Below are 144179 nucleotides of genomic sequence, written 5' to 3' on the forward strand. Positions count from 1 at the left end.
TATGTCCTTTGCCTTTAACAGCTGCATGACGGCAGCAACAAAAAAAAAAATCCCCTGTAATGTCACATGTGCATATCTTTTTACATTTTATTTTTAAAAAATATTGATGATTTATATTTATATACATTACAACAATAATTTTGCCAATTTTTAACATTTTAAATTTGGGCTCCCTTCCCCCTCTTTCTGTGGTTCCTTAAATTTATTTTCATCTTTTCCTGCATACTCCAAATTGTTTTAACTTATTCTTTTATTTGTCTATTCTAATATATATCTCACTTTTTTTTTAAACTGCAGGTTTTTACAATAATTCTGCCAATGTCTTAATCTGTTTACAATTTGTTTGAAAATACTCAATAAATCACTTCCGCTCCTTTCTAAAGAGTTTGTAATCTTGATTTCTTATTCTTCCGGTAAGTTTCGCCATTTCTGCATACACCATTAGTTTCTGTATCCAATCTTCTTTTGTCGGGCCTCTTCATCATTCCACTTTTGGGCAAATAACATTCTTGCGGCTGTAGTAGAGTACATAAACAAATTTCTATACTGTTCGGGTAGTTCTAATCCTATAATTCCCAAGAGAAAGGTTTCTGAGTTTTTTTTATACATAAATGGTATCTTAAACATCTTTTTCAATTCATTATATATCATTTCCCAGCAAGCTTTAACCTTATTTCCACCACTTACTTGACTTTGATTTATACATTTTTGCCAATCCACTAGGTGTTAGGTACCATCTATATAGCATTTTCATATAATTTTCTCTTAAATCATAACATGCTAACATGCTTCCACAATCGTTCCCATGCTTCCATTTGTATATTACGCCCAACATCATACATTTTTAATTTAAACAGGGCTGAAATCCTGCCCCCCCCCTTAGCCCTTTGAGGACGGGGAGGGAGGAGATGCAGGAGATGCCTCACCTCCCACCCAGCTGGGGGGGGCGGGCTCCTGGCAGTGCTGTGCGCACTCAGATGGTAGCAGCCTCATTCAGCTTATAGTTCTGTCGTGTGCAATGTAAGTTTTATGTTTTGTCTTATTTTTAAATTAAAATATAAGTATGCTCTTTGAGTTATGCAAAACAGAGAAAGCATTGTCTTTAGGCATTGTGTATTTATCCAATTGTGTATTTATCCAATTGGGACGCGGGTGGCGCTGTGGGTAAAAGCCTCAGCGCCTAGGGCTTGCCGATCGAAAGGTCGGCGGTTCGAATCCCTGCGGTGGGGTGTGCTCCCGCTGTTCGGTCCCAGCGCCTGCCAACCTAGCAGTTCGAAAGCACTCTCGGGTGCAAGTAGATAAATAGGGACCGCTTACTAGCGGGAAGGTAAACGGCGTTTCCGTGTGCAGCTCTGGCTCGCCAGAGCAGCTTCGTCACGCTGGCCATGTGACCCGGAAGTGTCTTCGGACAGCGCTGGCTCCCGGCCTCTTGAGTGAGATGGGCGCACAACCCTAGAGTCTGTCAAGACTGGCCCGTACAGGCAAGGGTACCTTTACCTTTTTATTTATCCAATACATCTTTTTTATATTGTATTGTATTTATTATTATTACTACTACTATTACATACCCAACCTTTTCCCCAGAACTGAGTTTCAAAGCGGCTTACAAAAACCAATATGAACGTAGAAGCTAAAAAAGATATAAAATATAATAATTAAAAAGTAATTAAACTATAATGGAATTAAAACAATGGAAAACCCACGTTAAAACCCCTTTCCTTAAAAGGAGTAAGTTTCCTAAAGCCCGCTGGAACACAACAGTCTTCACCTGGCAGCAGAAGGACAAGAAGGATGGAGCCACGCTAAGGTGGGTTAAACTAACCCCTTTCCAGCCCCAGGAGGAGGGTGGAGAGCCTTCTCACAACACACCGACGCACTGCAACCCACACACTTAACATTTCGCGACACACAGTTTGGAAAGCTCTGAGGTAGGGAGTCCCAAAGAAAAGAGTAAACCAACAGCACAGCAAACAGAGCCTCTCTGCCCTTACAGATGCGAGGCGGACAACCATATCAGCAAGCCAGTGTTATTGCTTGTCTGCACCCAGTTAAACATGTAGACGTTACTTATACAAGCAGCAGCATACATCAGCTTGGCCAGAACCTCTCTTCAATCCACCTGACAGGTGAGGGAATAGGTGCCAACTATCCAAGGCTGACAGATCACTGCCCTTTCTGGGCCCAGAGCCCAGCACCCCAGGGCCCACAGGGTTATCTGGACTACCATGGTGGCACTTGCAAATCTTCCAGAGCAGTCTCACCTTTGGTTCAACACACCACATCAAAGAGAGCCATAGTGCCACTCTATTCTGCTTGGGTTAGAGCCCATCTAGAGTCCAGAGACCAGTTATTGGGCACCACTGTTTAAGAAGGATATTGATAAGCTGGAAGGTGTGCGGAAGAGGATGGCCAAGATGATCAATGGTCTGGAAGCCAAGACTGATGAGGAACAGTTGGGGGAGCTGGGAATGTTTAACTGGGAGAAACAGTGTAATAGCCATCTTCCAACATCTTCAGCCAGTTGTCATACTTTTTTGGCAGGTGTGGATACTTCCTCTTGGAACTGGCATCTTCCTTACAGCAGGCTGCCCATTCTGGGATTGGCACCAGTGTGGTCCGTCCCTGCTCACCTGCTTGGAGCATTTAATCTACTAATCTACCATGGATGAACAGGAGCTGCTCAAAGAAGAGAGAAACTAGTCTGCTGGCCAGGTCATCCTGCCCGAATGACCTTGCACTTGCTGCCATGTGGATGCAGTTGGTCCATCCACTTCCACAGCTTCCCAGCAGGTGCACCAGCCCGAACCCCCAGCAACCTACAGGGAGGCTTCCTGCGCCTCCCGATGCTCCCTAAGTGTCTGGGGGAAAGTGCTCCAGACGGAAACCCAAGTGCCGTTTCCCGGCGCAGAACTCCTGTGCGGAAAGCAGCAGGTAGGTTTCGGTCTTAAGCGCATTTACTCAAATCCAACCCGGTTGCGCTCAATGAGATTTTACTTCTGAGTAACACAGTGTAACTGTACTGAAGACCGGGGCGTCCTTTCCAAGTAGAGATCGCTGTGCTAAGGGGTGCAAGATGCGGAGGGGTGGCGAGAGAAACGCCGTCTTTTCCGTGTGGCGCCACTGAGCCTTTGGAACTCCCTGCCTCTGGACAGCGAGAGGCGCCTCCCGCCTCCTCTTGTCTGAGCTGCTCCAGACATTCTCCGGCAGGGAAGCCTCCCCGGTTGCTTGCAAGGTCCGCAGGTGTTTTCACTTTGCTTTCGCCTGCTCTGTCAGGGTTCTCAACTCTCCGCATGTTTTCAATCATGCTGTAAATGTTTTAGCTATGGTTTTTCTAAAAAAAAAACCCAAATACAATGGAAGCCCCTGGGAGGTTTCCCCCTGCGAGCAAGGGGTATCTAAAGGTGAGCTGGCCCCGCCGCCCGCACCCCACGGGGCGCCCCACTTTCTGGGCGCTTTCTTCTGGGGCGCCTGGCGCGCGGAGAGCGCACGTCCAACCAGGTGGCGCACCTGGCGCTCGGCGGGGCGGGCAAGGGGCATCCAGTGGGCGCCTCCCCCTCGCCGGCCAGGTTGCCTCTGCCAGGTGCGCCCCTCCCGGCCCGGCGGGGGGGGGGGTTCCTCGTCAGCTGAGGGGCTGGGCGAGCGCGGCGCGCTTTCTGCGCCGCCGGCTTCGAGGGAGCAGGTTGGGCGCTGCCGGGCGCCGCCGCCGCGATGCTGCCTTGGCGGGCGGAAGTGGGCTGGGGCGCCGACGGAGCCGAGCTGCCTGCGGGCGCGCTGCTGCTGCCGCCGCCGCTGCCACACCGAGAGCTCGGCCCCGCCAGCCGCCGACATCCCGCCGCGCCCGGAGCAGGTACCGTCTCGCCCCGCCGCGCGCCTTCCTCTCTCTCCCCCGCTCTCTCCCTTTCCCCCTCCTGTCCGTCGCGGCAGCAAACTTTGTCGGGAGAGAAAAGTTCTGCTCGGGAAAAGCAGCGCCAACTCCGCCGGGGAGCGAGCGACTGGCCGCCTCTTCCCAGGGCTGCCCGGCGGAAAGAGCGCGCGCGGAGCGCTGAGCCCGCGGGCAAAGTGCGCGCGATCCTGGCTGTCGAGTTCAAGGAAAGCAGCCGGCAACTTTGTGCAGAGCCTTCCGCGCCTCTAAACTTCAGGAGCTGCCTGCTGAGTTTGTTTTTCTGGTCTGAGAGGTGATTAGATCTGTCTGTCTAACGATCGATCCATTCATAGTCCATGGATTCGATTGTGATCTGCCCGAAGGAGACAAGGTTTTGCTCCCCTTCTCTCCCTCTCCCCGACCCCCCGGTTTCTGAAAGTGGTTCGGGGTGGAGGAATAAAGGACAAGCAAAGCTCCGAGGCAGCGCCAAGCTGCGCGTGGCAGGCTGCGGAGACAACTCGGGGGGCTTTGAATGTTAGTAGTGGAATGCTGTTTTATGAATAAATGCGGTGTTACAAGAATTTCATGATGATGATTATTGGCAACCCCCTCCTAAAAAAGTGGGGAGGAAGAACCCAATGTAATTTCTATTAATTTTCATAAAGATGTAAAAAAGAGAAAAAAGTGTCATAGATGTTCACTGATGATCGACATCCCCTCCAGGTTTTTCAGATGGGACCCCCAGTAGCCCCCTGGAGCAGAGGGAACAGGCTTGTGACACTCCCGAGGCTGACAAATTCACCACAGCATGAGCTTGCATCTACTTTATCAAATGTAACTGAGGCTGTGGAAGTTTATCCCACCATTAAAAAAAGTTTCCTTATGTGGCCCAGCACAGCACCCAGAGAGTAAGACTATGTTAACTGGAATCTAAATGTATACACTTTAAAGGAATCTTTAAATTTATGTATTGAAGTTAAAGTACAGTAGTTGTAAAAGTAATCCAAGACTTACAAGACACAGCAGACAAGTTTGGCAGTTGTCAGAAAACTAGGTTAGATATGTAAGTTTTATTCAGGAGATCGCAGACATTTTCTTATCATTCATGATTAACGTACCGGAGGGGGGATTACACTTTGGATCTTCTAGGTCGCACTTTAAATTTTATTACAGTTCAAGGAATGAAGTCATGTTTGCATGCCCCTGAATATCTTTGAAAGGTAAATAGATTCTCTAATATCATTGGGAAAACAAGCATTTTTAAAGAGGTTTCCAGAAAGTTTATACCTTATTGTTGCTATATTAACCACTTGCAAATAAATGCTCATTGCTATAGAGTCTGTGACACTTATATGGCCATGTGTGGGCTATGAAATTAGCATTCTTAAAATTGTTTTAAGTCCATGAACTGAACCAAAAATGGTTCAGAAGGTCATTTTCTAAAAGTAGCCCTGCTGTAGAAATAGTTTCCATAGAAAGTTCTATGCAATAGATCTTTTCTGATAAGTTTACATGTAGAAATGAAGAGGAAGAATGAAGAAATTTACTGCACTTGCCATCAAGATGGCTGCTGATATGCTGTTGCCGTTACTTCCATGGACAAACATTAGAAAAGCAACAGGAGTGGAAAAAACTGAACATTTAGACCACACTTACTATGGAGTAAACCTCATTAAAACGCTAAAACTTAACAAGTAAATCAGCATAGGATTGCACCAAAAAAATTAGCACAAGATCAAGCCTTGCCAAACAAGCATTTTACTAGGCAAGATTTTAGGAAGTTCATATCCTAAATTTCTCCAATTATCCCAATTTCTTAATGTTTATAAGGCTAAGTTTTTCTCCCAGTCCATGAACAGGAAACATTTGATCTATACAATTTAATTCATTGATGTACTGTGTGTTGTTGTTGTTTTTAAAAAAAGAATCATATGCACACCTACTTTGGAGCATGTTTAACTGAACTCAGTAAGAGCATCAAGGGGTGTGCATCAGATTGAGCTGAATATCTGAGGTACTGAAAACAGCTGCATTAATTTTAAATCAATGGATTGTAGACATTAATTAGGGTGCTTAAGAGCACTGGATTGTATGCACCACTGGAACATTTTTTTAAAGCACGTTTCTTCAGTTTGATGTGCTTAACTATCTCCTTGAAATGAACTGGAAGTAAGGCTGCAGTAGTTGGATGTGAATGGGATTTACATCGGATGAAGTGAGATCAGTCCGTGAGATACCTTTAAAATACACAAAAAGTGTTGATCAGAAGGCTTAGGAATAAGGTTTTGCAATGCTTTCAGTTTTGGTCTTTGAGCTACACTAGTAAACTTAAGTTTCTTCTTTTTGAACAAATATGATACCTTATGCAAAGGACTGAACCCAGGTTGAAGTGAGGGACTGATTTGATTTTCTCAGTTGTTCCTACAAGGCAAGTAAATTTGTTTCATTACATTCCTCATAATTATTTGACAATAACTAAATAAATAAACGGAAAAGCTAGCCAATCGTCAACAGGAAATAAGAGGTCTCAGGACACTTTGTTTCGTATTGAGTTAGGTTTCTTCTTGCGGCTCATAAACACTTTGCAGCTCCTTCAGACTTTTCAGACCAGGCGTCCGTGTCCAAAAGGGAAATATGCTTGTTTTGGATCAAGGTAGGCAAAAAAGTTTATTTTAAACTGATATAGGCTGTAAATATACAATCCATTTTTGAGGACCAGGTACTGGATCCTTCCCTTTCAAAATAGTGTGCATTGATATTATACACATGTAAAAATAGAGTTCCGGAAATTTATTTAAGAGGTTGCAATCTGAAATAAGTGGTGACGGACATGCTGGCAGATATTTCTGTCTTCTTTGTAGACAGTGAACTCATATTTATATCTATTTCTAGTTATATAATTGAAAATATACCAAATAGATTACCAGCTCAAAATAGTTTACATTTAATATGAGCTAGATAATAACTTGTAGTGATGATGTAACGTTGGTTATTTTAATACAAAGCTAAGTTCTCCAGATATTTCAAACTGAACCTTGACATTTCAAGATTCAATTTATATTGCTAAGGTTTTGAATTAGTTGCAAACTCTGAAAATTAGAAGCATCATGCTACAGTTCTTCTTGGGAATGTACAATGCCATATGCCATACAGGGCATTTTTGCCTATATGTAGGTTCAGAGATTGCTGCATCAAAATTATCTGTTGCTGTTGTACCAGTATAAATGAACTTCTAATTGGTACAATTAAACATTTTTAGATCTGTCAAATGATTAAATAATGTTCAGTCGATTGATTAGCCTTTAACGTATTACTTTTAAGCAGCAGTTACATATTACTGAAACCTCAAAATAGGTACTTTTTTTTTAAAGAAGAAAATATGAGAATTTAGAATTTAGTAAAAGCTACTATTCATTTTTGGTGGAAAATATCTTTAATATTTTCATTTTCATTCAACAAGAAAAGAAAGAAAGTGTGCCCTTAAATCTGGTTGATAAATCTACCAATTTAAATGTGCTAAGGTGTGCAACCCTAAAGAACTATTAGAAGTGCAAATTCACACCAGGATGACCAGTTGGAACACATCAGCTTCACTCTGATAAGTGCATCTCTGTTTGTTGGAGGCTCTCACAAAAAGGTTGCCCGAGATTTATTGGGGTGTTTGCCAGAGAGCACTATTTTTAAGAAGAAAAAGAAAGAAAAAGAAACCCCCACAGCAAATAAAGTTTTGAATCAGAGGCAACTTTCCACCCACACCCGGCAAATGTGTTTAGAAATGGGGAGTTAATTTATTATTGCATGCACTGAAGTTGTAGTGGGGATAAGGATATAATTGAGCACTTGCCACATATTATTGGACTACCCTTGAATGTTTCCGCATGTGCTTGATGCACCCACCATAAATTGCAGTGCTGTGCATCAACATGGGCAGGGCCAAATCAAGTAAATCTACAAAAATACTTCACAAACTGCCTCCCGCCCCATGAAGCCTGCCCTCCCATAAATCCTGCCTTCGGCCATGTGCATCAACCCCCCCCCCTTCATTAAAATTTGGTGTGGAGGATTGTTGTTGCTTTTTAAAAAGTTGAAATAGTTTGTAGGCCAGCAGAAACAGTTTTGAAATTTGTGGCGATAGGAGAATTAGATTTGTAATGCTTGAAAGCAGGCTATTTTAAGGAAATAAACAGAAGCTTCAGACTCAGCTATATCTGCAGATATATTTTGGTGGACATAAGCTATTTACAGTTGTAGTCTAGAGCAGAAATGGCCAACTTTAGTTGCAATCCTATATACACTTCCTGGGAGTAAGTTCAATTGAATTAAGTGTGTTTTACTTATGAGTAGGCATACATAGGCTTGCACGCTTCATCAGCAGGGGTGGACCTTTACAGTTCTGTTTATGTTAGTAAGTGGAATAAAAGCTATTTATTTTCCTCTGCTGATATTTATTTTTTATATTGGTATCCAGCCCTTAATACAAAGAGCTTAGAATAGCATTTTAGCCTTGCAGCAACCTGGGTGTGTGGCCCAAGGTTGCAGAGCCATGCTGGGTCATGGCAAAGGTCCATCATTTTGTTTCCAATGGTTTGGCAAATGGATCTGAGATGTAGGAAGGCAGACACATCCTCCCCACAGATGTGGCGCCTGGGGGTAGGTAGACTGCTTCTGAACCTGGAAGGTCATTTGACTGTTTTAGTTAATAGCCAGTAGTGATGGCTGGGTGGGGATTTGAATCTTGAGTTTCCCACACCCATATCTACCACTCGATTCACTACAGAATTTGAAATTGTATGCTTACATCCTAAGCAAAAAGTCTTGGGTCCCCATATTTTGCAAAGCCAATCATTGTAACTATAGGTTACAAGATATTGCCATACCTTTGTTTACATTTAGAATAATTTCATATTTGTAAAGGGCAGGAAATCCAAGCTAAAATTTAATTCCCAGATGGTAATAAGCAGGACGTGGTTCAACATTTGTTATGACCAAGTTAGCAGCTACAGTTTGCAATCACATTTCAACCTTACTCTTTGCAGACTTGCAGAGCAGTCCTAGGGAGATCAGGTGGCAGGATGGGACGCGCCCATGCCAGGGGAACCGCCACAAGGCCTTCCAGGCTCACAGCAGCCACAAAGGAAGACAGATGAGGAATGGCTTTCCCCCTCGCCTCTCCCCCTTTTCTTGCAGTATCTTTCTTTGTAAAATGTTCTCTCCCACCAATTCCAATGGGAGAGAAAATATCCACATCAGCTTCAGGGATGGCATAGTTGCCTCCCCTCCCCCCCCCCCAAGGAACAAGGGAAGAGCCATTGCCCTGGCTGTCCCACTGTTGGCTCTCCACAGGTGGTAAAGGCCAAAGGGGAATATTTGTGGAGGGATCCCAAGCTTCCCCCAAGATGCTTCAGAATGCCTTTACCACCTGCAGATTAGGAGGTTCATCATGCTCTAGAGCTCCTCCCAGGACCTAAGAAAAGAACATTAAGGGGATGAACTAGATATGTGACTGTGTGTGCACACTCACAAGTCCCAGGGCTGATCTTTTCAAACACTAATGATGTGGAAGTTTGCAAATAAAAGCATGACTCTCATTAGAGACAGGTAAACCCTTCTGCAAAACCTCTTTAACAGATTGTCAGCGCAATGGCTAGGAGTCAAGCTAATTACATGAGGCAAGTAGTCCTGTGGCTTGTGTGGCCCACCTCTTCAAGGCACGTGTGCATTATGTTCTAAAAGGAAACAGGTATTTCTAGAACATTTTCATACAGAACATATTGTAACCCAAATCTGCCTTAGCCAGGCCATGCATGGATTGGGTGATGATAGGTATTCAAATGATGAGCCTTAGCTGGCCACCCATTCAGTTCAACAAGTGCTGAGCCAATAAGATTTTTGGGGGCACAGCCAGCTAAAAGGAAATAAGACCAAAGTACAGGAGAGTGATAGGAATAGTCTTTTTTATTGCATGCATACAAGTGCCACGAAAATTATGTTGTGTGACTGGCTTGGTCAAGTGGATCCAGGCTGCCCTGGATATTATGTAGAAGCATTGGCTGTGAAACGGATGGTGCTTTCGGAGGATCCCCTTCAAAAGAGCTTCCCTTCTGTGTTTATGGAAGACTTGTCAAGAGGTCTACAAATGTTACCAGCTTGCTCACTCAGTGTGCTACTCTTTTCTTCATCTAAAAAGTGTGTGTGTGTGTGTCTATTTATATGGAAAGAGGTGCACGAGAATGTCATTTCCAGAAAGGCAGGGCACAGGACAAAATAGTCTTTTTGAAATTTCCTCTTTAGTTGCCTGAAGGAAACTTTGACTGGCCAGTTGACCAGGTGAGTGGCTGTCTACAAAAGGCCTCTCTGGTCCAGCATCTGTCCCTCACAGCAGCCAAACACATGGCTTTGGGAAGCCCATAAACTGGCATATGGCACCTACTGTCAAATAAAAGCGTAACAGTTGCATGAATGTGTGTTGCTGGCTCTGTAGGATTTTACCAGGACAACCTTAGGGCTCAGGACGATAGTTTGCCCCTTTCCTCCTTTATTTTTTGCTGTGTTGTCCTCCACACTGGATATATCAGTTCAGAAACATATAGCTCCCATATAAGCACATATCTTGGACTTCTTGACTCACTATTTGGGAATCACGTGATATAACCACTTTTTACACACGACCTCCAAAGTCAATCAGCTACACTATTTTCACTAGGCTACCTATCTATAACTTGCTTACCTGGGGCATTTGTGGCAACACCAGCAGCCCAGAGAGAAAGGAAGCCATTTATTGGAAGGCTTCTGTTGGTCACCTGGAGGAAATCCTTAAGTGCCACAGGTGGCCAGGCAAGAGCTGCTCTTTGTGACACTGGCATCAGCACAGACCCTGTGAAACGGCCTCCGGGAGGGGTGCTTTGCAGAATCAGCTGCTGGACTGAGGTTGCTGCTTGCATTGTTCAAAACATCTGACAGCTAAAGCGATCCAGGAGGAATGCAAGCAAAAGTTTAAGTAGATTAATGTAAGCAGGGGGAGGGGGAAATAAAAAAGAGTAGTTTTTCTTTCTCTTCCCTTATCAACAGTGAATCCCTTCTCCGTGGAGAAGGGGGGAAAGTTGCAAATTGAAACAGTGAAAAGGACTGTCCGTGTAACGCCAGGTCAGCGGCAACTGCATTAATCATTTTAATCTGCCCCATTGAAATTAATGGGATGTCACTCGTTTAAAACTGGAGTCAGCAGACACACAAGGGCTGTCAGATACTCAAGTAAGCAAACTGGAACAAGCTGAGCAGGTGAACAATATGTTGATTGGAGGCATTTTCGGAATCCTTTTGCCTATCTACGTGAGGTGCGAAAATGTGTCCAGCATTTCAAGTCTATGGAATCCTTTGTCACTTGAAATGCCTTGAACAGTCCAAGTAAAATTAGGAAGCAATGTCAGAATTAATGAATACAGCTCCTAAAACATCTTGGAACTGAACAAAACAAATAGACAAAAGACTCTTGTCCTCATCTCAGTATTTTATTCTTTAAGTCTTGAGTTATTATACAAGTTCCGTAAACTATTGAGTGTCTTCTTCCCATTCCACACCATCCTATTCATTTGTGAGCCAAATATTCCTATTTTGTGTCTTTGAGCTACGGTAAAGAGCAACCTGGAGCCTCTTCTCCTTTTTATTTTGTATTGGCATGTTCAATAAATAGGGAGTATTGGCCAATGTTAGTCATCCTCAGAGCGGAGCTACTGAAACAAAGGCTTATTTGAGTATGACTTAGTTGGGATACCAGCCATAGCATTCAATATCCCTTAGTATTTTGTACAAGGTGACCAAATGGAAAGCAGCACAGAGGCCCTGTACCAATTTATGTTACTGAAAAGAGGATTTTGGCCGATGCATCTTGTCACACAGGGAAGAGAAAGGCGGCCTCTGCCCAAACCCCATCTCCAGCTCTTCAAGACGCCAAGATCCCTGTCCTGTCCTCTCTTGCTTCTGGTCAGCTGGTTTTGCATGATGCTGCCTTTACTACTTGGGTTAAAATGAAGCAGAATATGTCCATAATAATATACCTTGCTGACCTCTGCAATCCCAGGGCTGCAATCCCATGCAGATTTAGGCCCATCCATTTCTGTGGGGTTGTTGTGCCTGACTTGCCGCAGGGTCTGTACCTCTGACTCTTGGGTATTTTTGTATCATTTGTGTTAAAAAATGAAGCCCCCCCCCTTTACAGAATTTCAAATACAGAGAAGTGAAAGCAAGGAAGGAGAGGTTTAAAATTATTACAAAGAAAATATTTACCTTCTTTTATCACATATATTGATATAAATTGGCCTGACAAGAAGAAAGTGTTCTTAATAAACAATGTATTGGTTATTCTTGCTAGAATTGAAGTGCTGTGATAACGGATGACTACAAAAAATATAATTATATTGCATTTTCTGTAAATTATTTTGTGTGTGTGTTCCCAATTAATTTCTTCTTTATTTTAGTATTTTGTTTTTTTAAAAAGCCAGGCATATAAATGCTTCAGGTTTGTGGCCTATTCCTGTATGGTTTGCTTGGAAGTACCTTTGGTGGGATGAAGAGGATTGTGGCTTCAGCTGCATGTTGTTTGCCAGGCTGTGTGTGCAAAGGGACAGGGGCCACCCTCACCTGGTGTGCAGGTCCCTGAGGTGGAAGACATGTAGCCAACAGCAAATTCCTATAAGTAGAAACAATGACTAAACATTTTTTTCTATAGAAAAGTTACATATATATGTGCCAACAGAGAAAAGGAGGAAATGAATTGGTCTTAACAAATTATAACTTTGTTTCTTACACATCTTGATAGTCCTGGGGGATGGGGAACAAGCTTAATGGAAATGAGAGAAAGCCTTTATGTTTCGCAGGTTTTGTTTCTAGAAATGGACCTTTTCGTTAGTTATTATTTGTGGTCTGCTGGAGAGGAAATTAAAAATAGAATTAAAATGGTTCTAAAGTAGAATCTTACATAGGAATTGAGAGGTCTACTTTATTAAATCCCCATAATAAAGTTAATTATGAGCTGGTGGTGGAGATATGGAACACTTTTAATTAAAGCCTGTTTGCAATTTTGGACAAGGATATCCAATACATTCATCCAGAATAAACTACATTTTCAGTTCAAGGAAAACTATGTGTGCGTTTTTTTATGTAAGAGTTTAAAAAGTGCTGTTGGATCAGGCCATGGGCGCACCGAGTCCACCAGGCCTGGGTTCTGGAGAAGTCTGCAGCCGGGGATGAAGGCAGTGGTCCAGCTCTGAGTTTGGTCCTAGCTGTGATATTCAAGGTTTCCTGCCTCTGAAGGTGGAAGTTCGATTTCTCAAGTATAGCTAATCGCCACTGATAGACCTAGTTTCCAATAAAAAAGTGTCTAATTCTTCTTTAAAGCCATTCAAGCTAATGAGACCCCCCCCAATCTCCTGACAGTGAATTCCACATGCTTCTTTTTGTTTAGTTTCTTTGGGTGATCAGTGTTGATCATTTTGGTTTCCCTTTTCTAGGTCTGTGATGCTCTTTTTTGAGATGGGGCAACCAGATGAGAGCACACACACACCTGCTAGCCTTGACTGTTTCATAACAGTCTAATAAAAGGAAATTAAAGATCACTCAGAAAAATAAGGGAAATGAAAAGCAGGAAGTTAGGTAAATTTACATTCCTGGGTAGATGGGAGATTTAGGTGCAAGTTTTTTCCCTCTCTAACTAACTTTGAGATTTTTCTTATAGAAAGTTTGTTAGGCTACCATTCCGTGAGAGATGGCATTAGCGTGACCTGGTAGTCAACCATACATTGATGGTAGGCAGAGTTCAGCTTGGGAGATGTGCCGACGAGGCTTAAAGGATCCAGCCACCAGGGGCCAGAGCAGCCAGGCATTGTCCACGTCTGTTCATTTTTCTTGGGGGCAAAGCTATCACTATAAAAGGCAGGAAAACAAACCAAAAATATTATCATTCATTTAAGGTTTAAATACTGTAAACTATTTCTCATTTGAATCATTTTAAATCAAAGTGTTGTCCTACTAAGTTGCTGAGGAGAAACAATTTGCTGGCATTACTGTGGCACAGAAAGGGTTGTCAAGCAGTGCAATCTGAGCAAGTTTCCTTGGAAGTGCTTCTTCAGTGCCCTTAATCCCAATGAAGCTGGCATAGGATTGCAGCCTCAGACTGCACAGCTGAGCACAGTTACTTGCAGTAAATCCCATTGAATAAAGTGAGGCAGTTTAAACACAGACTTGGGTCCTGCAGGTTTAGCAGCCCACCTGTTGTTCAAATTCAAGCAATATGTTGCAAATTTCTTAGGCACAAAGTGCTTAAATCTTTCCCATTGAAAGAACAACACTACTTAACTTTTGTCAGTCTGAATCACCCCCAGCACCTCACAACTCTTTAAATGTGCCTCAAATTTAATGGAAAGGTTTGTTGCATGGTTTAGATTGCTTTATTTTGAATCCAGGTTGTTCATCCTGATTTTTACCATAGATATTCCATAGATTCCCCCTCAACACATAATGCACGAGTGAATTTTTCTCCAGAGTCCACCTTCTTCACTTAATTTAATCAAATATGAACCCTCTGTCTCGTCGAAGGCTTCATAAAATACCAAGCACAAAGACAACAATGGGGGTGCGATCATTAGCTTTGCAGAAGTTTACTTTACTTCCTGAATTCCTAATAATGTCAAGCATTTGGTGGGCTGGAAGAAAGGCAGTCTTGTCTGGATGGACATACTGGAAAGTTATCCATTTCAGTCTGTTAGCAAACCCATCGTAAATAGCTTGTAGTCTTACCTTGTAACAAGATATGTTTCTACCTAGAATGATTGTTGTTGTTATTGTTGTTGTTATTCTGCCCTTCATCCAGAGATCACAGGGCAGTTAAAGATCTAACTCCCTTTCTGGAGGTTCTCCATAGTTCCGGCAGGGGAGCACCTAAGCACAGCACGCAAGCTTCCTCTCCCCTGTGTTCCCCAAGGGTCCAGGGAAGAGGTGGGGCAGGAGGAAGGTTGCTGCTGATTTCAGGCATGTGGTTTTCTGACGTGTCATAACCATTGGATGTGCCTAAATTTTTGTATCAGCACTATTACATACCTGTGATACTTGTAACAAAAATCCACAAAGAAACCTTGGAGGGAGGAGCACGGAGTAGTAAAACCATCAGAGCCTAGGGATTTATTCATAGAATCCCACAATGGTAGAGTTGGAAGGGACCCCGTGGGTCATCTAGTCCAACCCCCTGCAGTGCAGGAATCTCAGCTAAAGAATCCAAGACAGATGACCATCCAACCTCTGCTTAAAAACCTCCAAGGAAGGAGAGGCCCATGCCTCTCGACGGAGTCTGTTCCACTGTCACAATAAATTATTCTGCTGTCACTCATATCAAACACATTGTCGTTTTCAAGCACTGGGGAATTGACTTCAGATAATCCAATATATGCTATTTTAATGTTTTGGATGTATCATATAGAGACTCATAATATTTAGTGAATATCTGAGTAGTAGAATACACTTTGCTGCCATAAGAGCTTTGAATATATGATGTTTTAGATATTTTTAAGTCCCGTGATTTCAAAGAGAAAGCACTTGCCCCATGGAAATCAACAGGACTTTTAAAAATGGCACTTGGCCCTGAGCAGAATGTACTTTCCCCATCAAGTACGGTTTATTCCCCACTGATTGCTAGCCTGAAATAACTTGCATGGAGATGTTGATGCAAATTTTGGAGCACAAGTCAAGCTTGGCTACTTTTGTCAAACAACTGTGTGATAAGAGTTTTTATCAATTGCTTGGAAGAGAATGGAAATGGTGATGGGGCCGGAAGACATTGCAGAAATTAGAGCTACAGAAGCAGTTTCCCATAATAGCAGGATAGCCAGCAGCCCTACATTTAGCCCTAAAATACACCCAGCCACTTTGGTCTATGGAACTGGCAGTTTTACCTATGGCATATAAAGTTTGCTCCACATGTACAAGGAACCAGCCTTTTACTGTGGCAGCACCTGGGACTGCTCCTTAGGCCAGCATAGGCAGACATGATGTTTTATTTAAGAACCAACTCTGTCGATTTTGTCTATATTTTGACAACTTCATTATGTCTCCTTGTTCATAAAGTTTGTAGATTTTATCAGTACAGTGGTACCTCGGGTTACATACGCTTCAGGTTACAGACGCTTCAGGTAACAGACTCTGCTAACCCAGAAATAGTACCACGGGTTAAGAACTTTGCTTTGTGAGAACAGAAATGGTGCTCCGGCGGCGCGGCAGCAGCAGGAGGCCCCATTAGCTAAAGTGGTGCTTCAGGTTAAGGACAGTTTCAGGTTAAGTACAGACCTCCAGAACGAATTAAATACTTAACCCAAGGTACCACTGTATTTTTAATGAATATTTCATACTATTTTACATAAACTGCTTAGAGGGTGTTTTTTCTTTCTTCTATTTGTTGTTTATAAATCTTGTGTAAAATTAGGACGTCACATCTGCTGAGGCTCAGACCCGAAGAGTCTGCATATTCCTCATGGCAGAGCCTGATGAGCGGAGCAGAGTGACAGCTCAAAGCTGAGAGCAAAAGCCAACCAGAAAGTCACCTGCCTATGATTCCGGCTCCCCCAAGAAGAAGGCTTGGACCCTGATGGTGCAGGCATGAGCTCAAAGCGCACTAAGCTCTGTAGGGGCACCTGCCCAGGCACCATCCTCAACACACACCCCCCCGTTCCTGACCTTTGTGCATTCAGTGCGAAGATCTGAAGGGAAATTCCGTGTGCATTCAGCTGAAGATGCTCAGAGGCCTCCCAGCCACCAGGAACCCGGGTAGTGCAAGCTGAGCATTCTGAGGGCCTGGCATCAAACCTTCGCCCTAAATGCACAAATTTCAGGAGTGAAGGAGGCCACACCCGTTGCATAGCTTGTGCCCCCGGCTGCCCAGCCACGAGGCGCTTGCAGGCAGCACGGCTTCTCCACACCAGTCGTTGGGAACCTCAGGAGGGGTCCTGTTCTGCTCCCTGGTTTCCCCCTGGCACGGGGTGGGAGACTGTGAGAACAGGATGCTGGACTGGATGGGCCTTGGCCTGATCCTGCAGATGGCCATCCAGCCTCTGCTTAAAAACCTCCAAGGAAGAAGAGCCCCCCCCCTCCCGAGGGAGTCCGTTCCGCTGTCAAATAGCACGATAAATTTTTCTGCTGTCCCTCTGTCATTCTTCTGAAGCACCATGTCTACCTTGAGCAGGTGACTGATGGGCGCTCTTTTTCCTTTCCTTCTCGCTGCCCTCCTCACAGCTGCTGCCACTCGCCGCCGCCTCTTCCAGGGACGCAAAGCTCCTCACAGCCCAGGGCCTGGGATGGAAATGGCACAACAGCCCTCTCGATCTCAGCCAAGCTGCGTGCAGAGCATTTCAGCCCCGAGGCTGGGCTGGGCAGCCAACATGCAGAAGCATCTTTTTTCCATTCAATTTGCGTGCGCCCTGGAACTTCAGGTTAAAATGCTGAAATCTGGCAACCCTGAAATGAAACAAAATGGCTAACGGACACATTTCCTTTATTATTTATTTATTTCAGAAAATTTATATGCCGCTTGATTGTAAAAAGATAAAACGATAGAATTAAGGAAATAGAAAACAATTATTTTAAATCATACGAAATGCTAAAATGCCCAAACATCAAAATTCCTACCAGCATTTCTAAGCATCTGGGCAGGCTTTTCTAAACCGGAATGTTTTTAGCAGGCATCAAAAATAGTAGAGTGAAGGTGCTCGCTTCAATCAATTGGCAGGGAGTTACAAAGGGCAGGTGCTGTCACACGAAGTGACTGAGTTCTTACAAATGCGGAATGGGTATCACGGGGCACCTGTAGCAGTGCCAGTTCCACTGATTGAAGCGGTCAAGTGGGCACATGTAGGGAAAGGCAATTTCATAGGTGAACTGGTCCCAAGTTGTTAAGCGCTTTGTATAGTAACAGCAGCATCTGTAGTGGAGATCTCTGAGCACAGGTGCAATATGCTAGCAAAGCCTCACTCCTGTCAGCAATTGTGCCGCAGCATCCTCACGAACTGCAGCCTGTGGATCAAGCGCGAGGGAAGCATGTTGGGGAGCAATCCTGATGTGAATCTGCAGTGACGCCCTTTAAGATGTAGGTGTGTACATTTACGAGTGGAATGGAGCCACTTTCCAGGAAAAGCTAGCTCAGCAGCCATGATGGGTGCCCAAAAGAAAAGGGTAAAATAAAAATGCAGCCAGGGCCCCCATAGTGTTGGGTGTGGGGAATGCGTGATAGAGAGAGGAACCCGGTGTGTCAGAAGACAAATGAGGGAAGATGCAGCAGGATAAAGAGGGGGGGGGGATAAAAAGCAAGCCCACCCCATGACTGCCTCATGCCTAACATGAGTGGGTTCCTCCACCCCAATGCCCCCTTGCATAACCTCTCCTTCAAGAACCACATATTAGCCTCCTAAGACACCTCTGAGTCCAGGTCAAGAGAGTGATTTCCCCTGCAAATTGTATCGATACGGTTCTCTAGGCTGGGCCCACATAGCTTGTGACCCAGGCCAGGCCTTTTGGCTGGCCAGCCCTTTACTTTTTGCCAGGCTTCCTCAACCTCGGCCTTCCAGATGTTTTTGGCCTACAACTCCCATGATCCCTAGCTAGCAGGACCAGTGGTCAGGGATGATGGGAACTGTAGTCTCAAAATATCTGGAGGGCTGGGGTTGAGGAAACCTGCTTTTTGCAGTCCAAGGAAGGCATCAAATGCAGGAGATTTGTGGAGGAGCCTCTGCTGGCCTGCCCTCCCTGGCTGTGCTCAGCTTGGTGGGACTGCTCTGCTGCATCTTGCCAGGCTGATTATTTCAAGAAACAAAATTCCGTCCCTGGGAACTGTTTGGTTAGCTGGCTGGAGTCAAATTCTCCCCAGTCTCCATCTCCTGTTCCTTTGTGGAGTTTCCAGGAGGTTTGGCTACTGGAGGCATAAAGCCTGGAGCATAAAGAAAGGGAAAAGCCCAAAGCCTCCAGGTTACAGAAGCTGCCCTCAACTGCTTTCCCTGAAGTGAGCTCCCGCAAGTTGCCGGCGACTCGCTTGCACGGAGCAAGTGCCTTGCTGGGATGTGTTGAGAGTAGCTGCTTCCACAAAGCATTTGTTATCCAGAGAGGCACCAGATGTCCACCCAGGCCCTGGAGACCTCTTCAGGCCCATAGCCTTGTGCTCCAAGCAGAGGCTTTTGGCTTCCATTTCCACCCCACTGACTCCGGGCATGCTTCTCCCTGGTGTTTGTGGTCACTTTGCAACTTTATTCTTTGGAACATTATGTGTTGCGACAGAAGGGCAAGTGGCTTCCCAGTATTTGTTACAAATCTGTGGAGCCGAGCCATCTGTCAGCAAAACAGGAAGGTCTGGGTTCCCTTTCTCTCCAGGGCTCGGTTTGCTATTTTGGGGAGTGCCCCCTCTCCCCGCCTAGAAGGAAGCCGGTGTGGTTCGAAGCGCAGGGCTCCTGGGCGAGAGAGGGCCCACGACTGAAGCGGCTGCTGCTTCTTCGCCCATCTGCCGCGGCTGGAGGTGTATTCATTATTGATGGCAGTAGCGGCGGTTGCTGCTCGCTATGCAGGCCTGCCTGGGTAAATGAGACATTCTTCAGCAAATTGCTTCGTTTTTTGATTGCTGATTGTACGCGTGTCACCAAGCTGACTCAAGGTTCATCGATGCATGCTCAGTAAATTAGAAAGAACATAACTATGGATCAGCCAAGAGAATGAATTCTTTGCCTACAATGACCCAGGGCCATTTAATTTTCTGCTTAATTTTGTTGCAGTCAGTTTGCATTTTGGGTTATTATGCAGTAGGAAATTAACAATAAATAACAAATTTGGTCCTCCTGTGCTTGTAATGATATTTTTATAAATCTTTGTAATGCTCTTTTTAAAAGGATCAAGGTCTGTGCCAGCCTGATACCCCCACAAGTATGCAGGATGGGAAAGAAAGAGAGAGAAAAATACATTAGCCCTGCTAGATAATCTCATAGTTAAATAGCAAAGATTCCCCCCCTCCGTCTCTCTCTGCCCCCCACCCACTTTCTCTCCTGTGATTTTGCATTTCACATTAAACTTAAGGCTTTTCTTTTTCTCTTTCCTTCAGATAACTTGAGGAAAATGGAAACAGATGAGGCTCAAGATATGTCCCAAGTTTCAGGTGAGATCACTAAAAAATATGACTTAGAAAGGAGGACACACACCCCCCGCTTCCAGCCTGGAGTCCATTGAGTTCTCTACCAGAACACAGTGTTATTATTGTCAGTGTAATTGCTTTGGGTCTTTTGCATTGCCAGAGTGGAAATCAGGATATAATTAATGTTTATCACTTCATATCAAGCCCAGTAGTGCCTGGGTTTCTTTTTTTAGTAACTTAAAGATAAAGGAGCCAAAGAGAGTGGAGGGGGACATATCTTAATCATTCATTCATTTAGTTGATTTCTATCCCAACTTTCCTCCAAGGAGCTCATGGTGGCGGCCGATATGGTTTTCCCCTTCCCCATTTTATCCTCATGGCAAATCTGTGAGGTATGTTAGGCTGAGAATCACGGATTGGCGCAAGGTGGGTTTCGTGATGTGAGTGGGAATTTGAACCTTGGTCTCCAGGTCCGAGTCTGACCTCTGACCCCGATGTCATATTCACTCTCAAATCAGTCACTTGCAGATTGTAAATCTGACACAGCGTACTTGAAGTTTTAAAAAGCTTTTGTTCCCTGAGTAAGATTGGCAGTCATGGAATAAGAAGAGAGGTCCTCATATGGATCAGGAATTTGTTAAGTAGCAGAAAGCAGAGACTAGGAATAAATGGAGGGAGGGATGAACAAAGTGAAATTCCCCAAGGATTGGCGCTGGGTCTGTGCTGCATAACTTGTTCATAAACGATCTAGAGTTAGGAGTGAGCAGTGAGGGGTCCAGGTGTGCTAATGCGACTACGTTGTTCATGGTCGTTAAAACAAAGAGAGATTGTGAACAGCTCCAAAAGAACCTCTCCAAACTGAATGAATGGGCAGTAAAATGGCAAATGCAATTCAATGTATGTGTAAAGTGATGCATGTTGAGGCAAACAAACAAACAAGCCACCCTTAATTTCGCTTATACACACAGGGGGGCGGGCAGGTCTGAACTGTGGGTGACTGATGAGGAATGAGACTTAGGGGTCGTAGGGGATGGCTCAGTGAAGATGTTGGCAGTGGAGCAACAGCTCTGAAAAAGGCAAAAGTCCATGCTAGGAAAGGAAAATAAAACTGTGACTATCAAAGTACTGTTATATATTGTACAACTGCATTTGGAAAACTGTGTTCGGTTCTGGTTGCCTCACCTCAGAAGGGTTATTGTATTGTTGGGAAAGGTTCAGGAAAGGACAACCAAAAGGATCAAGGGGGCGGAGCATCTTCAAGGAAAGGTTGGAGCATTGGAGCCTTTTCGGTTTAAAGAAAGGGTAAGAAGTGACATGATAGAAATGCATAAAATGATGCATGGCATGGAGAAAGTGGAGAGAGAGGACGCTCACGGAGAGCCTGCGAAGCTGAATATTGGAAGACAAAAGAAATTACTCACCCTGTGCGTAGCTGAACTATGGAAGGCTGAACCAGGGATGGCTTGAAAAGAGGACTGGACAAGTTCATGGAGGAGGAAAGGGCCATTGATGGCTCCTAGCCAGGACCTCTTATTTTCTGCCTCCACAGTCAGAGGCAACAATGCTTCTGAATTTCAGGTGCTGGAACCCACAGAAGGGGAGAGTGTTGCTCTTGTGCTCAGTCCTGCTTGTGGGTTTCCATGGGCATCTGGTTGACCACTGGAAGCAGGATGCTAGACTAGATGGGCCCTTGGCCTGATCCAGCAGGCTCTTCTTCTTACATTATCATCTCAGTTCAACTCTCCTAGTGAGCAATTGGTCACATGTAATGGGTGACTCTGGACAGAGATCTGCATAAGCATTGAAGGTCTTTTCTCATGGGTTCTCATGGGTTTCAATGAACTCCACCATGTGCCTTGGAGACATACAGCTGGATTCATCTTTGCCTCACCTGCGCATATGGCAGCCTGCTTCTTGCATCTTCCTTGCTGAACTGGTGTCTCCATCTGTGAGATATTCATATTTCGATCAGTGTAATATTTCTGCAGATCCGAACACTAGGGACCCTAGCAAAAATAAATTGGGGTGGAATTATTCATTTTTAGTATACCTTACTTGCCAAATTGCTAGTGTTCCTCTGAAGCTGTGATTTCATTTTTAGGATAAAAATCTGAGATGTACTGTGTTGATTTCATGCCACAGTTTCATGTATGGATTCAGGGTTTCCTCTTTCCCTGAAGCTGCTCCTGCAATGGTTATGCAAACCACCTTTTATACTGGGCAGCAAGAAGCCTGTCCGTTGCAAGGTGAAGGAGTTGTGAGGAGAGAGTTCTCTGTGGGTTCTTACCATACATGGTTTTGGTGACTATGAAGAAAAAGATTTGGAGAGGTTGCTATTGGGGCTACAGCAGGAAGCAGACCATTTTAGGAGATGCCTCTTCTCCAAGTTCAGTTGCCAGGGTCAAGGCCTTGTAAGAATTGAATGCAAGGTTCAGCAATCATATCTTGGAAGTGTCAGCAGATCTAAGGGGTTTCCCAGAGGATATCCCTGTGTGACACTCTTTGGGGCATATAGAAACATTTATAATTATGGCAGCTTTGTGAAAGAAGTGGGGGAGTCATATAAAAAATGTTTAGGGGTACTCTCATTTTGACTCAAGAAAATCACCATTTTATAGTTCAAACTGGGGAAAATAAATACAGTAAATGGACAAAAGTACAAAGATTCACAAAATGTTTAGGGGTCTGCGTCCCCCCAGAAAAAAAGCACTGATTGGGAGATAGGCACATAAAATAACCCCGTATTTTCCTCCCTCTGAATATAGATGTGCACACACACCGGCATATATCTACACTGTCATTGTTAACTTTCTGCCCTCAAGACCCAGTTCTACCCCCTGGGTGGCATTTCTCCTTGCGGTCTACAGCATTTGTTACTACCATATCAAATGCAGCTTATCAATATACAGTTGTACCTTGGGTTAAGTACTTAATTCATTCCGGAGGTCCGTTCTTAACCTGAAACTGCTCTTAATCTGAGGTGCCACTTTAGCTAAAGGAGCCTCCTGCTGCCCCCGCACCGCCAGAGCACGATTTCTGTTCTCATCCTGAAGCAAAGTTCTTAACCTGAAGCACTATTTCTGGGTTAGCGGAGTCTGTAACCTGAAGCGTATGTAACCCGAGGTACCACTGTATTGGGGGGGGCACCATTGACCAACCTCTTGTTTCCCCCCACTTCCAAGGGCTGCTAAAACTGGGGGGTTGTGAAGCACCAGGCGAGCCTCACAATGCACAGCTTGTGAGCTGTTTGCTTTGTGTCACGCAGTGCAGCACTATCACAACGCAAAGTTTCATATGGACGGGAGGGGGTTTAAAGTGACCTTTTTGATAGCTTGAAGAGATATGCCTGGGCGAATCCTCTTAAAAGAGGTGATGAGGTACCATTTTTGGAGCATTTCCTCTTGTCTGTGGTTTCCTGTGGAGACACCTGCATGAGAGGCTGGGGGTGAGGATTCGGGTGGCAGGTGAGCTAGACTGTGCAAGGCTTCAGCAGCTGGATGTTGAGGAAGGAAGGTTTTCTCATCTCAGCAGGCATCCACTACAGGACGGAGTCTAACATCAAGTAGTTATTCCTCCAGAACTGTCTTCACTCCTTAATAGTGAGCCTCTGTGTAGTTCGCATCTCCATAAAGACAAAGCTATGATAGCAACAGCAGCACATTCAGGTTGAGGTTGTACACTTTTCCAGAAGGGCCAATATCATGAAATCTCTACAAGCATAGGCCATATTCCTCTGGATATCCTGTGCTGGGGGCAGGGGAGACAAAAACAGCGGTACTTCAGACATCCTTCTCCTCCTCATGTTTGTCTGCCGCCTTTCCATAGTTCAAACCATGCTCAAGGCAGCTTGCAACATAGAAAGATATACATAATTAAAACATAACCACAGTAGTCACAAACAATAAAACACTTTAAAACTACATGGGCAAATTGCACAGTTGCCACATAAATCATGGTAAGATAAAAAAATTAAAGATACCAAAAAATATCAATAACAGCAAGGCAAACACCAACAAAACCCTCTGAACAAAAACGGTCTCAGCTTTTGCAGCGGGAGTCAGTCTGGGCTCCATCTTCCTGAGCAGGTGGAAAAAGGCCTGTCTAGCAGGGAGGAGGTCTTCTTGGACTCACAGCCGAAATGGCCTCTGCTTGTCTATTATTATTTTCAACAGAACAAATAGAAAGCAAGATGCCTTGCTGCAAAATTATGTTCTGCTGCCATATGACTCTGGTGAATTTTAACACTTGTGAATCGGGTTGGATAACCACACTTTTCTGGCGGTGGAGACTCTTGTATAAACTGGAGCTGAAGGAAATAGCCAGGGTTGTCAAAGGCTCGCTCCAGCTAGAGGAGATGTGAGAAAAAATTCCTGGTTACCAAATGGGAGGGTAATTGTGGGTGGGGAGGATCAGTTAACCTTTCAGTTGAGTTTGTGCTACCCATATCCTCTTTTCAAGTCGCTCACAGCAGGTGCGTGCCATTTTTATGCAAGACCTAAAACACTGGACATTACAAAGGAAACGCAGGATTGGGAGGTGGGGGTGGGGTGCTTGAAGGGGGAAGGGGTTAAACACACCTCCTGCTTGCCTACAGATCCTCCTTTCCTGTTATCTCTGTAGAAATATGTTTGCTAAGATAAATACTGATTTCACAAGCCTATAGAAAAGTAACATCAGGGCTACTAAAACTTACACTGAATGCATCCCCAGCCAAGAGAAAATGAGACCTCTTCCAGGTGGATGTAACCCCAAGGGGAAATGGGTCAGGGAAGAGGGAAATGCCTCTTCCTTAATTTGAGGATGGGTCCCCCAGTTAATTTCGCTGCCCCACATGTAGTCCTCCACTTGCAGTTCCCCCTCCCATGGCCATAGTTTCTCAGTCCCTGCAGCTTCAGCTTGAAAGGAATCTCTCCTCACATGGGAACTTTTTTGGTGGTGTCTTTGGTTTATCTTCAGCAGTATAGAGGCCTTGAGGAAAACGAAACCTGCCATTTCTGGGCACACTCACTCACTCCAAGTACCCAGGGACTGTAGTTTAAGGGTGCTGGGAGTTGTAGCTCTGTGAGTGGTAAACTACAGTTCCCAGTATTTGGGGGGGGGGTATGCTTTAAATGTACAAGACCCGTACAGCTTCTGTTCAAGTTTGGTAAACCATTTGCTGAATAAGTCAGAGAATCTCATCTCTGTTCTCTGTGCCTCCTTCGTTGGTGCCATATGCAGTTCTGCTAAATGCATGTCAGCACTGCTGTGTCTCCAGTTTTAATGCGGCAATGGCTGGCCTCATAAAATATTGCTTTCAGGAGGGGGATATAAGTGTGAACTCTGAGCTTATCATGCAGGCTGGAGAGTTCCGTTAGGAGCCAGCGATGGCCATATTCCAAGAACTGGGAACAGATGTGCCATTCTTGTCTCATTTACAGTTGCTGGCTTGCTTATCTGCTGCCTTGAGCAAGACTGGATCCAAATCTGCCTAAAGCCAGAGAACAATTCTGTTCTCATAAGAAGAACTAAGTTTATGCTCTGCCTGCTTGTGTTCCACACTATCTAAAGTGACTTTCTCTGTTATGTCTTGCAAGCCCATGTAACTGGGAAGTGTGTGTATACTATATAATCTCATATATCAATACGATGTAGGTAGAGACCCCTTGTGTGGATCTTCCCCACCCATGTATCCTCGCTGGTTCAGGCTCCACCCACCTGGCTACCCTTCCACCCACCTGCCATCTCCTCAGTTCCCACCAATGCCCAGCTGGCCCTTCACCCAAGCTCATATCTATGGTTCACTTATCTTGAAATCATAGAATCATAGAATAGAATCATAGAGTTGGAAGAGACCACAAGGGCCATCGAGTCCAACCCAATCCAAATCAGTTAGAGGTCAAGTTGCCAACCCATTTTCTTCTCCTACAGTCTGATATTCAGTGTGTCTACTGGGAAGTGAATATAGTCCCACTAAGTTCAACCAGACTTACTTCCTGCTGCGTATATGTAGGATTTGAGCCTCTAGTCTCTGTGGACTCCCTTCTGTGTCACCTCCACCATGAACTCCCCAGGAGACCCAGGGCAAGTGGCTGCTCTCTCACCTTCCAGCCCCTCTACCTGCAAGATTTACTTATATTTAAGATTTATACCTTGCTTTTCAGTATTAGCACCCACAAGGCGACTCACAATAGTCAGTAAGAACAATAGGATTCGGTTCAATACAATTTTTAAAACAGCAAAACATTTTTTTGTAAAAGAACCCAACAGAACCAGCACATTAAAAATATCAGCTAAAAATAATTAAAAGAATCTCAAATATATATTTATTTAGGACATTTGTTGGCTATCCAAAGTCCTCTTAGCAGTTCAAACATTATACAGTATCCAAACATTCTATAGTTCAAATTTTAAAGCATTAATTTAAACATCAAACTCAATCATTCAGTGTTCTGTCTTGTTAAATCTAGAGGTGGCAATGCTGATTTATCTTACAGACTTCTTGTAAGGATTACCAAGACAATATATGTGCTGTGGTTTGAGTACTGCAAAAGCTCCATCAAAGTGTTAAGTATTAGTAAAATATATCACATTTCAGATCCTAGGTTCTCTTCTCAGTATCCACTTCGACCCTAATTCAACTGAAGTTGGTTGCAACAAAGTCCCCTTGAAACTAAGGGGGAGGCCTACTGGCGTTTGCCCCCATTTTTGCCTTCCCATTTGCAGGTAGAAAAAATAGGACATTTCTGCAATTTGTGGGGAGTACAAAATAGGAGCAGAAGGGCTCCTCTGGGTGACTGGTATCTGCTGTGAAACTTAAAGTATGTAAAAATGTGAAATGGGGAGAATTTGTCAGGAAACCCCCATCCTATTTCATGCTGAAAGTTCTCAAAAAAAGAGTTTCCATCTCAGTAATTGAAATCAATGGAGCAAATTAACTACAACCAGGGAGTAAGGAAACTTATTTCTGAATATGATGGAACTGGTAGTCATGACTAACTTGAGCTTAGATTGAGGCCTCCTGTAGTGTGTGATCAATAGGCTTGCATTGTGGAACCAACTTTCAACTTTGGTTATGCTAACAGTCTCCTCTGTTATGACTGTGGACTCGTCATAGGTGAAGGGAAAATTGCAAAGACAGGAATAAGTTGTTCAGTGTCTCTGGCAATACCAGGCAAAGGATCTCCCAGAAATCCTGCCTCCGAGTTTTGTGTGAAAAGGTGCTTAGAGAAACATTACAAACTAAATGCACAGAGGTGAATTGTAGCACCTATTTTGTGTTAAGTCTTTATTGAGCAGCAAAAGAATGTATTTGGGCCTCAGCCTTTTTGATGGCGTTTTAATACTTCAACCCAATATTTGCTTCTTGTTTTGCAATTGCACACCTAGCCCCAGTTAATATTCTGTGCATGCCTCTTAGAAATTAAATGGAGAATGGCTATTTCTCCCCATCTTTCCACTTTAAAAGTCATTTGCTACAAAATGTTAGTATGATTACATATCTATAAAATTGCCATGCAGGAGTGAACTTATCAGGGTATAACAACATAGATGAAGTTAAGGCATGAAATATGAAATATCATGCTGTGGCATCCAAGAGAAGAGCTGCCCACATGGGTTACTTCGAATGAGCTTTACTTTTAGGAAATAAAGGCTTTGCTGGGAGACATACTGGGGGGAGAACGAAACCCCGTTATGTGACAAGAGCAGCTCAAGCAGAGTTCAGAGACGCCAACACTGCAATAGTTGTTTCGCCTTCACAAGTCTGTAAGTGGACATTTCACGAGCTGCTTCTTGAACTTTCCTAGAATGAATCAGGTGGACCAGGGTTCAACAGGGTGTGGACTTCCCCTACCCACCCATGGTATTTTAAAACAAAAAACCATGCTGCTTTCTCATCGCACAAAAAATAGTTTCTCAATTGAGCTATGGAAGGAGACTAGACATGCAATACTATTATTATTAATAATATACATTGTATTTATCTGTCAAAATGGCTTTTACGTGGTTTGCAGGTATAGAACCGATTACAAAGAATATAGCCACACATAATTAAAACACACAGTGAAACAATTTTATCAAAACATTAAAATAAACACCAACAATTAAAGCATAGAATAAACAAGCCTATCAAAACACCAGGACAATTGCAAGTTGAAACAGCAGTTACAGTGATTTAAATAGGAGGCTCAAGTCAGGAGGCTGGGGAATCCTTGTCAAAAGAGGCTGGTGGACGGCCAGCCCAGCAGGATGAACCATGAAGCAAAATAAGCCCCTGTCGAGGGCATCAAGGGAAGGGACACTACAGAAATCCTCCATTGCTGGATTTACCATGGACCGTGTGGTGCAGCTGAACCAGGTTCCACAAAAAAGGCTCTCACAATAAATGGGGGAAAAATAAAAATACAACAACAAAGTACAGTGGTACCTCGGGTTACATACGCTTCAAGTTACAGACTCCGCTAACCCAGAAATAGTGCTTCAGGTTAAGAACTTTGCTTCAGGATGAGAACAGAAATCGGGCTCCGGCAGCGCGGCGGCAGCAGGAGGCCCCATTAGCTAAAGTCAGGTTAAGAACAGTTTCAGGTTAAGTACGGACCTCCGGAACGAATTAAATACTTAACCTGAGGTACCACTGTAATAATATAAATTAATGATATGTGGTTTATTTTTGTTTATATTTTGAATTAGATATATAGGGGGGCACCGAAATCTTTTAAGTGCTGAGTACCAGTACTAAGGGGGCCTCCCATGTTTCAGCAAGGAGTACCTTTTGCAACACTGGTGTAACATAGATACTGTCCTGGAGAGAACGGATTCTCTACTATTGTGGGGGTGGGGTGGGGATGTAGGTGAAGAATCTTCCTACTTGAGGCAGCGTTCCAAATTACCCATGATATGAATCTCTTTGTGCATTGCTCAAGACACAACGCTTGTTGGGTGTCAGGGGCCCCAAAGTGCAACTGACACAGGCTGAGTCCAATCTAAGTCATGAAAAGCACAAGCAGCGCCCTTTACCCATCCCGTCCCCCCCTAGTCTTCAGAACTCGGCTGCTGTGACTGCCAGCCTGGAGGCTAACATGAGGGCACATTATATTTCGAAGGTTCTGGAACCTTGAGGTCCTTCTGTATCAAATGGGGGCCTGAACTGAACATAGATCTTTCTCAACTTACTGGGACTATTCCCTCTATCACCAGGAAAAGAAAGTCCTCCGGTAAGCGATGTCCCGGATGATTCTGATGAGCCCATGCCTGTGCCAGAAGATCTTTCCACCAGCACAGGCGGACAGCAGAATTCTCGCAGCGAGAGAGTTTTGGGTAAGAGCATTGCTGTGTGTGGCTTGCTGCTTCCATGCACGAGGTGCTTCTCGAGTCACTTGGAAGACTGAGAATGCCTTACTTCTGAGGCAGGTGTTTTTGTTTTGTTGCTTTTCTGTCTCGAAGGTAACAGGCCCCTTTTAACCTAAAAGGTTATAGCCAATAATCTAGCTTTACAATACGTGGTTCCATCAAAGGCTGTTCCCATGCTCGTTCTGCACGGAAATGATTTTATGACAGAAAAGTAAAAGCATAAGCGTGGGGTTATGGGGGAAGGGGGTAGAAGAACACGCAGGAAACTTTCCTGCCTCTCTGTTAGATTTCCAATGTTAACCTGGATTATGCTTTGTAAATTTAATAGCTCTTGATTTGAAATAGATAGCAAGCATCTGGAATAACTGCAGTACCATTATCCCAGGCTCAGTTGTCTGTAAATAATTTCCAGTAATCAAAATCATTGGTTTTCAGCTAATTGATGGCTTGCAACTCACACTTGGTCACACCCTGACCTGAAGTGGATTGCAGCAGTGGGACTGCCCCAAGTTTCTTGTCTGCTGTTTGCATTTTAAAAGACTGGGGAAGCAAGAGAGAGATGGGGAGAAAAGCAGAGAGAAGGGATGTGGGGGATGTAAATATGGGGAGGAAAAAAGATGGTAAAAATTAAAAGTGTGACCCATTTGTTAGAGATTGGTCTTGAAGGTGGGTCCTGGCTCTGAAAAGACCACTCCTCTAAATCCAAACTTTAGCTTGCTTTCTGGTACAATGTAATGTACAAAAATATTATCCTGGTCAAGGAGAACTTCTGTAGAACCAAATGTTTGATTACCAAGTGATTTGTGAGGTTTCTCCAGTTGTTCGGATTTAAAAATAAACAAATACAGGATGTGATCCAGGTAAAGTACACCCAAAGGCATGTAGATCCCACTGCTTTTCATAGGAAAGGGTTAATAATCCAATAATAGCAATTAAACTGTATATGTGGCAGCTGAAAAAAGTTGTCTATTCCCTAGGAATCCACCGGGTACATGCCTGATTGCCACTTTCCTTTGCTGGATTTAGTTGATGAGTGTCTCCTCCAGTAAGGCAGAACGACAGAGTAAATTTGTCAGAGGCTGCAACTTATCCTAGTTGTTGCATTTAGAAAATGCTCCTCCCCCAGGAAGAATAACAGGTTTAAATAATTTGTCCTCTTTCATTCTCGATCCCTGGGCTGGTTCCTCATCCATTGATTGCCCAACAATTGATGACTCACTACTGGATTTGCAAACAAACTCTACTGTAAAGCAGGTTGCGATTGAGGTGCCCTGAAAGCGCTGCCTGGAGTCCTTCTTAGCTTGGCCACACGTGCAAGTTGCTGTTCAGCACCGCAGTTCTGAAGTCACGAACATGCATGAATGTGTGAATCAGCCCAGCCATGGAATCTGATCTCTTGGGATCCAGAAACGCTTCTAAAATGTGGTCACACACTTGCTTCCTTAGCATGGCATCCAGGCTGCAGGGGAAGAAGTGGTCCTTTCCCATTCTGCGCTTCTCTCGATTCAGTGATGAGCTGCAACACAGATTAGGCAAGCTCTTCTTATCGTGGCAGCTGCAGCACAGCATGAGGAAACATTCTTACATGGCAGGTGGATGAAGCACCACTTTTTCTTTTATCAAAGATCTATAGCTTCTTCCTTTCCCTCTTTATTATCAGAGAAGCTGGCAGAGCTAGCTGAGTGATTAGAGGGAAGGGAAAAAAGAAACAAAAATGTAATTCAGAGCTAACACTCTGATCAATGGGGCTGTAGCAGGTGGGGCCGTGCTGTTCCTCCAGCTCTGCGTCACGGTGGGGAGCAGGGGAGCAAGGCAGGGGGGTGCTCTTCAGGTGCCCATCCGGCAGCAGAGCTGGAGCTCCTGTCACCCGTCGCGCACTGCGCTGAGCTCCCCACTTCCTTGCCCTTCCTGGTAAGATCAATGAGTCCTGGTGTTGAGAAGCAGGAGAGCAGCGCAGCCCCGCTTGCCCTCTGCCGCCAGCTTCCACTGGAACAGTCTTGTACTCTCAAGTTTTACACATAAAATTGGCTTCACAAACTGTAAAGATTGTGACTTCACGCCCTCAGGTGATGTGACGTCCTGGGCAGTCTGACCATGCAGCTCTGGCTGAATGAGGCGAGTTTGGAGGGTAGCCAGCAGTTGCTCATTTTGTTTATTACTGTATTATTATACATTTAACCACCATAATTGGAGGGTGTGATTTGGATTTTCTGCTTTGGGTGTTGAAACGTGCTGGGCCATCTCTGGGCATTGATGAGGGAGGTGGGGGGGGAGGCAGCTGAGGGCAGAAAGAGGCAGACGAGCCTTAGTTTTTTACTTTTACAGCATGTGTATGAAATAAAAACATGATAGCAATGTTTATTAAATATACACATGGTTTCATGCGTATTTTCTTACAAAAGTAAAATATGAGCCATGTGACTACAAGAGACTATGGCAATACTCAGCTTCCAGCCTTGGAGGGGTTTGCCACTGAAAACCATCTGCTGGGAAGCAACTGTGGAGAGGGATGTCGCCTTTATGAGCTGCTTTGGGACTTTCCAGAGGCATTTGGTTGGCCTGTGTGGAAAACTGTGGATTTTATATAATACTCTTTGTGTAAGGCATTGTATGTGGTTGCACCTTTGCCTTAAAAATGGACTAAAAGTCTATTAAATAAGTAGGATGCTAACATGCATAAATGAAGGCCATGCTAAATTTCTCCCTGAGGCCTGTTCAACTGAAGCAAAAAACTGAAGGGGGGGGGGATTACACAGAAAATCCTTTGATTGCCACAACATTCTTGGAACCAGAATACTATCACAACCCTGGAATGCCATCCTTGAGAATATTCCTGCTGACAGGGCCAGGCCGCTCGTGAGGGAAGGTGAGGTGGATGCTTCAGGCAGCAGGATCCACAGGGCAGCAGAACCCGCCTGAATCTGTCTCTCCCCCCCCCCCCAATGCTGCCTCCACAGTGGCCTCTTGGCCCATTGGAGGCGCTGCTTGTCTCCTCCCACCCTTGTCCACAATGTTGGTCTTTAATCCGCCCCCCTTGTTCCTGATCTTCACTCCCTCCTCCTTCATTGGCAGGGGTGGGGGGCACTCCTTTGTGGTTCGCCTCAGGTAACAAAATGCATTGGGCTGGGCCTGCTTGCTGGTGTCTGTGCGCTCACTCCGCTATGGGCAGCTTGGGAATTGTGATTTATAGTAGTTGCCTTCCAATTAAAAAGGAAGGAAATCTGGCCAAGATCAGCCGATTTTACAGTAACCAAGAGTCAAGTGCTTCCATACTTCTTCCATTGAAATAAATGGGATTTAGAAGGCTGGAGCTCTGCTGGGTCGTGCCCGTATTTCTTAAAAACAAATCTCTTGCCCAGCCCTTCTCCATCCTGGAGCCAGCCAGGATAATGGGAGTGTCTGCTGAGGAGCTCCTGTCTTTTCTAGGAACAATTTCTGTGCTCCTAATGTTTGATTACACTCCCAACTAGGAATGTGGGAATCTACCATGTGGAAGTGCCGTAGGATTTCCACATAGCTAAACAGCAAGGCAGTGTTCACATTCTTGTTTCCATTAGGCTCCTACTGGTGTTCTGGAATATGGTTCCAAACCTTTCAGATTAGAGAAATCCTTAAATGCAGAGGCCAGCTTCAAATGTAGGCAAGAGTGTAAGGAAGGTGGCTTGGTAGAAAAGGAAGCCAAAAGGCTGAAGGGGAAGTGCTCCACCCCAGATTGAGAAACACAATCCACTCAGCGGTGGTGTTCTAGAGGCTGTTTTGACAAAGGTAATAAATATCTAGGGCTCTTGAGTAGTGAGAGTGGCTGTGGAGCTGCTTTCTTACAACTAACCGGTGTGCTTCCAAACAAACACAAACACATTGGCCATGCTGGTAGGACTGGTGGGAGCCTCAGCTCAGTCACAACTGCAGGGCCAAAATCGCCTGACACCTGGTGTGTTGCTTTGCAAAGTGCAGATTAGGTCAATTTGCCTGTAAATATGAACTGAATTGCAGTCCTCCCACCAAGGACTGTGTGGGTCACGTGCTCCACTCCCTTTCTGAATAACAGAATTACCCAGTGATCCTGTGTCCTTACACACATTACAGCAGATGCAAAGCAACAGATGACTTCACTATCTAAATCTCAGGATTGTGATGGGGGGGGTGCAGCAAAGGGAGGGGAGGGATAAGAGAAGCAAAGGAACAAAGGATGGACAGGTTCAAATGCAGCTGATATGTACTCAGCCCTTGGTGCATTTGCAGGGTGAAGACTGCGGTGTTAAGCTAGCCCTTAACAGAAAACATTTTGAGATAAGGCTCTAAAGTGCTTCTGGGTAGATATAGAGTAAGCCGCTGTTTCACACTTCCATTTTACAGAGCAGTCCTGTACAGTATACATGTCTATTCAGAAGTAGGTCCCATCCAGTTCAGTGGAGCATACAGGGTTGCGGCCTTCATTACGCTGCAAAACAGGTGTATTTTTCAAAAGCAAAATTTATCTCTGCCCTCCCCTCTCCCACTTTCTGGTGCCATCCCTTACATCAGAGTAATGCTGCAGGTGTTGTGATAGTTTTCACTAACCTAGAGGAAAGAGAGAAGCTTACTGTGAGTCTTAACGTGTTTCTGGATGAAAAGAATCGAAAGATTCTTTGGCTAAACTGGAGATGCTGTGTGTGCCTCATTGCGTGGCTTTTCAGTCCGGATAGTGAGCCTGCTGATCTTATCTGCAGTGGGAGGAAGTTGCTTTTATCTGAGAAGCGCATCTCTCCCATTCTGATAAGTCCTGCTTTAGCTGTGGAGTTATATTTATCTAGAGGGATCACTGGCTCACCAGCTGAAGCCGCAGCAGCAGCCGTGGGGCCAAGATGAGCCTGGCAGGATCAGCCTTGGACTTCTTGGGGAGTGAGAGGCGAAGGAGCCCATCTCTGAAGGAAGGCCGGGTGACCCCAAGTCCAAGCTGTAGCTCTCGCAACATGCCAGCTCAGACAAAGCACTTTTCCCCAGGGCCCATCCCAAGGAAAAGTTGGCGTCGTTGACACCAAATTCCAGGTCACTCTTTAGTCCTCCATTTCTAAATTTGGTAGCTAGAAAGTGAGTTCCTTAAAGAGGAACATCAGTTTCCCGCCCCTTTCCCCACAAACCATTGAACTGAGGTGCAGAGGGACAAGAGCAGGTTTTTTTTTTTCTTTTTAGAAAAAAATTAAAGAATTCCCCAAGCATGCAATATCAGGAGAGGGATGTCTATGTAAACAAAAAAACACGAGGGTTATTTGAGGACGAAGTGGGACAAAGCAGGTGAAAGGAGCAAAAAAGAGAAGTTTAGTCAAAAGGATGTGATAAATGCTCCCTGTGTTTACCCTTTGCCCCACGTCTCTGGCCTTCTAGTGAGTTTCTCATTCTATAATCAGTTTTTCTCTCTGGTCTGAGGCATTTATTTATCCCAGCCTCTATTTCTGGTTACCACTTTTTTCTGCCCAGCTCTTTGTTGGCAAAAAGCAGCTGTGCACCGATGGGAGGACCAGTGAGGTTGCTTGAGGAACCTGACTCCCCTATTTCATTTATTTATCTATTGCATAATGGGAGGCAATGATGGAGCATATTGAGTAGTCATGCTTTGCAGTGCAGCTTCATGTATGCAGAAGAAGGAGGGGGAGAGTGTAAAAGTACGTAATAGCAGAGCTCTTAAATAGTGCCTCTCAAGCGCTTTGCATATATCACTAAGCCTTTGAGCAGCCCTGCGATGCTGGCCATTATTAGCCCCACAGCACCTTCAGTCTGCCATCTATGGACTTCCTTCTCTGCCCACATGCCGGTCATGCAGAAATTCAACAGGTGGATGCTTTCTCCACCACTTAGCCCCATACCAGAAAAGCTTCAACTGCTTAATTACATGGTCGGCTCATCCACTCTTCCCCTTTCCCCGTGATTTCTTCTGTTTGTACCATAATGGACATTTGCTCCGATTCAACCATAAATGGGTTTTTTTTGGGGGGGGGGGGAGTGGCGGGAGAAAAGAAAAACCTCTCGGACCCATGCTGAGAAGTCATGGATCAAACGGAAGGGTGGGTGAGCCCTGTGTCCAGTTGGTCCCAAAAGGCACAAGAGCAGAGCAACCAGCCATGTGGAGGGGCGGGGGGGGGGTGGTTAAACTGTCTCGGTATTCATGTCTGGGGGGGGGGTTGAGAGACTGTTTGCTTCTGTCCCTAACCTCCACCTGCTGACTGAGTTGCGCAGTGTAGGCCCTAAGTGCATCCTCCAAGCCCTCCGCGTTTTACAGCCTGGGCGCATGGGGCTGCACATGGGCTCCCTGCAGAAACCTTGCTTGCCATCTGTGAAGGGAGGAGGGGCTGGGCAGCAGGTGCACTTGCAGCCCCCCCCCCTTTTCCTCATTTCCATCCAGTGTGACCATCCACACAAAGCTCCTGATCATCTCAGTCTGGATAATGAATACTCTTGTTGTGGCCAGGCAGGCTGATTCCTTGAAACCGCAGGGGTTCTTTCGCCTACTGGCCCCCACAACAGAAATTAAATTAAGAAATGTTAATTCATGGGGGGGGGGCAGCAGAGATTTTGTTGGCTTTGGAGCCCGTGATACCTTGAAAGGATGGAATGACAATGATAATGAGGTATTATCCGAATCTGCAGCACCTTTTCTTAATTTTATCTCTAGGTTGCTGGTAGATCCTATTGAAATTGGTATCCTGTCATGGGCTTTATATTAATGCTAAATGGATTTTTTTTAATATACTTCCACCAAAATTGCTTGAGCAAAAGAAAATAAAAAAGTGTTTTGTTGTTTGCGCTTTATAACTAAACCCAGGGGGACTTCGTACACTTATTGATCACTGCTGTAAGCGTTTTTTCATATCCACTTTAACCTTGACAGTAAAAGCCATTTAATTAATTAATTCAGCTTGTAGGCTGCGTTTCTATTGGAGAAATAAACAAAATAAACAATAACAAATAAATAAACAAAATAAACAAAACAAATAAATATTTTCCCTCAGTTCCAGTTACGCTACACTCAAGCAAGCAAGCAACAATTAAGTACGAAGTGCAATCATATTCTCAAAGCAGCAAGAAAAACAAAGGCATCAAATTTAAAAAGTACCTGTTTTGAAGAAGCCCACCTTATGGCGATGGAGGGGTGCCAACCTGAATGAAATATTCAGGGGGTGGTGCTGCATAACTGATCACAAAACACTCACAATATTTCAATGGCCATCAACTTTGGGAGAGTCCAGCCCCTCAAATATTTTACTGGTGGAGGGTCAAAGAGACCTCGGCCCCTCGGAGTTGGCTCCTATGTGGCAAAGCGCCGTTTCAGAGGAGACCAGGTGATCCCAATGTGTCGTTGTGGGCAAAGAGAAGGGCCTTTTGCCAGCCAAGCCTCAGGGCCCAATGACGGGCAAAACTCCTCTGAGCTTACAGCCGCTGCTATCCATGTGGAAGACTGGCTGAGTTTTTACTGACATGCTCCTTATAAATGCTCTCCACACTGATGTCTTTAAACCTCTATACAGTAGTCCTTTTTATGTCACATATGGAGTTCTTTTTTGTATTATAATGCCATACGCTTCGTATATAATAGAAATTGAGTCTGACGCACCTACAAACCTTGAACTTTCTTCCTATTGATATCAGGGAGGTGTCTTCACTTTATTCTTTTTGGCAGCTGCTTATAACATTTATGTTTAGGCAAACCTATCCAGGCATATAGAAGTTACATATTTTATTTCTTTTTGGCTAATGTTGATTTTAATAATCTTTTAAAATAGTTTTAATGCCTTTTTTACTGTTTTCTGTTGGTAATGTTAACATTTTATATTTTTTTTTTACATTCAAGCAGTATACACATTTGGTAAATAAAAAAATAATAATATTAATATGGAGGTAAGGGAGGGAATAGGCAGCAGAACAGGCTGATTATCTGCCTCCAGGACCAACGAAGTCACACCAAATTGCTGAGCTGAGTAGAACAATTCCAAGCATGTTTAACTAGATATAAGTCCCACTGAAGGTACTCCACAGTAGGAGTGCTTAGAACTGCGGCCTTAATTGTTTTAACTATATTTTATCCCACCTTTCTTTCAAAGATCTCGAGGCAGCTCCATGGTCTTTTGTTCTCACAACAACCCTGTAAAGTAGCTTAGGCAGAGAGAGAGAGGGAGCCAGGGAACTGTGCCTGAGCTGGGATCTGGACCCAGATTTTATGGAGCAAGTCCATCACTCCAACCACTACACCACACTGCAATAAAAAACAATTAGCAGCACTGCTCAGGAAAGTATCTCATCCTCCTAAAATAGATTTCTAAAAATCATAACTGTGGAAAACCCACAATGAATCCTGTGCATCCTCACACATCTATATGCCTATCGCTGAAATCTATAATTTAGCAGAGGCAGGAAATGTAAGCCAGCAAGCAGGCAGATTATGGGGCTACAGTGGTTTCCCCTGAGTTCTGCACAGCAGACAAGCTGGAAGGTGTGCAGAGGAGGGCGACAAAGATGATCCAGGGTCTGGAAATCAAGCCTGATGAGGAAAGGTTGAGGGAGCTGGGAATGTTCAGCCTGAAAAAGAGGAGGCTGAATGGAGACAGATATGATAGCCAACTTCAGACATCTAAAGGGCTGTCAGCATGGAGGATGGACCTGAACCAATGGCTTCAAGTTTACAAGAAAGGAGATTCCAATGAAACTTCAGGAAGCATTTTCCGACAGTAAGAGACAGTGCAAGGTTGTGGACTCTCCTTCCTTGGAGGTTTTTAAGCAGAGGTTGGATGGCTGTCTGTCATGGAAGCTTTAGTTGAGATTGCAGGGGGTTGGACTGCATGACCTTCAGGCTACCTTCCAACTCTACAATTCTATGACTCTATGAAAAGGGACATAGTTGGAGGGCATTAAAACCTGCCCTCTGCTTCAAGCAGTACTGCCAGGAATTCCCAAAGTATATATGCCCTCCTTCTGCTCAGCATATTGAATAGCTTTTTATGTGTCTTTCATATACAGCTTGCCTCTGAAAGCTCATAGGTGGCCCTTAATCAACTGGATGCAGTTATATAAGATGTTTCACTGGCTGGCTGAGTGCAATTGTTGTTTAACAAAGTGAATTTTTAAAGAAATAAACAGAATAATCTCCTGCTTAAAAAAATAATTGTGTGTGTTAAACATAAGTGGCTCTTTAACTAAGGTGACTTTCTCGATTCTGTAGAAGGTCACGGGTCATCTTGTCCCCAGCCAGCACAGTCAAGACCACCGTGTGCCCCAAAGCAGAGAGCAGGTGCACCAGCAAAAGGTCCTTGCAGAACAAACAACTTCAGATGATGTAGGCCTTGAACTCCTAAGAAAAACCCAACTCTTCCTGTGTTGACTGGTGTTGCCTATGTGAAATTCATTCTTCCTCCTCTTTTTTACCGCCACAGTGCTTAGATTCTCAGATACTTGCGCATTTCCTGAGAACAGAGTGATCCACACATTTGGGGCTGTGGCTTTGCTTGGGTTGTGTTTTTCATGTTGAGGCACTGGATGGGGGAGATTGCGAGATAGGGGTGAGGAGAGCTCTCGCTAGTAGCACATTTATGCGGCTGCTGCTGCTGCACCAGGTATGCAGGGAGTCCCTGTGCGTAATATGTACTTGATGGCATGCAAAGCGCAAGAAAAAGGTGTCCTCTTGCACTGCCTCATTTTTCTGGAGCATCACATTCCGGTAAATGGAGACTCGTACTGGGTCAGTGGTTCTCGGATTTCCTTCTCTCAGGGAACCCTTTGTGTTGTTGTGCACCGGTTCATGTACTTGCCCAGTTAAGAGCACATCTGTGTGCAGTGATGTTCCTTCTGCTCCCTGCAAGTACAGAAATGGAGCCAGCCTGGTTGCCAAATAGCATTTACCTCTCCTTGGGGCCAGTTTACACATGCATGCTCATCATTTTGCACATCATAAAGCAGAATGTGTGACTCCGCCACCACAGATTAATTATTTCAGACTGACCATTCATGTACTTTTTAATGGAGACAGTTCACACATTCAGTGGTCGCCATGCTGAGTAACTGCGATAGGGGATGTGCGGAGGGACCCAAACACATGTTGGTTTTGAGTTGGGTCAGGAGACACCTGCTCTAATGGCTTGGATAGGAGGCAGATCCTGTGTTCAGATCACCTGGGTTGCATATATTATAAAAGCAGGGAGCATCTGGCTGAGGCTCCATTCAGGTTTCCTTAGTTGGCCAGCAGCTTCCTCACCACTCCCAGCTGCAACCTCCAAAATAACCCGTGCTTTCTTCCTCTGGGTGACTTGACAGTACTTTAGACATCTGTTACAGAGGGACTTTCAGAAGTGCCTGACTGATGTTCCCTTTTTAACATTTTTTACATAGCCAGCACTAAGGAATGCATTAAAAACAAAGACCTGCCCCAAATTAAGGTATAAAATCAACTATGGCTCCATCGAGCCTTGTATTCCTTGCTCTGAGCAGGAAGCACTTCTGCAAGGTCTTTCCCCCCAGCCCTGATCCAGAGCTGACTTCATGATTTTGAGAGAATGCTCAGCAAGAATCTACAACCCTTAGTCTTGCTACATGGAAGTTTCTTCCTGAACAAACAGGATGCTGAATGTCACAATCTCTTTGGAAAGACCTTCTCTGCTATCTGGCCCATCAGGGATGGCCACTTCATCTCCTCCTCTGTGTGTTTTGCAACCAGCACAGCAACATGTCGAGGGGTTGCCCACAGGCCACATTTTGCAAATGACTTGGCTGGAACACAGCTTGATTGGTCAGAACAGCAGGAACAACATTGCTTGATTAGCTGTGTCCTTCCAGAAACATAAGTTTTGTGGTGCCTTTCTGTTAATTTGGGAGAAACAGGCAGTAGCAGCAGAAACAGGTGAAAGGATCCTATTGCCTTATCTGAATGGACAGTTTAGAGTGGACATGGAGAGAGCAGAATCCCACCCCCTGCTTTTCCTCTTCTTTCTTGTTCCTCAGCTGCTGTTGTCAGTTCAATACAGTATTTAAGGGAACTTCTTGCATTTGGTGGGGGGGGGTCATATTTGTGGCGGTGTTTTGGTGGGTGTCCTCTATCACCGCACCCCCTAGTTCTTTTTTCTCCTCACCTGAACACAACCAGTCATTTTGTCTCTGGCAGCCCAAACTCTGCAGGTGTGCCTATAGCCACCTCCGGATTTCAACAACCTGGCTCTCAGAGTTCTTGCTGTTGAGTCACTTCTTTTTGGGAGTGGGGAGTGGCGGTGGGGGCGGCCGTTGATAGCAGTCGAGAAGTTTAAAAAATGATATAGAGGTCTCATGGAAAAGTGGGGTTTTTTCAGTGTGAAAGTGTTCTGCCCACCTTTTTTATTCCTGGGTTTGCTTGAGGCACATGAAGGGGAAACCATTGATCCTGAAGAAGGGGAGACTTGCATCCCTTGCAGTGGCCTCTTCATGTTGTCCTGCCATGTGAGCGGCAGAGTGTGTGGCATTTCTGGTTTGTGCTGGGAACTCTGAGGTGTTGCCCTGACTAGAGCTGCCACTTCCCTTCCTGCAAACAAGGAGAAGGAGAATTATGGCACTTCCGTGGATCGGCTGCTTTGGAGTCGGATAAGGGGGAATGCCACCACTTGAGAAGTGTGAAGATGAAATGGACAGTCTTGGGGGGCGCCTCTGAAATTGACAAGTGCACCCTGACACTGCCAGAGTCCCTTTCCAAGAAGCCACTTGCTTCTTTGTCGGGGAGGCTGATCCGTGCAAGGAGGGAGGGGCCAGCTGCAGCCCCAGCAGCTCACTTGTAAGCTAGAACACTTCACCCCATTTCCCCCTCCTCCTTTTGCACTGCTGGTCAGGACTCAAGGGCTTGGCTGCCCACTCCATCCCCAGCCCCGTCTTGCTGTAAAGCAGGGAGAGGAGTGGGCTTGATCCTGCAGAAGAGCAAAAACTCGCCTCAGCAGAAGTGACAGCTATAATTAGATCTGTGCTGCTCATGCACACTTCCGGGGGGGGGGGGAATGAAAAGGTGTGGTGTGTGCACAACTGCAAAAATATCCCCTGGAAAAAGGGAAAAAATGAAAAGCCCCCCCCCCCACCTCTTGCAAAGCATGAAAACTAAGGTGGGGTAATAGCTAAGCTCTTGCAATGTTTGCTCTTGTGCACTTGCAGTGAATTTCCCTCTTTCTCTTTTTTATGAAGTGTCAATGCACAGACACAGAAACGCCAGCCCAGAATGGAAAAAGATTGTGGAGGGCAGAGGAGGAGCGCTTGTCAGGAGGGACAAAAAGCACACTGGGGGTGTTTTCCAGCAAGCTTGGCCCACTTTTGGGGGTGGGCAAGAAGATGAATAGCAATGAATGCGGTGATGGGGGGGGGGAAGGGAGCGTGTGAACCTTTGTCTGCAAATTGTGCACACAGAAAAATGGATCTGAATGGGTCCATTTGTGAGATAATGCACATTCTTTATTATTATTATTTATTAAATTTGTATATGGCCTTTCATCCAAAGATCAGAGGGCTGTTCACAGTAGAAAATTGCAAAATGAAAACACAACCTCCCTCTCACAGATACATATCAAAGGACATTAACCAGCCAAAGGCCTAGTTGAAGGGGAACCTTTTTGCCTGGCACCTAAAGGGATATAATGAAGGTGCCAAGTGAGCCTCCCAGGAGACGGCATTCCACAGGTGGGGGGGGCATCTCAGAAGAAGCCCCTTCTCATATGGTCACCCTCTGGATCTTGCAGAAGGGGGCACATGAAGAAGCATAGGAGCCAATTCCTAGGATACCCCCCTAAAATATTTGAGTTGATGGGCATTCCCATTCCAATGGTGTGTGTGCACTGCATCATGTGAGCTTACCTGGGCCCCCACCATATTTTATTCAAGTTGGCACCCCTGTGTAAAAGGAGCTCAGATATTGAACCTTATTATCCTCAGATGATGATCTGAGTCAGTTGACCTGGAGGCCCCCTCTGTCTTTTAGAACAGCTCATTACAAAAGTTAACCACTCCTCATTTGGTCAACAGTTTTTAAACTGTGCCTTGGATCTTCCCTGGAGTTTCTTGAACCAGGGCTTCCTCTAGGGTAAGGTAAAGGTAAACGGACCCCTGTCCATTAGATCCAGTCATGGACGACTCTGGGGTTGTGGCACTCATCTCGCTTTACTGGCCGAAGGAGCTGACGTTTGCCCACAGACAGTTTTTCCGGGTCATGTGGCCAGGATGACTAAGCCGCTTCTGGTGAACCAGAGCAGCGCACAGAAACGCCGTTTACCTTCCCGCCAGAGCAGTACCTATTTATATATAAATACAATATATATATTGTAAGTTATTTTCATACCAGATGCATTTCTAAGCGCACTTTCCCCTAGTAGATGCATTTTGTACACGTTGCTTGACTGGAGAACTGTGCTGCAAAATTTTGGAGAAGTCCCTATTTTGACAGATGGCCATGTTTCAGTTCAGGAAAATGTGAATTAGGTAGGTTCGTCTTTAAATATGGACGGATTTGAATTTCTCCCCCTTGTCCAGCCGGAGTTTTACAGCATGTAAGTCATTCAGGCAGAGCATGGGAAACTGCTTCAGTGCAAAGGAGGCCAGTTTTCTCCCGGCTTGGTTGTTGTTTTGCTTCTTGGCTGAGCCACCAAGCGCCATTCCCGGCGTGGCTTCCCTTTCTGTCACTTCTCCATAACTCTTCACATTTCAGTTGGGCTCTTGGTTGCCTTCTGCTTCCTCTTTTTCCTGCATTCCTATATTTCATTATTTGCAGCTTCTTCCTCTTCAAGAGCTTTTTCAACAATGTGAGGAGGATGTGGAAACCCAGTTACATTATGAGCAGCAAATTGAGAAACTAACAACACAATCCTAACCATGCCTACTTGGAAGTAAGTTCTGTTGAATTCAGTGGGGCTTACTCTCAGGTAAGTGGGGTTAGAACTGCAACCTAAGACTACTTACACACTGTTGCTATTTTGCGAGTGGGATATACTGACATATTTAGGTTGCACAAGTACAGTAGTGAATTTGGTGTTCTTGTGCAACAAACCCACAGAAGAGTTTCGTGCAGGAGGATTTTGTGCAAAGAAAACAGAGTACAAAAATCACATTGAAATAAATCCACAGCAGATACAGATGTGTGGACCTGGAGTTTCCAGTTCCCTGGTGTTTCCAGACCCAAGAAAAGGACTCAAGAGATGAGATAGACTCCCCAAATCATCAGCTGGAGTTACCTGCTTAGATATTTTCAGCTTGAACACTTACATTTCACTCATTGCCCCTGCACAATATTTAAGCCAACAGGAGCAAAGGAATATAGACACCTGAAGGCCCAAGAAGATGATTCCCTCCAAATCCCAAAACCCATCCTTCTTGCTGTAGGTCATTTCTACAGACCTGCAGGATTGATTGAAAACATAATGGTGCCTGACGTGCTTGGTCATGAGCAGATCCACTAGCCTAAGGGATTCTAGCCTGCTGCTTAAATCAGAGGGGTTTCCAGAGGGGATTTCCCCCCCTGCAACCCTTTCTAAAAGTGCAGTATTTCAAAGAGCTAAGGCTCTCTGAGCCAGCAGGCTCGCAAGGAAGCTCTGTCACTCCTTGTGGTAAGCTTAGGGTGCTCATTTGTGCATAATAATTTTGCTACCCATTGTGGATGCAAAGTGGACACCTGCGGAAAACAGCAGTAGAAAGTTCTGGGAAGTGGAGAGGTGTGGATCGGCCTTTCTCCCAGCCCTCAACTCCTTAGTGCAAGCCACCCACCCTGAGATCTGTGGGGGTTAGCATGGCGGGGATGAGGAAAGAAAGCAAATGCCCAGAACTGATGCATTTGTGGATTAAGCTAGAGAGGAACAGGAGCTGGAGGTTTCCTGTTAAGCCAGACAGGGGGAAGCTGTGATGTGCTGTTTCAGCTGAACTACCCCAGTTCCCTAGGGAACTCAGAGTTCTTCACCTTTCACCTCAGAGCAGCTTTTCTGGCTGCTTCACTCTGCAGTCTGCGGCCTTCTGGAAATATGCAGATTTGCAGCACTAATTTACATTGGAGATAAATCAGGATCCAGCTCAACAAAATGGTCAGACGTTAACTATCCATGGGAAAGCCCAAGTGCTGAATCTTTCTGACATCACTGCAAAGATGGGTTTCCTCTGCCCTCAGCTTTCTTCTTGAATTCCCGCAATGCTTCAATCCAGAGGAGTCGCTGGTTCAACCACAGCCTTCCTTCCCCAAGCTGAGACCGGGTGATAAAACCAAAGGAGGAGCATTGTGGGAGGCGCCACAGTTTGGTCAGCCAGCGCCATTGCATTTGATGGATCCATCTATTCCTGTAGATAAGGATGTGCAGAACTGACTGGGCTTACTTGTGGTTTCTAGTGCATTTATCATGAGAACCCTTAGAGCAGGGACAGGAAATATGTGGCCCACCTGAAGTTGGTCAGCTGCAGTGCGTATCACCCCTGATCACTGATACGCTTGCAGGAGCTAATAGGAATCTGATTCCAGCAATATTTGGTGAGCCACGAGTTCCCCATCAATTGGAACCATGTGGAAAACTGTGGCTCAGGAGAACTGATGTAGAATTAAGGAATGACAAGGTCTCTGAGTATATACTTGGCCTGGAGATTTGTTTTCAGTACTGAAAACAGAATTTTTTGTCCTTTTATGCAGAAATCAACTCATATCCCCCCATAATTTTTTTTTTGGGGGGGGAGATGTATTTTTGTTGTTATTGTTAAAGAACAGAGAAATCCTTGTTGCTCTACCGCATATCACCTAGAAATCTACTGATAAATCTCAGTCACATCTAAGCTACCAGATGCAAGCCTACTGACAGAACAAGGTTGGGATGGCTACAGTCATTGCATTGCAGAATCATAGAATTGTAGAGTTGGAAGGGACCCCAAGGGTCATCTAGTCCAACCCTCTGGAATCTAAGTGTCAGAACTAAAGCATCCGTGACACATGGTCATTTTCATGAATATAAGCCTTAGCAATTGTTTAAGCTTCTTGCCAGAATTGTGGGTTGTTGTTGTTTTAATGCACTTCACATTTTTCATTTGTGCAAATGTTATATCCATTTGTTTTGTGTGTTTCATCTAATGAAACTGTACCAATGATGAGAGTTTATCAACTTTACAGACTTTAAGGAGTTCCCAAGAGAACTCTGGGTATACAGTATGGGGGTGAGGTACCTCTAAGAGAATTCTTAGCACCCTTGCCAAAGGGCAATTCTCTAGAGCCTTTGGTAGATGGTGGGACAGTTAAACTGGTTCAAGTTCCATTGAATTGAATGGGAGCTACACAGGACCCTGACGCTGCTCTTGCCTAGCTCCTGCTCATTTCAGTGAGGCTCTTCACTGAGAACCTCCTGATGAGTTGTGACTATGTTTGCTTGCCTGCATTTTTTTCCAGAGGAATTCAAAATGCTTCCTCTGAAGTTATCATTAACTTACTTCAGAGAGTTAAGCTGCTGCAGGATTGAAATTGTAGCTATAGATCTGTTCAAAATAGTTAAATACAGCCAAATAAATAAAAGGCCTGTTTGCCACACGTTTGCCATTCTAATTCTGAGTATATATGGAGAAAGGAAACAGCAGCCTCTGGGCTGGGTGGAGCTCTCATTTCCCTGGTTGTTCAGCAGAAGATAACGTATCTGTGGTAGGCTTCTTTGCAGAAATCATTAATATCTACTTGGAGGAAACACTCCAGAGTCAGGGAAGGAATTAATGTACCAAACCGGTTGTCTAGATCTTTAATCGGTGAGAAAAATTCAGTATTTTCTGGAAAGATTAACCAGAATTTGCTGTTATCCCTCATAACAAACTCCTTGCCTATGCAGAGTCCCAGGCACTAGCAGTCTTGTGGCACATCTGCTTCACAGACTTAAACTGACTTAAGCTACAGTCCTGCATGCGCTTACCTGGGAACAAACACCATTTAACTCAATGTGACTTTCTTCTGAATATACGTGTGTAGTTTTACACTTCTGTTGATAGTCATTAATTTCCCCCATGTTTTTCTGGGAAGTGTACTGCAGTTCTTTTCAGGGAGCAGAGGCGAGGATGGGATGAGCTAGGGCTCTCTAGCAGACCATTTTCAGCACTCATGCCAAACTGCAGCTCCCACAATTTGGGTGTGTGTGACAGTTAAGCTAGCATACAATTGATGTAAGTTCACAATGTAGATACACTCCCAGGCATTGGCCTAAGGGCAATTGTAGCCAATGTAGTGCCCTTTTGATCTTTTGGTCTACAGTTCCAAGTATCCCTGAGGATTGGCCATCCTGCCTGGGGCTGAGGAAGCTGGAATTCAACGGACGTATGAAGAACACCATATTGGCCACCCCTTCTCTAGTGTTTCCAGCTTATACCTCCAGCCAACTCGCTGGTTCTACCTATTGAGTGATGGTTATTACATGGGCTTGTGTACTGCATATGCATGCTGAAGACATAAATCCCTTTGCTTCAAAAACCGATCTGTATTGATACAGTTGCTGTCATTATAGTGCGGTATCAGAAAATAACACAGCAAATGCTATTAAAAGCGGTTGGGGTTTTTGTTTTGTTATTTTGCAACTGATCATTTCCAAGTGCAAGTCTTGGTCTGTGTCTAGACTGTCTCCCACCCTGAAATCTGAAATGGTGTTCCTGGTGCAACTGTATATTAGATGCCAGGGGTTTCTTAGATTCCCAGGGCTTACTTCTGTGCTGTAATTCCTTTCTGTATTGTATCTCTGTGGTCATGGCGCTTGTCTTTTTCTTGGAAGCAATGTCCTTTATGGTTCTTTGACATGTTGCTGACCGCCTTACAACCTAGCATCCTCTTTGCCTTCTTTATTGCAGCTGCATATAGGGCTGAAGTCTTTAGGGATTTTCACAGCATCATCCCCAAATCCTTTTCCCGTAAGTATACTGTGCATGCGTTTTCAGTGTATTACCAAGTTTCTCCATCTTGCACGTTATTTCTGTCACCCCTGTGTTTCCATTTGTCTGTGTTTTGCTGTACTTGAACAGCCTTGCATTTATTTCACTTCCTATTTTTCTTTCTGCAGCTTGCAAATCTTTTTTAGAGCTACAGATAGAATCATCTGTTTAGAGAGGGCACTTACGCGATGACTGGCTAGAAAGTCTCTTGGAATCATGTTGACAAGGTGGCTAAAGTCCAACACTCTCCCCCCGAAATGATTCTGAGAATTGAGTGCTTAATTCTGTGGTTTAACTGTGATCGGATTGGGCCCTAAATATCCAAACAAACGATTTTGTAGGTTAATCCATTGCTTTTTATTTTGCTGACAGATTTCTGCTGTTGTCATAATTGTCAACACTGATTTGGATTTTATAATAAATTGTTTAAATGTCAACTGGTCACCTCTGTTTGCTTGTTGACACTCTCGAAGAATTCAAAAACCCTTCCAGAAGCCATGATTTAGCATGATCTGGTTGGCATTCAGTTGAGTTTTCCTCGGAATAGACCTATTGAAAACTCAGCTGAATACCATCCTCTGCTTTTAACAATGCTTTCCCTTGGAATAGATGTTGAACCAAAAATTACATCACCAAGCTCTTCTTGGGCAGAAGAAATAATTGTATGCAGCCGACTGGCAACTTGTGCACAGTTAACTAGTGTGATTGTAGCTTTACACGCTTGGCAGCTGGCCAGCTGAAATCACACATGGAAGGCCGAGGGCACATAAAGAGCTTTTAAGCCCTCTGACTTCCTTAATGGGTTCTGGGAAGCTCTTTTTGGAACTCTGGGAGGTTCCCTCGAGATCTTGTGGGTGCCTCTTGGGGGGGGGGGGGGGCAAGGCCTGCTTGGCCTGCTGGCTTCGGAAAGGTGGGGGTGGTCATGCGGCAAGGTTGTTCTGACTAGACACAATTTTGTCTTTACATGCAATCCCCCGGAACATAACCCCCACTCTAGTTGTGAGCCAATTGTTGTTAACTTTAAGACCACCGCCTACTCAGGTCTCTGTATGTATACATACATACTCCAATGGAAGAGGTGCAAAATTCTAGCCTTGTCTTCCTTATGAGTAAAGAGATGAATGGTTCTCTAATTGAATACAGGCAGAGAAGTACATTAGCATTAATTTCAACCTGAGGGTGCTAAAGGCAAATAATAATAATACCAACAACAACAATACACTATTAATGAAATAAAAAATATTAGATAACACTGGAAGAATCCTGATAGTTCTTGCAAATGTTTTCAGATTGGGCAGGACAATGCTGGTTCTTCAGGAGGACTTACTGCTGAGTAGATGTGGTTAGGATTGTGCTGTATCTCTGCACCTGCCACATACATTAACTAGACAGTAGTTATTCACTGTGCTGAATAGTGGGACTATATTTGCAAAAGCTTGAGGCTGCAGTCCTAATCCCACTTACATGGGAGTAAGCCCCACTGAATTCAATGGAAGTTACCTCTGAGTAGTAGTTCTGTGTAGGATCCCAGCCTCTGTCCCAGGCTTGCTTTTGAGACTAAGGCTGCAATGTTATACCCACTCAGCTGCAAATAATAGGATTTACCTTTCTGTAGATAAGGTTAGGATGCAGGCAGATTGAGGCTTCCCCTACCCCATAGAGCCCCTGAGGGGTGAGCCAAACCTGCCTCTAGAGCCAATGTGGAAGGAAAATATGACAGCATTATTTATATAAAGACCTGCCACTGAAAAACCCAGAAACCGAACTGTAGTTGATTATGCAGAATGCAAAGAGCAACAAACTGGTTGAAAGCCCTTTATTTAATGAATACGCTTTGGACGGAAATGGACAAGGCATTACATCCCTGCTAAACATGCAGGAATCCTCTTGATTCTGGTGTTACCTTTCTTGATCTGCGATAACATGCCAGCTGATTTTGTGATTCTAAACAACTCCCAAGCATTTGGGAGACTTTCTTGACTTTTCCTTCCAGCTTCCTTTCCCCCAATCCCATCATTTTTGGGCAGTTTCCTATTTTGAAGTAAAATGTGACCATATTGGTTTTGGGGTTGTTGTTTTTTAGCCAAATGTATATTTACATATATATCGGATTTGATAGCACTATGGTTCGTGTTCACAAGTGGGAACCATTTGAGATTCAGACCAGGGTTGCTGCCTTTTCTGGTTGGTTCCATGAACAACTGTTCTAGGGCACATTTAGGGTACCTAGAAATTTTACTCCTTTGCTTTGACCAGAACAGTCTCTTTGAAGGTAATTGAAGTCTCCTGTTACGGCAGAATTTCCTCTTTTGGATGCCTCCTTGATTTCAAGGTCACCCTAAACATTTTGACCAGGCTCTTGGGACCTGCTGTCTTTGAAAAGGTCTGCCCTGTTACAAATTTCTAGCTTGATGTCCTCTTGGATGTACAGTGGTACCTTGGTTTGCAACTGTTTTGGATTACAACCATGTCAAACCCTGAAGTGTGTATCCCCTTTTTTGGATTACAACCAATTTGTTTTTGGGAGGCCCCATTGGTGAAAGTGCGCCTTGGGTTACAACCTGTTTTGGTTTACAACCGGACCTCCGGAACGGATTGTGGTTGTAAACCAAGGTATCACTGTACAAAGCAGAAACACCTCCAGTACACCCAGTACATGGAAAACGAGCATGTCAGGAAGCATAATGAGGAAGCTACCCTGGTCAGCAAAAGTTGAGAGGTGCCGAGTGCACAGAGCTGTTTGTGGCATGGGACCAGTAAACTGCTGGCCTTGTTGGCTTTGGTATGTGGAATAGCTTGGCGGTGGGGACACCATTCATAAGCATGCCTCAGTCCACTTCAACATCCATATGCCCTTTCATCTGGTATTTTCCATTCTGCTGCAACAGGTTTATATTGTACAAGTATTTATTCCAGTTTGTCACCTGCTTATGTAGAAACATATATTGTACAGTGATAGACAGGCACATCTCCATCATCAACAACAGATATTTACAAATTGGTTACCTTCCTGGTAGGCGTGCTGGCTTCCCCCACGATTGATGGGCTCACACCACATGTCGCAACATGCTGACGTGTCATCTGCATGCATTGCAGCTTGCACACATGACATGAATATGTGGCGTGGCATGCACATGTCGCCATGGGTTATTGAGGGGCCTGGGGCCCTCCTTGAAAATTGGAGGGCCCAAGGCCCCCTGCCACCCCCCAGCTGACACTGCTGCTTCCTTGTGTATTCCCTTTCAAAGTTACTCAGTTTCCAGGGGAGTCCCTTGATAGTCATTTGCAGCCAAACAACAAAGCATCTTGTGGCACCTTAAAGGCAAAATTAATGAAATGGCTAATGACCCATCCCAAAGCCATCTATGGCTGCAATTCTAACCGTGTCTACTCAGAAGTAAGTCCCTGAGTACTAACTTCTAAATTTAGTTGGGCTTACCCCTTGGTAAGTGAGGCTAGGATTGCAGCCTCACTGTCTTGATTTTGCAGTTCAGCCTAAACTTCACCCTGCCCTGTTACTCAGACATTGGGAAGGGCAGTTCAGGCTCCTGTTGATATTCTGTTCTTCCTGTCCCGGATTGTCTAATTTGTAGTCACACATTTTGTAGTCACACGATACCACTTACCTAAGTCCTTTTTGTTGTGCATCATTTTATTTGACCAGAGCAAATTTTATTCAGAAAATGGTTGTGTGTGTGCATCTGTTGAAGCATAATGCTGAAGCTATTATATGTTTTAAAACATGTCTGTAGTATACAAAGTTTAGTGTTTGGCAGCTTGAAATCTACAGATTTTAACTGAGATGCACAGATAAAGTCAACAGGTAACAAAAGAGACCACTTCTTTTCATGCAAAAAGAAGAACAATGGAACAAAATATTAATAATAAAAGCATTGGGTGTTTTTAAAATTCACATTAGGAAGTGATTAGGAAGGCTACAGTCATAATAATCCCACTAACCTTGGAGTGGGATCCACTTCCACGTAGGCTTGGCTAGGACTGCAGCCAACAACTTAGATGTGCACGGAATCAGCAGAGCACTTCAGGAAAAAGAACACCAATGAAGCCCCTGGGAGAAGAGCAGCAATTATGCATTGATGAATATGTGAATGATTGCTTTGCATTTTACATGTCTATTTACATATAATGCGCGCGTGTTTGTTTGTTTTTTAAAATGTAAGTTGAATCTGTGTCATGATGGGGCTAGAGGATAGAGGGAATGAAATCCACTTGGTAATCCACTTTCAACAGATTCTTCCAGCATCCCTAGCAAGAGCTTTCTTTCTTCAAAGTACAAATCCGTTCCCTTAAGCCAGGGCTGTACAACCTGTGGCCCATCAAGTTGGATTTAGCTCATCAGTCATGTGTACTGGTCTCTGGGGGGCATTTTGCTGCCCATCTGGCAACTGGTCCTGGTGTCCACACACCTTTCTAGAGAAGCAATACTGGCTGTTCCTTAAGGGGTCCCTGTGGCCCTGCTAATGCTAATATTGGGACTTAAAGCATAAGGATATGAAACTTTAAGGTATCCATGTAATCATAATTGTCTAATACTTCACATGTGCTTGAAATAATTATTTGCACACATAGAAATGTAAGTGCCATAGAAGTGTTTCATGAATCCTGCTGAGAAACGCTTTCCTTTGTGTGTTTACTGTTTTTTGCCACAATGTTTTTTGTTCCTTAAATTTATTTATTTTTAAAAGCACTGAGTGGCATCCCTCTATTATTTCTTTCAGCCAGTAATATTAAAATTGAGGCACAGAGTGATGAAGAGAATGGGCGTGCCTGTGAAATGAATGGGGAAGAATGTGCGGAGGATTTACGAGTGCTTGATGCCTCTGGAGAGAAAATGAATGGCTCACACGATGGCAGCAGAGCCATGTCAGGAGTTGGAGGCATTCGACTCCCTAACGGAAAGCTAAAGTGTGATGTCTGTGGGATAATTTGCATCGGTCCCAATGTTCTTATGGTTCACAAGAGGAGCCACACTGGTAAGGCCTAGAACAGTTCTTTCCCCCCATTTAGCCACACCAGTAGGAAGAGATTTATTTATGTGAGTCTGGGGAACTTATTCTTTCTTGCATGCTACATAGAACCTCTTGAGTAGTTATGGTTTCATCAAACACAAATGAGGGATCCCTCAAATTCAAATCAATTTGATGTCATTAAATCATAAGTCACAAATGTTCTCTTCCAGTAACAGAGAGAGAGATAAAAGAGACAGTTTCTACACATAAATTTCCTTGATGGATTGGGAACTGTGCATTTACGCATTCTCTCTCTCTCTCTCTCTCACACACACACACACACGGATGCTCATCTGTATCACAGTGTGCATTTCAACAAAAAAATTTTTTGTTGTGGTCTTCATTCACACTACATGGATGGAGGTGTGCCTTTCTATTTCACTCTGGATGAAACAGGCCACCTTAAACATCTAATCAGGCTTTGTGTGCAATAATGCACACACTTGTATCTAAAAGTTTAAAGGAGCTTGAAATTGACATTTGAAGTCCTAACTTTTATATGTGGGGTGACAAATATAGTTATTCTGCTAACAACTATTGAAAGTGATCCTAATGATGTTTATAAAAATGTCTGTTTTATATGCTCTGTTTCCATCACTCTTTTCAGGGATATCAGTTCCAAAATCACCCTAAAATTAACTGAAACGAAATACATTGTTTTGGACAAAATTTTCATAGATGGACACCTAATAAATGGATCAATGACCTCAGTGGTGTAGGACAGGGCACCAAATTTGCTATTGATATTTTCATATCTTCCTTTAGAATAAAAGTGATTATCATTTTTTATTATTTTTGTGAGCCCTGTAGCATGATCAATGTATGATACAGTTTACAATAGACTTGAGTTCCCTCCTGATTTTTATAAAGGGCTGACTTTATTAAAAGGTTTTACTGTTAATTGCGATGTCCTAAATAATCTATGTACGTATCTCAATTTAGGCATATTGTGTAAACTGATGTTCTGAACAATTAGGTCATGATCCGGTTACACCATGGGCATGGGGCCTGCACTGTGAATGGATCATGCCCAGATTAATTTGTTGCCATTTGGTAAAAAGAGAATTGATTGTGTATGCAGGCAAGTTCATACTGTTCTGTTATGGGTTGTAAAAACTCTTACTGGTTTTTACAAGAGCTTCATGGTGTAATTCGAAAAACAAAGTAAAAAAGAAGAGAAGAATCGTGCCTGAGGCACAGTCTAAAATACTGTGGATTTTGAATTTGCTTGGATTGCGCCCCTTGTTCTTAAGAAATAATTTGTGTTAACATGTGGAGGGGGCTTGCTTTTCTGTGCAAACAGCATAATTAAGCAGATAATGAAGGAGATAACTTTTCAAAATAAATATATATAAAAAGGAATATAGAGAAGATTTTGTATATCGAGCATCAATAGAATACTTTATCTAAAATTAGCATGTTTTCCATCATAAAAATACTTATATCAGAAAGCAAACTCAAGACAGAATGTGAAATATCAAAAACAATAGGATACTTTGGAAATGAATATTACTTCTGACAAAATGCAGAAGGAACTAGCAGAACATTTAAATCAACTGAGTGATAAATTAGCTAAGCATAAGAACATAAGAGAGTCTTGCATCCTGTTACGACTGTTCTAGCCAGGTGCCTGTGGGAATCCTGCAAGCAGGTGCAATTATTAAACAAATTAACTGTAAGTTGAAGAACTGGAGAATAAATCCTGAAGAGACAGAAATGTAATATTGACCTTGTTCACATGCAGTGTTAAGCTGTGGTTTGTTTTAACCATGGTTTGTTGAACAAACCATGAGTAGTCCCACAGATGCCAAACACGCTGTGCTCCCCCCCACAAGCATGCCTTGTCCCCCCCCCACCCCGTCTTCTCTGCCCCCTGGTTTATCTTGAACACCTTCATGGTGTGCTAGTGCTCTCCTTCCATTGGCCAGCTGCACAAACAGGGCAGGGAGATCTCCTTGGAGGTTTTCGGCCACATTTAGCAACAACTGTGCACAATTCTCTTCCCTCTTCACAGGAATAGCCAATGTTTCCTCAATACAATACAATCCTTTACCCTTTTCTTTCATCCTCATGGAGTGAAAGCATTTCTCTCTCTACAGGACTCAAGGCAGCAAATCCAACTTTCCTTTGCCCCTTTTTAGCTGAAGTGGATTGCTGGCCAAATGTGTGACTTTGTAGAGCAAAAAAGAACAGGAGGATAGATTTCCAATAAACAGTCATAGAATCGTAGAGGTGGAAGGGGCCCAATGGTTATCTAGGGCAACCCCTGCAATGCAGGACTCTCAGCTGAAGCATCTCCACCACTGGTAGCCAAAGAGCAAGAAGCAACATAACAGTGTATTTTCCCCTCACAAACCTCCCTACCCCATCCCACAGGGCAAGTTGTTCCATGCCGTTCCCTAATAAGCCACCTCACTGACAGCAACTGAAGTAATTTCAATGCACAGTTAGGGCTCATCCTCAGAATTCACACTTCTCCTACGATGCAAAGTGCAAGATCTGGGGATGAGGATGAGTTTGCGCTCTTGGACTAGGCTGTTTTGGGGGACGTCTGTGCAGCAGGAGAAGTCAGCCTCAGAAGCTGAGGCGGAACCAGCCATAAGCCCACACCAGAAGGAGAAGTGCCAGACTTCAGGGAAAGAGAAGTCAAGGTCTTCTCATGAGTAGGGTCCTCGTGAGGTGGAATTCAACTGGATTCTGGGTGTGGTTCTAGCAACTCTAGCTCAGTGCTAGGCTGGAGGCCTGTCTACCATCACTGTGTCTTGAGCCTGGCCTGGAATCAGACCACCCCAGGATTTGTCACTTGCTTGAGCCCATGCTCGATCCTCTGCTTGCCTGGCATCAGAGGCACCAAGTTGTGCTAAAGATGGGAGGGGGCAAGATGCGCACGTGGCGTTGGGAGCATCCAAGGGATGGAGCCAAATGCAGCAGCAGCAGCAGCAGCAGCAGCAGCAGCAGCACGGGTTCAATGGCTCCTCCTCTCTTGCACTTGGCCACCTCCTCCTCCTGCCACCATCACCAGCCCAGGGCTGCTTTGCCCGTCTTTCCCTTACACGATAGGAGGAGAAAAGGTTGCCGGCTCCATGCTCCACCTCCTCCACCCCAAGAGAAGATACCCCACAGTTGCTGTGCCTCTGCTTTGTTTGTTCTGAACATTGGAAGGGGAGCCTAGCCCCTCTGTGTTGGTGCCTGTGCCTGGCATTGGCCCTTGGACTGGCTTTGGATGGTGGTGCTGCTATCTAGACCTGGGACCCAGCTGGGGGAGGGCAAATACTTGAAGAGAGGACTCTCTTCATGGGCTTTGAAATTTTGAGGTCGCTGCATCAGCCAAGTGGCTTTCAATGTCATTTGGGAAATGTGGAGATGTATAGACAAGGCTCCAAGTTAAGGAAAGGAAAACATCTGAAGGATTTGTGGATTTGTGGACTGGCACTTCTCATATAAGTTGCTCATACAAAAAACTTAGTACCAATGTGTGGTGAAAAGGCAAAAATGCTTGGACACATCTATCTGATTTGTTTTGGCTTTATTATTTCTAGAAACAGAAACGTAAACTGGGGAGAGGTTCTTCCAGCATTCTTGTAGCTCTGGGCATGTCTTACCTTCCTGATATCTACAGTTTCTCCTCTTGCACCTGGAACTCTGTGTGAGAAAAGACATTGCTAGTACTATTTGTAAGGTTTTGTGTTTATTATGCTAAGATATCCCACAGTTGCTGTGCCTCTGCTTTGTTGTTCTTGGAATAAAATTTGAAGAAGAAAGAGCAGAAAGGAAAAGCTAGCATTTTCCAAAGGACAGCAATTCACTCCATGTTGCTTGTAACTGATTTGGAGCCTTCTGAAATAAATAATTTTTATAGTCTGGTGTCCAAAAAACCTGACTTTTGAATCACAGCTCTGACTTCACCCATTGGCTAAAAACACTTAATGGTGGGAGCAACCAGACTGGGTCATCTCACAGAAATGTTCAGGTTGCTGGCATATTTTGCTTTATAACATTTATGGAGGACTGGAGAAATGAAATGACAGCACTGAATATGTACATGTTGCTGACATGTGCCCTAGTGCAATTGCTCCATTTACACCATTATAATATGACAACGGGGAGGTAACAGAAAGCAAACACAACTCCTCCCTCAGCTTTTGTGCAGCCCTGTTAAAACTAGAAGTAAAAAGGGATGCTCTATTATTGGCATGTAGTATGTGCCTGATGAACACGTGAGGCTTGCAAAACCCGTTAATTTGAGTAAATCCTGTATATCGCATTCCCTTAAATAAATATTTGATAAATGAATACACCTCTTGCATGGCAAGTGCCAAATGTGATGAATGAGTGACCCTGGTTAAAAGGCATAATTACATTTAATAGACACACCTGCCAAGTGAAGATATGCAAAATAAGTACCTGATATTTTTCATTAAAAGTGAGGTCTTAAATGTAAGTGGACTGGTCTTATACTCCCCCTGCTTTGCTATTTGTAGCGCAGAATACAAACCATAGCGCAATGCAGGCAGGGTCTTCCACCAGAGTTCCCATACATTGTAGGTATCCTATTGTTTGTTAAAGTGGGCGTCTCAGATCTGTTCTAGGCTAGCCACTGGGCAGTCAGAATTGTGCTGAATATTTATTTAACAAAATGCACTTGTTTGTAAGAAAACCTCTAAGCAATTGACAGTGAATCCTGCTCTGCTTAGCTGAATGGCAGGCCACGTAGGCTCTTCGTAAATGACTTCCCACCACTTAACATGTCAAATAGTGGCCTGACCATTTCTAAGCTGCAGGGCATGTACTTGAAATTGCCCTCGCATTAAGATTTTGCGATAATACGTACGTTTGTTTATTGAAATGCTGGATAGGGTCACCAGGCTACTATCAGGATGCGTTGTGTTTCCCTTTGAAAACTGATGCTGTGATTGTTTCATTCTTGTTCACGCTTAGTGCCATCAGGGGTGGGGAATCTACAATATGTTGTTGTTGTTGTTGTTGTTGTTGTTGTTGTTGTTAATATACCGACCTACACCCAGAGGTCTCAGGGTGGATCTTAGCCACTGGTGGGCCCAATTTGACTTTCATCTGAATATTAGGAGCTCTGCTCTCCTCTCTATTTTGCTCCTCCCCGTAAAATCCTGAAATGGCTCCTGAGTGGAGCACACAATTGGGGTGACTATTCAGCCCAGTTGCCGGTGAAGCAGAAGCTGGGAGAACTCTAAGCAGACCTCCCTCTTCCCTTCTTCCTGAGGCTCCACAGCCTGCTTCCTTGTATCCTCATTCTCATAAAATTAGCTAGCCATATGAACATATGTATGAGATTTACTTGCATTATCATTTGATTAATTTTCTATGCAGCCCTTGCACCCAAAGGAGCCCAGGGCAGCAAACAGTTATGCAGCACAACAATACAAGTGAAGAAATGAATGAATAAAACATTTACAAATATGAAGAGCAGCTAAAAAAATTATTTAGCTTCCCCTTCTAATATGTAGGAATAGGTGCCAGTCATATGGGCGGGGTACAACAACAACAATAATTACTATTATTACAGAATTTTGTATCGCATCATTTTGCAGCTGTGATAATATACGAGATCATTTCGCAATGACACATTGATAATTTTTGTGTGTAAGCTAACATGAACAGCAGATAGTCCAATTCTAATTTTATCAGACTGATAATTCATATTACATCTCCTATCTGTTTCTAATAATGATAATAATGATAATGATAATAATAATAATAATAATAATAATAATAATAAATTTTTATTTATACCCCTAGTATAACATAGCAAATTTGCATGTTCTCTGCATATCAAAATAGCTTCAACATTCATCTGACATTTCCAATACTTGCTATCTAATGCACTATATAACTTATGAAAATGTTCAGGAGTAATGTATCAACTGGAAATTACTGTAAAACAAGTCTCCCAAATTTAAGCACCTAATTAAAGGTTAGTACCAGAATCTTAGCTATGTTCTCATGGCAAATGTTATCAATTACACTGTATCTTTTCCGCAATTTAAAATATAGTTTTAAAATTGTTCTTTATAATAAACAATTTGCAATATTTTATACAATTTAGCCTGACACATGCATCTTTTCCAAAGCAATTCACTTTTGGTATACTCATTTTCTTGAAGTATTAATGAAACTAAATATTTCTAGTCAAAAGTGATGAGTATCCACTGGAAGTTCAAAATATGACCGGAAGTAATTGCAATGAAACAGATTTTTGTGTCTATGTTGTTACAGCAGCGTCAAAGTCATAAGTTTATGCTAAAAGGTATTTAGGGAGGCTAATGCTCTGCATATAAGTATCCCACAACTTTGCTCTAGTTTGCTTCCAAATTTGAATGTTTCTAGTCCTTCAAAGAAAAAGGGTCGTTCAACGTTGTCAAAGGCTTTCTCCACATCTAGGAACATAAATATTGACGCTAAGCTTCTTAGACGCTAAGCTTCTTCTTAGCCTATGGATTTTTAGAGTTGGAAGGGACCCTGAGGATCATCTAGTCCAACCCTCTGCAATGCACATTTCTAAGGTTCTTCACTCCCCATCTCTTGAATCCCCCCCCCTAAAGTGAAAAATACGCTGCACAGAATTTTACTTATTGCATTTCTACTTCAAATTGACTTCAAGGAGCTCAAGATGGTATTTTCTACCTCCCCATTTTATCCTCACAACAATCCTGTGAGATCGGTTCCCAGCTCACTCAGTGAGCTTCATGGCTGATTGGGGTCTTGAACCCTGGTCTCTCTGGTCCTAGTCCAACACTTCAACCATACAGGCCTTTCAGGTATCTGGGTCCTTTTCATGTATCTTTTAATTGCATACTGAATTCCTCCCTATTAAGTGAAGACACTTACCTGTGGCTATAGGGGGCCACCTGCTCCCCTTTCGCTGGCAGCTCTGCAGCTTTTGCAGAACTGAGTCCTACCAGAATGCTGAGGGAGACAGAAACACCTGTGGAAACTGCAGAATATTTAGTAAACACTGTAACAGTATAACAGAGTTGCTCCTTTGGGGTTGCAATGAGGATGAGGGTGCCAGTCCCTTTCTGTTTGTTTCAATTTGTGTTTATGGGAGTGTTGTGGTGGCATGTGATGGATGGGCACTCCTTGCTGAGAGGGAGGAGTTCTGCAGGGAGGGGTGGTGTGACCTCCAACCTATTCTCTGGTGAGAACGTACGTTAGGGGCGAACAACCTAGGTGGGAGTGGGTTGCTCTCCTAAGATGCAGTTATGTGATGGGTGGGAGTTCTCTCTGAGTGTGGGAGTCTGCCCCTGGGGCATGGAGGTGTTTGTGCTGCTGTCCAAGGTGCTGTCCAAGGCTTGGAATGGGTGAGAGGCAATAAGCGGAAATGGAATCCCAGCCAGATGGAATCCTTGTGGGTGAGTGGTCCCAGGGGCCAGGAAATTAACCAGTTGTCTGTTCTGGATGGGGATGCCCTCCCTCTGCAAGAGCAGGTGTGTAGCGTGAGGGTACTCCTGGACTTCATGTTGTCCTATTCCACGTCTGTGAGTGCCTTTTACCAGCTTTGCTAGCTCCCACCATTCCTGGGCAGGGATAGCTTGGCAACAGCCGTCCACACATTGGCAACATCAAGGCTTGATTACTGTAATGTGTTTTATATGGGGCTGCCTTTGTATTGTTCCAGAAGCTACACTTAGTGTAAAAATCTGCTGCACAGTTTATCTCTGCAGCAACATATAAACTACATGATATTTATGTTGAATGCATTGCACTGGCTACCAATTCAAGGTTTTACTTCTGGTGTATAAAGTTCTATATGGCTGTCTATCAGCTTGTCTGAGAAGCGCTCTCTCCTATGACACCCACACTGTCAACTTAGATCTGTAGATGGAGAACTTGATAGTGTCACATGACACTGTCACAAAACAATGCTGGGGACTCCAGCACATGCTTTTAGAGTTGTGGTACCAGGTCTCTGGAATTCTTAGAAACGAAGCTGGTGTCAAACTTCATTATGTTTTAGATGTTTGTTAAAAACTGTTCCCCAAACTATTCCAAAATTAGTCTGTTTTATTGCTAGTTTTTGTTTTAATGCTGTTTTATGATATGTATTATGTTTTACATTCTATTTCTGTACACTGCTTAGATGCTGTCTGAGTGTGGTGTGGTTTTTAAATTCCTGAAATAAAGAAATAAGTGTTGTAAATGTAACTAGTGTTAAAATTAATTAAAACTTTAGTTGACTAATTAACCAATAAAAATGATTAATCACAGAGGTAAAAAATCAATTGGCCTATACCGAGAGGTAAGGGTACACTTTGTTGTTTTTTGGATTTTGCTTTGTTTTGGTGTGTTACTGTAATATGGAAAGAAAAAATGATAATAAGAATGGTCTTTCCTTCCCAAAATGCTTGGTAACTTTAGTTTATTGTCAGTGTTTCCTGGCTTACATGGGTATTTTAACAAATATTGAGTTCCTGGTAAAATGTACATTTATTGAAATCTAATTAAACTATTTAAAAGGCAAATGCTTAATCAACTTAAAAATATTTAGTTGACTAGCAGTGCTTGTGGAACTCAGTGAAGTAACCCAAAGAGCCCACCTTCTTCAAAAGGCAATCTTGCAATAAAACAATCGCATTTATAAATCTTAGTATCCCCAATCAAACTGGATAATGTGTGCTAATTTGCCCCAGTTGCGCTGGACTACTCTTCTAAAACAGAAGAAACACAAAGACACATTAGCAGAAAACCTGAGTTGTCAGGATCCGGCCTCCAAGGAGGGTCAGGACCTCTGAATGGAAGACGCAGCTTCCTTTGCTATGTCTTAACTTCTCTTTTCTACCCCCCCCCCCCGAAATGCTTTTCTCTGTCTCTTTCCTGATTTGGCTGCTTAGGGACAGCCAGGTAATGGAGAAGAAATTGAAAGGGAAAATACAGGGAAAATGTAAATGAAAAGAAGTTATTATAACTGTTATAATGAAGTGCCTTTCATTTAAATATAAGAATGTAACGCTGAAATGAACTTGTGATCCTGAAATGCATTTTTAATGAGTTTCCTTTTTATTTTGCTGCTTCAGTGGCATATTTTAAAGACCCTTTGAAAAAAGCCACATTAAAAAACCCCACCAAATGCCACAACATGCAAAATTGGATATTGGTTTATTCCAAAACTGCTGATCAGGAAGAGTGGCTCTTCAACACAAAATGTTGCAGTCACTTTATTTAAATGAGTTTGAATTTGCATTGTGATGTGCCATTCTGATTTAGAAAAAAAAATTAGATTTTCAGATCAAATTGACCCAGCCAGTGAAGCGTTAAGGAACTGGCAGGTTTAGTCTGAAAGGCTCATGTTATATCAAACCTGCAGCCGGTGGAAGTCATAGAGCACCAGTTGGAAAACAACTTTCTCACTGAAATCTTCCTCCTGTAACAATGTAAGAGTTTTGTTCTCACATATTTTTCCCTCTCATTCTCCCTGTAGGCGAACGCCCCTTCCATTGTAATCAGTGCGGGGCATCCTTTACTCAAAAAGGAAACCTTCTCCGTCACATAAAGTTACACTCTGGTGAAAAGCCGTTCAAGTGCCACTTGTGTAACTATGCTTGTCGTCGGAGAGATGCTCTTACGGGCCACCTGAGGACCCATTCTGGTAGGTGTCCACCTTAGAAATTCTGGAAACAATGTGCTTGCTGCCTGCCCAGGCCAGAGGTCAAGGGGTGCATCTGCAACTGGTTCAGGATAAAATATCTTTCACTTCATGTTTTCTCTGCTCTTGCCTTGAAATCAAAGGCCTGCTGGCAGGCAGATGTCAGATAGATAGATAGATAGATAGATAGATAGATAGATAGATGTCTGTGCTTGTCAGTTTGCCTCCCACAGCTTGACCCATTAAGCCAAGTGCAGCCCACCACCATGTAAGCTGGACTCCTTGAGGGTCCTTCCATTCTTGCCGCCTGCTTGGGACTTTAAGAACTGGGAAACTGCCGAGTCCTTGGCAGGCCATAATACACAGCTGTGGGCTGTGTTCTGTTTGGTGGATCACAAATTGCACAGGTCTGGCAATTTTAGGGCCAACAGTTCATCGGAATTATGCATAAGAATGAAGCAATTCAAGCACCGGTCTTTGCACTCACAATGTAAGTAGCACAGGGCAAACAAAAATAAATAAATGCTGAGTTTCAAAGGCAGGTTTAGAAGAAGGAAAACTACCCTTCCTCATGTGTTGCATGAAGAACTTGAACTTGACTGAATGTAAGCACTAAAGTGAATTCTTCTACTGTTCCTGCTATGAACCTGAGGCTCTCCAAATACACCTTCCCAAACAGTGGCGTAGCGTGGATTGTCAGCACCCGGGGCAAGGCAAGTAATTTGCACCCCCTAACCCGTGGATTTGCGCCCCCTAACCCTAACCCTCAGATGTTGCGCCCGGTGTGGCCAGCCCCCCCTGCACCCCCCACGCTATGCCACTGTTCCCAAAGAATGTGTTAGGCTCAAGACAAAAGTGGAGGAGAACTGGAATCTGTGTTTGGAAATAGCAACGGTGTCCTACAACTTTACTACCCTGCTTCACCGACAGTGGGTTTGAGTGCTGGCATTTACAATATTTCTGCGACAAAACTACACAAACCTCCCATCTTCAGTATATGAAAAGCAAAATGACTGCTTCCAAACAATTTAAAGAATCAGCTGGGTGCAGCAGGACATCAAAAATGCATTTACCAGTAGATTTGTACTGAACACATACTTTGAATCAGGATTTGAACAAGTTCTAATTTGTCAGATTTAGGTCCCTTCTTATTAGTGTTCCACCCTTACTGGAAACTTCTACAAGAGAAGGTGGTAATTAAAGCTTGCAATCCTATCCCACTTATCTGGGACTAAGCCCCATTGAATTCAATAGTACTTACTTCTGGGTAGAAATAGTTTCCTGGTGACATTATGCACCTAGAATACAAAAAGAGTTGCTTGTTTCTTGTTTCTGAGTGGGTCACTGATTCTAGATGTTTGGATCTGCTTGATGCAGTTATTTGACTCTGTTATTATCAGGATTATTTAATTTAGCTTCTATAGTAAATTCCGTTTTTCCCCTACAGTTGGCAAGCCCCACAAATGTGGATACTGTGGTCGCAGCTACAAACAGCGCAGCTCTTTGGAAGAACATAAAGAGCGTTGCCACAACTATTTGCAAACCATGAACCTCTCAGGCGGCCTCTACCCAGGTAAGAGTACTTAGCAGAAAGGCAAAACTAAGGCCTTGACTGTAATCCGTTCCACTGCCGGAGCATTGCAAGCAGCATAGCCCCCCTTCATGAGCCGCCCAAGCAGTCTCTCCCGGGGCACAGGTACATTAAGGGTCACCAAGGGCAGCAGCGGCACAGATACATGCGGCCGGGGGCTTTTCAGTGTTGCAGAGAATGCTGGGATACAATCTTTATTGTGTGGTGGGGAAGTACTCTTCCTTTCCCACGGGAGCAGGTGGAGAAGCCCCTTTGTCCTCCTCTCTGACTAGCCATTCAGGCACGGGATTCCTGCTCGGCTTTTGCACTCCTCTGCCTTTTACCACCAGCCCCCCTGGATGCCCCTAGACCATCTTTGCCTTCCTTTCTCTTGCTGTGCCTTTTTGTTTGCATATCCCAGTGGGAATACAGGCATTCCCCTTCCATGAGCCCACCAGCAGGGATGTCAGCAGGAATTCCTGAGCCGCAGACACTGTACGACGTGGATTGGGGCCCCAGCAGTTGGTTGGCAAGAGCCAGGGCCTGCTTCACTTCTCTGGGGGCCCTTGGTCACAGGGTATCCACATCACAGGTCTCACATGTAGAGAAATGCAGCTTTCATATATGTGATCCATATGAACAGACAGAGCACTATACTTCAGCATGGAAACCCCCATAAAAAGTTCAGTTGATACAAGGAACCATCTTGGGTATGTAGTGCAGAATAAACACACCACACTTGTGAAGATGCAGTGCTATTAACAAGGAGTTTGGGATGAAAGGTTGCCAAGGGGTCTTTCTGAGGATGGAGTGGTATTGTAAGGCAGTGCAACCGACCTGCCCCACAGACCTGCTTGGAAGGAAAAAATGAGCAGGGGGAGAACCTGGACCTCTTTGCAGGAAATCATGGAATCACAGGATTGAAGAGCTGGAAGGGATCCTAAGGGTCAACTACTAGTCTCCCTGCAATGCAGGAATTGCAACTAAAGCATCCATCAGATGACCATCCAACATCTGTGTGACAGCCCTTGAGATATCTCCTCTCAGTCTCCTCTTTCCCAGGCTGAACATTCCCAACTCCCTCAACCTTTCCTCATCCGGCTTGGTTTCCGGACCCTGGATCGTCTTTGTCGCCCTCCTCTGCACACCTTCCAGCTTGTCTGCTGTGCAGAACTCAGGGGAAACCAGCCCCATAATCTGCCTGCTTGCTAGGGGTATATTTCCTGTCTCTGCTAAATTATGGATTTCAGGGATAGGCATATAGATGTGTTAGATGCTCAAGATTCACTGTGAGTTTTCCACAGAGTTTTGAGGAGGAATGACATTGTTCTGTTCCTACTCTTCCCCCCCTCTCCCTGCTCTATTTACAGTCCTGCTACTGTTACTGGATGCCATTGGATGTTTTGGGAAACAAAACAAAATATCATCGCCTGCTAAAAAACAACAACCCTGTTTAGACAAGCCTCACCTTTCTCAGCATCTGGGCAGGCTTGCCTAAACAGGGTTGTTTTTAGCAGGCGTCAAAAAGAGTACAATGAAAGACCTGCTTGATCTCAATAGGCAGGGAGTTCCCAAGTGCAGGTGCTGCCACTCTGAATGATCAAGTTCTTACCAAGGCAAAATGGGCATTACGTGGCACCTTTAACTGATCAAACTGCGCAAGAGGGCACATGCAGAGTAAGGCCATCTCACAGGTAAAACGCTCCCAAGTTGTTAAGGGCTTTATGTACTTAATACACTAATAGTATACAATGGCTTTATATACTAATATTAACATCTTGACCTTGCCCTGTAGCAAATGGGCAACCAGGGCCGCTCTCTGAGCACAGGTGTTCTATGCTGACAAGGCCTCAGCCCCGTCAGCAATGGTGCTGCAGCCTTGTGAAGGATGTCCCTGCAAGGAGGGGAGATCCACAGCAGGACATGCGCTGCAAGGAGGGAGAGGAGTACAATTCTCGCCTTCACTCTCCATTCCCATGCTTCTTGCAAAGCTTGTAAAAATCATTTTCTTTCCAAAAAAAAAAAAGTACTCTGTTTAGACTTATTTATTAATATAAAATAAGCAACATTGGCAATAATTATTTTAGAAAGGTTCACATTCTAAACATTCAAGTTAACGCAAAATATTTGTGCATTATGAAACCTCAGCTCTGAGGGAGAGGCTGGATTGCAGTGATCTCTGTGCTCCTCCATGGGGAAAGGGTCTGCATTGTTCCCCCTTCTGTATAAGAAATGAAAAACATGATATTAATATATGATGAATAGATTGTGAGAGATGAGATTAAAGAAAGCTTCTGTGCTCTGTAATATATGAGACTCTGACTCAGAAGCTCAGAGAACCCTTAGTCCCTTTAAAATGTATTTGCTTACGTATTTGTAAAGCTAACAGTACTACAAGCACTACAACCTTAAATGCTCCCATACATATAGGAAGTCTTGTAATGGAGAGTCAGGGAGACATGATAAGAAACAGAGCAATTAATGTTAATGGCTACCATCACTGCCTCAACAAAACAGAATTCAGTGGAATACACATTTGAGAAGGATAACTCCAAAACAAAATAATTGTCAGAAACCAGAGTCAGGTGTAGGTGAGCAATAAAAAACACTGGGGTCCGTGAAGTTAATTATTCAAAGAAACTAAAACAGAGCATGCCTAGTGGTTACAGCAACCCTTCCCAGTAGGTCTTGTTTCAATGACGGCCCTTCCTACTGCTCACTAACACTCCTCCCTCACAGCAGGAGGGGGAGACACCCTGGATTCTTCAGCAGCCTGCCTCCTCTTGGCCTCTTAACCCCCTTCTGCTTCTGCCTCTTGGTCTGAACTGCTCTCTGCCCCAGATTCTGCCGCTCACTAAGCCCTGTTTCCTCTTCAGCTTCCGACACCTCCCAGTCTGCTCCCTCTTCTCCCTCTGACCTCTCATTGTCGTCTCACCACCAATCCCCGGAGCCTTCTTCCCCAGGGGGTTCCCTTAGGGGTTCCCCAGATGTGGTCTCCCAACACTCCTCTGCATCCAACCAGCCTGTGACAATAGTATTAGTATCCAAAACATCATTAAATATTTCCTGGGTTCAAAAATACTGTCATTAAGAGTGTGTGTGTGTGTGTGTGTGTGTGTGTGTGTAAAATTGAAGATCACTAGTGCTCACCTCTTGCTCACCACATTGGCAAGCAGGCAGCCAGCTGCAGAGCTCACATTTGACTATTGCAAAGTTCTCCACCATCCCTTGTCATATCACAACCACCAACTGCAGGTGGTGAAAACGACAGCCTTGCTTGACTAATCTCTGGGTTCACAGAGTAGCTTAAAATAAAGTATCTTTCTTACTAATAAACTTTTGCTGCTTTGAAGAGGATGAGCCTTAAATTTCAGGAAGCCTTTATAAGAGTGCCATACAAGCTGAAGTCAACCACGAGGCCTCACTCCAAGTCAGCTTGTAAAACCCACTGAAAGCTAGTTTCAGTTTTAAAAGAAAACATCTCAGGAAGTTAATCTTCACTGGAATCTATCCTGACAAAAATCTCCACTCCCAGGGGACTAAACAAACTCAAATCCATCCCCCTTTAACATTCTTACTCTTTAGAATTGGTTGAGCCCAGGAGTTCATCCCCACTTCCTTACAGAGCCATAGAATTGGAAGGTAGTCCAGAGGAATCACAGCTGAAGAATCCCTGACAGATGGCCACCCAAGCTCAGCTTAAAAGCCTCCAGCGAAGGAGAGTCTGCCACCTCCTGAGGAATCCGTCCCAACAGCTCTCACTGCCAGAAAGCTCTTCCTGATGTTTAGTCAGAATCTCCTTCCTTGTCATTTGAAGCCATTGACTCAGGTTGTCCCCTCTGGAGCAGCAGAAGACTAGCATGCACCATCTTGCATGTGACAGCCCTTTGGATATTTGAGGGTGGTCATAATATCACCTCCCTCAGTCTTTGCTTCTCCAGACTAAACATACCCAACTCTTCAGCAACAGGGTGAGCAAGTCAGGGCACACCCCCCCCCCCTTTGTGACCTAACAGATCCCAACTTCCAAAGTTAACTAACTAAACAACCAACAAAAACAGACATGAAAGTAGTAATCCAGCAGGGGGGTGGGGGCCATCCAGCCTATTTCACAGAACGGCACACGTGTGATTGCCTGCTCTGCTGGAATCATGGGTTGCTGGGTAGAAGGAGCTCCCAGGCCTCGGGGAATTATTTCGACTCCATTAGTCCATGATAGCTGGCCAGGAAAAGCTGAGAGACAGAGGAAGCCTTCACAGGTGTGACAGCTGGATCCCATTCTGAGGGTGAGGGTTGGAAGGGACCCCAAGGCTCATCTAGTGCAGCCCATGCAATGCAGGAGCTAAAGCATCCATGACAGTTGCTTTAAAAGAGCAGTTATCCTCTCACACCGGGGATGCTCCAGGGAATGAGGGGCTCCTGGTAGGAGGGGATTCATAGGGATGGGCAACCTGCCCATTTTGGTTTCTCATTTTTCCTATCTTCAGTTCAGCTCTCCATAGTTCCACATCCATTTGCAATTATTATTTCTTGAAATTTCTCACAATAGAAAATTTTTTAATGTAGTTTTCCCTAGTATTTCACCTAATACATTTTTCAAAAAAATGTTTTCACCAATATATGTATTTTATGTGTAACCTCCCTAGCATTTTTGTACACCTTGGCTGGAGAACAACATTGTAAAATTATTAGAAGTGCAAATTCTGTAGGATGGCTCTGTTTTGGCTTGTGTATGGATTTGAAAAATGCAGATCAGGTAGGTTTGTCTTTCATGAGAGCTGAATTGAATTTCTGACCCAAACCTAGTAGTTCCATCATTAGGGGTTTGTGGAGATTTGCTGCCTAGTGCAAAGGTTTCAGGTGTCATGTGGAGAGCCTGATAAGACTGTGCTAGGGAGGAGTTATGCTGCCTCTTGACGTCAATGTGATGGGAAGGAAGTGTATTCATCCAGTCCTGAAAGCAAAATGTGGTTTGTTAGGTAAGCGTTTGGCATCCAGGACCTTCAGGGGAGCCTTCTCTGAAATATAACTGGTTCCATGCACAGAACACAGCTCTGTGATCTTGATACACGGATCAGATGGTAGTGTCAGAAGGAGGGGGTTTGGGTTTGTTAGGCACTGGGGAACATCTGGGGACAAGCCAGGCCTGTAAAAGAATTATGGGCTCCACTTGAAGGGGGGATTGCAGAGAAGGTGGTCAAGGAATTGTCTGCATCTGTCTTCACCGCAGAAGATGCAGGGCAGACCCCTGTGCCTGAATTAACTTCCTTGTGAAGAGGTCCCAAGGAAGAGACAAATAGTGGAGGAAAACAAAGTTCTCTGCCTTGTTGACAAGTTTAAACCTAGCAAATCAGAGACTGAATGACACCCATGCAAGAGTTCTGAAAGGACTCAGATGTCAAATTGCTCATCTAACAAAAGTACCACGTCACTTGTCCCTAAGATCAGCCTATCTGAGGAGTGGGAAATGGCCAATGTAGCACCAGTTTGAAAAAGAGGATCTGGGAAACTACAGGTCAGCTAGTTTAGCATCTGCTCTGGGAAGACTAGTTGTTTCTCTAGCATTGATAAAGACGCAACTGCCAAACATATAAAAGAGCAGACCTTGCTGAAACAGAGCCAGCATGGCTTCTGCAAGGGTAAATTATTGCCTTTTGGGGGGTTTGGGGAGTGAGAGTCCACAAGAATATAGATCAAGATGATTCAGTTTGCATTGTGTGCTCTAGACAGAGCTTTCCAAAGTTCTCATGTTGGTGACACACTTTTAAGACATGCATCATTTCACGACACAGTAATTCAATTTTACCAGCAAACCAGAGGTTAAACTAACCCCTTATAAGAGTGTTCGCATGACACACCTGCACACTGCACACTGTTTTTCTAACATGTCACAACACACATTTTGGAAAGCTCTGACTTAAGAGTTAGTGGCAATTGTTAGAAAGGTTAATTCCATGTTAGGAATCATTGGAAACAGACTGGAAATAAAACTGCCCATATCATAATGCCATTATACAAAGCTATGGTGAAAAACTGTTACTGGTTTTGGAATTTAAAAATGGTTTTGCTAAAACAATTCATTCCGACTATGCCATCTGCTTTGAGAAACTAGCCTTGGATATCCCAAACTGCTTCTTTTTGGGCACCTTCTCCCCCTGTGCCTGCCTGTAGACTGTGTCTCAGCAAAGTTGGAACTTTCCATGGCTGTGTGTTCAGGATAAATTGTTTCTTTTAATTTTTGCAGTCATGAAAGAGGAAACCAGCCAGAGCGAAATGGCTGAAGACCTGTGCAAGATGGGATCAGAGCGATCCCTTATGTTGGACAGACTAGCAAGTAACGTCGCCAAACGTAAGAGTTCTATGCCTCAGAAATTTGTTGGTAAGAGTTAAATGTTTGCTGCCTCCTTTACATGGTTGGATTTTTCAATTTTGTTTTTCTTTATTGCAACAGGAAGAGCAAAGTAATTAATTAAGAGATTCAGTTCCAAGCTACTCCTAGCTCCAGTCAGTAATTTGTGAAAATTTTGGATCAGTCATTTAATTAACACTTTCAATCTCGGAAACATTTGCAGTGTTTTGTTTGTCGCAACATGATAAAGCACATATAAGATTTCAGATATATATCTGAAAAGACAGAAACAATTCCTCCTACCACATCTTTATTTTTTTTTAAGCCCATTTTTGTCTTTTGAAAGTTTCCAGTGGCTTACCTGGGGCTTCCAGTGGTCTCTTGTCCAGGAAGTGATCAGGGCTACACCTGTTTAGTTTCAACAACCGCACAGAATCATGTGCTCTAAGATCATTCACTAGACTGCCAAGTGCCCTTCCCTATCAGAGATTTTACCAATTTCTGCTTCTCCTTCTCTAGGGCACTTTACTGGTCTAGTGCTTCTCCTATATTATCACATTCTCTGGTGTGTTTGTGTGTGTGTGTGTGTGTACACAGAGAGAGAGAGACATACATATTAAGTTCACTAACGCAATTGTGTTTACTTTCAAAACATCTATTGGGAACAGAGTTGCCAGGTCCTCTATGGAGAAGGTGGGTTATTGCGTGTGGTGCACAAGAGAGGTGGGATAAATCATCTTCTCCTGCCTAGTTTATACTAAAATTATTATATCCCACTTTCCATCAGTGCATTCAGAGTAACTTAACAAAGCATGAAACACAATACAACAATACATAAAATTCCATCAATACAAATTGAAGCATTCAAAATAAATCCAGATGCACAGCACAAATCATAAAACCACACAAAATTCAGAGTTGTAGAGCATGATTTCTTACTCCAAGCATTTTCACATAAGAGAGAAAACCTTCCTATAGAGGAGAATGAAGTGGCCAGATAAACCTCCCTATTTTACTTTTATTTCTTTACCAAATTTGTAGACTCCCCTTCATCACATCATAACGATCCCACAGCTGTAAGATATAAAGATATAAAGCTATAAAGCAAGAATTAAGAAACCAATCAATAAAATACAGCATCATAAGAAAATATAAAGCTTAGTAAGCAGCTATCACCAATTTACTCCAAATGCCCATGAGCGTTCCAGATGTGGGGCATCACTGCTAAAACAGCTCTAGCCTTTGCTGCTCCCCAGTGGGCTTCTGCAGTTGTGCTTCTCTTGCAGAGCCTCCTAGGTGATCTTAACTCATGGCTGATTGAATAATGTCCTAATAGACTTTCCTAATGAGGACGCGGGTGGCGCTGTGGGTTAAACCACAGAGCCTAGGACTTGCCGATCAGAAGGTCGGCGGTTCAAATCCCCGCAGTGATGGGCTGAGCTCCCGTTGCTCGGTCCCTGCTCCTGCCAACCTAGCAGTTCGAAAGCATGCCAAAAAGTGCAAGTAGATAAATAGGTACCGCTCTGGCGGGAAGGTAAATGGCGTTTCTGTGCGCTGCTCTGGTTCGCCAGAAGCGGTTTAGTCATGCTGGCCACATGGCCCGGAGGCTGCACGCCAGCTCCCTCGGCCAATAAAGCGAGATGAGCGCACAACCCCAGAGTCGGTCACGACTGGACCTAACAGTCAGGGGTCCCTTTACCTTTTAATGGCAGATGCAGAAATGTCCCTGACATATTTTTTCCTTGCTTTCCCCCAGAATTGATTGGCAGGGTAGAGGGAGGCTCCATAGTCAAAGTACACGTCTATCCCATGAACGAACTAAGGAGATTTGACGAGAACATTTTTTGTGAAGGTGGTGTCCCGCTTTGGGATGAGGGCAGACTCTCACTTCCTTACCCTCGTGATAAGAAGAGCTGCCAGATTAGAAGAACAGCATTTCCTGTCAGTTATTCAGAGTGTGGTGAAAGAAGATACCATAATGACAGTACAAATTTAGAAAGGCACGGGCTCAGCTTCTGAAGGTAGGGCTCATGTCAGGATAGCACCAAGGGAGCCCAAATCCCCCCCCCCGCCCCGCCTCAGCTTTGCTTTCTTCACAAAGTGGAATCTAACTTGCCCTTTGGATGATTTTATTTCTTTGTTCTCTTTTGCATGATCTTTATGTTTCATCGCAGTTCAGTGTAGTCTGTGCTTAATTTTTAGAAAAGGGGATGCATAGATTCAAGTCTGAAATCTCACCCCCTAAATTTAACCCTTTCATCCATGCCATTGTCCCAGGATAAATGATCTCTCCCTCTTCTCCCCCCCCCCCCCCCCCCCGCTGTGCCATTTGTGCCATAGAGGTAAATATGCAGACCCATCCAGGCTGCCTGCTCCTTCTAAGGAAAAGCAGTTTGGGGAGAGGGTGGCTTTCAGCGGTGGAAGCGGAAGGGCATTTAGACTTTCCCCTTGCCATCACCTCTCTTCTCCCTCCAGCTGGCTTTCCTTACCAGATGTTTTTGCCTCCACAAATGTGCATCTGGAACCTCTCTGAGAGGAAGTGGGGAGTTGCAGCAGAAAAGTGGTGGAGGAGAGAACGTTCCCTGCATGCGTCTTGCACAATGAAAACCGCCCTTTCCCAAAGGAGTCTGCATGCAACTTGTAGCTTGGCCCTCATATTGAGTCCCTGCTACCTGGCCTGATCCCCTGGCCCTGCTGAGCATGTGTTGTGTGGGCAAGGGAGATCTCAGGCTGAGTGCAGGACAATTATAGGGGTCTTCTTTTCTTTTCTGCTTCAGTCCCACCCAGTCATGGCCTTCATTCTGTGCCAGCAGAGACTGGGCAGCCTGCTAATTTCTATGGGGAGGAGAACTGGGTGAAACATTTCTCATCCCACCTGCACTTCTCGGTGCAGGATCATCAGTGGGCTGTGTTTACAAAGGGACAGCTGCTGCCGGGGGGGGGGGGTCTTGCCAAGCCCAGCTGATGACCCACAAAGTTCACCCTTCCTGAAAGGAAACACTAACAAGTAAAAGGAATTCCAAAAACAGAAGGAAGATTTGACATAGAATTACCAAGATCCTTTTGAAATGTGTATCTGTGCTGATCAGGAATGTAAAGAGGCAGCAATTTCCATCCCTTCCTGGGTTCATCATGGGTCCCTCACAATCAGGGCTGTTTCTATTCTGCTACGGTTCAACTTCCACTAAAGCTTACATTATTTGTCTCACTATCTGCAATGGCTGAAACATATGTAATTAATTTCAGTGTAATGGAAACATCAAAAACAATGCAGAAAGTAATGTAATGTAAATGCAGAAAGAAAGAAATAATGTGTGGCCTTAAACAACAATAGTGACTTATCACTCATATTCGATTGCATGATTTCTGTTCATGGCCTCTGACAAACAGGCAGATTGTGGGAATTTCCAGTCGTGTTTCCATTTTTGATGGAAGTCTCCAGCAACCTTAGTAGGGATTACATAAGCAAAATGAATTGCAAGCCTGAAATGAAATATTATCATTCTTTTTTTTTAAAGAAAAAAGATTCAATTTTTTAAATCTAGATTTTGAGATCAGTCACTGGAGTCCATCTCATGTATCAGTTTCTGCAATTAATTTCAGATGCCAGTCTAAAGAACTGGATATAGCCCAAAAAGCTGTTATTGGATATCTGATGTAGGGGATTCTGAATCTGGGGGGGGAAAAAAATGCTACTTAAATGATAAAAATTGCGACTTAGTTCATTTAAGACACCAGTTTCATGCCATTAGATCTAGGAATAATCAATATAGCATTTATCTTTAAATATCTAGACTACTTTTTTGACCAACAGTGATCTTCCAACAATGGCTTCCAATCATGAAACAGGATAAATACAGTTAAAAGCATAGGGCAATTACATTGTTGAAGTGCATACCACATACCAATTTCCATTACAGAATATTTACATTGCTACATATTTTCTCATAATAGCAAAAAGATAGCAGCAGGGCCTGAAAGCTGTGATATCTCTCTGTGTTGATTTGTCTTGTGTTCTGCAATGCCACGCTCAGGTCTGATTAATGGAGATGTTCCAAAGGCATTTCAATCCCAAGCCTAATTTATGACTATTTTGGATTGCAGGTGAAAAATGTGCATCTGATGTTCCTTATGATGCAACCACCAATTTTGAGAAGGAGAATGATATGATGCAGACCCATGTCATAGACCAGGCCATTAACAATGCCATCAGCTACCTGGGGGCAGAGTCCTTGCGCCCGCTGGTGCAGACCCCCCCAGGAGGCTCCGAAGTAGTGCCTGTCATCAGCCCCATGTATCAGCTTCATAAGTCCCTTGGGGAGACCAACCTGGCCCGATCCAATCATGCCGCTCAGGACAGCGCGGTGGAGAACTTGCTCCTACTTTCTAAAGCCAAATCCATTTCTTCAGAAAGGGACCCTTCACCCATCAACAGCCAAGACTCCACTGATACGGAAAGCAATAACGAGGAACGCAGCGGCTTAATTTACCTAACAAATCACATAGCACCCCACGCACGGAACGGCCTCTCGATAAAGGAAGAACACCGGGCATACGACCTCCTGAGGGCAAACAGTGACAGCTCCCAAGATGCCTTCAAAGTAATAAATGGCAATGGAGAGCAAGTGAAAGTTTACAGGTGTGAACACTGTCGGGTCCTGTTCTTGGACCATGTGATGTACACCATCCATATGGGCTGCCATGGCTTCCGCGACCCTTTTGAGTGTAACATGTGTGGCTACCACAGCCAGGACAGGTACGAGTTCTCCTCCCACATCACCCGGGGAGAACACCGCTACCACATGAGTTAAAACTGCTTGCATAGAAATTGCCTGGAGCTCTGCGAAAAGCCCCAGGGTCAGGTCCCTGGAAACGAACTCTTCTCCTAGCATGCATGCACAATTCAGTTTTCTACTCTTAATATTGATGTTTCTATTGCAAATATAAGTCACCCAAATATAGTAAAGTAGGAGTTTTTGTAGTTAGGTAGAAGAAACCCATTCTTGCTAGCACCGCCCCCCCCCCCCCCCGCTCTTTTCTTTCATCCAAGGCCTTTATTTGGGTATGAGTGTGCACAGTTTTGGTTGGAAACTAGAAAAACAAAATTAATGTTATCTTTTTCTGTGGTGACACTCTGAAAATACACTTCTTACACCATACATAAATTACGATTTCCTATAATGATTTGGTACATTCACTAACCAACAGCAATAATCCACATTTAGAGTAGGTTTAAAAAGCTCTTAGGTTTTTTGGGTGGTCCCAGCCGTATTGAATCGCCTCTCGAGCAGAAATCGTTTGAGCCATGATCTCCAAAAGCTGAACAGCACAGGTGTCATCGTTGTAGATTATTCAGAATGTGCTTAGTTTTGGGACGGAGCAAGTCCAGAAGAATCAAGGCAGCATTGCCTCAAACAACATGGGTGGAGAGCATGGCTGCTGCTGTGCTTGTTAGGAGTGCTATTTTGTGGGTTATTCTACACGGTCTCTGAAAAATCTGAGTTGCAGCCTTTGCATCATTTAACTTATGGGAAAAGGTCATTTGTGTAGGCTCACAGGGTTGTATGTAGGACCCTGCCCTCTATCACAAACTACTTGCTGAGATTATAAAACAATTTCTAATGCTGTGAATGTGAATGAGGGGGAGCAGTTTCCCTATTTTTAAGGTGTGTGGGGGGAATCGCCACACCTGTGCAATCTACTGTGGATATAGAAAGGGATCATTGGGATAGGGCCATTTTGCAGGAGTCAGTCTTTGAAGTGCAACTTCCACATGACAAATACTGCTGTCGTCAGGTTTAGGCTTAGAAATGATGGAGTAAATAAGGTGGTAATTTAAAAGACAAAAGTTGTATATGTAAAAACAACAGTGCAAGGCTGTTTCAAACACATTAAATGTCTTTGTGTAACACACACTTTCCAACAGAGATTGCACAGGTTCTGTTGGTGAATTTAGCACATAATTAATTAACTTCTTGTCTGCCTTGGCAAGACACTTTTAAATCATAAGCTGAATCTTCTTTTTAATGAAGCTTCTATTAAAAATGAAAGTGCACGGGGTTTGTTTTTGGTCTTATTAATTATGGCGGGGGTAGTGTTTTAAATCCCACAGTTAAACTGCATCTGCAGAACCCACACTTTGCCTATTTCACACTGGAAAGTGTCTTTTTTCATTTCCTGTGTCTTTCAGCGCTGCCCCACGCTTGCTGGAGGGGTCTTGCACACATGACACAGCAACAAACCCAGATTTGCTGGTCAAGAGGGAGCTGTTTTACACACACATGGTATTTTAACATGCAACCTTTCTTTAAGAATGCACTGAAAAAAGGTGATGTGTGAAGAAACCTCAGAGGGGATGCTGCACAATGGCACAAAGCCATCACTGATCCACCCCATTCCTTCATTCCCAGCTGTGACTAGAAACCTATTTTAGAGCAGCGCTCGATGTCACCTTTATAACTGAGGAGAATAAGACCTTCATAGTTACAATTTCTGGCCTGTCAAAATGGTTTGGTCTGTTGCAAAAAATTATCAGTCTTATTCAGCCATTTTTTTATCAGCACAGGCAGTTTTGTGCGCTGTACACACAGCTCTCCCCATCTGCAAGGATTACTCCGTTCAATTCAATGGAGGAAACAGATCCATGTCCAAATTCCTTTGGCTGTGCAGCTGAGTTCCTGCCACTGAACTCAATGGGCACAAGTTTGGTGCAGTGCAGTGCTGCTCTATATATGAGAATTTGTGCTGCTCCATGCCATTTTTAACATTCATGCATACCAAGAAGGTTCTGTGTTCATATGTATCATAGCTGTACTTAAACAGATATTAATTAATTCGTTATCAGTGCCGGCGTGTTTCTGGTTCTAGGTTTTTCTATTTGCGTTGCAACCAGTGCTTTCTTTTCAGGGGGTGCTTGAGTACGCAGTACGGACATCTCTTTTGTTTGGGGGGGGGTGTTGTTAAAAAGTGTGGCACTTACTGTAACAACTTCATGGGTGAGTACAGTGGTACCTCGGGTTACATACGCTTCAGGTTACATACGCTTCAGGTTACAGACTCCGCTAACCCAGAAATAGTACCTTGGGTTAAGAACTTTGCTTCAGGATGAGAACAGAAATCACGCAATGGCGGCCAGCAGCAGCGGGAAGCCCCATTAGCTAAAGTGGTACTTCAGGTTAAGAACAGTTTCAGGTTAAGAACAGACCTCCGGAACGAATTAAGTACTTAACCCGAGGTACCACTGTACTGGCACATATTTTTCTAGGGAAAAAACACTGATTGCAACTAAGTACATAGGTACTGAAAGCAAATACAGTTTAGTGAGTTAGCATATTATTAAGCTACCCTTTATCAGAATTTGTGACCTGCTGTCTGAACTGTCACTTCTGCCTCCTCCAGCCTCACACACCAAACCCATAATGGTCGTTGTTTTGTTTGAAAATGAAAATGTCCTGGTAATTTCTTTTTTAAAAATGTATGGTTTTGAAAAACTGGACTCTGAGAACTTATTTTATTCTGGATTACTTATACTCTCAGAAAAGTGGGTGGCTTAGTTCACATTGATGTTTGTTATAATAGATTGCCTCACATCTGTAAATAACAGCAGATCAAAAAATGCTTTTCAAAAATCGCACAATGTCCCTACTTTGGCGTTGCCTGTTTGTACTTGTACTTAACACATTTTTTGTTGTGGATTTATATTGTAATTGCAGTTATCTTTTCGGAGCAATGTATTTAAAACAAAATGAAGCAAATTTCATAAAAAAATCTGAATGTTAGTAAAGTTTTGTCTGAAGACACAGACATTTCCTTTTGTAAACACGGGATACTTGGAATATTTATTCTAGGGAAGAGAAAGTGTGGCCTCTTGGGGCTGTGGTGGATCCTTGCATTTACAGCGTGCTGAGCTAGGCGAGCCCCTGGCCTGATCCACCCCAGCTGCTCTCAGTGTGCATTGCAGCCTTCATCCTTGCAGCTTCAACCCACCGGAGGGCCCCTCTACGGAAGGAAGAAACCTACAATGGCAACCTCCCCTCGTCAGGGAGCTGGAAATGACATTTAGAGGCAATTAGGAGAGACTGTTCAAAGGCCAGCAACCACCAGCAATTTTGCTGCTGGGTTCAACAAGAAGCAAACCACATTTTCACATCAGCTTCTAGCCATTAATATTTTTTAAGTCCTCTTGGAAGCTTATATTTTTAGTGTGAATTTTGCCTAATATGCACGTTTTTGCAAAAAAACAAAATGCATTTTATTTTCACTAATATATGCATTTTCATGCACACTTCACTCTAGTATATGCATTTTTTTGTACACGTGTGAATTTTGCAGGCTGGCTGTGTTTGGGTTCACATATGGTTTCAGAAAGTGTACATTGGGTAGGTTTGCCTTTAAATGCAAACTGACTCAAATTTCTCTGCCATCCCTATGTATTCAGCTGGAGGCAGGGATGGCACATGAAAAAAAAAGCTCTTGCTTATAGAAAGCTAGCATATTTCCCCCCTTTATATGCTAGATTTCTATGTGTAGCATTTTATTTTGTTCAGATGTGACCAGTATGCGCAGTCTGAAGTGGTACAGTCTAGCAAGGTTCCACTATATGATTTTGACACATTCCTTTGGGAAGCATAAAGCCAGACATAAAGTCAGCTGACTGCTGGGGTCAGTTCGGCTTCAGGGTACCAGGATTTTATGATTGGGGCTCTTGGAGCACAGTCCTGTTTCCCTACATTCCTTGTTTTGTTTGAGCCAAGATTCTGAGCATGTGCAAAGTGCTCCTCTTAAATGCCACAAACTGTAGAAGCTTCTGAGTCTGACTGCATGGCTAATAGTGAGGCAATGTGCAAAAATTAAGCAGTGTTTACATTCACAGTAGCTTTATTGAGTCATTACTCTTTGAAAATCAAAATTTTAAGCATCTTGCTAAAGTTATGGGGTTTGTCTCCAGCGTTGCTGTGTGGCATTATGTAACCTCTGTAGTTAGTAGCTTTCTGTAGACCACAGCTGTGATTAAAAAACCAGACATGCAGGGAGTTTGAGCAATGGCCAAAGAATACTGTCTCTTGTGCAAGACGCTTTACACGCACACTCGGTCCCACGGCCAAATGCGTGAAATCCTCTGCTGAGGCTCACCTTACAAATCAAATCGTTAAAAGTTGATTACACATCTCTGATCAGTTAACCAATCACATTAGAGATTTTAAAGCCTTGACGTGGTCAGTGCTGGGGGAAGGGGAAGAGACACTCCTTAAAGGACTTTGGCCTTAAGGGCATTTGTGCTCTAGTCCCAGCACCTGGAAGAGGGTCCAGCAGCTCACTGGGAGCCAGCGCCATGTCTTCAGGATCATCATAATGTGGCCCCACCTTGCCCCAGAGGCAGGGCCGGCCCACTCATGAGGTAAGGTAAGGTGATCCATGCAGATAGCAGATTTGGCCTCCAAATAATGTATTGCGCACTGCCATCGCCACAGGGGCAACGTCCACTGTGGCACGTTTCTTGGAGGCCAGATCTGCCGCTCCCATTCCTGACAGACCCCAGGCTACCTTGGCGAATTGGAGGCACTGCTGGGATCCCCCCCCCCCATGCGCCCAATGTCAATCTTTATTCTCCCTACCCCCCTTTAATGATGTAGATTTGAACTCACCCCTTCTTCCTGGAAGGCAGGGAAACCAATTTGTGGTTCACTTTTGGAGCCAAAACGTATTGTGCTGGCCCTGTCCAGAGGCAATGACATTCTGCACCAGACAGTCTTCAGAAGCACATTGCAATAATCCAACCGGGAGCTTATCCGAGAACTGACTCCAGCAGCTATGTTTCCCCAGCCCAATAACAGCTGTAGCTGCTGAAGCAGTCAAAGCAGCAAAGGCACTTTTGACTCTATAACAATGGAATCTAGGAGTACCCCCAAACTCTGTAGCTGTTCCCCATATCTAGAACAGGCTGTCTAGTCAATTCTCTGACCACATAATCAGTTTTAATTTATTGGGTTCCACCCAGACCATCAATGTCCCTGGTCCAGCGCTTGTCTTGCACAGCATCCCCTAATTCACCTTCGTATCTGTGGCCCAGCACTCCAGTCCCCCCCTCCCCAGGTGATGCCTCCCAAGGGTTTCTTATAGATGCTAAATAGTGTGGGGAAAGAATGGGCTCTCGTGTATCCCCAGAGGACAACTGCCATGGGGCCAAGCAGATCTCTCCCCCCCCCCCTGCTACTCTCTGTTAGCAGCCCCTGCAGACAGGAGCGGAACGGCTGCCACTCCCAGTCCACAGAAACACCCCAGGAGGAAGCTGGTCAAGGCTATTGAAAGTTGCAGAGAGGTCAAGGGAAATAAGAAGTGCTGCCTACCAAAGATGAAGCGAGGTGGATTGGGCTTCACCAGATCTGCCTCAACTGGGCAGCTCAGACACCAGTGACTTTGCCCTCAAGCGGCTCCTCTGAGAGGCCTGCTGTTTCTGCCCCAGGGTGGACCTTGTTGGTCCATTTCCCACCTGGAAGACCTCTTGTAAGGCAAGCCACTGCATGGGCACAAAGATGGCAGAGAGAAAAAGCTTCTTTGCTGCCACCACCGCCACACAGCAGGCACATAAAACTATTAGAAACAGTCAAATAAAATCATGACGCGAAGGCAGGTTCCTCTTCTCAGGATCTTGGAGTCATAGAAACTCCTGGAAGCTCTGGGAGGTGCCCTGAACATTTATCTTTCCCAGCCATACTTTAAGGCTCATGGGTAGCAGCAGGCAGCCACCAAAGTTGTTCCTGCTGCAAATCTCACAAACCAACACCTTCCTGTCCCTTGGGAGAAAAGTGAGGGTTCTGGTTTGCAAGCAGCTCAGAAAAAGAAAAAGGGGAGAGAAAAACCACCTGACAGCAGATCACAGGCCTGGGCTGGCCGGGTGAGGAAGTTAATCAGCCTAGCGCAGCCTGTTCGGGATGAGGCCCAGCAGATGGTTAGTCTCTGAAATGGCAAAACGGGAAGCAGATGTGGGCTCTGCTTCTCCCCATGCATAACTGGGAACCAGCCGGTTGGGGAGGAAATTTGCATAACAGGGATAATTTGGTATCAAAACTACCCCCTTGAAATGATCTGCATGGATCTGGGTGTAGTCAACGCTTTTCACTTCTTGTTTTCCAGTCTCTGAGTCTGGCCAGATTGAATTTTCATTTTCAACCTACCTAAAGCAAACTAGGTTTAGGGAATCTACTGCTTGCAAATATGAACTGCCCTCAGTCAGGAGTGGGGAAACTAAAATTCAACCAGAGAGAAACGTCACTTGCCTGCCGTCTTTAGCAAAGTGGGCGAGAGGGAGCAGGGACACAGGAGGGGTCAAGGTGCCTCCCCAGCATGCCCTGCCCCTCTTCATTGCAGCTGCAAGCCTTTTCTGTGGGTGTCTCTTGCAACAGCAGTCTGGCATATGGAATTTGGGCAAAATAAAACTTTTTTGTTACAGAGATACACGGTTGTGGGGAAACTTCAGCTGCTGAGTATCTTCGTGGCAAACAGATAGTAAAGGTTCAGGAGCATTTGTTTGTTCCTTTGTTTTTTAAGCAGTCCTATTTTTAGACATGTGCTACATGTAACAGGAGCTAAGAGGGCAGAGCTACCCTACAGGTATATATTAGATGCCTGTCAAATTGGAAATTGTAGTTTTGGGGTGGGGTGTTGATTGCTGAGAATGATTAGTGATAAATTCATAGCCCCTCTCACAAATGTTCAGGCCTAAGAATTCCTTGGGGAAAGCAATTGTAAATCTCTAGCCTGGGGAACTTGAAATTATGGGGTGGGAACGAGAGAGAGAGACTATAACACCTCTATTAGATTTTATGGCCTAGCTCTTAGATCACTGGATAATATTTTGGCTATTCAAAGCAGAAGAAATGTACTGGAAGTGTAGAAAATGCAAGAAAGATGTACAGTAGCGGAAAATTGGGTGGGAAATTAAAGTCTCATATGTAGCAGCAGTGGCCTGAGGACTGCCTCTCTGCACACCGGGGTGGCTGTCCTGCCCAGAACCCATGGAATTCAAGAAGAGAGCCACCTTTTCCCCTTGAAAAGTTATTCCCGCTTTACTTTAGGGCAGGAGGGGTTAACTTGTGCAACAACGCTCCAGATGTTGCTGAATTCTACCTCCCAGCAGGACCAATGTCTAGGGATAATGGGAGTTGTCGTCCCACAATAGATGGAGAGCCACAGGTCAGGCACCCCTACTTGGATGTGTTTTCACAAGTGTTGCGGAAGCCTTGCACATACGAGGCACCGGCCCGGTTCCCCCTTCGAAAGAGCAAGTAGGAAGCCTTGGCCGTTCCAAACACAATTGCTTATCTTTTCACTTTAGCCCTCTCCCCCCAAAGATAGAATATTCTCATGTGGTTGAAATTGTTCAAGCCATGGGGGAAGAAATTTCTCACAAGGAACAGCGTCCAATTTAAAAGATTGCCGCACCAGCAGTGAGACGTTTTACGCAGGCAGAGCAATCCTAAGAGGCGCTGGGCAGCAATTCTTGCTCTGCATCAGAAGCTCTGCTGGCCAGAGGGGGACCTGGGGAGTTTCCATCCCCTGTATCCACCTGCCCCTGTTTCTGGGATGGTGCAACAGAAGGACCTGGATTGGGCCCATAGGAGCCAAGTCCTAGGAGCCAAGCTCCCTTCACACAGCCTCCATAAAATTGAGGGGCCAGGGTCCCCCAGAGTTGATGGGCAGTGTCATTCAAATGGTGTGCACGCACCGCTTCTTGTGATCAGTTATGTGTGGTGAGGCTTACCTGCCCCCCTGAATATTTTTTAAGTTGGCACCCCTGAGGGCCCAGCTCCAGGACCACCCTAGGATCCAGGGCATGAATGGCTGGCCCTGCCCCACCTTTTCACCCCCTGCTCCAGGGCCCTATGGGCTCCCGCTGGTGGAGACACAGCAAGGGCCTCTGCCATGGCTCTGATAGGCCTGTACTGCTCTAGCATCCCAGATCAGGGGATAGGATTGCAGCGCAAGTCTAGAAGGGCATTAATACAAAGGGATTTTGAAATCAGAAGTGCATGCTATTGCAAATTAATGACACATTTTCATTTCACTTAGTGATATAGAAATGCAAACAGTAGAATCATAGAGTTGGAAGAGACCCTGGGGGTCATCCAGTCCAACCCCTGGCAATGCGGGAATATCCAGCTGTCCCATACGGGGATCAAACCTGCAACCTTGGCATTCTCAGCGCCCTGCTCTAACCAACTGAGCTATCCAGTGGTGCTAATAAGCTATCATTTGTGAAACATATGCCAGTTCTGATTATCCCCTTGCTTTTCCTGTGGAAACCAATTTGCAAAACAGCAGACATTGATTGATAACATTTAAAAGGAAGATTCCAATTGCGGCTGCAGTTGACAGCAAATGGGACAATGTGGGCCTGTTGCTGTACAAACTGGGGCATGTGAGGCCCTGGTTGGCTACTTTTCGCGGGTCTCCCTCCTTTTCCACTCTTACTTTATAATGTGCAAATGTTACATCCCTGCAGGGCTCCAATGAATGGTGCCAACGTAGACCACTCAAATACTAAAGCGTTACTTCATGAGCAAAGGCTCAGATGCACCTGGACGTGGAGAAATAGCCTCTCTCATTTTTTCATTCAGATTCAGGCTGGTGCAGAGCATATTTGAGGCCCAGGGTGGGAGTCTTGTTGGAATAAAATTATAAACTCAAACCCAAAAGCCAGTCCCCCCACAGGCCAGCTTAGCCCTCTGAAGACTGGGGCAGGGGTACCCGGCTACCCCCCCCCCCGCCCTTTATGGGCTTGTTCAAAGATCTTAGTGTTCACTTCAACATCTTTTGAAACCCCAAATAAATACCACGCTTTCCGAGGAAATAACTCCAAAGCACTGGATTTGGTTAAGACTACTAACTTGCAACAGAACAAATAAGGAAGAAGTAATTTGTACAAATGCTGATAGGCAAAAAAAGAGAAAAGAAACCCAAGATAAGCTGCGGGGAAGGAGGTGGGATTTCCAGAAAATAGGGAAGAACTTGCTATGCCCTGCCTGTCAGGTTCTGCAGGATTTGGAGAAAAAACAGCAAGAGGATAGGGGGAAAATAGCCTGCCACTTTCCCCTTTGCTACTGCTTCTTTTAAAACTGCTTGCCTAATTTCCTTTAAAATTAAAGAAATGGTCCATGAATTCTCTCGCTCTCACACACAAAACAAAACAAAACAAAAAACAAAAACAACCTGGTTTGTAAGTTTTCAAAGTATGTCTAATTTGGGATAAATATATTAACTATTGGTGACCTTTCTAGAAACCTCAAAAGAAGAACAATCTGGAAAGGCTGCCTTTCGGAAAGTAAGTAGGACCCGGGGTGGCTGGCTGGCTGGATATGTCAGTTTTGGTTCTCTCTGTTTCTTACTTTTCCTATTTTAGATTCAGTTCGCTACATTTCTGCAACAATTAACTTTAAAAATAAATATCCATATGCAAATTCATCCATTTGAATTTCTCCTAATAACCACATTTTTGTATGCAGTTTGTACTACTGCACAATTGTGCAAGCAAATTCCCTTAAACTAATACATTTTTCTATGTTGCTTTCACTAATATATCCATTTTATGCAGGGTTGCCATATTTCAAGAGGTAAAAATCTGGACACAAAAAGTTGTTGAACTTTTTTAGGGCAATGGCCCAGTGGCCCCTCTGCCACCATTGCTGAGACCAAACCATCCACACCAGAGCCAGAACCACTCACACACAATTTTGTTATTTTATTTTATTTTTTAACCCAACGTCAGGACATTTGCTTTAAAATGTAAAATTCTCCCCAGATGGGTAGGTAAGACCCCCAAAAGAGGACATGTCTGGGAATTCCTAGATGTATGGCAACCCTAATTTTATGCACACTGCTAGTGCAGAATTCACCGGCCAGGTTGCTCACCAGTTTCTGGGCCCAATTCAGAGTGCTGGCTTTGACCTGTAAGGCTTTATAGCTCATATAAACAGCTCAGGAACGGAACACCTCAAGGACCGCCTCTTTCCATATGAACTGCCCTGGACCCTGAGATCGTCTTCTGAGTTCCTTCTCCGTGTGCCTCCTCAAGAGGTCAGAGAGCGGCAACACCAGAAGAGGCCTTTTCTGCAGTAGCTCCCCATTTGTTGGTTTGTAGGGTTTTTTTGTATTTATTTTTATTATGTATTTTATGTTTTTATATTGTGATTTTATGTTGTAACCTTGAGGCCTGCGGGTAAAGGAGAGTATACAAATTTAATAAACAATAACAACAACAACAAGATGATGATGATGATGATGACTAAACATCAGGAAGAGCTTTCTGATGGCAAGAGCTGTTCAGCAGTGGAACTCCCTTAGAAGGTGGTGGACTCTCCTTCCTTGGAGGTTTTTAATCATCATCATCATATTATTATTATTATTATTATTATTATTATTATTATTTGTACCCCACCCATCTGACCATGTTGCCCCAGCTACTCTGGGCAGCTTCCAACAAAATATAGAAACCCAGTGAGACATCAAACATTAAAAACATCCCTCTCCAGGGTTGGCTGTCCATCTGTCTTGGATGCGTCAGTTGAGATTCCTGCATTGCAGGGGTTGGACTGGATGACCCTTGAGATCCCTTCCAACTCTATTCTTCTATGATCCTTTCAGCTTTGTGAGCAATAGCTCTACCAGCGCATTCTCTGATTCTATGAAATAAAGTGCCCTTTTACAAGATTTTCTAACAAACCATCCAATGACTGGCACCCACTGAGTTCACAAACCAGGCTGTGACAGGGCTTAATAAATCTGTTCCAGGAGGGGCAGGGAAGAGAATAGGAGAACTTCTGTGTTGTATTTACAATTTGTTAGAAATCAATAAAAATGTTATTTAAAAAAAAAAATCTGGAGAGAACTAGAAAAGAACTAGAAAGACTTGTGGATTATTGCATCAGTTTATGTCACATAATTTTTGCTCCTGAATTTCCTTAGTGTTCTTCCTGTTTGCTTATACAGACACTTAAGGATATCAGTTATTTCCATCCCTCTCTGGACTCGATGAATCTACAATTCTATGATTCTATTATTCTGTTTTCATGTTAGAACACAGACGGGGGGAAGGCAAGTGTTTTAGGGACACTTATTTAAGTGCCAGCACAAATTTATTTGGGAAAATATCTCCACCTGGTGGCAGACTATTCAAAACTCTTACAATGATCCTTCAATACTGCCATTAAGGACAAATTCTTATTATTATCATTATTATTATTACTACCACTACATTGGGACAGCAAAAGTGAAAATAATAAAATAATATTTTCCCTAAACTCATCAGAATATCTTACTTGTAGGAAAAACACTGAGGAGTGTTGTGGCACCTTAAGATTAGCTGCTGCTGAGGGCAGCAATCTGACCTCTTGGACGGATGGCCCACCAAAAAGGAGAAAAGAATGCATTAAAAACGGAGAGTAAAATACATGCATATCTAATCCATCCAGGTATCTATATATCTACAGTGGTACCTCGGGATACAGACGCTTCAGGTTACAGACTCTGCTAACCCAGAAATATGACCTTGGGTTAAGAACTTTGCTTCAGGATGAGAACAGAAATCATGCTCTGGCGGCACAGCCGCAGGAGGAGGCCCCATTACCTAAAGTGGTGCTTCAGGTTAAGAACAGACCTCCGGAACGAATTAAGTACTTAACCTGAGGTACCAGGTACCAGATATCAATATCAAATATATTGAAGGTAAAAAGTAGTAAGATAATAATAAGAAAATGTGGTAATAATTAAACTTCGATATCACGGTTTCCTTTGTGTGTGTGTGTGTGTGTGCGTCTGTGTGTAAATAAAGTGTATTGTTTGTGTTGCCCCCAAATTTTGTATTTTGGTGGTACGTAAAAAGGCTCCAGATTCAGGTAGGTAGCTGTGTTGGTCTAACGCAGTTGAAATACAAAATTAAAAAATAGTCCAGTAGCATTTTGGAGACCAACTAGGTTTGTTCTAGATATAAGCTTTCACGTGCATGCACACTTCTTCAGATACACTGAAACAGAAGCCTCCAGACCCTTATATATAGAGGGAGGGTGGGGTGGGTTTTTTTCCCAGGAGGGTAATAGGAGATGGGTTAGAAACCTTAGAAACCTTGCATTTTCCTGTAGGACTAATTGCAGCCATTAACAGTCATCCACAGTTTTACCATACCCATTGAGTCAATCGCCCGTTGAAATGTGCATTAATTTGCCTATCAGATAAAATAATACTTCTGCAGGAAACAAGCTTGCTTTCAGATGATGCTTGCATGCCTGCGCAGTCGGGGACCCTCTGCCACCCAGCACTTTTGTAAGTTTCCAGTATTAAAATAATTATTATGAAAAAAGAATCTACTAAAGTGGACGCTCAGGTTGCAAACGTGATCCGTGCCAGAAGCACGTTCGCAAGCCGCAGTGTTAACAACCCGCAGTGCTGCGCCTGCACGGGTCATGATTCGGTGCTTCTGCGCATGCACAAAGCGCAAGTGCTGAAACCCGGAAGTAACCTGTTTCAGTACTTCCAGGTTCGGCGTGGTGTGCAACCCAAAATCGTGCAACCCGAAGTGTCTGTAACCCGAGGTATGACTGTATTTACACAGAAGTACCTTTCAATCGACCGCGGGTGGCACTGTGGGTTAAACCACAGAGCCTAGGGCTTGCTGATCAGAAGGTCGGCGGTTCGAATCCCCGCAACCTGGTGAGCTCCCATTGTTCGGTCCCTGCTCCTGCCAACCTAGCAGTTCGAAAGCACATCAAAGTGCAAGTAGATAAATAGGTATCGCTCCGGCAGGAAGGTAAACAGCGTTTCCGTGCGCTGCTCTGGTTCGCCAGAAGCGGCTTAGTCATGCTGGCCACATGACCCGGAAGCTGTACGCCGGCTCCCTCGGCCAATAAAGTGAGATGAGCACCGCAACCCCAGAGTCGGCCACGACTGGACCTAATGGTCAGGGGTCCCTTTACCTTTACCTTTTAATCAATGGGACGTGGGTGGCGCTGTGCTCTAAACCGATCAGAAGGTCGGTGGTTCGTATCCCCGCAATGGGGTGAGCTCCCATTTTTCAGTCCCAGCTCCCGCCCACCTAACAGTTCGAAAGCACGTCAAAGTGCAAGTAGATAAATAGGTACCACTCGGGCGGGAAGGTAAATGGCATTTCCGTGCACTGCTCTGGTTCGCCAGAAGCGGCTTAGTCATGCTGGCCACATGACCCGGAAGCTGTCTGCGGCCAAATGCCGACTCCCTCGGCCTATAAATCGAGATGAGCGCCGCAACCCCAGAGTCGTCCGCGACTGGACCTAACGGTCGGGGTACCTTTACCTTTACCTACCTTTTAATCTATTAATTTTTTTACAGATTAATTTAAATCACTTCCTGCATTGCAGGGAGCTGGATGAGCCTAAAGATCCCTTCCAGTCCTACAAATCTGTAACTGAGTGTGGCTGCACTAACTTGGGAGTAAGTGCTTCTGAATATGACATACTTCTGAGTAGGCATGAATAGGATTGTGCTGTATAATATTGCACGCCTAGCATTTATAAAGTTTGCTGCCCTGTCCATCGATGACAATTATAGTTAGGAATGCTGTAATCAGGTTGCCAAATTCAAATGCAGTGACACCATTTCCTGTCAAACTCTACCTTCATCACAGGGTACAATGCAACATGTACTCTCTAATTTGGGGCAATTGTTTTCACATTTCAAAATCCAGGAAACCCAAGAGTTTCCAAGAGTCTTTGTAAAATTTATGCTGAATGCTATTGTGGAAATGAACGCTTGTTTTTAGATGCCAAGTACTGATAAAAACTGAAAAATGTGTTTTTAAAAATGAACATTAATGAACATTAAATTGTATTTGATGAAACAAATTTTACTGTTTCAGATTCATTTTTTAAAATTGTCCTTGTTGCCTTTTAGATTTTAATGGGGTTTTTTAATCATTAGAGTGATAGTCATTATCATCCTATCAAGTTCTGTGTTTGGTCCCTGTGGTATAGTTCTTTTAAATGGAAATACAGATGGTTTTGAAATATGCTGGCACAATTTAAGCTAAATCAGATATGGAAAACCCAGGGTGAAAATGAAAATATTTTCCACAACTTTAATTGCTGATGAAGGCTCACCCTTCCAAGGCTGCAGAAATTATTTACTACAATTTAGGGAATAGGTAGTGTGGGTGAGAATGTATTTGATGTTACTGAACTAAAGTGAGGACGAGGGTTCTGCATTTCTTATCACTAAGTTCAATCAGCCAAAAACAATAAATAAGGTGTATTTATTTTTGCATCTACTGAACATAGCCATTAAAGTAGATTTATCTGCATCATTTGCCTTAAATTGCAGTCATGCCCTACTTCGTTGCAATTGTGTATATTTTGTGGAATTATGTTATATTTTGTTTGGGGTGGCATTTTAATAGGAATTATGAGGTGTGTGTGTGTGTGTGCACGCACACACGTGTTTTAGACAGTCACTTCTGCTCCTTCATGTTTCCATCAATTTTCAGCAATTTCTGGACTTTTACGGGATGATGGGGAAAATATTCATATTGCCTGAATGTTAATGAAAGAAACAAATATATGAGAAGGCAAATTCACTCTAAACAACCCATTATTATATTTTACTCCATGAGCAAAATACCTTTATGGAAAAGTAAAAAATACTGAAATAAAGAATACTGCACATTAAGGTTATTTTAGTTTCAGCCATGAACTTGGAAATACTCCATACATTTCTTTACTTCTGCTTTGAACAGCAGATACTCTCTGTGCCATATTACTTCTATACCCCTGAATTTCAGAAGAGGTTTGTGGGCTGTACATGGGATGGGACGGGCATCAGAGAGAAATGCCTACACTTCACTACGTGCGTAAAAATAGTCCTGCGGTTCTTTGGTTCCAAGTCAGTGATGCCTGCAGATTTATAACTAGATCCAAAGGGACTAACTCTGTAAAAGGTGGTCATTTGGTAGATATGTATTCAGTATGGCTCTATTTTTTGCCAGTATAATAAGCTCTGTTTGCTTTTTCAGTAGAAAAATATTATTATTTCAGATTGTTATAAGTTTGGGAGGAGGGAACCCCTGCTAAACCCAAGTAATTCATGAATATCAGAATCTAGCTTATATTTGGAGCATTGAATGGATTCCAGGCCAGTGGAAAATGCAGGTGAAGCTTCCTTTCCAAGCCAGGGCCCAACCGAGGCAATAAAAGGGGTTGACGGCAACACTGAGAGGAAGCCTTGGGCCTGGGCACACAAGTGTTGCCAAGGTGATGGGGGGGCAGGCTGTGCCCCCAGGAAAATGTGGCTCTAAATAGCTAGACTTGGGATAGCAGATGGATGGGGGGGGGGGAGTTGCTTGGAGCCCCAGGGGGTTGCTGCGAACAAGAAAGGAGGACCGAGGTCAGGCTGGGAGGAGAGGTGGCTTGGACCCCGGGCTGCCCTGCTGTGGGGAACAAGCCCCTCTTGAGATGACCAGGCCGTACGATCGGGACTCCCTCCATTCAGACGGAAGGTGTAAATAGGTGAATATATCATATTTCTCCACCGAGTCTTGATTCTCACAGGAGCCTCTGGAACCCCCTGGAGTCTTGCCACAGCTTATCAGAGATTGGGGGTGGCATGCAACTTTTGTAACAACACAATATGGCATATGCATCCCACCCCCCCACCCCCCACCAATTGTATCCTGCCACAGATGTGGAAATTAAGGATCTCTAAAGGGTTGCCACCTCCTAGGCCAATGTTTTCCAAGCAGTGTGCTGTGGCCCCCTGGGGTGCCTTGAAGGATGGCCAGCACTGGCTCCTGTCCGTCTTTCCTTCCCTCCCTCCTCTGATCCCCTCTCACGTCCCTTGCCCCCCCAAGGCTTGCACAGCTGTTTGCTGCAGCAGCCCTGGCTATGAGCGCTGCGGGCAAATGGTGCCTCTGGGAAGCACCTCTCTTTGGGGTGGGGCAGCAGCTGCCCAGAGGACTCCCAGGGAGAGAGGAGAGGAGAGGAGGCTGAGGGGACCCTCCACAAGGGAGGGTGTTGGGAAAAGGGCGAGGGGCCGCCGGCTCTGCAGGCAAGGGGTGACATACCTGGGCTCCTGAACCCCACAGGGGAGCCACAGAAAGAATGTAGTTGGTCAAGGGAGCCCCTGACTCAAAAAGGTTGAAAACCTAGGCCCTTTTGGGGGGGCCCAATATTTCTGGAGAGGGGGCTGCCCTCCAATGCTCGAATAGGGTGGAGGAGGCCAAGCATGGAGCCGAGCACAGTGCAACTCCAGTGGTCAGCTTCTCCTCGTCCTGCTGCTGACTGGATTGCCCAAGGCACTCTGGGCGCTTCCAACAAAATATAAAGACACAATGAGACATCACCCACTAACAGCTTCCCTGTGCAGAGTTGCGTGGCCATCTATCAGGGATTCTTGAGCTGCAAACCCTCCAAGTGTCCCTATTTTCCAGGGGCGTCCCTGATTTAGAGAAGCCACCCCGGTTTCTGATTTGATCCTGGAATGTCCCACTTTTCCTTAGGATGTCCCTATTTCCATTGGAGAAATGTTGGAAAATATGGAGTTATCCAGCCCTCTTGCCATCTGAAGCCAATCCTGTATAGGGAAGGGTTTTAATTGTTTATTGTTTTATTATGTTTTTTATATATGTTGGAAGCTGCCCAGAGTGGCTGGGGCAACCCTGAAGATGTCTGGGGAATAAATAGAAAAATGATCATTATGCAATGTGACGTCCCTATTTCTGCTGGAGAAATTTTGGAGGGCGTGTAGCTGCGCCTCCTGCATTGCAGGGGGTTGGACTAGAGGACCACTGGGATCCCTTCCAACTCTACAGTTCTATGATTCCCGTTTTGACCGCAGTTCTCATCTGCCACACTTTCACCTTTCAGGTTGGGCTGATAGGTCAGTAGAGGTGCTGCCCCCTTTCAGGGTGGCGAAAAGAGGCCGTTGACGCAGGCCTTGGCCAGGGGGAAGGACGGCACTCCCTGTCTCCAGTCCCCCTCCCACTCTGGAACTTCGCGTCGCCTTGGCAGGGGGTCCTGCTTTGCAGTCTGAGATCTGCTGCGTGCAATTCTTGGCGTATGCTGCTGCTCCCTTGTGGAATAGGTTCTAAAATCCACCCACCAGTGGATTTGCAGAGGACACGGGTATTCTATGTACACAATGCAGAAATGAAAGTTTTATGAAGCCATTTGGGTAGCTGGTTCAGCATAACTGAAACATTCAAAAGCAACTAAGTTTATGTCATGTGCTGCCAGAAAGTAAGAATCTTCTAGAAAAGTAATTGCACTTTTGCTGAAAATGCTGATTAAGGGAAAAACTCGTTTTTCTCCTCTTTTTTAATGCACACATTATCAAGGTTAATTGTATCCACTATATATTTTGGAAGTTGTTTATCCCTTTGTCTTTTTTATGCATTTGGATACATCTTAAGGTATTGTCACCAAATTTTGCATGCTGTTTCCCAAGATTAAGAAGCCAGATGTTTTATCTATGTTTGGATACAATTGGATGCTGTTTTTGAATCATAGAATTGCAGAGTTGGAAAGGACTTTACAAAAGTGCACTGCCCCCCCCCCATAGCATTCCCTAGCAACAATGTCCCCTTTCTTCTAGCCTTAAATAATAGCTTTTCTCCTGTGCTTGTTTTACTATTATTATTATTATCATCATTATTGATTAAATTTGTATACTGCCCTTTACCCACAGGTCTCAGCGTGGTTCACGGGATATAATCACAATATAAAAACACAAAATACATAATCAAAATAGAAACAAAAACAACACAGTAGTGCCCTCCCATCACATTTTAAATGGGCGATGGGTGTCAATCAGTCAAATGCCTGGTTAAAGAGGAGCACTTTTGCCTGGTGCCTGAAGGCATTCCACAGATGGGGAGCCACTGCAGAAAAGGCCCCGTTCTCATGTGGCCACCCTCCCAACCTCTGGAGGAGGAGGCACATGAAGAAGGAACTCAGCTGGTGATCTCAGGGTCCAGGTAGGGTCATAGAAAAAGATGTTGTGGATACTAAGACCCAGAATGGGTTTCTCAAAAACAATCTTATTAGACAGATGGCCGCCTGTCATGGATGCTTCCTGCACTGCGGGGGTTAGACTAGATAACCCTTGGAGTCACTTCCAAATCTATGATTCCATGATTCCCCTTAACTCCTGTTTGATTCCAAGTGCCAAAACAATTCAGGAACTTTGAAGTATACAACTCCTGCCTTGGTTGATAAATTTTGATAAAATTTCACAGCTGGGGTTCTCCCAAGGACACCTACACTCTGATTTATGCAATTCAATGAGCCAGCCGCAAGCACAGATTCTCCAGCCACCGCTGCAGAGAGTGGGTTTGGGAAGATTTGAAGCACCGGAGGCAGTGACCTTGTTATCAATGCTTCCATCTGCCTGTGCCATCAGAGAGCTCTGAAACTTTTGCCAGGCCCAGCCAACACTTACACACATACTTTAATTCCATCACATTACTCATTGTCAAAGCAGATTGCCACTTATCACTGTCATTTTCCTGACATCTTGCCAAAGTCAAAATGTTTTTAACATAGTTATTCAAGCCAGTCTCTGCATTGTCAGAGTCAATAACTGTAGAGCATTTTTCTGCATGGTTTGAACAGGTTGGCTGCACAAACCTGGGAGATCGCTAAGTTTGCCCATGCATAATGCATGTGCAAAATCTGTGCACAATACACATCTGCCTTCTGTCTTGGTGTACAGGTGCCAAAGGTAACACCAAAGTAATTTTTCTGCCATTCACTCAGGTATATGTCACTGGGGCTACTGCTCTGCATGACATACAGAGAAATGGACAAAAGTATATTCCAACGAAAAGGGGGAAAGTTTGCCTTTCAACATTAAGTTCAGACTAGGGAAGAGGCAGTCAAAATGACCCCTTATTTGTCCACCATAATGTATTTGACAAATAATTCTGATATTTCAAATTACCGTAGCGTGCTCAGCTTGGGGCTGCCCTTGAAAAGTGCTCAGAAACTTCAACTGGCTCCCAGAGCGGCAATCCCATTGCTGACCAGGGCTGGCGAGAGGGAGCAGGCGACTCCCTGGCCAGGACAACTTGGGAGGGGCCTTTCTCGTGACCCCACCACCCTCCCAGGCACACTGGGGGGGGGCATGCAGGAGAGGGCCTTCTTGGTGGTGGCTGCTCCCAGGGAATTTTGGAACTGCTTCCCAAGAGAAGCGAGATGGGCTCCCTCTTTGTTTTCCTTCTGCCAGCAGGTGAAGACTTTCTGGTTTATAACGGGGAACTGACTGCTTTAAATGAGAGGGCTGGTGCTGTATATACACGCATATACACATATATATAGTTTTAATTCTTTCAGTGTTTAATTGCTCCCCCCCCCCATGTTTTTAGCTGTTGTTTTTAGCCGTCTTGAGTACCTATTAGGGAAAAAGGTGGGGAATGAATGAATGAATGAATGATGTGCAGTAAGCTCACAACTTACACACATTTAGTTGGTGTGCATTCAGCTTTACGTGCATGGCTAAAAATGTAAAATTAAATTTATATTAAATTAAAAGGGCTCTGGTTTCCAGGAAAAATGACTTTGGCAATCCCACCCATTGAACCTGATGTGTTTCCACTATACGTGAATCTGGCTTCGTATGTTATCTCTGGAACGTAACTCCTGCGTAAGTTGTGGGTTTCCTCAGTCCTAAAGTGAAGCTCCTGTTGGTCTCATACCATCTTTCTTCATAGACACACACAAAAGATTCCTTCCTTCTTTGTTCTGAAGATCGACCCACTTCCCCATTAGCCCCGGTGGGGCTGCAGGAACGGTGAACTTGCAAGCAGTGCCTTTTTTCTAAAAAATAATAATAATGTTTAGGGGTACTCTCATTTTCGTACTCATATTGAAATACTGCCCCTCAATGAGGCCAAACTTAGATTCACAAAATGTTTAGGGGTATGTGTACCCCTGCATCCCCCCCCCAAAAAAGCACTGTGTGCAAGCTACTACATCACAGCTGGGGTTAAATTCAGGCATGAAATAATTGGTCATTTCCAAAAGATCAACCACCAGTTTTATTCTCTGTTTCATGCTTTGCCATCTCCATGTTTGCAACAGGGTTTTTTTTGGGGGGGGGTTAAAAGTCCCCCAAGGGTGTCATATGCGTTATTTTACTGTATAACCCCAAAACTTGTTTATTCATAAATCCTATAAACTTCATTGGAAGTCAGGCTGCAACCCTACACTCGCTTCCAAAGGAGCAGACCCAAATGAATTCATTCATCTCAAGATCTCTCTTAGCATTTTGGAAGAGTTCTAGGCCACCCTCCATGACTGAGCAGAGGAGTCCACCCCCTTGGGGATTTCTAGCTTGCTGGACTCAATGCCCTCTGGGACACACACCACTCCCAGTAGCTCCTGCCCTGTCCTTCCTGTCGGGTTTGAGATTGCTGCTGGGCCTGACCACCCCCACCAAAGCAAGGGGCCCTCCTGTCGAAGGGGGAAATGGTTACAAAATTAGATCTAGAACCAACTTGAATGCAGATTTTCATTGGTGAGCAAAGCCATGGGCCAGTGTATCAGGGTCCCCTTTAATTTTATTTCCTCAGCTATGAGCCGGTGTATAATAGCACCCATTAATTTAAAAACTCCCAGCCAAAACCCATCAGAACATTGAAAGCAAGAATGAAGAGAGAAATGCAATCTTACAGCATCAGTTTTAATGCAGTCTGGTGTTTTGCCATACACTTTAGCAATACACAATATCATGCACAATAGCGGAATTAACATCTATTTTAAAATATATTAACCGATAAGGAACTGCGTATATATAATCTCTTGTACACAAATATTATTCTTGTACAAAATGAGTGAACACTGCAATACTAAATCATTTTTCCTCATCGTACTGTACCTTTGAGGTTTGATTTTCTGCTTAAGTGCATTTATGATATTACAAAATAACAGCTAACGATAAATAATTTCAGCAGCTTTGTGAGGTTTTGCTGAAAAGACACATTGGATCCTGGCTCAGTAAATCTATGAATGAGTGATTATAGGTGGAAAAATAGTGCCAGGCATGTCCAGACATACACATTTTACAATCAGTGGATAAGACAATATAAGCACAACAGTGCAGCACTTTCAACTATCCACTAAACGAGGTTGAATGCAAGAAGCCTTTGCCATATTACATCGCTATTGATCGGCTTGTCTCCTTTTCCCCCTGACAGGACTACTGTTACAGGTTTTCCCCTGCTCAGCTAGGCAGCTGCTGAATTTCTGCCTGTCAATGCAGCTATAAAACCTCAGGAGACCTGTCAGCAAAAAGAAATAAATAAAATAGCATTTTCTTAAATGGTGGGAACCAGCGGCAGCAATTTCACAGCGGAGTTCACTATAGCATCAGAGCAGAGAATTTTAGGCACCCAGAGCACACAGAAAACTTCAGAAACTTCACATTGCCTTGGCATAAAGCATAATCTACAGCTAATACTGTAAATCAATTATTTCCTTAATTTAGAACTAGAAAGGGAATTCAATGAGTTTCTGAATTCTTTCAGATACTGTATCAATTGCAGTTAAAGAAAATGCTCAATGTGTTTTATTGTTAAAACTCTGTTGGTATGTCAGTGGGGCAAAGAAGATGAGAAAGGACCTCAGAGAGATGAAACAGTTTATTCTTTTGTCTAGTAAATGTTCACAGGCAATTAATATTATCAGCCATGATAGATGGTGAAATCTGGAATGCCACAATAGCTCTAGGTTATTAAAGATCCATTTGTTGTACAAGTACTATTCTTTTACAATCTGGAGTATACAAATGTCTTTGGTAATGAAAATGTTCTCCCTTGAAATGCTTTTTCATTCATTTATTATGTTTCTAGCCTAGCTTCCCATCAAGGAGACATGCTCAGTTCTCTCCCACCCATTTCTGCACACGACACATTTCATCCTCACTGAGAAATAGTGACTGACCTTTGGGCACGTGGTTCGTGGCCAAGTGGGGCCTGGGAGATGAGCTTCCCTGCCCTCGTCCAACAGCCACACCTCAATGCCACTATATTGGCTATGGTGATTTCTTAACACCAGTACAGAAATGATAGTGGCGATGTAGCCAGACTTTGTGTCCATGTGTTAATGTTTCCGCTGTAAGACAGGGAGGTGAGGCACTATACAGATTTTAAAATGTAGCAAACCAAAATACCAATATTTAACAACTTGTATTAACCTAGAGATGGGAATTAGAACACAACAAAATGTTTGTTGTTTTTGCCTGAGATGCACTGCAGGCTTCCTGAACCTTCAGAGGGGATTCTGGGATGTGCTGTCAATCAAGCTCAGCTGGAAGAGCATGAGACTCTTAATCTCAAGGTTGTGGGTTCAAGCCCCACATGGGCTGGACTAGAGGACCCCCTTGCTCCTCTCCAATTCTACAGTTCGACAATTCTGTGAATCACTTGATCAACCATTTTGTTTGTATGCTGAGTTTCCACAGTTCAAACCATGCTCAAGGCAGCTTACAACATAAAAAACAACAACAGAACTACACACAGAATAAAAGTTGTCGTAAACAATAAATGAAGCATGAAAAAACCGAACAATTTCCACATAAATCATAAGATCCAAAATAAAGATCCAAAAAATAACATCAACATCAACAACAGCAACGCCCCCAACCAACACCCCCCCCCCCCCGCGCGCAGACCAGGTATCAAAGGCACAGGTGTACTGGTTTCTAATTATTAGAGTTTTGATGCATCTAGTGATAAAAACTTAAAAGCAAACTAACCCTATTTGTGTGTATTGCTTAGCTTAACTAGGGCCTACTTCTCAATGACATGGTAATCTTATTTCTGGGTTGTATAACTTCCAACTCTAGACAAAGTCTTACATGATTGAAAACTAATTATTTGCACATAGAAAATTAGATGCCAAAAGAACGGTTCTAAACTATTCGTATACTCGCCATGGGTGTGTGTACAGTTTTCTGTGTGGAAATAGCTTTTTGTATGACAGACTATTCAAAACAAGTTAGCCCCACGTGCAAGTCAGAGGAATACAGTCACAAACCAAGCTTGCCGGTTATTCAGAGTTAAGCACTGAAGAACTTGAGGTGGCCACTGGCAACTCCCCATGTACGCAGCGGTTGCATTGAGGCACCGTGTGCATCAGTGGGACACACGCAAGGCTGCCCCACTCCACCCCCGCCCTGTCCCTGTCCCGTGGTGCCGATAACAATGCATGTGCCAGCGGTCGTGTGCGTGCCAGTTGCGCACAAATGGAGAGATGCCTGTACCTACCCAGATACTGAATTGTGAATCAATACACACAAGCACATTTGAGAATTACAACAGCAATCCAGATCAATATTTCAATGAAATAAACTTGCTTCACTGTGATGTACTTAGAATCAGGGTGTTAGATATATCTGTGTTATTAATACTTTCTTAATTCGGATTTTGTACGTGTCATCAACAGCTTGCCCCATACTAGCAAAACTACCATAACGGCAAATACATTTTTCGACATGATCCCAAAGGACGTGTTTATCCAATAAATGTTCCTGTGATAACTAACTGTTAATTTGCACCAGGTTTTGTTCCTTTCACAAAACCAAGGAGGCTGTGGTGACTAGCAAACAAAGAAAAAAGACTGGATATTTCTTTCTTTTGGACCAAGAGACACAGCAAACATTCTGCCGTAAGCAGCAAGGATATGCCATGATGGGTGTGATTCAGGCACACAAGAGGAGCTGGGCAGGAATGCCTGTCCACTGAAACAAGGATTGCTCCTTCAGGGTAGCAACCTTGAAACAACCTAGGAAACTACGCGGGAATTCTCAACTCTGAAAATATCAAAAATAAAGTGAGTGATTCAATAGTCTGGAAAAGGGAACAATTAAGTGAGCTTCACTTAGGGGACCCAGGTGGCGCTGTGGGTAAAAGCCTCAGCGCCTAGGGCTTGCCGATCGAAAGGTCGGCGGTTCGAATCCCTGCGGCGGGGTGCGCTCCCGTCGTTCGGTCCCAGCGCCTGCCAACCTAGCAGTTCGAAAGCACCCTTGGGTGCAAGTAGATAAATAGGGACCGCTTACTGGCGGGAAGGTAAACGGCATTTCCGTGTGCTGCGCTGGCTCGCCAGATGCAGCTTTGTCACGCTGGCCACGTGACCCGGAAGTGTCTCCGGACAACGCTGGCCCCCGGCCTCTTGAGTGAGATGGGCGCACAACCCTAGAGTCTGTCAAGACTGGCCCGTACGGGCAGGGGTACCTTTACCTTTACCTTTAAGTGAGCTTCACAAACCCCCAAAAAGTTTTCCATATATTTTTGATTTTCAATCTGAACAGTATCAGCTATGATACCATTTCTATTCCTTACTACCTCCTCTCATACCCTTCACAAAATGATTGTTTATGGGGATTTTAAAAAAACAACTAAGATTTTAATCTTGTCTGCCTTCCTGCGTACTGATTCCACCTGCCACAAGCTAAGGGGGTGGCTTAGAAGTGTGGGGCCCACACGCTTTTAGACCAAATGCATAGAGGGAAGGTTTGTGAGAAATTATTATTAGCCACGATTCCTAAATGGAACTGCCATGTACAGAACCAGTAGATCCGTCTGCATTCCAGACGCTGGCAACAAACCACAGGAGGCGGCTGTCAGTGTTGTGCTTGAGAAGCCTCACAGGCATCTGGTTGGGGCTCTTGGACACAGAATGCTGGACCATAAGGAACTTGGACTGATCCAGCAAAGCAGTGCTTAGTGTTTTTATCTACATACTTCCTGGATTTGGGTTATAGCAGCACAGTTTGATTATGGTAGTTTTGCATGTATCAGTCATGCCAGAAGCGAAATAATTCATCACTACGGTTTGTCCTTCCTAATTCCTTAAATCTTCAAGTGAATTTTAGCCATTAATCTTGCTGCTTCTGTGCTTTTAGAAGTTCCCCTGCCAACTTCGTAATGTGCTTCCAGGCAAACTGAACATGGGCAGACTCCACTGTGCGGGCGCAAACTGCAAAACGCAGCACAAATTTCCCTCTCAGGTTACAGGGAACAAGATGAATCTTCCTGGAATCGTTTATGTTTCTAAGTAGTGCTTCATTCAGTTCATTAGTACCCTAGAATAAAGATAAAACAAGCAAGAGTGGTCATTAACATCACACTCTCATTCTGGTGGCTCTGCCAGGACCATCTTAGGTGGGCAACCTTCAGCCTGCAGATACATGACTCAATCTGGAGTAAGCCACACCCACATTTATTTATTTTTAGCAACATTTATATACCGCTTATGCAGACAAAAGTCCCCTAAGCAGTTTACAAAAGGCAACCTAAAATATTCATTAAAAGTACAAAATATAAACACACATTAAAAACAAGTTTACCTATATAATCAGCCATTTAAAAACATTTATACTTACTAAAATCCCATGTTAAAATTGCATGCTAAAATTACATTCCAGGGTAGGCTTAATGTTCATTCTGCTTTTCACAGCAGAGTGACCCAATTTGAAGGTCCCAAACTTAATTACAGATCAGACCTCTTCATCAGGTAATGCAGTTTCCAGATTTTGCAGTGCAGTTTTGGTGCACAAAATGTATACAAAAACCACATGTTTTATGGTTTAAATGCATTGAAAATATGTGTCTGGGGGGCGGGGGGGGGAGGAGGAAGGCATACAAAAATGTGTCTTACAGTAGTGTCATCACCAGAAAGTAGTACTGGGAGATTGTGGCTTTTGAAATTTGAGGCCTCTAAATCGCAACAAATAATATAAGAGCTGTAAATTACTGCAAGTTTACCTTTAGTCGGAAGCACACCAGTCCCAAAATGACATCAGCACAGATCTCAAATCGCTCATCCTGCAACACCAAGTCCTTAAATTCATGTGCCAGCTTAACATGCTAAAATGATAATGAAAAGTTATAAAACAAAATCCATCAAAAGAAGCAGAAGAACCAAAAAACTGACGTTGTTTCTGTGAGATAACCAACTTCATATAACCAACATGCTTAAGTCTCATGAATGCATGAAGGTGATTGAGCGGGTGGTTGCTGAACAAATCCAGGCATGCCTGGAGGATGTGAACCATTTGGATCCCTTCCAGTCAGGATTCAGGCCTCATCACGGGACTGAAACTGCCTTGGTCGCACTGGTTGATGATCTCCGGCGGGCTAGGGACAAAGGTGAGAGCTGTTTCCTAGTTCTGCTGGATCTCTCAGTGGCGTTTGATACCATCAACCTTAACATCCTTCTGGACCGTCTTGAGGGGCTGGGAGCTGGGGGCACTGTCATACAGTGGTTCCGCTCCTTCCTCCTGGGCCGTGTTCAGAAAGTGGTGGTGGGGGATGAGTGTTCAGACCCCTAGGCTCTCACTTGTGGGGTGCCTCAGGGTTCTGTCCTCTCCCCCATGCTTTTCAACATCTACATGCAGCTGCTGGGAGAGATCATCAGGGGTTTTTTGCTGGGTGTTCATCAGTATGCGGATGATACCCAGCTCTACCTCTCTTTCAAATCAGAACCAGTGAAGGCGGTGAAGGTCCTGTGTGAGTGTCTGGAGGAGGTTGGCAGCAAACAGAATCCTGGCAAGACAGAAGTACTGTTTTTGGGGGACAGGGGGCGGGTGGGTGTGGAGGACTCCCTGGTTCTGAATGGGGCAACTGTGCCCCTGAAGGACAGGTGCACAGCCTGGGAGTCATTTTGGACTCACAGCTGTCCATGGAGGCGCAGGTCAAATCTGTGTCCAGGGCAGCTGTTTATCAGCTCCATCTGGTACGCAGGCTGAGACCCTCCCTGCCCGTGGATTGTCTCGCCAGAGTGGTGCATGCTCTGGTTATCTCCCGCTTGGACTACTGCCATGCGCTCTATGTGGGGCTACCTTTGAAGGTGACCCGGAAACTACAACTAATCCAGAATGTGGCAGCTAGACTGGTGACCGGGAGTGGCTGCCAAGACCATATTACACCAGTCCTGAAAGACCTACATTGGCTCCCAATACGTTAGAGCAGTTTGTCGTTTCCGAGCACAATTCAAAGTGTTGGTGCTGACCTTTCAAGCCCTAAATGGCCTTGGCCCAGTATGCCTGAAGGAGCATCTCCACTACCATCATTCTGCCCGGACACTGATATCCAGCGCCGAGGGCCTTCTGGCGGTTCCCTCACTGCGAGAAGCCAAGTTACAGGGAACCAGGCAGTGGGCCTTCTCGGTAGTGGTGCCCGCCCTGTGGAACGCCCTCCCATCAGATGTCAAGGAAAGAAACAACTATCTGACTTTTGGATTCACGTAGGTAGCCGTGTTGGTCTGACGCAGTCAAAATATTTCTTTTAAAAAAATTGTCCGGTAGCACACTAAGTTTGTTCTCAGCTTGTACCCAGAACGAACTTAATTGGTCTCTAAGGTGCTACTGGACTGACTATTTATTTATTTATTTATTTATATATATATATCTATCTATCTGACTTTTAGAAGACATCTGAAGGCAGCCCTGTTTAGAGAAGTTTTTAATGTTTGACGTTTTATTGTGTTTTTAATATTCTGTTGGAAGCTGCCCAGAGTGGCTGGGGAGACCCGTCTGGATGGGTGGGGTATAAAATTATTCTTATTCTTATTCTTATTCTGGAGTTAATACCATAGAGTAAGCTGCCTGCCAGGCTTAGCTAAGTCGCTCCCCCACACCTTGGGAGGAAGCCTATTATTGTACTTCAGTCTACCTGAGAAGTATAACATGTGAGGTCTGAGCTGGTTGCACCAATCTCAGACCGCATGCCTCTAACAAGCCTCTCTTGAGTTCCTATAACAATAATTTAGGAACTTTCACCACTTTGGAGCTAAACTAAGTTTTACTGCCTATGCAACTTTTTCTGAATGCTGTGTGGAAAAGTACATGAACATGACCTTCGAAGAGTTTGTAAGTAAACCACTTTTAACTTACCAAATGTGTATACTTTTTCTATGTTAGGTGAAGAAGGAAACTTTGGAAGGAACTTAGGAAAGTATATTTTAAAAGTCCAAGAGCCTATACTTCAGGTTTTACTTTGCTGCATATTTTGTGATTTTAAATCTCTCTCACTTGCCCCAAACTTGGATTTTAGCATCCAGGAATTCTCCTTTTGTGCCTATGTGTTTCCTTGCCACCAACTTTTTCTAGCTATCTAATCCTATCCCCACCCTCCAGTAAGGCTTTAAGATTATTTTCTTGAATGTTGCTGAGGGATGCCAAAAAAATGCCTCTTGGACTGTATGTGGGCCATGGGCTGCTAGACACATTTTTAGAAGAATCGCATCTGCAGAAGTCTTTGCACAGACTCTGTCACACAAGAATGCATCCTTGGAAGCAGTAGCTACAATGTCACGATATGGAAACAGGGTCTCACTTTTCACAGGAAGATTTCAGTGGAATCTGTTGAGGACTGAATATGGAAATGTCTACAAGATACAAAACTAATTGTCTTCTCTCTCTCTCTCTCTCTCTCTCTCTCTCTCTCTCTCTCTCTGTGTGTGTGTGTGTGTGTGTACAGTGCTTTTTTTCTTAAAAAAAGTTTAGGAGTACTCTCATTTTGACTCAAGAAAATCACGACTTTATAGTTCAAATCAGGGGAAGTACATACAGTAAATGGACAAAAGTACAAAGATTCACAAAATGTTTAGGGGTATGTGTCCCCCTGCGTACCTCCAGAAACAAAGCACTCGTGTGTGTGTGTGTGTGTGTGTGTGTGTGTGTGTGTTGTGAATATATTCTGTACTATGTGGTTATTAGTATGTTCCTGCATTGCAGGGGTTGGACTAGATAATCCTCAGAGTCCCTTCCAAACTCTACAATTCTCTGATTCTATGTTGTTTAGCAAGTTCATGTGTTGAAGGTCAGTTCTCACTCAGTGTGGCAACCTTTTCACTATATTTAATTTGTTCCAGAAAGTTAGAACTGATAGACTAATCTGGAGCACGGTATCAACTGGGTGTGGGGGGGGGGATTCCAAATTGCTCCTCAAAACCTCAAATGGCCTCTGCATAGCTTTTATGTTATTAAACTACAAAGGAAAAACTAGATTAAAATGTGGGACTTTTCTTGCATTAGAGCAGCTGTTCTACAGGAAAATAATAGTTCGCTTAAGTTTTAAATTGTAAATCTATTATAATTACAGTATTAATCTATATAACAAGTAGTACTTAATAAAACCACTGGGAGGCGCCAAGAGCTTTGGCTCTTACAATGCTGAAATGAAGTTCTTCCTCTGCAGCTGCAACAAGGTACTTTACAATCCAGACCTGTGTAGATTTACTCAGAGGCCAGTCCTGTTTTCTTCAGCGGGATCTAATTTCTAAGCCTATGAACACAGATGTTGCCTTTAAAAAGTATTGCCACTTACAAATTAAATATCAAAACTGCTGAAAAGTTTGCTGTGTGTGGGCCCTTCAGAATCATTCCTGGGGTTTTTTTGTTTTTATTTTAATAGGAATTTTGTGGACCTGCTCCGCGCCTGCAGGTCCCTTACATCAGGCCTCGAAGAGCAGGGCCCAGACCCCAAAAACTGGGTCTGCGGAGGAGGCCCAAAGACCATAGCAGTGCAAGAAATGGAGGCCGCCTCGGCCGTAAGACCGTAGCTGGAAGAGACGGCAGCGAGGACTCAAGTCTGCTGCTCCAGAGAAGCGGACACGGAGCAATGGATCCAAACTACAAGAAAGAAGATTCCACCTAAACATTAGGAAGAACTTCCTGACAGTAAGAGCTGTTTGACAGTGGAATTTGCTGCCAAGGAGTGTGGTGGAGTCTCCTTCTTTGGAGGTCTTTAAGCAGAGGCTTGACAACCATATGTCAGGAGTGCTCTGATGGTGTTTCCTGCTTGGCAGGGGGTTGGACTCGATGGCCCTTGTGGTCTCTTCCAACTCTATGATTCTATGATTCTATTCTATGATTCTAAGTCTGGCCGCTCCTGCTCCCTCTCCTGTGAGGGCCCTGGCAGACTGTAGTTTTAAATTGTTTGAACTGCTGTAATTGTTTTTAACTTGAGTGGGTGGGTGTTGTTTAGTCTGAAGAATGTGCATCGGGGGCAACTGCTGTAGTTCAGGGCAGGGGGAGATGGGGGGCAGGCCAGGTAAGGGGCTGTTGTTGAATGCCCGGTTGGCTTGGAGTAAGACCTCTCTCATCCTTGACCTCACTGAGACCTGGTGGGTGAACAGAGTGGGGCTGGTCTCACCCAGCTGTACCCACCTGGGTACTCAGTGTGGCATCAGGGCAGACTTGAGGGCCTGGGAGGTGGAATCATTGTGGTCCACAGAAATTCTCTCTCTCTCTCTCTCTCTCTCTCTCTCTCTCTCTCTCTCTCTCCCTCCCTCCCTCCCTCTCCAGTCTCTCTCTCCAGTTGGGGGTGGAATCTAGAGTCTGTGTTCCTGGCATTGGGCAATCAGGATGGGCAAGGGATTCTGCTGGCTTACTGCTCCCTTGCTGCCCAGCAGTCTCCCTGCCTGAGGTGACAGAGCTGGTCTCAGTGTTGTGGTGTTGGGGACTCCCAGACTGTTGGTTCTGGGGGACTTCAGCAGGATGAAGAGGAACCGTTAGTGAGCTCTCTTTGGGTTCTCTCAGTCAACCAGCTACAAATCCACCTCACAGTTATCTCACCTAGTCCATATTGTGCCTGCTTTTCCAGAAGATCATGGGGGACTTTGTCAAAAGCCTTATGGAAATCAAGATACATTACATCTACAACATCCCCCTGATCCACCAACCTTGTACATCGATCAAAAAAGGAGAAATGAGATTCGAAAAAAGCCTGTGTTCATCTGTAAAGCTCCCTCTCCTCTTTTCTTGCCCTTTGAGTATTCAGTGGTAAAATAAAATGCATTCACCTTGCGGATATACTCTTGCAGTCCTTTCACTCCATACATCCGAAACACAAACCACATCTTCAAGGAACGGAACCGACGACCTAAGGGGATCTGCCAGTGCTAGAGGAGAGATCAAATAAGATTATTTTTGATACAGAACAGAATCTGCACCAGAAGAAACTGCCCAAACTTTACAGATTTCATAGTAGAATGCTCAAGAAGCCAAATATGGTGGCCGATCCCAGAGTTCTTAAGGGTCAGCACACAGATAGGTGGATAATGAACATCGCTTTTCTCTCCTGAAGCATTCCAGCACAAGTGAGAAATGAAAATATTGTGATGAAATAATGTTCTGTACTTACCCTATAATCTGTAATAAGTCCTGTATGTTGGTGGGGAGAAAAACATATAATGTAATATTATATAAACACACATTCACAACTACAATGTCATATTATGATACTGTGGGAAGTCAAATCCTTGAAACCTCTCAGCAGAGAGTGATTGTGGCGTCCAACTTCTGTAACAATATAAATATATTGCAGGGCACCCGTCCCCCCCCTCCACGAACCTAGAATTCAGGGGGGGGGGTGGAACTGCCAGGCCACCGGCCACCCGTGGGGTCTCCCCACCTGCCTTCTTCCTCCCAATGCTGCAATTAGGCTTTTTAAAAATGTCCCTTTCCCACGCTGGATGTGATGTAAAGAAAACCATTGTGGGAGGGGGGTCACAGCTGTGATCCCCTACTGAAAATGCCCCCAGCTCTGTGGTTAGGCTTGGGGGGGGGAGAAACCCCTACTTGGCTCCATAAGGCAGGGGGGAAACTAACTTTATTTCACCCGGGTCAAAGGCCCAGTGTGGCACAAGCATTTGCACACACACACACACACACACACACACACACAGGCTGGGAGCCTCAATGACACCCCCTCTGGAGGCTTCACCCGGGGCAAAAAAATACTGGCTAGCCCTCCCCCCCCCCAAAAAAAAAATAGCTATGACTTTGCATTAGGGGATTTTCTCAAATCTAAGTTTGGGAGGAGTCATGTTGGGGGAAGAACACTTACAGATGAGGTTAAGCTCTCCCTTTCCAGCTCTCACTCCCCCTACCAAAAAACCCCCCCACCCCCTACTGCCTTTAGGCTTAAAAACAAACAAACCGCTTATTGGCTCAAAGATTATCTTTAAAGCCTAATAGCAGCAAGGGACTCAAGGCGGTTTACAGATAAAAATAAGAACAGCTAAAAACAAAGGGAATAAATAACCATTTGAAACATTTAGACATCGATAGAAGTAAAACTGTGTGTGTATATGGTATACAGGATTGGATTGATAGATCTCAATGAAGCAGAACTCCAGATAAGCAGCAGAAAAAAACATGTTTTTCTATCTCACTGGTGATGTCAATTTAATGGTTGCAGGGCTTGAGCAAATGTCTGAAGCAACTGGGGATGGATAACTAATTCCATGTTGCCGTAACAGGCCATGTGCCTAATGAGCTACTAGCAACCTCTCAGAAGCAAGCGTAATGCCACCAGCTATTAGCCCTTGTCACCATGATTATAAGCCTCACTCGCACAGCTCTATGCAGCCCAGATGAGCGCAATTAAGGCTGCACATGGGGCATTTATCATACAGCACAAAGGCGAATCCCCCCCTCGCTGCCACCCGACTGCCATCCTTTGGCTGCCAGGAAGTCAAAAACAATCCCTGATTCGAGAATGCAAATTGACACAAAATTACAGCATCAGACAAAATATGGATTTTCCCCTCCAGTACAGAGTTGCTTGGCAATTATGGAAGTACACCGTACAAGCAGACAGACAAAAAAGCAACAACAAATCCACCCCACTTTGGTTTACCTTCTGGGCAATGGCTTTCATTATGTCAACTATGCCAGCTGTAGCCCTCCAACTGTACCTAGAATTCGATTAGGCTCCTGTTGCCACTTCAAAGAAGCTTTCCTGGTTTTGTGTTACTTTCCCAGCAAAGAGTGCTTTCAAAAGAAGCTGTTATGGAAGAGGCGGGGATCAACTGGGAAATGGGAGGGTCTATTCCAGAAGCTCAGGGTTTGTTCCAAAAACAGAAAACATCACCCCATAAACTATGAACCCCCAAATTTGGGATCCCCCCTAGCCAGTGCCAAACGGTTGCAGTTGGATCCCAAATTTGGGGATTTGTAGTTAAATATGAACCCTGTGTTTAATGTATCATTTGCTCAGTTTGTGGGGCGCGGCAAAATGAGGGGTTTCCCCTGCAAAATGCTGCAAAAAACTGCAAAACTTTGACACAGGTTTGGAGATAATCCCAAATTTGGGGGTTCTTAATTAATTTTTCCTATAAAACATATTTATTGCATGGCTACTGGTCCATCTGGCTCCATAGTGTATTTTTATAGGACCAGTAAGTGCTCAGGGCACTTTCTGTAAACCAAGATGGTGCTTGCTTTAAGGAACATGCAGTCTAAATTTAGGCAAAAAAGGGGAGCAAGAGAGGAAGTGAGAGAGAAAGGCCAGCAAAAGAAGTGGGAGGAACTGCAAGTGCGAAGCCTTCATTTCAGCTTAAGAGGAGAACTAAGAGGCTAGTCAAATGTCTCTGTCAGGACTGAAGAATATCTATTTTAAGCTTTATGGTGCAAAGAAAATGAATAAACTGTAAATGGCAGGTACTAAAAAGCATTAAGCACAATTCTGAAAATTTTACATGAAAGAAGGGAAAGGCAAGACATTTTACAAAAATAGATTGACATGAGGTGGACTTTGAGGTGGGGAAGAAATTTGATTATTTTTGCATGTGAAGCTCAATTTATCAAATCTACACATTCCAAAGCAATGTAAGAACCAAAACAGAGCCATCCTTCAAAATTAAGAGAAATTCGCACAAAAACACAAAGGTTTGCTTTCCAGACACTTGACCATCTTGGTCGCCCTCCTTTGCACACCCTTCCAGCTTGTCAATATCCTTCTTAAAGACAATAAATGTTGTAAACTTCAGAATCATGTCCAGCAATGAGACGGCCAGTCCTTCCTCTCACTCCAGAAAGCCTACAGCTGTTCTGTGTCATCCACACTTAGAGGGTCCACCAAAAACCCCAAAGTGAGTTGAATCCAGCTCCTATATTTAAATAATGTAAATGACACACCTTATTATAATTATTGCCAAGCACTGGACAGAAAAAGGCAAATATACTTTAGATTAGCCTTTGGCAGTGAAGCAGAAGGGATACTATCCGTTATCATATGGGGGAAGCTAAGCAGCCGTGCTTTGAGGCTGTGCTCTGGTGCTGGGCTTTTTAACATTTTCATTAAGACCTGTTAAGAGGAAATTAACCATCAAATTGCAGGTGATTTGGTTATTCAAGACAACTAATAGCTGGTTCTCTGAGAGCCTGCGCAATAAATGCCCTGCTGCACAGATAACAATCAATGAAATGGCTGGTCAGCTTATCAAGTGAGCTCAACCTGGAACAGACTGGTTTCCGTTTCGCATGGCCTACTTAGTTTTTACTGGAACCTCCAAACCCCCATAGTCCTCTGAACCTAATTCAAATTTACAAGGTGCAGACTTGAAACCCCAGAACCGTCAAGTCATAACTAATCTATACTAGGATCTTAAATTTTCATTCCCACTTAAGAACATCAGAAGAACCTTTGAGAGCCCAGCGTTCATGTCGGCTGCTTCTACAGCAATCCTTTTCTTTGGAGTTGTGATCTTTTGTCTGCTCAGTTTTTATGAAGAACCCAGTTGATGTCACTTTCCTCTTCTTACATTCCAGAGGGTTTTGCGCTATCCTCCTGTGTTTTTCATGCCTAATATAAAGCAATTCTTTGTATGAAAATTCAGCACCAGCCTGTGTGTGGTCAGGAGAACACGAGTGAAACTCTGAAAGGCTTCTTGTGTCCTGAATTCAGCACTTCTTGTTTCATTGCTTCCTGATCAGTTTGATCAAATGATTAGTAACTAATGGCCTTCAAGTAATTACCCTTCAAGTAGCCATTTTTAATTTCCCCAGTGTTAGCTTCTGTTCCCAGAGGGGGAGGATTAATTCCCAGTTTCCTTTCATTATTGCCATTATTATTACTCCATTTGTTTCATAGTAAAATGAGACTACTTCACAACTAAAAAATGAAACTACTTCACAACTAAGAAATTACCAGTGGGAATTAGCTATTAAAGCCTCTCCCCTGTAAATAAGTAACAAGTAAAGTTGTTGGGTAATATGACAACTTATTGTTACAAAAGATGGGTGCCACACCCACTCCATCAAGCGATAGCAAGATTCCAGGGGGTTCCAGGCAATCACCCAGCATCTGTGTTCCTTTGGAGAATTGAGACACGGCAGAGACTGTCTTAGCTTTAAGAAATATGGTTTATTCACCTATTTACACCTTCGGTCTGCATGGAGGGAGTCCAGACCTTACGGCATGGTCATTTCAAGAGGGGCTTGTCCCCACAGCAGTACAACCCTGGAGTCCAAGGCATTTCTCCCAGTAATCTCTGCAGCCAACCTGCCCAAGATGGATCTAAGGCTGGATCTACACTGATCTGTAAAAACGCTATTAAGGGCTATTTTAAAAGAACGTTATATAGCTCTCAATGCAATTTCCCATTGCCAATGCGTTGCTGCTCTACAGCACCCTCTGGAATTACATTTTTTAATGCATTTTTAATGTTATAACCAACCAGTGTAGATTCACACTGGTCTTTTTTTTCTTCCTCCTCCTTCTTCTTCCCAGCAACCCTTGCTCAAGACTCTCCGTTTCCTGTTATCTCAAACACACGCACACACACCATCACCTTGGCAACATCTGTCTCCCCAGGCCAAAGGATTCTTCTCAGATGGTCTGTCAACACCTTTTGTCATGTTAACAGATTTGCTCTTTTCTAGGCCAGCCAGGCTGGTTTGCCAGCCAGGGATTCCTTATCTGACACAGTTCTGCAGCTTGTACTTTCATCCATATTCCAAGTAACCCAAATCCTACCATTTATTAATTTATAAGGTTTAGGAAGGGTACCCCCAAATCTATAACAATATTAAGTGTTTGAGTGGAGTCCTCATTTTAATCCTGCTTCCAGCTGAGTTCAGAAAAGCCACACTTTAGCAGCACTAAAGGGTTCTAGGATGAAAGGAACCTTGCAAGAATCCCAGGCACAGGCAAACAGGAGCTGCTCCACTAGTGTCTCAGGGTCTACCTTCTGCCCGTCCCTGAGCTGAAATGCTTCAAGAAAGATGTTGGAAACATCACTGCTGGCTCATTCTAGCCATCACTGAAATGGACTGAAGCTGTTGTGAAGGCAATAGACTTGTTCATGGGGGAGCAAAAATATGAGGCCTACTGTAAACAGATAAGGACATTAGCAGGATTATTGTAATAACCTGCAGTTTCATAAGAGTATATATTTAAAGTAGATAAATAAAAGAATAAGTTAAGTTAGAATATGCAGGAAATGTAAAAAAAAAATAAAAAATTAAGGAACCACAGAAAGAGGAGGAAGGAAGTCAAGTTTTGAACAGTTAGGATGATTATTAAACTATGTGAAATGTATATAAATGAAAATCATAAATCATAAATAAAACAAAAATAAAATATGAGGCCTACTGTTCCTCATTGCTATCCTGGCAATTGTTCCTCACCTAGCAACAGGAGCTGCATGCGCAGTACCTCACCCCAACAAGATTTCCCCCCTACTTTCTGTTGTGCAATCACTCACCACCTGGGCAGGGGGCTGATTCCAGGCTTCATTCTCTCAACAACAGGCAATCAAACCTGACCGGAACAATGAGCAATTGGGCAATTGAGCTGCCTGGCTGCTCAAGAGAGTCCTACAGTTTGCAACAAAACATATCCCCCTGTAATGTACTCTCAGAATCAAAATATTCATCGCTTCACTTCTTCCTTAACATACTCTATCCACCCTTTTATGCACCGCAAACATCTTCTGCATTCTTTTCAAAAGTGGCAGTGGTCATTTTAATCCTCATTATTGACTGAACACAAAATCAGAGAGTTGTTCCCCTCCTTTGTCCATTTCTTTGGACACTTGTAAAATCAGGCAATTTTCTGAACTCATGTAAACTTGATTTACATACTTGGCTAACACATGTTTTGAAGAAAAGATGGAAAACTCCAGTGGAGTAGCGTGGGGGGTGCAGGGGGGGGCCGGCCGCACCAGGCGCAACATCTGGGGGGGGACGCTCGCACTCGCAGCGCTAAAATCCACGGGTTAGGGGGGCGCAAATTACTTGCCTTGCCCCGGGTGCTGACAACCCATGCTACGCCACTGGGAAACTCTTACCATTTTGAAATACTGTGCTGAAAGTATCTAAACTGAAACAAACTTTGACAGCCAAAAACTATTTTCAAGTTAGGGAAAAGATAAAACACTTTACCTGATTCTTGATGGTCATGCTTCAGATAAACAGGATCTATTTTAAAGGCACAGGTTAAATCTGTTCTCTTCTTCACCCTGAAAAAATATTGACTTTGGATTATTTACCATTGCATTACCAGCTACTTCTGTCATGAGTAAAATATATAAAAGCTTTGATTGCAGATTAAAATTTGACCCCTCATTAATTTATGTGAAATGGAAGGGCCCAATTCATATGCAAGTCATGCAGACACCAGATGCTTTGTTCTTGTGTCGGATTTGATTAACGTAGAATTTAACCTAATGAAACATCATTTTTTCAACTACTTTGTATCTGCAACTAGCATATACTTTTCCTAGATTTCCTTTCAAATTCATTTCAAGTGTAATAAACCTTGGTAGCACAATGCCCCACAATATGTACGCTGCCCCTAAGTAATTTCATTAAACTAATAGCACTAACATCACTGCCACCACATTTCTTCAAAAGAACTTAAAAACTGTCTTGGAAGAAACAGAGACGAGGAATAGCTATGTAAATGCTATACATCTGAAGCACATTCAAAGCAAGTTATTTCCCTCAGAGAATTCTGGGCACTGTAGTTTACCTCTCACAGAGTCACAATTCCAAGCAACCCTAAACAAACTCCAGTCCTAGAATTATTTGAGAGGAAGATGTGTTTAGAATGTGTTTTAGAGGAGCAGTGCATTCACAGCCCTGGTCCACACATCACATTACATTGTGATGTTAATCAGGAGTAAGAAATGGGATCTGGCTGAACCTCTTAGCTTAGTTACTTTGATTATCTGCAGGATATCTTATGGCTTGAGCCAAAGGTTTGTTCATTAAATAATGCTTTAAGATTACATGCAAACTCTTCATTTTTGCACTTCATGCTTACCACATGGTAGAACAGTCAAAGTTTACTAAGAGCCATTTGTGTGGGTTGAAGTTAAACGAATCTGCAAACTGAAAGGATTAAAAAAAAACCCATCAGGAAAATGATTACAACCACCAGGTCAATATTTCTAACTTGACAGCCTTGACAGATTTCCCAGTGTGTCTGTGAGGTGCTTTCATCAATTATTGGAATATTTAGAGAATTCTGGTGAAATTCAACAGTAGCATTCACAGACGGGGATTTTGAAGAACAACTCCCTTATTAAGAGGTTTTGGTTGATGGGTTGGTGAAGCCCTCTTCATATTCTGAAGGTTTTATTTATGATTCTATTCATCAATTTCAAAGTACAATACAATCACTTCTTATGTGCATTTAACTTGTGGAATTCCAACCTTGCACAATATACTTCATATGCATCAAAGCCGAGATCTAGGGGAGAAGCTTAAGAAATTAGGAATTCGCTCTGCACTTCTGGATTTGGGGAACAGCCATGGAGAAAAATGGTTGAAATTGCACAAGTTGAAAGTTTTCCCAGTGCAGAGAGAGATTTTAAGCTCTGTGCACCGGTTCTGGGATGCTCTCGCAAGATCTCTCAAGGGCATCCGAGTTCCCCTGAGATCTCGTGATCACCCCCAAGCTTCCAGAGCCAGCATTTTATGCAGGCTTTGCCTGACAAGAAAAACAGAGAGCTTAAAAGTCCTTACTGTGCCAAGAAAAGCCAGGCAAAAAGAGCTTTTCAGGTCTCTGCCTTGCTTGGGGGCAAGGCCTGCTCAGCCTGCAGGCTCCAGGGCTGAGTATACATGTTTTCATGTTATCCCACACTTCAATGCATTCTGTAGCGCCATGCACCAGATTAGGCTGAATCCTGAACCAAATCAGGCCAATCTGTGGGGATCCGGGTTTTGCCTGACTTAGGTGGAGACAATCCTGGATCACCTCAGGTTGGGTCACGGCACCCAGAATGATCTGGGGCTGTCAGGGGCCAGGGGGCAAGGAGAGCAGGCCCTGGGCAGGAAGGAAGCAAGCTTGTGCTGGAAGCAAAAGCAGCAGCACTTTCCAAGATGAAATCCTCCACTCGCCCCACCTCTTCCTCTCCCTTCCCACTTTTGTCACCCTCCTGATCTCAAGTCCCCTAACAACACTGCTGCAATTGGGTCAGAAGAAAAGGGTGCTCCGATGTGCCCCTGCCACCATCGCCTGCATCCCTGCCACCCGCTCCAGTCTCTGGCTGCCAGCCGCAGGGTCCCTCCTGCCTTGGTGAGCCACCAGGACCAACAGAGTTGCAGCTCTCTCTCTCTCTCCCCCCCCCCCCAACCTCAAGGATTTCCACATGTAGCAAAGGAAGCTGAAAGAAACTATCCATTCTGCAAAGTTAACAAATAGTAATGCAGGTTGATTTTGTGGTTTCTGAAAGTATATGAAGAAACAAATGGTACGGTGCTTTGCAACACCAGGATATCTCTGTTTTAGCCAATTGCAGCCCAGTGGCATCAGCGTCTCCATTTGCATACAGGCCTTTTGTGAGCAAGCAGTATTGTGGGGGGGGGGGGAGGGAGGCCATATGGCTAGAGGGAGGGCATCTATTTAGACTTGTTGAATGGTTGCCACACTGACGCTTGAAACACCATGGAAGTGATGATTCATTTCCTTCAGGAGCCAGTGAAACCTGCACAGGAAATTAGAGCAAGCTTTGCTGATAAAAACGAGAAAGGAGGCTGCTTTATTGGCTAGGCCTTTTTTGCTTCTTTTCATTTATTAGCTCTTACACACGGGCATTATTTAGGTACATTCAGCAAACAGTAATATTTTCTCCCCTTTAATGTCAAGGAAGACCAGGAGTTTATCTGGCAGTCTGGAAAGAGACTCAGGAAATTGCATTGCCCTTATCTAAGGATGCACATGAAAAGCAGCCCAGCATTACTGAAAAAATGAAAAGTCACCTATCATTTATACAGTACGTGAAACAGAATGTCCTTTGGTGATTCTGCACATACTATTCAGTTTCCCCATTCTGCATTTGGAATGTATTCTCCTGTGGTTTTCAAAACAGATGCAGATGAGGAAAGCGGTCACTAAATGATCATGTTGTTTCAGATAATTGTTTGAAAATATTTCCATAGCTACTCAGGGTGGAAAGGCAACCTTCCCCATCTCCCTTCTTCCAAGCAGAGGGAGGTTCAGAGGAGAGAGTCCAGCAAGAGGCCAGGGAAAGTCTTCCTTTGCTTTTCTGCCAGTCTCTTTATTTGAAACAATTGTAGTGGTAGCTAAGAAGCGGCAGGCAGTGATAGCAAAAAGGCAGAATAAGCGTCAGCAACTGAGTTCAACAGGCTCAGAGCTGACAACGGCGGCTTCTTCTACCCAAGCCAGTAATCCAGCCGCTGTCGCAAATCAATCAATGTCTGTTTCACACACTTTTCCTTTACTTCTCAGCCCTCCTCTCATTTTGCGCCCCCCCCCATCTGTTAAAATGTAGTTTGCAAGCTCTTTGGCTCCCTTGCAGGTGCCATGTGTAGCTTAACAGCAATAGGGACTGCACGCACCCTCTACAAATTGTACTTCTAGGAGATATTCCAGAGCCCCTATGCAACTGACCAGGACCACGTCTAAAGGAGCCTTTGGAAATTTTAATTTGTTTCTTCCAGCTTTAAGAAGAGCATCAGCTGCAGCTGAGAGGTTGTTGGACTTGGTGTGAATGTTTGCCCCCCACCCCCCACCCGCTTCCCTGTTCACCCTCCAAGGTTACCAGGTGTTAACACAACGATATAATGTTTGAATAGGGTGTAGATACACAAAATCCAATATGCTTAGACCTCAAATAACGAAGCTGATCCACAAGTTTTATCTGGAAGACTGATTGCATAATTCAGGTGTGTGTACTCTGGACTTTACCAATATGCTCATAAAGGGAAAGGGAAAGGACCCCAAGGTACTGGCAGAACAGGTGCACCAGGGCAGGAAGGTGTGATCTTAACTGCCCGCCATACATAGAGGCCGGGAGGCAGAATGCCAGGGTATTTTTAGCTGCATAAGGAAGAGAAAAATACGGAAGCAAAACCTTGCCAAGCCACCCATTCTTCCACTGCATCAGACATGTGCATGAAGATAAAAGTTGTAAAATCAGGTTATTAGCAGCTAATGATTCTGCCTGGATTTCATTTTGAGTTTTCATTACTATTGCTTACCTCCACTCCATTGAGAAGGTGGCGGAATTCGGGGCAGATGAATGAGCTGCCAGCATAGGCTGCATCAACATGCATCCAAATATTCTCCTCATTACCTAGAAGGTGGGGAATCGTAGGAACAATTTTTAATAACCCACCTAACTGAACAATCAGTAATGAGGGTAGGGCTGGGTTGCAGGTTTCTAAATGTCATTTTTTAAAAAGTATTTCTGCATAATGCAGCTAATCTAAAATGCTGCAATGTTCTAAAGGAGACATGCTAATTCTAGAGGGTGATCAAAATGGTTAGGATGTGCAGCCACAAGGCAGCAGTGAGCACAGAGTCATCTTGCGACAAAAGCTTATGCCACCAAAGATTCATGGACTAATTTTTAAGGTGCCACAAAATTCTAATCTTTTTCTGCAACAGAATATCCATATTAAAAAGTCGGGGGAGGGACCAGTCTTGTTATAAAATAAATATTTTTCCTGTGTTTTTCCAAGTTTGTTTTTAGTCTGTAAGTGGCTTTGAAGGCCTTATGTGGAAATGTGGCCTATAAGCAGAGCTACCCTAACACTTTACACATTTTCAGAGTAGATATGTGATCCTGTGACAGGATGGGAGAAGACACAGACTTCAGATTCTTACTTTATTGATTTATGTTAAAGTTACAGAATCCCAAAGTGGAGGAATACTGTTGGGATAGGGCAGTCTTGCTGATGCTTGCTTCTTCTTCTTTCTTTTTTTAAAAAAGTTTTATGAATGGTAAATTGTGGAGATATTTATGCCTTTAAAGCATAAATATATTTTAAGAACCTAATTAAGACACAGAAGAGCTCAGAAATGATGCTCCCCGCGACTTTACATATCCAAGGCAACAGCCAGTGGCTGCTTCTTCATTGGCGCACAACTCTCTCCTAGATAACAATAAATGGGCTGTCACAGAATCGTAGAGTTGGAAGGGACTATGTGGATAGGTCATATTTTTCCAGACACAATATATATTGCATATCCAGGGCTGGGAAAATGTAAGTCTCCCTGCAACAGGGAGTACAAGACTGAGGAAAATGTTTAAACTGTTCACTGTACATGGGCAGTGATGGAGAAGAGGGGAAACTATGGAAAGGTTGTGTGAATCTGAACTTCCGATCTGGTTTATCCCTGCAGATCATGGCAGGAGTATAAGACTGACATAACTACAGGCACCATCCATGCAGGGCCAGGGGGCCCAGGCAACCACAAATGTTCAATGAAGGGGCAGGGGGCCCCCAAAAAATCTACGCAGTGACACGAACACACGGCAGGGCGTGCCAACGTCACTCACACCCACTACAGTGACAGCAGCATGGCCTGGGACCCCTCTGTCATGGGGGCGAGGCAGCGCACCGGGACATAACTAATATGGCATGAGACTCTCCATGATGAAACTTTGGTGACTCTGGAACTTCCAGGCCCCTAAAAGGCACTCAGGCATATCCTGAATTCACACACGCCTGACCTAAAGATTAACACCTGCAAATTTAGTTATCAAATGCAGGATACTCAACTCCTCAAAGGTGATTTGAAGGCAGGTAGCAGACAAAGATGGCCAGATTCAAATAATGGCTCACTGTCACACGTCCTTCACCCTTTATTAAGCAAACTGGATGGCCAGTTTTAACATTTTCTCACTATTCTGGAAGGAAATTATGGAAATTGTAGAAATCACTCAGTTCACAGTCCCCTCCCCACTGGCATGCCTTGGCAAAAAGGTACAGTATTTAAAAAACCTTTAGATTCAAAGGCTAGTGAGCTCTCCTGGCTCCAACACGACAGAACTGACCCAGCACTGGCCAGGACTCGGCACACATCTGTTTAGCTTTAAGGACAGGTATACTTCGTAATAAAGTTATATACTTTATAAGGGATGCGGGTGGTGCTGTGGGTTAAACCACAGAGCCTAGGGCTTGCCGATCAGAAGGTCGGCGGTTCGAATCCCCATGACAGGGTGAGCTCCTGTTGCTCGGTCCCAGCTCCTGCCAACCTAGCAGTTCAAAAGCACGTCAAAGTGCAAGTAGATAAATAGGTACCGCTCCGGCAGGAAGATAAACGGCATTTCCATGCGCTGCTCTGGTTCGCCGGAAGCGGCTTAGTCATGCTGGCCACATGACCCGGAAGCTGTACGCCGGCTCCCTCGGCCAATAAAGTGAGATGAGCACCGCAACCCTAGAGTCAGCCACGACTGGACCTAATGGTCAGGGGTCTTTTTACCTTTATACTTTGTTTCCCCACCCCTTTCCACTTCTTGTGGGGGTTTATGGCAAAATTGCCATGCCCATGTTTCTGCAGGCATTTTGGAATAGTTAGGGGATCTTTTACTCTTTAATCAAGGTGTGTATGTATTGTAAAATTTGCTACCTGTTTAGATTATAACTTGGCTGTCTGAAGCAGCATTTATATATATTTTGTCACTCCTATCTCACAGAATAAACCAAGCTTTTTTAGTCCTCTGTGGGAGAGCTTCTCATGGGCATAAGATTAAGGGTTAACATGCATCCATAGCAAGCACAAGTCATAACTGCAGCAAAATAAACCTCTAAACCTCTCAGCAGTATGTATATGAACATACATGAGTGTTGGCTGTGCACCTGTGAATCCAGGTACACACTTGCAATAGAACAGGAAGGAGCTAACTCAGGGATGTTTTTCAGAGAAGAGGCAGGTCTCCAGGGTAATGGTTTCATTCTGCTCCCAGATGGAACAGGTTTGACAACATACTAAATTAAAACAAACCCTGTTTATTTGTTTGTTTGTTTAACTAAACGATATGAGCACATCTCACTGAAAGTACTGTATTTAATGATGTGACAAGTGAAATTTATTGGAATTTAAATGGTAGCTCATTTATAGCAATATTTTTCCAACTCTGAGACAAAATAAATAATTGTTGACTTACAAATAGGACCCAGTTCTGACAGTTTGTCAAAGGAGCAGCATGTTGTCGTTCCAAGTGTTGCACAAAACTACGGGACCAAAAACAAAAAGCAACAACAACAAAATAAATCTAATTGAAGGAGAGAATCAGCCATCAGCAAACCAAAACCAAAACTTTCAGCATTCTTTGGGAAGGTACAAGATTAGCTACATAGAACTAATACAAACTAATTTCATGCAGCATTTCCCAATACAAAATCTGAGGATCTTGTGTGCGTGTGTGTGCGTGTGCATGCGCAATTGTGCATGTTTGGGAGTAGTGGTGGTATTTTCAGCTAAAACAAGTCCAGACTGGCTCCACATTAAGTATAAGTTCAGCTAATATGGGTCCAGTTTTGTGAAATTCAAAAGAACTATTGGAACATGTACCATGACCCAGATCTCTGAAGCTCTGCCCCTTTCCCCAGGTCAAGAAAGCTTTGCTTTGGACCTCTTAAGAAAGCTGAGATGGGATCTGGGATCTGGAGGTTCCACTCCTTCCAGGCTCTCTGCCAGAACCCAATCCAGGCAGGTGCTTCCATGTCCCTCCCCCTCTTCCCAGGTTGTGGAGATCTGCTGGACATTTCTGCTCCCCCTGGTCTTCCTTGTCGGCTGAAAGCATCCAAAATGCTAAGTGAAAGGTGAATGCTCACAAGGGCCATAGCATTCCCAGATATAACTCTGTGACATCATTCACCTTCTGCCAGAGGTCATGATGTCATTTGGGGCAGTTTTGGCAGCTGTGAACTATCTCAGCTGTTAGAGCACCTGAGCAGCAGGTCTGTCCTGTTGTGCCGCTGTCTGCCTCAGAGTTAGTCCATCTGTAACACTTTTTGTCTTAGATACAAATCTACATAAGATGCATCATTAACATAAGAAACACCTCCCTGCCTTGTATAATTGATCCACCAAGTGCAAGTACAGGCAGCCCCCGTTCACACGCATTCAGTCTGTTCGCGACCATATATACGCACATTGCACCCAGAAACATCATAAACACATCACTGAAACGTCACTATTTAAACTTTAAAAGACAGTGTTGTGTGTAATTTTTGTAGGAAGGGAACAAATGAAAGGGTTAAACAACCCAGACTCTTCCTTTCGCATAGCTCGCTAAATGGGAAGGAGAATCTAATTCCCACATTCCTCTGAGGAGGCTCCCAACTGGGGCCGGGCTGAAACCTGACATTCAATGAACTATTTTTATTGCTTTTCATAGAATCATAGAATCATAGAGTTGGAAGAGACCACAAGGGCCATCGAGTCCAACCCCCTGCCAAGCAGGAAACACCATCAGAGCACTCCTGACATATGGTTGTCAAGCCTCTGCTTAAAGACCTCCAAAGAAGGAGACTCCACCACACTCCTTGGCAGCAAATTCCACTGTCGAACAGCTCTTACTGTCAGGAAGTTCTTCCTAATGTTTAGGTGGAATCTTCTTTCTTGTAGTTTGGATCCATTGCTCCGTGTCCGCTTCTCTGGAGCAGCAGAAAACAACCTTTCTCCCTCCTCTATGTGACATCATTTCATATATTTGAACATGGCTATCATATCACCCCTTAACCTCCTCTTCTCCAGGCTAAACATGCCCAGCTCCCTTAGCCGTTCCTCATGCTCCCTTTTATGCTCCCTTAGATTTTATGGGTTTATGGTTTTATTTTTGCATAAAACTCAAAGCTGCCCAGAGAACCTTAGTTATCACAGGGCCAAGAGGGAGGGCAGAGGAAGGAGAAGTTGCATTTTCTTCTCCCTCCCGCTACCAAGAGCAAAGGGGGCGCATTATGTGGGGTGCTGCTTTGCAAGTGGTTTTCCTGTAGGGAAAGATTCTGGTTAGTGAGGAGAGAGTTTAACCATTCTATCAAATTAAACATTCAACGTTCAATTGTTTTTCATGACTGTTTTTCATGTGCTTTAGTGGTTCTTTATTTTTATCTGTAAGCTGCCTTGAGTGTCTGTCAGGGGGAAAAGTCAGCTATAAACATGCCAACAACAACAATAACCATGAATAGAAGTTTGGGAGCACTGAGAGCCACATCCTGGCTTAGTTAATGGGCACAAAAAGGGCCAGGGAGCAGCAACATGGCTGTGACCTCTCCAGGAGTCCACACTCCCAGTAGGCAGACCAGAGACTGATTTCAGTGGAAACAGCTAAATCCAAATTAAAGCTACAGCATCTTGGTGCCAATGTTCTCTTACTGCTAAATGCAGTAATGCACAAGCCTCAAGAAGGAGCTCGGGCTTTAGGCCTTATCACAAGAGATGAAGCTCAGCTATATTTCATTCTCCTGGTTGCCTTTCCTGTGACCTTGTGTGTGTGTGACCTTGAAACTCCTTTTATCCACAGCCAAAAGCGAAACTCCCCCCTGGGAGGGGGGAGGGGTTTTGATGCAGCATCTGTAGCAGCCAATGACTCTAACCCAATTTGTAATCCGTATTACAACATTGTAATCACATCAGGAGCAGGGACAGCAGGTTGGCTCTTGCAAATACAGCTGGCAACTTAGAGGGGGCCCCGAGCTTGCTCTTCTTCAAATGGCAGCTGCTGCTCTCCTTCTGGGTGCTGTTAAAGGCCCAGAGAAGCAGGCCAGTTCACAGGTTGGCAATCCCAGTTGTCTACTTATTCATTGGGCATTGCAGCCCTTAACAAACACTGAGCTATCAGCACTTACAAAGAATGGAATGAGGCCAGCAGCTTTATCTTGGTCTACGGCTTCCCTTAGGGCTGACCCACGTACAGCGAACGCCTCGTCTGTGGGGAGCTGCTTGATTTTAACTCCAGCGATCAAGCCATCCTTTTCAACCGATGAATGAGCCTGCAATGAAATGGGAGGAAATGTGTCTTAAAAACATATTTGCATACGAAGCTTAGTTTATTGAATTTACTTATTACTTCACAAAAGTGTTTGTTCTTATTGTTAAAAAAAATTAATTTAAAAAGGGAAGAGGCATCACAGACAAAACATGTTAAAGTTTAAACTTGAAGAACAAAACACCTCTTTTAAAAAGAAGACAGGCAAATAAATCCGAGTCTCAGTCTCCCATCTGCAGCATGTTAGTCATGTTTGCAACTTCGAAAGGTCTACTCTGAGTAAGATACAACCCCAAAATACTGGCCAAGCCATCTGGTATAGGCTAGTAACCACTAGCTGGAGATGCTCGGAGGAGGCGGCCTGAAAGGGGCAAGAGGATCTGCCTCAGATGGAGCAAAAACGTGACATGTGAGAAACTGGAGTTCAGACACACAAGCCCTTCCTCCAAATACTGTTAAGGATGCAACCATATTCAGAGAGAAAGAAAGCAATCCTGTTTATCATATTCCTGAATTCTCCTAAGCCATCTACCTTTGTTAAACCTGCTATTTACCCTTAGGTTGGATTTTCTGTCTCTCCTTTTGGATTACTGAGTCACCCAGTTATGAACTTAATGCAGACGGAGCTGTGAGCTCAGCAACAGGCTGCCTTAAAAGGTCAGAAACATCTTAAGGCAAATCCTTGTGCAGACAAAATAAAAATCCCCTGACCTTCAGCAGGCAAGTCGGACTGTCATCCCTTATTGAGGATCAGGCATTTACAATCCCAAGTTGGGGGGGGGGGGGCAGGTGCACTTGATTTCAAGCTGCGTGGCTGCCCAGGAGGAATTCAAAGAACAGGAGAAAAGCTTCATTGCATACATAACAGTCCTGATTTTGTGACCTTAAACCTTATATCCCCCCTTCATCAGCTTCTTTTTCTACAAGAAAAGAGTAGGTAATTTCACACGCTTGTTTAAAAGTATGCTTGTGCAAGGAGCCACTTCAAAAGCCAGTGTGTGGATGAAAATTGGTTGTAGCCAATTAAGTCCTACTCAGAGTAGACCCACTGAAATTAATGAACCTGAAATTAATGAAGTTTTTAACGTGTGATATTTTAGTGTATTTTTGGTTTCTATGGAAGCCGCCCAGAGTGGCTGGGGAGGCCCAGCCAGATGGGCGGGGTATAAATAATAAATTATTATTATTATTATTATTATTAACCTGTTAGCCACGTTCATTCATTTCAATAGGTCTATCAGAGTAGGACTAGTTTTCATACCATTCATTATATCACAACCCAACTTTTTTGGACCAGTGGACATATTCTGAGTGTTGAAGGAGTCAAAAAATGGCTGCCACTGGGGCATGGAATAACTCAATGTGACTACCATGCGAGAGGCATGACATGAAACAAAATTAGCACAGTCATGGTGAAGCTTTTCCCATAATTTTATTTCCATCCTAGAAAAGACTTAACCTGTGGAATTTCTGCCTATAATAGAGCTGTTGAAGGCATAAGAACCCTGTATTCAGAAGCCTGTATCCCCTTATTCTAAACCAAAGCCTAGGTTGGCACCTTGTTCCCATTTACCTGGGGGGTAAAGGTAAAGGTACCCCTGCCCGTACGGGCGAGTCTTGACAGACTCTAGGGTTGTGCGCTCATCTCACTCTATAGGCCGGGAGCCAGCGCTGTCCGCAGACACTTCCGGGTCACGTGGCCAGCGTGACAAGCTGCATCTGGCGAGCCAGCGCAGCACACGAAATGCTGTTTACCTTCCCGCTAGTAAGCGGTCCCTATTTATCTACTTGCACCAGCAGTGCTTTCGAACTGCTAGGTTGGCAGGCTCTGGGACTGAACGACGGGAGCACACCCCGCCGCGGGGATTCGAACCGCCGACCTTTCGATCGGCAAGCCCTAGGCACTGAGGCTTTTACCCACAGTGTCACCCGCGTCCCTGGGGGGTAAGACCCATTTAAATCAAAGAGAGCAAATTACGAATAGAGGTATAGAGGTGCATACTTGATTATACAGTGAATTGTTAACAGGTGTATGGTCTCCAACTCCTGTACAGGTGGAAGCATATCTAAGCCTCTTCACAGGTTTTCACATTTGCCTTTTGTGTGGAGCGGGGATTCTATCTGCAGAAAGCAACTTCAAAGGACTGCCTGGTCTCAGATGACCCACCATAGGAAAGGCCCGTTCTGGTTGCCAGGGGCAGGGAAGGAAGGGGAAACTATGGCGATTCCAAGGACTTATGGAAAATAAGACAGAAGCAGGAAAACCCCTTGAGGGAGAAACAACAGCCCTTTAGGACTCCAGTGATTCCCATTGCCAGGTGTCCAAATAACTCATTTATACAGCTCTGACTTCACACATCAGCGAAAACACAGGCAGGTGGGAGCAGCCATCACAGAAATCGCTTAAAAGGGTGCCTGTACTTTTTGCTTCATAACTTTATTTTTAAGAGGTACAAAACTATATATCTGTATATCTATATATCTATGTCTATACGAAAGCTCAGGGTCGAGGGCCGCTGCCTATGGATGCCGCTGAAGGTCTTTGCAGGCACTGTGGCAGCTGCAGGTGCTGGGCTGGTGATTCCTGCTCCAGAGTGTCTCCATACTCACTTGGTTCGAGGTATAAGCCACCAGCCGGCCAATGACGTCTCCCTGAGTCAGCGTTCTGTTTTCTGATTGTGCCCGCTGGATCGCTTTGGTTCTAGCTGCAAGCAGTGCAACCAAGGTAGCTTCACTGGCCGTGCCCTGCAGGGAAGGAGAGAGAGGCTCCGTTGGGCAGGACAAGCCAATGGAAAGCGAGTCAGGACAGTGGCAGAAGATCCACTGAGCTGAAGAGAACATGGTGAAGATTTAGGGTGCTGCAAGCCAGGGGAAAGGAAGCACAGCCGGAAGCACCTCATTAAACAGGCATTTCTTGTAGAAAGCAATTTATAAACCGAGGAAGCTTCCCTCTACGAGGCCAGAGCACAGGTCCACCTGGCTTAGTCTACACTGCCTGGCAGCAATGGCTCTCTGGGATTTCAGGCAGGGAGGCGCTCCAAGGCCTCCTGGGGGATGCCATCGTAGATGGAACCTGGGACCTTCTGCTTGTGCCTTTCTGACACAAAAACACACGTTCTTTTTCCACTATGGATTCTGCTCACCCTTGTGGTCTAGCAGCATTCAGAACAGCCTTGCACTCCACCCCCAGTCTCTGCTGAATGGCAGCAAGATTCCAGGAGGTTTCAGGCGCTCCCCCAGGGTTGCGTTTCTGTGGGGAAATCAAGGTGCAGCAGAGTCTGCTGTGTCTTAGAAATATGGCTTATTCACACTTTTAAACCTGAATTTACGGAGAGAGAGTTCACAGCATGTATGTCCCAAGAGGAACTTGTCCTTCCCAGCAGCCCAGTCGCCTGCTCCAGGCAGCCTGCATGAGGTTGTGCCCACTTCCTGCTCCTTCTCCCCCACATCCCTTTCTCCCCAAACCTCTGCTGGAAAAGGACACCCTCTTTTCCTGGGGTGACATCATGCTCCCTCTACACCTGGCAGAGCCTGGGGAAGTTAGGAGTGTTATTCCCAGCCCTTGCTAAATTCAGGAGCCTACTCTAACTCTGACCATCCGCTGAATGTAGAAATTATGGGGAGTCCGTCCCCACTCAAATTCACAACATTAGGAATTCCTTCTCTCTGAGGCAGACGTCTGGTTTCCTGACTGGTGCTCTGGTTTAGAGGGAAAGCACCCTCAGCCAGTTCCAGGAGGAGAAGGCCAGCAGGCATAGAGACAAGGAACACTTTAAATGTAGTTAAAGTTAAGCATTTTTGAACACTATTGATTTCAGAGGCCATTAAGCACTTGCTTAAATCCCTCCCATTGAAATCAGTGGGTCTTAGCTGTGTAATTATGGCTGGATCAGGCCTCTATAAAATGTCAGAGTGGAGAAACTGAGGCGCCCCCATTGAATGCGCTGCTGGGAAAGATGGTTTTTATGACACACATACTAAGTAAGCCGGCTATTATACTTTTTACTTCACAGCAAGCAAACAAAGGTTACCATGGTGAGCAGCCTCAAGAGGCGACAGAAGCATTGGTGAGTCAAACAGAGCCCCAAGCGGAAATTTCCTTTCGTCTTTGGATTTTTCAAGTGTCACCTTTGAGGCAGCAGGATAATTTCATATTGATTTGGTCCTTTAAGGGTAATTAAGCACCCATTTCCACAGGCCAATATTGCAATATTCATTTGATTGGCAGTCTAATATAAAGCCCATCTCCGCCATGTTCTTTCTTGTTTTTATCATTATTGATACAAAATGAGGCAAGAAGACCAACACTACAAATTGCTTCATCTCCACCAGCAGCACAGACACCACCCACTCTCAGTGCCCCCAAATTATAGTCCATCAAGAATTGTCAGCTTAAAAGGGCAGCATTTCCCATTGGCAAATAGACACAATTGCTCATTGATCCTCAGCACAAAACTGGGGCTATGGTGGGGTGAAGTAAAACAACATTTGCACCCTACATGTAAAAGCAATTCATCCTGACATTAGGCTTCAGCAGCTAGCAAGTGTTCAAGCAGTTATTCCAGATTTAACACTGTGGGATTGGGGGCAAGGTCTGTGCTGATCTGTACAGTTCTAGAATTCCAACTAGTCATTAAAAAGGGCAAAGTTATTACAACCAGTGCTATTTTTCTAGAAAAGGAGGTGCCAGAACTCACCGCAAACACCTCCCTTGTTCTATTATAATGTCAACGGCATTGAGTTTCAGCAGAAGAAAAGCCCTGATTACAACTGTTTATCCAAATAGCCAGAGTAGCATCTAAAACATTTTAACAATTGGCTCAGCTAAAAGAGGGATAAGTTCTTCTACAACAGGTTGCTCTTCCCTGAAGGAACAGGTGCATAGCTTGAGGATAACGCTGGTGCCATCGCAGGTGGCTTCAGGAACTAGGAGCGCTGATGCTCAGCTTCAGCAGGTGCACCATCTAGTGCCCCACCTGAGGAGAGAGAGCTTGGCTACAATCATCCACATTCTGGTAACTTCCTATTGTATTGTTGGTGTTTTACATGCGGCTATCCTTGAAAACCCCCTTCATGGATCACTGCCTTGCCGTGGCAAAGGGGCTTGAATAACTCAGAGAAGCTATGAGCTATGCCGTGCAGGGCCACCCAAGATGGACAGGTCATAGTAGAGAATTTTGACCGAACGTGATCCACCTGAAGCCACTCCAGTATCCCTGCCAAGAAAACTCCATGGACAAAGGCAACAGGCATATATAAAAGTGAGTTTGAACAAAATGCGGGAGGCAGTGGAAGACAGGAGTGCCTGGCATGCTTTGGTTCACGGGGTCACGAAGAGTCGGACACGACTGAACGACTAAACAACAACAACAAAATCCTTGAAACCAGTTTGGAAGCTGAACCTGGTACCAAATGTGGCAACCAGGGTACTGGTAGGGTGCCTCAGCATAACATCAATCTTGAACAATCTCCTGTCTTCTGGGCTCATTTTAAAGTCTCGATTCCTTTGCAACAACCATCCCTCTGAGGTACATTTCACCCACAACACTGTTGTTGTTTCATTGTCATTGAAAACACACATGCTTGCCTAGTATTTTGGAGAGGAAGGTTTATGAACTTTGTAAATTTGTGTCTAGTTGGTTTAATTGTGTGTGTTTTAATTTTGTTTGTTTTAGGTGTATGCCGCTCCACTAGGGACCTTCAGGTAAAAGGCAGGTTACATATACAAATCCATATTTCCATAGGACATTATCCCAACTAGGTTTTCACAGGGGTAACCAGGAGTTTCAGGGATGGTTCACACAGGCATAGTGTCTTCATTCCTCAGATATCAGATGATGACTTGAAAGCGTGATTGCATGTCTTCTGCACCTTTGTGGGGAACCATTAGGCCCATATAATATTCAGAAAAAAATCAAAGATACATATCGGTTTCAATCCAGCTTGAACAGAACATACACCATGCAGAAACTAAGACCACACACTTCCAGCTTACCTGGATTACGCCACCCCCCTCTCCATCCTTCTCGGCCAGAAATGATGGTGGCAAATTGATCATCTTCCCTAGCCAATCCAGCATGACTGTCTCCAGCTCTGTGCAAGCTGGGCTTGATGCCTAGAATAGAGAAATGTGGTAAAAAGAAACTACAGGAGTATGGAAGCTTCTCCTCAATATTTATACAAAGAGTTATAATACAGGAAACCCACAAATATAGCATCCCTGAGAGTTGGCCACACAATCTCTGCTTTAAAACTCTCACAAAGAGAAAGCCAGCACCTTCCAATGTAGTCTGTTCCACTGTCAAACAGCTCATGCCCTATCCTCTGGAGCAACAGAGAATGAATCTGCTCCATCATCTATATGACAGTCCTTTAAATGTTTGAAGATGGCTATTATATCACTTCTTAACCATCTTTTCTCCAGGCTAAACTCCTTCAATCTTAATCTGCGTGTTTTAAAATATTTCTAGATCCCTATATTAAAACAAAAACAAAAACCTGAAGTGGTTCACAACAATAAAACACAATAAAACACTTGGGTCTCCAGGCCATGGGTGCGGGAGGCATTGGTAGTGGGTGATAATTAGGAACACAAATAATTGGGTGTGTGGTTGGCATATGGACTGCAGGGTGAATTGCCTGCCTGGTGCAAAGGTCACGCATGTCGCCTGTCCCCTGGGTAGCTCAGCAGAGAGGGGTGGAACACACTTACCCATGTAAACCCAATACACCCTATGCCCCCAGAGAGCATGTCAGCCAGAAGAGCTGGGAAGGAGTTGGCCGTTGGGTAGTAGGCAAAGAAGTAGGGGCTGTGCCAGTGCGTCACCTGCCAGAAAGACCAGAAGCAGGCATACATCAGGAAAAGAAGCTGGAGTGAAGCATTGTTTTATTTATTAGATTTCTACGCCACCCTTCATCCAAGGATCACGGGCGCTTTACAGTTTAAAAACAAATAACAACAAACAGAACAATACCCCCTGAAAAACACAGGCCCTTGATTGTTTAATCAGCCAATAGCCTGGAAGAGGGAGGACCTCAGATGAAGATTACGGAGTCTGGGTTGGTTCAAATCTAAATCTAAATCTAAATCTAAATCATCTAAATCTATCTTATATTGCCTATAAATTTACTACTGACTATTGAGTTTATATGGACTATAGGGTGCTGGGTATCATAGCTCTGTGAGAAGTAAACTACAGTTTCCATTATCCTTTGGGGGAAGTCATATGCTACAAATATATGCTGTGGTAAAGGTAAAGGGACCCATGACCATTAAGTCCAGTTGCGGACGACTCTGGGGTTGCGACGCTCATCTCCAAAAATCCATCCCTCCAGGTGCTGCAAATACATCCTTTCTTTATCTCAGTTTGAAACCAGAAATGCAAAACAAACCCTACAAATTGCTATATGAAGTGCATTTGGTGCTTCTGGGGAGAAGATCTTCAGTCTGATATTTGAACGAAAAGGGCAGTTATTACAAAGAAATCCAGGAAATGTCAAGGGCTTGAGAAATGGAGACGCTGACCACAGACCCCTGTGAGGAGACTGATGCTTTGGGTGAGGCAGCAGAAGCTCTTTATCTTGATCAGCCTGTGCAATAATACTTAAGCCAGTGACACATTCTGAAGAGATTAATCAAATGTGACCCTCCTTCAGGCTATTTGCAGGATGAAGCAAAAGAGAACAGTCTGCAAAGAGGCGGATTATGGAGAAAGTCAAAGGGACAATCACTTTCACACTCATTGGCTCTGACACCAGCTCAGCAAAGGTGGCATTTTCTATATTGGAGTTGGGGGAGAGAGGCTGGGTTTGTGACTGCTGACCCTCCCGTTCCTTAATTTACCTGCTTTCCATTCACTGAAGATCATATCTAGTAGTGGATGATTTATGGATTTCCCAGGGCACTCTGACATGACTTGCAGTCTCTACGCTGCCTTTTTCTGGTACTGGATCGCAAAATTGGAGTATGACAGATTTCATGTGCTGAGGCAATTTCTACAGATATGGAAGAGCCATTCTCATATGGACAAGTCACTACTGATCAGAATTATTGCCTCAAGAACTTTGTTACAGCTATTTATAAATTAATTCATATTGGACTTGTCCACACCTGAACATTATTTGTTAATCCACTTTCCCCCCTTCAAATTAGACCGAAGTAGTCCACACTTACATGTATTTGATGTTTTTTGTCATTGTTGCATGTGAATGGTTTAATTTATTTTACCCAACATTCCCCCCTTCTCCCCCTGAATTTTATTACGAAGATGGCCATGTAGCCATTTTCTTAATTTGTCAACAAAACTGGATGTAAGAGGACACCTGTTTGGAGAAACATTAAGAGGCCCACATTTCCTGCATTGGTAGCACCATAGTGACCTAGAGATTAGTTGCATTGGATAAAGTCCCGCTGCACAGAATAAAAACATTCTGGATCTTCAAAGCCTTTGGAAACCTTTATATTGTGATTTGTATTCTGCCATGTCTAGGTTCCAGACATTTTCCTAATGAAAAGCGGGGCATTCTGGGATCAAATCAGAAACCGGGATGGCTTTTGTAAATCTGGGCCTGTTCCTGGAAAATAGGGACACTTGAAGAGTCTGTGATTTGTTGATACCATTAGGCTGATTGAGGACCAACAGGTCATGTGCATGGATAGCGATGCACACACCTTGGGCGTTCTCTTGTTTTTAAATTCCCAGCCCAGGAAGTGTGCAAAAGCACAGAGTCAGGCAATTGTAAATACTCAGCACTCTATTTGCTTGTGTAGTTTTCTGGTTTGGGATACATCTGAGGGAACTACACACATACATATACATATACATATACATATACATATACAGCTACAGTCTACCATTCAGGATCATGCCAGATATAGTCATGAGCATAGCTGGAAAGGAAGTTAAAGCATTGGGGAAGTAGTGAATTTGGAAAGGGAAGTAACAGAGAGTGACAACTGATCCACCCAACCAAAACCACCACAGCTAATTGTCTGAGGCTCCAGGTGGAGTGGTTCGTGGCCTGATTACTCCCAATTTAACAGATTGTCCCTGTGTTGGGAAAACTCAAATTTACAGCAGGAAAGCATCGGGACTGCTGTTGTCTGAGGCTGATGACACATGTACTACACAAATTAAATAGGATGCAAACAGCTGTAAACACACAGTAAACCTCCCATATAGACAAGCCCATTCTTTAAAGCTCATCTGCAGTTTGATCTTACCCCAGGCATAATGATCTTTTCAACATCTTTAAGGATATCTTCAAATCTCTCAGGTTCTTGAGGAGCAGAATCTGGGATGTGAGGCCTCAGGTACCCGGGCTCCACATCAGGATAGACCCGTCTTTTCTCTATCGTCTCCAGGTAATCTGCAATATAGTCCACCATTTCTTTTCCTCTTTTTCGGAACTCTGTGGCATCCATGTCAAAATTTCAGACTCTAAAAGAAACAAATTGGCATTTTTAAAAATTGCCCACCTGGAATTGGGCAATTTTCCTCATAAGTGAAGTCTGATGCATACAAAAATCAGGGTGTCAACTACTGTACTGAAAAATAGAACAACAAAAATGATCCCAGGGCAGAGCCTGGAATCAAAAGGAATGGAGTCAGAAATGTGAAAGCTTTTAGGGAAATTTCCAAAGGAAAAACCGGGGAGAGGGGTTGAATTAAAAAATATTCAGTGCAATATAATCTCATTCAAAACAACAAGTTGTATACTTTTTAAAGTAATGCTGTCCCCCCCCCAAAATAGTATTGTCAATCATACTGCTGCAATAGTTCTTGATCAAGATTCTAGTGCTCAGCATTCATTCACTCAGAAGTAAATCCTGCCCTGTTCCAGTTTTACTGCACAAAGTTACATGCAATGCCCCCCCCCCGAATACCCCGAAACGGAATCCTAGAGACAGCTACCTCCTTCACTCAGTTCTGGGGCTTTAAAGAAATGGGTTGCTTGCTATATCTAGATGATACACAGGAAGATAACTTAATTACAAATTTACTATTATTTTATTTACAATTACAATTTACTATTATTTTATTTATTATCCATTATTATATAATAGTTACCCAATATTATATAATAGGTAAAGGTAAAGGGACCCCTGACCATTAGGTCCAGTCGTGGCCGACTCTGGGGTTGCGGCGCTTATCTCGCTTTATTGGCTGAGGGAGCCGGTGTACAGCTTCCAGGTCATGTGGCCAGCAGGACTAAGCCACTTCTGGCGAACCAGAGCAGCGCACGGAAACGCTGTTTACCTTCCCGCCGGAGCGGTACCTATTTATCTACTTGCACTTTGATGTGCTTTCGAACTGCTAGGTTGGCAGGAGCAGTGACCGAGCAATGGGAGCTCACCCCGTCGCGGGGATTCAAACCGCTGACCTTATGATCGGCAAGCCCTAGGCTCTGTGGTTTAACCCACAGTGCCACCTGCCTCCCAGTTATTATGTAATAAAAAGGTAAAGGTACCCCTGCCCGTACGGGCCAGTCTTGACAGACTCTAGGGTTGTGCACCCATCTCACTCAAAGAGGCAGGGGGGCCAGCGCTGTCCAAAGACACTTCCGGGTCAGGTGGCCAGCGTGACAAGCTGCATCTGGCGAGCCAGAGCTGCACATGGAAACGCCGTTTACCTTCCCGCTAGTAAGCGGTCCCTATTTATCTACTTGCACCCGAGAGTGCTTTCGAACTGCTAGGTTGGCAGGCGCTGGGACCGAACAGCGGGAGCGCACCCCGCCGCGGGGATTTGAACCGCCGACCTTTCGATCGGCAAGCCCTAGGTGCTGAGGCTTTTACCCACAGCGCCACCCGCGTCCCTTATGTAATAGTTATCCACTATTATCCATTTGTTAAATCAGATAACTCTTTTAGATTGTGAGTGGTTACACACACACACACACACACACACACACACACTTTATTTATTCATTTATTTAATAAAATTTATATAATGTTTGATTGGAAAAAGCACACACCTCAAGGCAGTTTACAAAAAAAATTAAACAGTAAATGTATGGGCAAAAAGAATTTTAAAATAACCATTTAAAATATTTAAAAAAATTAAAATCAGCAATAAACTAAAAGCAAAGTAAAACACAAATCAGTCTTCTACCTATCTGGGTAGGTTGTTCTAAACAATAATGTTTTTAGCTGGCACCATAATATCAAAAGGCAGGGAGTTCCAAAGCACAGATGCTGCAACACTTAAAAGTTGATTTCTTGCGCACGTAGAATGGGTATAATGTGGCACATGTAATAGCTGAAAAGGGCTATTGCTGTGCTGGAGTTCTCTGGCTTTAAATCTCACCGAATCCTGGAACTGTTCCTGCAACGAGGGCATTGTGAGTTTTGCAGAGGAAGTGGAGTAAATTGGGGTAAAGCCCTTTGGACTTTTATGAATTAGTGGTATATAAACAAACGAACTAAACTTTGGGGCATCTGTTGGACTTAAACACCTATGCACAATCAGCCTGTCTAGATGTGTAAATAAAGCTTGTATCACAAAATACCAATAAGTCTTCAGTGACCTCCTTTCAAAGGAACCTTTCAAAGGAACTGGGCTACATGATGTGGAAGAAGGGGCCTTTGGCCTGAGTCGTAAGAAGTCTAAGTGAAACCATCAATTGGGTCAACTATCCCGTCTCTGGGGCCAGCTAGAAATGTATTAAAATGCTAGAAGTGTACAAGGTACTGAATAGTCATTTCAGTCTCATCCTTTAGAAAGTTAAGAACAAGACTAACTAGCCAAGTATTCAATGCAATTCAAGATTGCATTGAATGTATATATGAAAGTTAAAAATCATCTTGAAAACAACATGGCTAACACAAAGTACACTGAAAGGTCTAATGGAAAAAACGTATCTACTTTTGCTTTAGATGTGTTTAACCTTATACAAAGAGAGAAACTGAAATGGAGTAAATATCTTTATTTAGAGTATCGAAATGTGTCTGGAAACCCTATTAACATTAATATGAAAGAAAACTTACAAAAGATAGCTCCATAGGTACTTGATTCTCCTAAAATTAAAGCATGCCTATTTTTCTGCAGCATGATAATTCTTGGTGATCTCATCTACTGTCTGGACATCTCATGTGCTTTTATTGACATTCTTTGGAAGCAAATTTTGGAAATATTGAAAGATAAGGCAGGTGCTCCTGAAATATAGTGTTACTGGAATATTTAGCTGATTCTATGGCATGTGAAAATCCTGAATTAGGAGTTTGCTTACTAACAACTGCAAAAATATGAGCGGCTTTTTATTGGAAATAACTGAGACATAATCACATTTAAACAAATGGTAAAAAAAACCCAGTCTGGACTGTATCTGACTGAGCTACTGTAACAGAAGAGAGCCAAAGAACAGACACACTGGGACAGATTTGCTGGGGAATTAATTTCATTTACTATGCATCAAAAGAGTAAATTTCAAGATCAAATACAAGTTTATGCATTATTTTCCCCTTTGAAATCAATAACTATACTACATAATTATCTTATTTGTTTTTAATGATATAATACAATTTAACAAAATCATTTAAAATAACTGGTGGGTTTATGCCCCACATACTAATAAAGTTTGCTGAAACTCCCCCCCCCCATAATTTTTATTATTTTTTTCAAATATCTTAAACACAATACAGCTTAACAATAGCATTCTCCTTAAAATCTATATCTTATCCGAATTAACTTCCCTCCACCCCTCTTCTGGCTTATAGACATTTATAGACTGTATATAAAGTAAACCCACTTAAGTAAGTTTGCTGAAACTTTGTATTTGTCATTTTCATTTAAATAGGGATGGGTTCTGCTTCAGTTACTATAGAATGGATCCTTTAAGATCTGTTGCTTATTTCTAAGAATTAAGTGCCTGTTTTAGCCACTTCATTGACTGTCAGTGCAGCTAACCAGTATACATGCTTTAATATAGAGACTGAGTTACATGAACAGTATTTGTATTTTGATCCCAAAATATTATGCTGAAGACACGTGTTTGCAATAGCAGTTTCATGTAATGCATATAGGATCAGCACCTTTCAATTCTATTTTGTCATATTACGCAACCTCAAAGAGACATGTGCATGCCAAGTGTATAAAAAAACAGCATGACAATTTTGACATGTTAATAAAAAAAAATTGAATGTGTATCTGCACACACATGCATGTGTGCCATTTATTCTCTCTCCTGACTATTTCAGTAAAGTCCTGGGATAGTGTACAATTAAATGGTGCATTAAGGTGCCATTTCTATACTATTTAAGCTTAGAAAGTTAGGACTTTTACTTACTGTTGGTGAGATTTTGTCCTCTCTCTCTCTCTCTCTCTTGCCCGTCTGCTTTCTTTGTGACAGTTATAAAGACCAGAGGATGCAGTTGCTAGTTTATATCTACAGTATCCACTTTCCATGAGCCAATCAGAAGATAGTGCTTTGCATTTTAACATTCTGCATGTCACACACCCCTCCCTCTCTGCATCCATTCATTCACAAACGCTACTTTAAATATCTTTAGAAAACACTGCTAAATGCAGTACAGTATTCACCCTAAATATATCAAGAAGATTTCATTACTATTGAAGCCACTACAGCAATTTTTATTTACACATCCGTGCCACAATTGCTGAAGTAAACATTTGGCACTGACAGAGTTTTGTTACAGTATGTCTAGAATATGCCTCTCCGAGCTTTGTTGGGTACACATCAGTGAAAGGCCAACCTGTGTACACACGATTAGGGCATGCAGTGAGCTTTAGGAGAGCTGCTTTTAATACATGTGTGTGGAAGAACTGAAAGCAACCAGCCAACAACGGTCATACAACCCTCAACTCGAAAAAGCATTGTTGAAATACATTGTGGACATGTTTTCTCTATTATTTATAGGGTTACAAATTTCAGTTAACTTGCTTTATCACTGGCACAGAGGAGGGGGTAGGCTTGGCTGGATTATGCCTGAAATAATCACTTCAAGGTTTACTTAAGGATGCTTATCAAGTACTTTGACCTGCAAGATAGCTAGTGCTGTGAAAATTGTCAGGTGGAGATTAAGAAAACTATGGAGAGGCAGCATGGTGTAGTGGACAGAGTGATGGGCTGCCAGGATTCTTGGATGTGCAGACATGTGCATAAATTGTATGGTGTGTATGTGCTAGCAGATCTTGCAGCTTGGGTGAATTAGATTAGAATAATCACTTACAATTTCTGTTGTCTCTGGAGTTCAAAGGCTTTATTCATGCAGGAACTATTTACAGGATGAGCAGAGAAGTGTGAGAGAAAATAGCAGATATCTTATCTCAACAAGTTGGGAGAGAGCAACAAAATGGACCAGCTTTTAAGGGTTGAGTTGATTTTGACAGAGAGCTGCAATCAACATCCTTCTTAAATTGTGGTGCCCAGAAGTAGACACAAGACTCCATGTGTGGTCTGACCAAGGCAGAATAGAGTACAGTGGTACCTCGGGTTACATACGCTTCAGGTTACATACGCTTCAGGTTACAGACTCTGCTAACCCAGAAATAGTACCTCGGGCTAAGAACTTTGCTTCAAGATGAGAACAGAAATCGTGCCCCGGCGGCAGTGGGAGGCCTATTAGCTAAAGTGGTGCTTCAGGTTAAGAACAGTTTCAGGTTAAGAACGGACCTCCAGAACGAATTAAGTACTTAACCCGAGGTACCACTGTACTACTATTATTTCTCTTGACCTGAACACTATATTTCTGTTGATGCAGCCTAGAATAGCATTTTTAAAATAAAAAAAGATTTGCTGCTACATCACACTGTGGACGCATGTTCAGCTTGTGGTCTACTAATACTCCTAGATTCATTTCACATGGACTACTGGCAAGCCAGGTGTCTCCCATATTATATTTGTGTAGCTGGTTCTTCCTGCCTAAGTGTAGAACCTGACATTTGGCCCTACTGAAATTCAATCTATTAAGGTCATCTTGAATCCCAAGTCTGTCTCCTGCGGCATCAGCTCCCCCTCCCAGTTTGGTGTCATATGCAAATTTGATGAGCACCCCTTCAATTCCTTCATCCAAGTTGTTTATAAAGACATTGACCAACAACCCCACTTGTAACTTTCCCCCCAGGATGAGGAGGAGCCATTAGTTGGGCACTCTTTGGGTTCAGTCAGTCAATTAGCTACAAATCCACATAACAGTTACCTCACTCAGCCCACATTTGCAAGAATATCATGGGAAACACTTTCAAAAGCCTTACTGAAATCAAGATACACAATGTCCACAGCATTCTCCTGATCCACCAAGCTTGTAACTTTCTACCGGGTATATCTATATCTATCTATATATCTATCTAAGGTGGGTCTTAGTAATCAGCCTCCTTTTCTAAGTGTTCAAAGACCAGCTGTTTAATTATCTGTTTGAGGACCTTTCCTGGTATCAACATCAAGATGACCAGTCCCCTTTTCTTTTTTGGGGGGTCTGTGGGGGTCTCATTTACCCATGGTCAACCTTCCAAGGGCTGCTTGTTGAAGTGCAACAGTGAGCATGGCCTCTCTTTTTCAAAGGATAAATGTGGAGTCTTAGAGGACCACAGAAATGCATTTCGGCATCACAGCGTTGTAGCAGGGACCTGTAGGAGCAGTTAGCTTTTAAAAATTACATTCTAATTTTTAAAACTAAATAAAACTTGGAAACTTTTTTTTGGAGGGGCTCAAACTGCAGGCTACAGTTACACCCATAATTATAAAACATTAGAAAATATTGTCAGCTCTAGGCTTCCAGCTGTGATATTTTGTTTTGTGTTCTATGTTTTTTGGAATGCCAAGTGAGTCTATGAAGTATTTTACAGAACAATATAATTTAAAAGCATTATATGTTTTAACAAGACTATAAAGGTTGCTGCATAGATTATGTAATTTATATTGTGCTATAGTTTGGTCTAAACCACTGAGCCTAGGGCTTGCTGATCAGAAGGTCAGCGGTTTGAATCCCCGCGACGGGGTGAGCTCCCGTTGCTCGGTCCCTGCTCCTGCCAACCTAGCAGTTCGAAAGCACATCAAAGTGCAAGTAGATCAATAGGTACCGCTCCAGCGGGAAGGTAAATGGCGTTTCTGTGCGCTGCTTGGGTTTGCCAGAAGCGGCTTAGTCATGCTGGCCACATGACCCGGAAGCTGTCTGCGGACAAATGCCAGCTCCCTCGGCCTATAGAGTGAGATGAGCACCGCAACCCCAGAGTCGTCCGCGACTGGACCTAACGGTCAGGGGTACCTTTACCTTTACTTTATGCTTTGGTATAAATGTATATGTATTCTAATGATTTTGCAGGTATCTCAGTTCAGTCATTTACTGTTGCTCTCAAGCTCCTATATGGCAATGGAAGCATAAGTTTGGGGCATCATTTTGGATGCCATCTTGAACTGTGGGCTTCCAGTTCCATAATCAGTTTGTGAGTGGTGATGTTCAGATTAATCATTGTTAACTTAGTCTGGATAAGTGGCTTTCCCTTATTACGGTAATTCTTCTTTTTCTGTAATGAAAACGCACGCACACGCGCACACACACACACACAATTTTAATTTGGAATTGGTGACAGAATTACATTTACTTTCAACAAAGTCATCCCTCTTTTGATGTGATCCCAGTTGATCTAATTTTAGATTACCTGTTAAGTGAGAAAACAAAAGAGGAAATTGGGTCCCCTGAGCTAAGCTCATGTATGTATAATAAAGGCAGAAATCCTTTTTCATGTGGTAAAAAGACCAAAAAGAAAATTCAGATTTAACGTACTCAACAGTTGGATCTGTTGAGGATCATAGACTTTTCAGAGTGAATAAACTACAAATAAATCTGAAAGTGTTCCCGCAAAGGGGAGGCGCTTCAGGCAGGGGGCACTTTCCTTCCCCACTAACCAAGACCTGGATAGAATGAAGCTAGAAATGTGTAAGCCCCATTCATTCATTCATTCATTCATTCATTTTACTGCCCTTCTTCCGAAGATCACAGGATGGTTTAGAGTATAAAAACATAAAATAACAATAACATTAAAAAACGCAATGAAACAGTAACTCCGATTCAGTGATTGCGACTGGGGGATTCAGAGTGGGAGGCTCTGGTGTGTGTATAAAATAGCAGTGCAATTAAGGTGAATGCACAGGGAAGTGTATGAGAAGAACTGAGGTAAATGTTAGGGAGGAATGAGCTTAGAACGTGGGCGAATGAATGAGTGGTGAATGAAGGAGAACGTGAAAGGGAGTCTGAATGTTGGGGTGAGACACACGAGAGTGGAGTCGGGGGGTGAGAGATGGTGGTGGACGTGATTTGGCAGAGCCCATAATTTTGTACAGGATCACTATTATAGTAGCCGTTTTTGTGTATCCGATAAAGTAACATATAAGATAAAGAAAAGCTGAAACCACACACACAAAACCTTTGCTTATTATTTCTGTTTGCTAAATTAATTGCATTATACCACATGCCTCATATTTGGTTATGCTGGGGTGGGATATTCAGATAAATGTTATCTGTGGTGGCAGAAGGAATACAGGGGAATTATTGACATGGCCGTCCAAAACCTAGCTCAGAGCTGCACAAGTTGCTCAGAGTGGGGGGGGGGGGGCAGGGGAGAGCCAGAGGACCTCAGGGTGGGGCAGGTGGGGGGGGGGTGCTGGCACAACAGGCACCAACTCAGTTCAGATCATTTTGGGCCTGATCTAACCCAATTCAGACCTGGAATCAAAAACAAAATTCAGAAAACCAAATCTTTAGTTCTCCCACTGATTTGCCTCCCCAGAAGTGAGGCAAGTTCACCCTATTTTTTTTTTTAAAAATGTGGTACTGTAGTTATATTTTCCCCTTCATGAATCACTGCCTTGCCATGGTGAAGGGGCTTGAATAACTCAGAGAAGCTATGAGCTATGCTGTGCAGGGCCACCCAAGACACGACTAAATGACTAAACAACAAAGTTATATTTTGAAATACAGAGCAGACAGCTAGCCACTTAAGATTCAGGCAAAAAACACATCAGGGAGAAAACAGGATTATAAAAGGAATCTTGACAAGTAAAAATCATGCTGAAAATCCCAGCTGAGTACATGTAATTTCCAACAAGCGTGTTAAGGGAAACATTGCTAAATTATTAAATGTTTTTTGTTTGGTTTTTTTACCTTAGCTGTTAGAATTGAAGAAGGGATAGTAGATGGATACCAACATTAAATATACATTTCCTAGAGGAATGAAAGAATACTGAAACCATACTGGATCATGCCTGGAGAAGAGACGCGAGTGCAGAATAGGAAAGAAGCAAAAACAAATCAAGAATGAAGCGTACAACAGAGCAGAAACTGAATTTTGGAAGAAACATTTCAAATAACAGCCAGAGAGAGAGAAAATATCCCAGATGTGTGATGTACTTTCAAGAGCTGTGCACCAATTCTGGACACATCCCAGATCCTGCATCACAAGAACATAATAGACCATGCGGTCCAGCATCCTGGTCTCCCAACCAGGTACCTGGTGAACCTGGGGAGCAGAACATGAGCACAAGAGCAACTCTCCCCCGCTCAATATTTCCAGGGACTGGTCTTCATTGCCGCCTCCAACTGCAGAAGCAGAGCATAGTCATTCTGGCTAGCAGCCATCGAGAGGCCTCTCCTCCTCCATGAATTTGCCTAATCCTCTTTTGAGGCCATCCAAGTTGGTGGTCATCACTGCAAGCTCCACTGTTTGACTGTTTGCATGAAGAAGCATTTTCTTTTGTCTGCCCTAAATCCTAAATTGAGCTGGTTTTGATGAGAACCAATAAACTGAGTCTGAATCCTGGCAAGATGGAGGCACTTTGGGTGAGTGGTTCCCGTGTCTGAGAAATTGGCCAGTTGCCTGCCCTAGATGGAGGCTGCACTCTCCCTGAAGGAGCTTCTGAGGGTGCATCTGGATCCAACTTGCTCGCTTGATGTCCAAGTAGCCTCGGCAGCTAGGAGTGCCTTTTATCAGCTTTGGCTGGTACGACAGCAACACCCATTCCTAGACCAGGATAATTCGATCACAGTAATCCAGTCACTGGTTACTTCAAGACTTGAATACACTCTGTGTGGCGATTCCCTTGCACTTGGTAGCATAACTTGCAACACACTGCAGCATAACAGCTGAGAGGAGCATATTACACCATTGTTCAGAGATCTGCAATGACTGCAACTGGTTACTGGGCCAATTTCAAGGTGTTGCTATTACTATATAAAGCTCTTCAAAACTTTGGACCAGTCTAACTGAAGGGTCACCTTATCCCTAAATGTCCACACCACCACTTCAATCTGCAGGACGGGCACTTTCACATTTGCTACATAATGTCTGTTCCACTTCTGCAAAGAATTGATCCTTCCATAGTGCAAGGTAATCTTGGGTTAAACAGAGAATGAAATTCAGGCGCGCGCACACACACACACACACACACACACACACACACCACTCTCTCACTGGTTGCCACAAAATGAATAAATAAATAGAGTGGCCTTCCTTCACTTTGGGCTGCTGCCTGAGTGAGGGAAGGCGTCCTTCGATCAGCCGGGGGCGCAGGGCAGGAGGCTTCATCTCCCCATCTCTGCTGCTCTGCTGCACAGCACACACCGGCTCCCTGGAGGCAGGCAGGCTCAGAACAGGCAGGTCAGCGGCCCTGAGCGATTTCCCGGGTGAGTCTCTCTCTCTGTGTGTCCTCTTGCGCATCCGTTTTAAAGAGGGGTGTCCTCACTCCACACGATTTCACTTACGCATGCAGGGTAACCCCCATGCATGTGGGGGGAAGCCTGTGGAAGGATGCTCAAGAGTGACATGAGTCAACTTATAGGCCATATGCACAATGCTCACTTGCCCTGCATTGCTCAGCCTCTAATAAATGTAGCCCATATCTGAATTCTACAGCATTATGTAAGAGCAGCTTCGTTAGCATATTTAAAGGTTTGGGCCTCTAGGACTATATATGGCAGATTTGCCAAAGTTTCCTTTAATGACAGGCAGTGTCCTTGCAACCACTAAAGAGCTTGTAACAGTCCAGATTTTATCAAGGGGTCAGAGAACACAAAATTTATATAAGGCAATTTCCTAGTTGATCCTTAAGAGACAGTTCTAAATAACTTTCTTGAGAGGTCTAATAAATCTATTGCTCAACAGGTAACAACATATCTGAATGTTCTAGTATCTTTCAGACCTCCTGGCTTGCTACCTGTAATCATAAATAATTGGTGGCTGTGATGTGTACTTTACTACAATCATTCAGCCATTAAATAAACATTTTATTTAGTTGGTTGATAAAGAAAGGTAAATGTAGCAGACATTGTAATGCCACCAAGCTTAGATGTTAACTACCAGTAAGACTGACAGAAATGGCATGTGTCTTTTGAGCTAAGGTTTAATTTAAAGATTATTTGGTCAACAGAAATCTGTATGTTTGTTGCACAAGAATATGCCAATATGCTTCTTCCTGCAACCTCACTTACTTACAAGCCGACTTGTGTGATTTTGTGATAGCTTGGGCTATAAGAAATGCCAGGCCTTTGTTTCCTTTTTCCCATTCTCTGGGTGAATAAAGCAGGCCATCTTTATTTATAACACTGCCATGTTTGCTTCTGTGTGTTATCATACCCCTGCACAGACAGAGGAACTGGAAGAAATTTACTGTAAACTTACAAGAAGTAGAGACAGTTGTTATTAATCAAAGAACATGTGATTTATTCTTGAAACAATTTTTTTTAAAAGCAGGTACCATTTCATTAATTTGACTTCCAATCATCAAGCCCAAGAGGCTTGGTGGTTTAGACCACAGTGCCACCCGCTCCCCAAAACCAATGTGATGCATATGAATATAGTATCCTTTAGAACTTGTGCATGACTGTTACACAAGCTTTCCGTGAAAATCCCATATGTTTGTAACAGCAAGGCACCAAAATGGCAAGAATGTGTATTTAGTTATTTTTCAGCCCACCTTTCCTTCAAGGAGTGCTGTGCAGCATACATGGTTCTTTAAAAACGCAAGCTTAAAATGCACCATCATGCTGTGTCTTTATCAGAATACTACAAAAATCAATGCATACCAAAAGGCTCCCACTTTATTCTTAGACTCAGAGAAGTTTAAACAGAAATCAGTAGGCATTATAAATAAATGCTCCAGCGATTTAATGCTCTTAGTTATAGACAAGGCCACCCAAGAGGAACGGAGAATGGAACTAGAGATTGCGAATTGGATAAGAGTTTAAAGGGACAGGTAGACGATAGAGTTTGGCAAAATAATATCACAGACATTGAAGAAATTTCAAGATAAGGTCAGTGCTTATAAAGCCAGGAAGTTCAGCCATGATAACTCGGAGTCCAATGTATACGCGTGGTGCAGTCAAGGCATTCAGATTAAGAAAAAGTGTCATGGAGGGATGAAAGCCCGGGTATATCCAATATTGCACTGGGGCATTCAGTGTACGTTATACATTTGTTATATACAGAGTTGTGTTTGACAAGAAAGCAGGCAGGCAAACAGGATTGATCACAAATATATGGATCATTTAAATCATTCCAAAGATTTGATTTTAAAAAGGCAAACATGTTCAAGAAAGCAGCATTTATTAAACACGCTCTGATCATGCAAAACAGTAGCCTTGAAAACATGGTATCAGCTACTTGATTACAACAGTGCAGAGTTTACACTTTTCAAAAGCCTGGTACAAAGGTTAAGATTCCCAGTCCTGTAACACATTCGTTTTTACTTACTTTTTCCTTTCAACTTTCAGGTGTTTTGAATAAAGTAGATAGCACCATGCAGAGTCCTGGAGCCACAAACAAGCCGATTCAAGAAAATAAGATTTTCAGGGGGCAGTAAGACCAAGCTGTTTTACTCTATCAGTCTCATCCACAAGGAAGCACACCAATCATTAACCTCTGCCACCTGCAGAAACTCCTCCCCCCACCCACCCACATTCTCCCATTCCTTCAAACCATTTGATCTGCTGTGCCTACAAGAAACTTGGCTTATAGATGCAAATGATATTCAACTTCAAAGTTTAAAATAGTGGTTCTTCCAGCTTTTAAACACATGTACAAATGGGTATGGCAGGGAAGGTCAGGCCTCCCACCTTTCTAGGGATAAGCAAATAGACATAAAAGATAGCAGGCACCCAACAGATAATGAATATATTCAGACAGTATTAGCAAATATTCCTAATATTAATCCAGTTAGCTGCTTAAATGTCTACATGTCTCCTATATCTACAAACCACCATGTTAAGCAGGTCTGGTGTGATTTCTAATTAGCGTTACAATATAGAACATCAAGGAACTATTTCCAATGCAGACGTACTGCTGTGGGGGCATTTAATACCCAAACTGATGAAAATAACGTGGAGATGAGTAAAAATCCCCCCTCACTTCACTATCTTAATCTTTCCTTTTTAAAAAAAGAGAAATCGCTCTTTGTGA

The 144179-nt window shown here is 43.9% G+C and overlaps 2 protein-coding genes across 12 annotated transcripts; one reads left to right on the forward strand and one right to left on the reverse strand.

Annotated features, from left to right (window-relative positions):
• Positions 1 to 3529: 3529 nt before the first annotated feature.
• Positions 3530 to 77600, forward strand: IKZF1 (IKAROS family zinc finger 1). 10 transcript variants are annotated; one of them, XM_083409156.1, is made up of 8 exons: positions 3654 to 3847; positions 19977 to 20030; positions 29184 to 29303; positions 51953 to 52207; positions 61698 to 61865; positions 63310 to 63435; positions 69677 to 69811; positions 73886 to 77600. In XM_083409156.1, exons 1-8 carry the CDS (start codon positions 3709 to 3711, stop codon positions 74590 to 74592), a joined length of 1704 nt encoding a protein of 567 aa, XP_083265282.1. In that variant the 5' UTR covers positions 3654 to 3708; the 3' UTR covers positions 74593 to 77600. The 10 variants fall into 10 exon arrangements, with proteins under 10 accessions (XP_083265287.1, XP_083265282.1, XP_083265284.1 ...); XM_083409158.1 differs by having other exon boundaries at positions 69677 to 69781; XM_083409160.1 differs by lacking the exon at positions 3654 to 3847 and adding an exon at positions 4780 to 4798.
• Positions 77601 to 95452: 17852 nt separating this feature from the next.
• On the reverse strand, positions 95453 to 143649 carry DDC (dopa decarboxylase). 2 transcript variants are annotated; one of them, XM_083407818.1, is made up of 15 exons: positions 143475 to 143649; positions 130997 to 131213; positions 128486 to 128599; positions 127769 to 127888; positions 124384 to 124518; positions 121634 to 121777; positions 118948 to 119014; positions 116033 to 116127; positions 112851 to 112918; positions 111968 to 112044; positions 105939 to 105958; positions 105598 to 105696; positions 100557 to 100658; positions 99053 to 99874; positions 95453 to 98669 (listed from the first exon to the last, which is right to left on the reverse strand). In XM_083407818.1, the coding sequence occupies exons 2-14, from the start codon at positions 131195 to 131197 to the stop codon at positions 99668 to 99670; spliced, it is 1449 nt and encodes a 482-aa protein (XP_083263944.1). In that variant the 5' UTR covers positions 131198 to 131213; positions 143475 to 143649; the 3' UTR covers positions 95453 to 98669; positions 99053 to 99667. The 2 variants fall into 2 exon arrangements, with proteins under 2 accessions (XP_083263944.1, XP_083263945.1); XM_083407819.1 differs by lacking the exon at positions 143475 to 143649 and adding an exon at positions 135058 to 135125.
• Between the last annotated feature and the right edge of the window lie 530 nt (positions 143650 to 144179).

This window comes from Podarcis tiliguerta (genome assembly GCF_965153285.1).
Source record: "Podarcis tiliguerta genome assembly, chromosome: 13".
Lineage (NCBI taxonomy): Eukaryota > Metazoa > Chordata > Lepidosauria > Squamata > Lacertidae > Podarcis > Podarcis tiliguerta.

Excerpts from the sequence above, each read along its gene's own strand:
- DDC (XM_083407818.1), bottom strand. The coding sequence starts at position 131,197 with ATGGATGCCACAGAGTTCCGAAAAAGAGGAAAAGAAATGGTGGACTAT. Across the intron at positions 127,889-128,485 it reads GGTGTATTGGGTTTACATGG|GCATCAAGCCCAGCTTGCAC; the intron begins GTAAGTGTGTTC and ends TCTCTATTCTAG. Across the intron at positions 116,128-118,947 it reads GTCAGAACTGGGTCCTATTT|GTAATGAGGAGAATATTTGG; the intron begins GTAAGTCAACAA and ends CCCACCTTCTAG.
- IKZF1 (XM_083409156.1), top strand. The coding sequence starts at position 3,709 with ATGCTGCCTTGGCGGGCGGAAGTGGGCTGGGGCGCCGACGGAGCCGAG. Across the intron at positions 3,848-19,976 it reads TCCCGCCGCGCCCGGAGCAG|ATAACTTGAGGAAAATGGAA; the intron begins GTACCGTCTCGC and ends TCTTTCCTTCAG. Across the intron at positions 63,436-69,676 it reads CTCAGGCGGCCTCTACCCAG|TCATGAAAGAGGAAACCAGC; the intron begins GTAAGAGTACTT and ends TAATTTTTGCAG.